The sequence below is a fragment of the Diadema antillarum genome, unplaced genomic scaffold, assembly GCF_040938485.1.
Source record: "Diadema antillarum isolate AM-2024a unplaced genomic scaffold, OU_Dant_1.0 scf00000140, whole genome shotgun sequence".
Lineage (NCBI taxonomy): Eukaryota > Metazoa > Echinodermata > Echinoidea > Diadematoida > Diadematidae > Diadema > Diadema antillarum.
In genome coordinates, this window is record NW_027271029.1 from 2357685 (window position 1) to 2484632 (window position 126948).

General features: G+C 37.9%; 3 protein-coding genes and 1 pseudogene across 3 annotated transcripts; all 4 read right to left on the minus strand.

The window, feature by feature from the left end:
* Nucleotides 1–36423: 36423 nt before the first annotated feature.
* On the minus strand, nt 36424–38385 carry LOC139721217 (uncharacterized; annotated as a pseudogene).
* A 2873-nt stretch (nt 38386–41258) lies between these two features.
* LOC139721219 (uncharacterized) lies at nt 41259–43549 on the minus strand. The gene is made up of 2 exons (XM_071632542.1): nt 42809–43549; nt 41259–42750 (listed from the first exon to the last, which is right to left on the minus strand). Exon 2 carries the CDS (start codon nt 42147–42149, stop codon nt 41295–41297), a length of 855 nt encoding a protein of 284 aa, XP_071488643.1. The 5' UTR covers nt 42150–42750; nt 42809–43549; the 3' UTR covers nt 41259–41294.
* Nucleotides 43550–66607: 23058 nt separating this feature from the next.
* On the minus strand, nt 66608–121033 carry LOC139721250 (uncharacterized). Its single transcript, XM_071632571.1, has 5 exons — nt 120934–121033; nt 120357–120496; nt 119801–120055; nt 118271–119464; nt 66608–67936 (listed from the first exon to the last, which is right to left on the minus strand). Exons 1-5 carry the CDS (start codon nt 121031–121033, stop codon nt 67862–67864), a joined length of 1764 nt encoding a protein of 587 aa, XP_071488672.1. The 3' UTR covers nt 66608–67861.
* Nucleotides 72931–76469, minus strand: LOC139721225 (uncharacterized). The gene has a single exon (XM_071632549.1). It carries the CDS (start codon nt 76206–76208, stop codon nt 75216–75218), a length of 993 nt encoding a protein of 330 aa, XP_071488650.1. The 5' UTR covers nt 76209–76469; the 3' UTR covers nt 72931–75215.
* Nucleotides 121034–126948: the final 5915 nt, after the last annotated feature.

A 126948-nucleotide genomic window follows, 5' to 3' on the forward strand; every position in this document is an offset into this window, starting at 1 on the left:
GGGCAAAAAATTGTGATTTGATGAAGTTTCTCGAATAACTTTCTGATATTTAGAATGGGGCACACATGTATCGGACCAAAAGACCTTTGATGCTAGCCATATAACGGGTTGCTACGCTGTTGATATTCCTATAAGTCTCATATTTGTGTTATCATTGTTTTGTTTTTTTCCTGGGAGAAGTGGAACATTGGTTTGGTTTAAGTGGGACAAACAGTAACTATAAGTAAGACATTATTATAACAAGAATATCGATCATAGAATAATGTGAGCGCATGTGTGTGTGTGTGTGTCTGTGTGTGCATCTATCATTATTATTATTCTTTATATTCATTTAAGAAAATCTTATATATTTTATAATAACTTGGAATTAAGGGCGAAGTTTGGCATGCAGTGATGATATCCCAGTTTACCCAACATCCTTGTGTGTCTTTATAGAAATTGTTAAAAACCTTATAGTTGGAGAAATTTACAGGCCACCAAATAGTAATTTTAACGATTTTGTTGGTGTATTGGAAACTATACTTGACTCTCCCTCGCTCATGAACAAGCATTGTATATTGATGGGAGACTTTAATATTAATCTATTTCATTATAATGAAAAGCCCCAGTGTCAGGAATTCTTAGATACAATGATGTATAATTCATTTATACCTTGTATCACGAAACCAACAAGGGTTTCTGATACAACTAATTGACAACATATCTACAAATTTATCTCACGTTGCCGATCAAGGAATCATTGTTTCTGATATATCGGATCACTTCCCTATATTTGTGACGTTACATGATATTTTTGAAAAAGGTAAAACAAATTATAATAAAAAGGGATTTCGAGTAATGTCACAACAACGTATAGAAAGTTTTAAAACGAGTCTTGATCATACCGACTGGTCTGTTGTTTATAATACGAATGACGCTGATATAGCTTTTGATATATTCAATGAAATTGTTTTTGCGTTTATTATGATGCTCATTTCCCAATTTCTTCGATCAAATTGAATTACACCAAAAAAAAAAAAAAAAAATCCCAAAAAGTCCTTAGATCACCAAATCAATTTTGAGATCTATAAATCGTAAAAATAATTTATTTTATAGATAAAAGTCCAGTGGCACAGAAGAAGCAAAACGCAAATACTCAGCTTACCGAAATACTTTTGACTTCTGTGCTACGTAAAGCAAAAAAAAAAAAAAGATTATTTTTCTGCACAATTTCAAATCCATAAAAATGATATCAAGTCTACTTGGAAAGTTATAAATGATGTATTGAATAAGAATGATGGAAAGAAACTGGGAATTGATAAAATAATACAAAATGGAACGATAATTGATGACTCCCGTGGTATTGCTGAAGCACTCAACACGTATTTTGTAAATATTGGGTCAAATTTGGCCAGAAATATTCCACTAACGGAAAAAATATTTCATTCATTTCTTGTGAATCCCAATCCTAGTTCTATATTTTTCACGCCCGTAGATGCATTGGATGTTATTGATATTGTAAATAATCGTAAAGCCGCAAGCTCAGGCTATGATGGTATTTCAATGTTTCTTCTTAAACAAATCATTTATGAAGTAGCCGCACCTTTGACCCATGTATTTAATTTCAAGTTTTTTCTGGACCACTCCAAGGCGTTTGACACTATTGATCATGAAACTGTACAAACTGTACAAACTGTACAAACTGTCTCATTGCGGGATTCATTGTGTGATTACCTCACAAATGTGACCGTGCACCTCAAAACGAACATAAAGTCGCACACACTGATTTTGCGTGAGGACTGAAAATAAGTCAAATGGGTCAACCTAGCCGAACTTGACTTTTTCATATTTTCTGAAAGAGTGGGTCTTCTTTTACATTATGCTAAAATTTGGTATCATAAAAAGGGTAAGAAATGTGTTTTTTTAGCAGTTTATCTCGAACATTTTTGGTAGAATTGTGTGATTAGGTGTGTCTTTAGAATCCCTTTTTCATTTCTGAAAAACCTTGTCCACACTCTTCACTTTCAACTATAATAACTTTTGAAAGGATAGTGCTACTGCTTTGAAAGTAGGCATTAATTATGGGCAGAATGTGTTAATGAGGCATGCTTAATTTCACTTTAATCTGATAATCCCTTCATTGTTGTTACTCTGGTGATTTACTTCCTGTTTTTTGTCCCATTCATCGCACAGCCAGCACGGTTTGGTAAAGATTAAGCGCTTGAATAGACACTGTACTTCAGAGCCTCTTTTCTCAGTTCACACTTTTCCTGAGTTTGTGCTTTCTTTCCAATATTTAGATAGGTTAGGAGAGTCCATTTGATTTGAGTTATACATCATTTTAAAGCTTAAAGTCTGCTCTTTCAGAATATGGTCTTAACTAAAAATTCATGTCTGGCGACTTTTTGTTTGTTTTGAGGTGCAGTGTCACAAATTGATCACAATTTGTACACATTAATGATTCTCATTCAAGCACAGCAAATATAACATGTGGTGTTCCACAAGGCTCCCTTTTGGGACCACTTCTTTTTATTGTGTACATAAATGATTTGCCCAGGTCGTCCGCACTCCTTTCTTTCCTGTTGTTTGCGGACGATTCAAGTCTTTTTTGACGCACAAAAATCCTACTGAGTTACTTGATATGCTTAACTCTGAGTTGAATCACGTCAATGATTGGATTCAAAATAACAAATTATCCCTAAATCTGAAACAAAACTAATTTTATGGTGTTTAGTAATACAATCACTTGTTTACCTGGCTCAATTTCAATCACAGGAGTAAACTTACAACAGACAAATTCAGTTAAATTTCTTGGTCTTTTAATTGATTGTAAATTATCTTGACAGGAACAAACAAATCATTTATGTAAGTTATTATCAAGAAATTTGGGTGTTATACAGAAGCTTAAGCATGTTTTTCCCCATATATATATATATATATATTACGTACATTATTTATGTTCGACTTTGTTATTGCCGTATCTTCATTATAGCATACTGGCCTGGGGGAATTGTTACAAAATACGCCTGGAGTCTATCTTTAGAATACAAAAGCGAGCTATAAGGATTATCAATTGTACCAATTATTTACCACCGACAAGCCCACTGTTCAAAAGTAATAACCTCTTAAAGATTTTTTATATATATTCTTACTCCCTTGGGATATTTATGTACCAGTTAACTAAAGACGAATTACCTTATGCTTTCACTCCCATGTTTGTAAAAAATATACATTCCTACCCTACAAGACAGGAAAATTCATTTCACTTTTCTTCCGTGAGAACTGCATTTGCTCTTAAAACAATAGTACATACAGGTTCGACATTATGGAATAGCCTTGACTCCGACATTACTGAATCGTTGTCACTGAATTGTTTTAAACGTAAACTAAAAAAATCCCATGTGTAGGCTTATATCTAATAATACAACATACAATTTTATTTGAACTCCCTCTTCTTTATCAGATTCGTTGTTTATTATATGTATTCCAAGTTTGCTTTTCGTTCTCTTTACTGAGTCATTTATGTCTAGGCTATTCCTGAATTAATGAATCATTATGTATCTTATATGCATTTTTGCGCATTCTTACAGTTACGTAACTGTGTTGCTCGGGTGACAAGGAGTCTTGTAAGCGCAATACAGGTGGCTACTTAGTATTTCGCTATGCTTTCGTATATTTTATTCCTTTCTCTTGCTCTTTTTGCTCTCTTTTCTTTTACGTCCCTTTCCTTCCTTTCATAGTTTTCGTTACTAGGTTGTTTAAGAAGACCAACACTTTCATATATACAGGGACCTATACATTACAAGCTTTGCTTTTTAGTAGGTCCCCACATTTCATCTTTGTTAAATTGTCTTCTCTTGTACAGTGTATTCTTTGTAATTACGACGCTATGTTTAATCTTATGTTCAATCGATCGTATCATGTTTGATGTTTTGAGATGTGGAACAATAAAATCAAATCAATCAAATCAAATCCTCCAAAAGTTCAAAATTTGAGCTAATTTCTGCAAAAACTTTAAATGCAAGTAACTGGAACTCGTAAGGTCACATTTATTATGGTGAGCTAAGTGCGTGCTAATTAAAGCTTTGATAATCAAAATTGTATTCTTAACTGTAACATTACATTAGATTGACAATACATTTTTAACTCCTCGCACAGTAGAGCTGCGTGAAGCGCACTCTTGAGCAATGTAGATCTTGGGCGCGCATTGCGTAAAATTAGCCAGATGATTGGCTTATAGATACTGCGTCGGGCGTGTCCTGTCTTTCCTCATTAATATTCATTATTCATAAATGACTGTCCTAAAGAATACCGATTTTGCCTGTCCTAAGGGTATCCTATTTTCTGTCCTACGCGCGCTCCTAGGATCGAAATAAGGATCGCGCTTACAGAATACCACCCGGTACCTTTACTGTACTTGTTGACAGATCGGATAGGCATATAATGAAGCGCGTAGTGAGTTTGCAGTTTGCGCATGTTTACCAGTACGTTGTACAGAGTACTTTAGCGCCTGAGCGCGAAGTTGTCTCTTCATAGTACGCGTACGCGCTGCCCTCCTGCAGCTGCTGCTGAATGACTTGTCAATCTTCTTGAAAAGAGTAAAGCAAGATGCCCTAAAAAGGGGGTAAATTACAGAATACCAGCAGTCAAATACTCTTAAATTCATTGGGAGGGATATAAAACAAATATACCAGGCCAATTTTTCGAGGCACCGGTTGAAACTATGTGCATTCGGTGACTTCAGTAGCACTATTTTCTTCGGGGCTGCGCCCCTCAGAAAATAGTGCTACTGAAGTCACCGAATGCACATAGTTTCAACCAGAGCCTCTCAGGCCTGGTATATTTGTATACTATAGTAGCCACCGACGTCTTCATGCATCCGGGGGGGGGGGGGGTGTTTCACAAAGCCGTTCTTAAAGTTAAGAAGGACTTAAGTGCGACTGGTAATCAGTTCTTGTGTGCTATACCTATTAGAATCTCAATAATTCAGCACAAGAACTGATCACCAGTCGCACTTAAGTCCTTCTTAACTTAAGAACGGCTTTGTGAAACACCCCCTGGTAACTAGGGAGCGTACGGATAACGAGCAGAACACGGCTGGGAAGAGTTGTGCCTCGGTGACGTCTGACTCTCCGCCAGGACTTGCTCATTAGCATTTTATTATTCACCATGCAGATTCACACTTTTTCAACCAAAATTTACGAGCTTATTTGGTGATTTGAAAGTTTGTTTTCGGTGAAAGTAGTTCATTGGAGGTGGCAACAACAACATATTTTTTTAAATTTCGTGAGGACTGCCTCAGTAACTGACTGTCCCAAGGTGAAGGTCGTGTAGGCCTACAGTATGCATTGTTTCAAGTCTCCCAATAAGCTGAAGTCCTGTGTGTTTATACGTGTAGGATTATGGAAACTTGTGAGAGTGTGGTGACTACAGTAGCTTGTTTTGACCTCTACGGCGCAGCTCGGCTTAGTAAAGAATAGATGGCGAGTCTACATCAATATGTCGAAATTCTCATACTTAGAGTAAGACGCTCTAACAGTACGTGTTACGGTAAGTACAAACGACTCGCTGAACGTTACTTAGGCCTGTGCGCCTAAACGTTAAGCCTATTACTGGTTACATCAGGGGTGGTATTCTGAGATCGTTTTATCTCTGTTGTAAGTCTGTTGTAACAAATCGTTATTCTGAACACCGTTTTATCTCTGTTGTAACTTCTGTTGTAACTTCTGTTGTAACTTGTGTTTTATCTTGCGCACTCTTTGCCTGCGCATACCATTGTCTTAAAGCATGCGCACGCGCGTAACAGTGGGCGCAAACCTGAACACCCATTAGATTACACGGTATTCTGAAAACTGTTTTATCTTCTGTTGTAAGTCATGCCACATGCAAATTTATGCTTCTGAGATAAAACAGGGTGGAAGGTGTTTTAACTCCGTTGTAACTTTCGTTTTAACTTATGGTAGATAGTGAAATAATTCACTAACTCAATATTGTGGTTTGCGAGTTCAAAATAAAAAAGATATACAAAAAAATAAAAAGAATGTATGTACAGAAAGGCAAAAGATATAGCAGTTTGACAAAATGTAAACTCATTCCACAATACAAAATTTGGTAACAGTAACATATTGCAAGTACATACGCGTAGTATAATTATGCACATAGATAAAACACAATAATAATAATAATTATAATAATAATATATCAATTTATAAAGCGCAAAACCTATGACATATATTCTGCGCTGCAAAAACTTCTGATGTGCTTGATAATGATAAACAATTAAATGAAAAGATGTGTTTTTAGCCGTGATTTAAAAACTGCTACGGTTGGGGATCTCCGGACTTCTAATGGTAGATCATTCCAGAGTTTGAGAGCAGCACAGGCAAATGCTCTGCCTCCCAGTGTTACTTTTGTTTTACATGTTGGAATTTGTAAAAGAAGAGTGTCCTTAGAACTGCGCAAATTGTGAGTGTGTCTATGAAATTTGAATATTAATAATTCGGATATATACCTGGGGGCTTGATCAATGAGTGACTTATACACAATCAACAAAATCTTAAACAATATTCGTTTACGAATCGGAAGCCAGTGTAAATCTTTCAGAAGAGGAGTAATCCTTGAAAACCTTGGTTTGTTACAGATAAGCCTTGCGCAGGAGTTTTGGACACAAACAAACAGAAAGGTTACCACACCGTCGGCAGTTTGTTTTAAGCACTATTCATTTCAAACATATCTTTCAAAATATTAAACATTCTTTTATATGATTTCACTATCTTCACCAATAAGAATTCATTATCAGTACCTTTGGGTGTTTCAAAAATATTTATTGCTGGGGATGGCGCGAATCTTCTTCTTCTTCATCTGATTAAGTCTGCCTCCTTCAATAGACTGAAGATTCTTGCAGACTGGTGCTATTTACATCATAATACAATTTATTTACAGATATTTACAAGCACATAGAAAATATGACGAAAATAACTAGCCACTGTGATCAACCGTTAGACGGTTTCGAAATGATCCCACAGATGGCGCTGAAACAATTTTTGACGACAGGGAATTCCAGTTCCTTACAGTTCTTGGGAAGAACGAATGGCGATGCGATTCAGTTCTCGAATATGGTACCTGATAGGAGTGTGGTTGCGAGGCTCTCGTCAACTGAGTAGCCTGGGGTGGTATTCTGAACACCGTTTTATCTCTGTTGTAACTTCTGTTGTAACTTCTGTTGTAAGTCTGTGAGTTACAACACCGCTAAAACAGTCGTAAATCGGTATTCTGAGAACCGTTTTAACGGTGTTCTAAGTCCTGAAAGCCACACCCACCCAAATAATCATATCCAATAGGAAATTTTGTTAGAAGTAGCATCTAAGACGTTTTAACCAATAAGATTTCTCCCTTGGGCAAATGCGCCTTGCTTCACTCTGCGCGTTTTAACAATCGCTCATTCTCTGGCGTGCGCACAAATAGGACAATGGCATGCGCAGGTAAAGAGAGCCAGAGATGAAATAAAGTCACAACAGAAGCTTGATCATTATGCCTTCTTACCGGTTTTGACGTATAGTTGGTGCAGTAGGGGATTCGCAAAGCTATCTCAGATTGAGTCTTTTTATTTGAAATTTTGTTTAAAAAATAAGAAGATATCTGGCGCTCATAAGAGGAACCCAGATTTCATGGTTTATGGGGAACTAGACGCTTCTAAATTAAGTTAAGCCCTTGCAATGCCATGTTATTATTATCATTATTATTGTTGTTGTTGTTGTTGTCACTATCTTCACAAGATATCTCTTGGAGATCAATATCATGTCAAGTTCCATCATGGAACCTTAGACTTCTAATACTTTTCTCAGGATTCGCGCCATCCCAAGCAATAAATATCTTTGAAACACCCAAAGGTACTGATAATGAATTCTTATTGGTGAAGATAGTGAAATCATATTAAAAAATGTTTATTATTACCTATACAAGGGAGTTTTGTGAGGCAATTCCGGTTGTTATTTTGCAGGGTTAAAGGTCAGCAGTCAATATGCTTTTCGCCACGTCGCTGCGTAACAATAACAGTATGAGCAAACAGTGCAATCTTCCGGTTTGGGGAGGTGGGAGGAGAAAGAGTGAAATCTCTCTCCCCACCTGCCTGCTCTAAACGTAGTTACATTCCGATCGACCACGAAAAGAAAACATTCCAGGACGTCCAGGGTGTCAGTTACACGCACCGCAGAAGAACGCTGATAAATCAACTCATACAAGGTCGACCACTTACAGCAGCACTAGGCAATGACTAGTCCATTTGTGATCAGTAATTGCACAGTGACCATCAGTTTTACAACTCTCAAACTTTAGACAGAGAAGTAAAAATAAAGTGTAAGAACTTTCAGAAGTTTGAAGTTTGCCTGTTACAACTACATGTATCTTTGAAGTTGGAGTTGAATGATATACACTGATGAACAATTCTGCAATTATTCAACATGTTGACGGTCTACAGGTAGTCAAATGTGGCTTGATCTGTATCATATATAGTGTATAGCCGTATTTACATATTTTCTTAATTTACCTAGGGGGATAGGTAATAATTATGATATTGACTGGCCTTTCTTTCGGGAGGTACCAGATAAATATTGCCCGCACTGAAAACATATTGCCCTCGTCTTCGACTCGGGCAATATGCTTTCAGTTTGGGCAATATTTTCTGATACCTCCCTCAGGGCCAGTCAATATCATATAAACATTTTGAAAGATATTTTTGAGGTGAATAGTGCTTAAAACAAACTGCCGACGATGCCAGTTATAACCTTTCTGTTCATGTGTTTGTTTTTATCTCTGTGCATAATAATGCAACGCGTATGTACTTGCAATGTTACTGTTACCAAATTTTGTATTGTGGAATGAGTTTACATTTTGTCAAACTGGTATATCTTTTGCCTTTCTGTGCATACATTGTTTTTATTTTTTGCATATCTTTTTTTTTAATTTTGAACTCGCATACCACAATATTGAGTTGATGAATTATCTCACTATTCAACTTAAGTTAAAACGAAAGTTACAACGGAGTTAAAACACCTTCCACCCTGTTTTATCTCAGAAGCATAAATTTGCACGGGGCATGACTTACAACAGAAGATAAAACAGTTTTCAGAATACCGTGTAATCTAATGGGTGTTTAGGCTTGCGCCCACTGTTACGCGCGTGCGCATACCCTAATACAATGGTATGCGCAGGCAAAGAGTGCGCAAGATAAAACACAAGTTACAACAGAAGTTACAACAGAAGTTACAACAGAAGTTACAACAGAGATAAAACGGTGTTCAGAATAACGATTTGTTACAACAGACTTACAACAGAGATAAAACAGTCTCAGAATACCACCCCAGGGCTTGTTCCCCACCAGGACTCCTGGGGGCATTTCATGAAGCATTTTGGTCGGATATTTTTCTGACAAACTGTTACAAGCTATTGAAATCCTTGCATCTGATTGGCTGAGAGCCCAATTTGTCCGACAACTTGTCGGACAAAATGTTTGATGATAAAGTCCTGTGCTGAAAGAGGTGTAAGATTATTGTGTATTTTGTACATCATAATTAGCCTGTCATTTTCTCTGCGCTGTTCCAGAGTGGTCCAATTAAGTTCTTGTAGCATTTTGGTGACACTCGAGGTGTTATGATAGCGATTTAAAGTGAATCGCGCAGCTCTTCTCTGGACCATTTCCACTTGGTGGATTAGGTTCTTGGTAGATGGATCCCAAACTGTGGAAGCATACTCAACAATTGGTCGAACCAACGTTTTGTAAGCTGTGGCTTTAACATCAGAAGATTTTATGCGAAGATTGCGTCTTAGAAATGCAAGCACGTTATCGGCTTTATTGACAGTATTGTTGATGTGTTGGGTCCACTTCAAATCAGAAGTGATGGTTACACCCAAGTACTTCACGGATTCAACAGATTCAAGAGGGGCGTTATTTAGATGATACACGTGTTGCACCTTTCTTCTTTTCCTGGATATTGTCAAAACCTTACACTTATCTGTGTTCAAATCCATCATCCATTTTTTCGCCCAGTCACCAATTTTGTTTAAGTCCTCTTGAAGATTTTGCGTATGATGTTGATTGTCGATGGTCATGTAGGAAATTGCATCATCGGCAAAAAGGCGAACCTTTGACGCGAGACCATCAGGCAAGTCATTGATGTAAAGCAGAAAGAGGCAAGGCCCAAGAACCGACCCTTGAGGCACTCCAGATCCCACTGCTATTGGAGAAGATTTAACACCATCCAAAACGACCCTCTGACTTCTTTCATTGAGAAAACTTTGAATCCATTTCAGATTTTCCCCCTGATACCGTAGTAGTCCAGTTTACATAAAAGCCGCTCATGTCCAACCTTGTCAAAAGCTTTTGAGAAATCCATGATTAGAACATCTGTTTGACACCCTGCATCCAAGTTCCTGTGTAAATCGCTTGTGAAACCAAGTAATTGTTGTTCACATGACATGTTCTTACGGAAGCCATATTGCAGGGGAAAAATGATGCTATTTTCGTCCCCGTGCTTCATAATTTTGCTGGCTAAAACGTGTTCCATTAGTTTGCAGCAAATACATGTCAGCGAAATGGGGCGGTAGTTTACAGGAGTAGATCGATTACCTTTCTTGTAGACTGGTACAACATTTGCTTCACGCCAATCATTTGGTATTTCACTTAATTCATATGACAACCGGAATATATTGCAAAGAATTGGATCCAGAATTTTTGCCAGCTGCTTCAAGACTCGTGGAGTTATACCATCCGGTCCAGGGGCCTTGTATATCTTCAGACCACAAAGCAACTTTTCTACACCCTTTGATGTAAACAAAATATCCTCCATTTCTTCAAAGTCTGAGGTTTCCGGTAGTAAGTCATTCGGTATGGGAGTTTCCTTGGTGAAAACACTTTTGAACTGTTGGTTCAATGCTTCAGCTTTTGCAATCGGATCAGTGATCGTAATACCGTCACTTTTCAGTTCTCTTATTCCTGTATTATCAGTCCTGAGAAAAGTATTAGAAGTCTAAGGTTCCATGATGGAACTTGACGTGATATTGATCTCCAAGAGATATCTTGTGAAGATAGTGACAACAACAACAACAATAATAATAATGACAATGATAATGATAAAATAACAATAATAATAACATGGCCTTGCAAGGGCTCAGCTTAATTTAGAAGCGTTTAGCTCCCCATAAACCATGAAATTTGCGTTCCTCTTATGAACGCCAGATATCTTATTTCTTAAACAAAATTTCAAATACAAAGACTCAATCTGAGATAGCTTTGCGAATCCCCTACCGCACCAACTATCCGTCAAAACCGGTAAGAAGGTATAATGATCAAGCTTCTGTTGTAACTTTATTTTATCTCTGGCTCTCTTTACCTGCGCATGCCATTGTCCTATTTGTGCGCACGCCAGAGAATAGCCGGGTTCACACGTGCACCAATTAGCGGGATACAAATCTCGAGATTTGCATCGCGATTGTCATCCCGAGTTTTTTGCACGTGTGGACAGAAAAAACCCGAAAATTAGCGGGATAAGCATCGCGATGCTAATCCCAAGAAATCTTGCGCTGGTTCATCAATTAGCGGGATAATTGGCCCCGCGCTGGTACGTGTGAACGGTCGGGAATAGAATCTCGAGTTTTTATATCCCATCATGCAATGCGCACATCACAACAGCGAGGCCTCTGCGAAGAGGTCCTTCACCTCTTTGGAGCACAACAACAGCGCGCGAACCACACCACTGACGCGTAAAAGACAATGGACAAAGGTAAGTGCGCGCAGGCAGTGATAGAGAAGGGCGCTGTGTGACCCAGTTTGCAGGCTTTGCTGTTATCTCTATCGGCAATTAGCGGGATAATTCGGTACGTGTGGACGCTCGCCAAATTAGCGGGATACCGATCGCGATCGCTATCCCGCTTATTTGGTACGTGTGGACGCTCGCAAAAAAAAAAAAACTCGGGATGTGCATCGCGATCGTCATCCCGCTATTTTGTACGTGTGAATCCGGCTACAGAGCGCTTGTTAAAACGCGCAGAAGGAAGCAAGGCGCATTTGCCCAAGGGAGCAATCTTATTGGTTGAAATGTCTTAGATGCTACTTCTAACAATAATTCCTATTGGATATGATTATTGCGATGGGCGTGGTTATCATGACTTACAACACCGTTAAAACAGTTTTCAGAATACCGATTTACAACTGTTTTAGCGGTGTTGTAACTCACAGACTTACAACACAAGTTACAACACAAGTTACAACAGAGATAAAACGGTGTTCAGAATACCACCCCAGTAGCCTAACTTAGATATCAAGCTACTGTTGTACTCGGTGCTATAGAATTAAACTCTTTATTTTCTGTATAGGCCTACTAAACTCTTAATTAGTATCCATTGACGATCTAGCTCTACGTAGGCCTACGCACGTCAGAAATCATTGGTTTCCTCGCATATGGGTTCTTTGGCAAGATATGCATTGCTTGCACACAAACGCGGTTTCAGTTACAGTACCGTACTCGCTTACTTGCCCTTGCTGGCGATGGCTTGACTTGATTGGCGGGCGGGCGGGCCGAGGCGCCGGGCGCGCAGGCTGGGATATGAGACTGCTGTCTAACGTTAGGGCGTTTGCGTGCAGCAGTCGCGAAAGCAATGCGTGCCGATCGTGAATTTCATGCAAGGGAAATACCATAATTACATGAAAGAAACGCAACTAAACGTCAGAGAAAGTGAGCAGTTAACAGACAGACATTTGTGACAAGACCCCAGCTAGACTAGGAAAGTGTGACAGTCATCTTTCTTCTGTAAATTGCCTTACAATTGAGTCTACCTAGACTGTTTCCACTTAAAGTTGATATTTATCAACTGTTAAGTTAATCATGGATTTGGAGCGGTTGAGAAAACTTATATGTTGATTTTGGAGGAAGTTAAATTTTTTTCCAACTGTGGGTGTCTTGATAAAGTAAACTTGGAAGTTAATCATAGATTAAGTGGACTTAGAGTTGATATGAGAAGTTATAATAGATTATCTTGACTTACCGTTAAATTTATCTTTTGATAAAACGGGGCTTAGCACTGCAATCTCCCTCGCCCCATCACCTAACCCGGAGTTCGGGACTACGCCCCCATCCCGCCCCAGTGGAAAGCCGTTCATCCCGCTTTCCTACTACAAAGCATGGATAACCAGTCGGCTAGCGGCAGCGACACCAATGATGATACACCCACGACCCCGATTGCGCCTACCACCCTTCTTGCCAGTGCGGTTGAGAAGAAGACCATCCGCTACTACTACAACGGACGCGTCATCCGACAGCTTGATTCGACGATAACATATACTGTGAAGGTCCCAAAGGATTGGGACGATAGCGTCGAGTGTTAATCATGCTTTGTCGAAGGAGTAATGCATGGTTTTGTTCGTATGTATGCATGTATCTATGTATTATGACCATTTATTAGGTGATCCGAGTATCCTCTCGGATCACCTTCTGTATCTGTACGGATTCTTTGTTGGTGGTTCTTCTTCTTTCTTTATTTCTGGACAAAAGTTGTGTATCGATTAGCTCAGAAAGTGTTCTTCCTATCAATTTCAAACTTATACCATATATGTATCATGTCCCAAAGACGACGGGTCTAATAAAATCATAGTGATCAGTTGAAATTCCGCGCGCGAGTCAATGGCGATATACAGTGAAACAATGCCAAAAAACCGCCGATTTTAAATCCGATTTTACTCATCAGGATGGACGGTGACCCCCCATTTTCTTTACATATTCTGAAAGCTGATGAGTGGTACATGTTATTTCATGGGTTGGCGATGCTGGCAAAATGATTAAAAGATATCAAATTTCTTAATAAAATAAAAAAAGTAAATTTTCAAAACGACGTCAGCAGATTTCAAGTTCACTCGAGCGTATCTCTCTAATCCTTTGCCAATTTACACCCAGATTTCAGTATGTTGTAGCTTATTAAATATTCTTTCATTAATGTACGAACAACATTTTGATTGGATGACGGCATCACCTCGTAAAAATTGATTGAAAGTAATCTTGTCAAATTTGACCAGTTTACGTGTTATCTCTATGGGAGTGCACTTTTTCTGGAAATGAAAATTGACATTACTATCTTCATCGAGCACTTGCTCACTTATGCTTCGATGAATTTATCCCAGATTTTAATATGTTGTAGCTGAGACTTTGAGCTATCGTTAATGTGCCCTCCATTTTTTCATTTGATGTCGGTATCACGTCCAAAAACTTGGTTGAAATTAAAGCTTATCTTCGATGTATTGAGATATTCCTTTCTTTTTGCAACTTTCTTTGCAATAACTCAAGAAAAACAAGCTCTATAAGCATAATATTTTGCACATGTTTAGTTCATGTCACGTACATTATTTCATAAAATAACAACTACTTGATCAGACACCATATTGGGTATGTAAATTAGGGTCAAAGGTCATAAATGTTTTATCTTGTATCTTGGTGAATACATGTCCTATCTTTCCCATATTTTGCACACGCAAAGACCATGTTACAAGAATCATTTAACAAAATAACCACTTTTTGCTCAGATGCCATCTTGTCTGTGCAAAGTGGGGTCAAAGGTCATATGTACTTTTTTCCTCTATCTTCGTTATGACGTGTTATCTCTATGGGAGGGAATTTTTCTAGATGTGAAAATTGACATGGTTGTCTTTATCGAGAACTAGCTCACTTACTCTTCAGTGAATTTCTCCCAGATTTTAATATGTTGTAGCTGAGCGTTTGGGCTATCGTAATATGCAATTCGTTTCTTCATACAATGTCGGCATCATGTCAAAAAACTTGTTTGAAATTAAAGCTTATCTTCGATGTTTTATATTTTTTTTTCTGAAACTTTCTTTGCAATAACTCAAGAAAAACAGCCTTTACCACCCACCCCCATATTTTGCACATGTTCAGTTCATGTCACGTACATTATTTTATAAAATAACAACTACCTGATCGGACACCATCGTGGGTAGGTAAATTAGGGTCAAAGGTCACAAATTGTTCATCCTGTATCTTGGTGAATACATGTCCTGTCTTTCCCATATTTTGCACACGCAAAGGGCATGTTACAATAATCACTAGTCTTCACTAAATAACCACTTTTTGCTCAGATGCCATCTTGGGTGTGCAAAGTGGGGTCAAAGGTCAAATATACTTCATTCTGTATCTTCGTTAGTGGATACGGAATTCGGTACCAAAGATGGCAAGTCTGACTTCCTTTTCTAAATGAGAATCCAAACATCACACGGCCAATGTCTCCTCGACACAAATGAAACCGGTATGGTCATGCCTATTGGGATCAGGACTCAAATCATTGATTTTCGAAGAAATTGGATCACCTAATTTGTCAGTGTTGACAAATTCCGGTTCTAGGTAGGTGATCCGAGTATCCTCTCAGATCACCTTCTGTATCTGTACGGATTCTTTGTTTTTCTTCTTCTTTATTTCTCCTCAAAAGTTGTGTATCGATTAGCTCAGAAAGTGCTCCTCCTATCAATTTCAAAATTATACCATATATGTATCGTCTCCCAAAGACGGCAATCGAACTAAAATCAAAGTGATCATTCGACCGTGACGTCACTATGACGTCATTATATGAAAACACATTCTCAATCATATCTCATTAATGAAATGGAATTTTTCAATGAAATTTACGTCACATATATTTCAAGTTATGCACATTCTACTCATATTCTCAAAATTCATATTTTATCTTAAAACGTGCGCGTACGCGCGCGTTGAAATATTTATATGCTCAAATCGAGCTCAAATTTTTTTTGCACACGTTTCAGACCATTTGGAGCATTTTTTGAAAAAATGAAAAAATTGGACGGACGCGTACGCGCGCGCACATATTCGCACACACAGCTCATATGCAATGGAAATTTCCCGTTTTTTTACACTTATCGGATGCCTAAAATGTCAAGGAATATTTCTACCAAGTTTCAAGTCAATCCCATTCAATATGACGTCATACGGGCCCGTCAAATTTGAAATTCCGCGCGCACGTCAATGGCGATATACAGTGCAACAATGCCAAAAAACCGCCAATTTTAAATCCGAATTTACTCGCCAGGATGGACGATGACCCCCCATTTCCTTTACATATTTTGAAAGCTGATGAGTTGTACATGTCATTCCATGGGTTGGCGATGCTGGAAAAATGATGAAAAGATATCAAATTTCTTAATGAAGTAAAAAAAGTACATTTTCAAAATGACGTCATCAAATTTCAAGTTTACACGAGCGTATCTCACTTATCCTTGGCCAATTTTCACCCAGATTTCAGTATGCTGTAGCTAATTTAATGCTCTATCAGTTATGTAATAAAACAATTTTGATTGAATGACAGCATGACCTCGTAAAAATGGATTGAAAGTAACCTTGTCGAATTTGACCAGTTTACGTGTTATCTCTATGGGAGTGCAGTTTTTCTGGAAATGAAAGTTGACATGACTATCTTTCTCGAGCACTAGCTCACTTATGCTTCGGTGAATTTCTCCCAGATTTTAATATGTTGTAGCTGAGACTTTGGGCTATCGTAAATGTGCCTTTCGTTTTTTCATACGATATCGGGATCACGTCAATAAACTTGGTTGAAATTAAAGCTTATCTTCGATGTATTGAAATATTTCTTTCTTTCTGCAACTTTCTTTGCAATAACTCAAGAAAAACATACTCTATCAACACCATATTTTGCAGATGCTTAATTCATGTCACGTACATTATTTCATAAAATAACAACTACTTGATCAGACGCCATCTTGGGTATGTAAATTAGGGTCAAAGGTCATAAATGTTTCATCCTGTATCTTGGTAAATACCTGTCCTAGCTTTCCCATATTCTGCACACGTAAAGACCATGTTACAAGAATCATTTCACAAAATAACCACTTTTTTGCTCAGATGCCATCTTGTCTGTGCAAAATGGCGTCAAAGGTCATATGTACTTCTTTCTTTATCTTATTATGACGTGTTACCTCTACGGGAGGGAATTTTTCTAGATGTGAAAATTGACATGATTCTCTTTATCGAGCACTAGCTCACCCACCCTTCAGTGAATTTCTCCAAAATTTAAATATGTTGTAGCTGAGACTTTGTGCTATCGTACTGGGTCCTCCGTTTTTTCATACTACGTCAAAAGCACGTCGAAAAACTCGGCTAAAGTAATCAAGACTTAGCTTCATTAGGTGATCCGAGTATCCTGTCGGATCACCGTCTGTATCTGTACAGATTCTTTGTTGGTGGTTCTTCTTCTTAGGTGATCCGAGTATCCTCTCGGATCACCTTCTGTATCTGTACTGATTCTTTGTTCTTCTTTTTAATCTTCTTTATTTCTGGACAAAATTTGTGCAGAGGTTAGCTCAGAAAGTGCATTGCCTCTCAATGTCAAACTTATACCATATATGTATCATGTCGCAAAGACGACAGCGATAGTAAAATCATAGTGATCAGTCGACCGTGACGTCACTATGACGTCATTATATGAAAACACATTTTCATGCATATCTCAATAGAATGGAATTCTTCAATGAAATTTACGTCACATATATTTCCAGTCAAGTGAATTCTATTCATATTCTCAAAATTCATTTTTATCTCAAAACGCGCGCATACGTGCGCGTTGAAATATTTGTATGCTCAAATCGAGCTCAATTTTTTTTTGCACACGTTTCAGACCATTTGGAGCATTTTTTGAAAAATTGAAAAAATTGGACGGACGCGTCCGCGCGCGCACATATTCGCACACACAGCTCATATGCAATAGAAATTTTCAGTTTTTTCACCCGGATCGGATGTCCAAAATGTCAAGGAATATTTCTACCAAGTTTCAAGTCGATCCGACCCAATATGACGTCATACGGGCCCGTCAAATTCAAAATTCCGCGCGCGCGTCAATGGGGATACACAGTGCAACTATGCCAAGAAAACGCCAATTTTAAATCGGGTTTTACTCGTCAGGAAGAACGTTGACCCTCCATTTTCTTGACATATTCTGAAAGCTGATGAGTTGTACATGTCATTCCATGGGTTGGCTGTGCTGACAAAATGATTAAAAGATATCAAATTTCTTAATAAAGTAAAAAAAGTAAATTTTCAAAATGACGTCATCAAATTTCAAGTTTACTCGAGCGTATCTCACTTATCCTTTGCCAATTTTCACCCAAATTTCAATATGTTGTAGCTTATGACATGTTCTTTCATAAGTGTACAAACATAATTTTGATTGGATGATGGCATCACCTCGTAAAAATGGATTGAAAGTAACCTTGTCAAATTTGACCAATTTACGTGTAATCTCTATGGGAGTGCAGTTTTTATGGAAATGAAAATTGACATGACTATCTTTATCGAGCACTAGCTCACTTATGCTTCGGGGAATTTCTCCAAGATTTTGATATGTTGTAGCTGAGACTTTTGGCTATCGTGATGTGCCCTTCGTTTTTTTCATACGATATCGGGATTACGTAAAAAAAACTTACTTGAAATTAAAGTTTATCTTATGTATTGAAATATTTCTTTCTTTTTGCAACTTTATGTGCAATAACTCAAGAAAAACATACCCTATCACCACCATATTTTGCACATGTTTAGTTCATGTCACGAACATTATTTCATAAAACAACAACTACTTGATCAGACGCCATCTTGGGTATGTAAATTAGGGTCAAAGGTCATAAACGTTTCATCCTGTATCTTGGTATATACATGTTATATCTTTCCCATATTTTGCACACATAAAGACCATGTTACAAGGATCATTTCACAAAATAACCACTTTTTGCTCAGATGCCATCTTGGGTGTGCAAAGTGGGGTCAAAGGTCATATGTACTTCTTTCTGCATCTTCGATATGACGTGTTATCTCTATGGGAGGGAATTTTTCTAGATGTGAAAATTGACACGATTGTCTTTATTGAGCACTAGCTCACTTACCCCTTCGTGAATTTCTCCCAGATTTTAATATGTTGTAGCTGATACTTTGCGCTATCGGGTAAGTGTCCTCCGTTGTTTCATACGATGTAAGGATCACGTTCAAAATTCTGGCTGAAATTAAAGCTTATCTTCGATGTATAATATCGAGATATTTCTTTCTTTCTACAACTTTCTTTGCAATAACTCAAGAAAAACAGCCCTTATCACCCCCATATTTTGCACATGTTTAGTTCATGTCACGTACATTATTTCATAAAATAACAACTACTTGATCGGACACCATCTTGGGTATGTTAATTAGGGTCAAAGGTCATAAATGTTTTATCCTGTATCTTGGTGAATACATGTTCTATCTTTCCCATATTTTGCACACGCAAAGACCATGTTACAAGAATCATTTCACAACATAACCACTTTTTGCTCAGATGCCATCTTGTCTGTGCAAAGTGGGGTCAAAGGTCGTATGTACTTCTTCCTGTATCTTCGTTATGACGTCTTATCTCTATGGGAGGGAATTTTTCTAGATGTGAAAATTGACATTATTATCTTTATCGACGACTAGCTCACTTACCCTTCGGTGAATTCCTTCCAGATTTTAGTATGTTGTAGCCAATTTAATACTCTTTAAGTTTTGTTCGATCAAAGTTTTAATCGGATGATGTCTTCACCTCGTAAAAATGGATATAATGTAACCTTGTCAAATTTGACCAGTTTACGTGTTATCTCTATGGGAGGAAATTTTTCTGGAAATGAAAATTGACATGACGGTCTTTATCGAGCACTAGCTCACTTACTCTTCGGTGAATTCCTCCCAGATTTTAATATGTTGTAGCTGAGACTTTGCGCTATCGTTAATACACTTCCATTTTTTTCATACGACGCCGAGATCACGTCAAAAATCTTGGTTGAAATCAAACTTATCTTCTATGTATTGAGATATTTCTTTCTTTCTGCAACTTTCTTTGCAATAACTCAAGAAAAACAGCCCCTATCACCCCCATATTTTGCACATGTTTAGTTCATGTCACGTACATTATTTCATAAAATAATAACTACTTGATCAGACACCATCTTGGGTATGTAAATTAGAGTCAAAGGTCATAAATGTTTCAACCTGTATCTTGGTGAATACATGTCTTATCTTTTCCATATTTTGCACACGCAAAGACCATGTTACAAGTATCATTTCACAAAATAACCACTTTTTTCTCAGACGCCATCTTAGCTGTGCAAAGTTGTGTCAATGGTCAAATATACTTCATTCTGTATCTTCGTTATAGTGTACACCGAATTTGGTACCAAAGATGGTAGACCTGACTCTCTTTTCTAAATGAGAATCCAAATATCACACGGCCAATGTCTCTAAACACATGCAGATGGAACCTATATGGTCATGCCTATTGCGATTAGGACTCGAATCATTGATGAAAAAAAAATCGGATCACCTAATTTGTCAGTGTTGACAAATTCCGAGTCTAGTTTCTTTTCTGTAGCTGTTTCTAACCTTACCTATTCTCCCCCTCTATCTCTTGCTTGCACTCTCTCTCTCTCTCCCTACCCCTCCCCCTCTCTGTCTCTTTACCTTTTCTGTTACAGGTTATATGCATTGATAGGTTGATATGTTGTAAATATTGTAAATATGGTACGCCAGCATTCGAGAACATTTCTGCTTTGTCAAGTCATGCTTTTGTTATGCTTTATTTTGACACATGGTAAAAGAATACTTTACTAAAAGTTCGGTTTATATGATTTCTCTTTGCACTAACAAAGAAAGAGTTTTGCCAATCATATGAATTTGTGTTTACATCTACAAAGGACACAGATCGAATGCAAATGATAACTGCCTTAACAGTATTATATTTTGTGTTCACGCTAAAGTATACATGTATTTTTATACAGACTTTCATTCTCTTCTATGTGTTCATGTATTAGTGTACACATAAAGGTACATTTATTGTCTGTGGGTTGTGTATAAAGCTTATGCCAAAGCAGGTTTGCCAAAGGAGAAGTGTGGCTGACATATATATGAACAGGTGCATAAAAAAAGGTTTATATGTTACATGTGTGTTTTAAGAGAAACAAAGAGAACCGGATTTAAACTTAGATTTTTACATGCCAGGTGTATGTTTATTATGGTTAAGTCTGTTTGTTGATAATACTGTTGGAGAATCTTGTCAGCGCTTTCTGGGCAAGTACTTGATTATCTTGTAACCTTTGTCTTTACGTTCATTGTTGTTGGACTTAGAAAAGGTGTGTACATATATTTTAAACATTTTGTTTCTGGTGATTACTGGAAGATTGAAAGTGTTCATGTTATGTCTTTACTTACCCTTCTCTACTTTCCCTCTCTATCGCCTGTCACTTTTGCTTTTTCCTTTTCGACTATTCGTACAGGTTCTGCCTCACATTTCCCCCTTTTTCTTCAACTATTTCTGCGCACTTTAACTGTTGTCTTTCTGTACCAGGGCCCTGTTTTATCAAGATAAAGTTAGCGTTGATTGTGAAATCAACGCTAACTTTATCCAACTTGAAGTCCGCTGTAACTTTAAATCAACTGCAAGATTCCATTTTACGAAGAGACTTAACAGCCGATTATAGTTATAGGTGATCACCATGATTTAGTCAAAACAAAAAACACAGGACGAGGCTGGTTTCCGGTACTGTCTACTTAAAAACAATACAATACATTAAGCAAAACAAACAACAAAAACATGTTTGCCGTGGCCACGTTGCAACAGAACCGCAAAATACGCCGTTTTGCGTTGTATTGAAGAAAGTAGGTTGACGACTCGCTGAACGTTACTTAGGCCTGACGTTAGGCCTATCACTGGTTAGCCTAACTTAGATCTCAAGTTACTGTCTTACTTGGTGCTATAGAATTAAACTCTTTATTTTCTGTATAGGCCTACTAAACTCTTAATTAGTATATAAATGATGCACAGGATACACTGCAAAAAGTCCGGTGTTAAATAGTGAACACCGAGCAGGTGTTAAATTTTTCGGTGCTCATTTATGGTGTTAAATTAACACCTCCGGGTGTCATTTCCAAATTTTAAACTGTTTTTTGAAGAGTTTATTAGTAACTGCACTTCTTGTTGATTTTTAATTTAAACAAGACGATCAAGAATTTTACATTAAAATACTAGATTTTTGAAAAAATGTGAAAACAAATTTACACCAAAGTAACACCAGCTGGTGTGGTCTCTTATTGAAGCTGGACGGGTGTTAAACCATTGATATTAACACCAACAAATATCAAATCAACACCATGTGGTGTCATTTTTTAATTAACACCAGTACAGTGTCAAAATAACATCAGGTACAGTGTCAAATTAACACTACGAAGTGTCAGGTGAACACTTTTCAACACCATCACAATGCATTTTTAACACCTGTGGGTGTGGTCCTCTATTGAAGTTTGATCGGTGTTAGATTTAACACCCGTGGTGTTAAATCTAACACCGATGTTTTTACAGTGTAGAGTGTGTTAGTGAAGGTGCGGCGCACTCGGGAGTATTGACAATGGTGCAACATACACGAGTGCGCCGCACCTTCACTAACGCCACGAAATAATCCTGTGCATCATTTGTGTTATAAAATGGGTCGAAACCTAACAGCATTTTTCACGTACCTTTGTGGGTCAATACCAGTCAGCTACATGTAGCACTCGTTTAAAAGTCAAGATGTCCGAAGATGTTCGTCCCAAACACGCATGTCGCACTCGGAAATCCCGCACATATAAGTACTGTACGTATAAGAGTATAGGCCTACGTACGCCACATGTTATGCACAAGAAAGGCCGGCTGGCAGCCCGAACTAGAAGTTAGAATTGACAGCGCGTATAGTAGCGCGTGACGCACTTTTAACAACTGATTGAGTGCGCACTGCTAGTGTAAACACTGTGATGTCAGGCCGTGCATGATCGTAAAAAATAATGCACGCACACGTGACTCATTTCAGCGCTTCCAATTGGCTACATTCTTGAACCCATTTTATAATGTCTATTGACGAACTAACTCTACGTAGGCCTACACTACGCACGTCAGAAATCACTGGTTTCCTCGCATATGGGTTCTTTGGCAAGATATGCATTGCACACAGACGCGGTTCCAGTTACAGTACCGTACTCGGTTACTTGCCCTTGCTGGCGATGGCTTGATTGGCGGGCCGAGGCGCCGGGCGCGCAGGCTGGGTTTGAGACTGCTGTCTAGGGTGTTTGCGTGCAGCAGTCGCATAAGCAATGCAATGCAAATAAAAGGATAGAGTGGACTAAAAGGATAGGATTAAAGGATAGGATAAAAGGATAGGATAGACTCAAGCAATGCTTGAGTCTCACTCAGAATGCGTGAGACTTGGTAACTCTGCACATAATCAAGATGATCGTGAATTTCATGCAAGGAAAAGACCATAATTACATGAAAGAAACGCAACTAAATGTTAGAGAAAGTGAGCATTTAACGGACAAGCATTTGTGACAAGACCCCAGCTAGACTAGGAAAGTGTGACAGTCATCTTTCTTTTGTGAATTGCCTTACAATTGAGTCTACAAAGACTGTTTTTTAAAGTTAATATTTATCAACTGTTAAGTTAATCATGGATTTGGAGCGGTTGAGAAAACTATGTTGATTTTGGAGGAAGTTACTTTTTTTTCCCAACTGTGGATGTCTTGATAAAATGGACTTCAAGTTAACTTGGAAGTTAATCATAGATTAAGTGGACTTAGAATTAATATGAGAAGCTAATCATAGATTATCTTGACTTAATGTTAAATTCATCTTTTGATAAAACAGGGCCCAGAACGATTTGACAGTTGTGCGTTGTTACCATTAACGAGACATGATTTTGTTTTGTATTACAAATGTATAACATCTGGAGTTTAATTGCTGCAAGTTCCTCAGGTGTGAACATGACTTTTATGAAGAAATTTTTATATTTGTATTCACATTCCTATATTTTTGTGCCAAGTGATACAGGGTGTTTCAAGATTCAATGTATGGAAGTGCCATACGTATTTTAAAGTTTTGATACCTTTTTCAGTGCTAAAACAAGTTTTTGCCAAACATTAGTGTGTGACAAGAAATATTTCTATATGTTATACGCTACGTGAGAAGGTATATTTTTGTATGTTATACTTGATGCCTTAGTTGCCATACGTGTGTTGGTCAGTCGTACCTCAGAGTTGGTTTGTTTTCTTTGGAAAAAAAATAACGTTCTGTGAATTTTGTGACGTTTTCAGACAATTTGAAACTGGGACGTTTCAATCTTGGTGGAGGGTTACTATATGTCACAAAATTGCCTAGAGCACCCCTCTCACTGTAATGGATCAGTCCAGAACTGTGCACTGGAGTGTGCACTGGAGTGTGTACTGTACTGTAGGCATAGGTCATGTGTTACGAAAGTACACCGGTCATGAGTGTGTGTGTGCCTGACCTAGTGTCAGGTCACTATAAAGTTTAGTGATGTGCACTTGTCTGGCGTAAATAGTCAAGTCTGACTGAAAAACGCCAAAAAACTCAACAACAACAACAAATTTTCTTCAGAGTGTGCATGGGGATTGTCATGGGGTGAAGGCTGATTTTTGCCATGGTGCTGTTTTGGATGCTGCTCATGCAATACTGTTTACTGTACTTCTCAAGTCTCTCGCTCTGTATTTGAATCGACATACACTGCAGCTGTCTTGGAGCTGATCCTCCTTGATTAAACGGATCCGGGCTAACTCGGCCCACGGGACAACTCGTTACACCCGTCGAAGGTGGGCCGAGTTGTCCCACCCGTCGGTATCGATAGTGATCGTGAGCGCTTGTCTGTGTTTGAGTTTATTTTGTCTTTATGACGTCTTTTCTACCGTAATCTTTTATGAAATTGTGTTCAGTGGTTTCTTTAAAGAATATTTTCCAACTTTCGGGGGATACGACGTAAAAATGAAATTTCAGACATTTTTATCGCGGTTCGCGATCCCCATAGGCGCACGTTCATTACTGCGCGGTGGGCTAACTCGGCCCACTAATTTTTAGTCGCGTTTTGTCAAAAAATTTCTGTAGAACTATCAATTTTATGATGTATGAAGGTGTATTCAGGGTACCTTCAGCTAATTTCATCTTCGAGGGAGTTTAATTTTGCGCATGTTTGGTGAAATGTTTGATATTTGTTCGCATGCTTTCATCTTTGCCGTATCCACACCGCACTGGTCTCGCCACTGCAGCTCGCTCACACACACGTACACAGTGGCAGAGCTGAGTTAGCAGCGCCGTGCTCACTCGGCGAGCCGAACGGCAGAGGGAGCAGCCGGCCACTCCGTAAACGTCGATACGGATACGGGCGGGTGGTTGAAATTGGAGGAAAAGGCGTCATTTGCTGCACTTCCCAATTTTCTCGCGTGAGTAAATTCTATGCAGTAGTCATTTGGCATTTTCCTATCCAAAGTCTTGAACTTTGAGCTGAGAGCTAGAGAGGGAGCAACTTATTTGACTCACAACTCAACTGTGTTTTGCTGCAATGCAACGTCGTCGTGTACTGGGCTGTGCTGGTGAGCTACCGCCAGCCAATGCGATGCCAAGGAAAAGGGGTTGCTTGGCTCTTTTTTTTTTTGTTCTGATTTTTTTTGTCTTTTATTTTTGTTCTGATTTTTTTTTTCCCAGGATGACTCAATAATATGTATTCCAATCTAGTGCAGTTTGCAGTTGTCATTTTGCTCTGTTTGTCTGTCTATCCCCCTGCATCAACGTTATTAATTTAATTGATACTGAATAAAAAAAAAAACCAACAAAACAAAACACAAACACACACACATATGCTGTAGCGTTGGCAATTATCATCATGTGGCTCGGTTGACACTTCATTATGTTGGGACACTGCTCCTTAATTTTATAATACGAACATGCAACATTTGTGAAATAATACGAGTTTTAATATGTGAAAATGTCACCTTTTTGTGTACTCGAATGATTTACTATATTGTACTATGATGGTCTGTTTTCAAAGTGGTATTTATTCAATGTACTATAATTGCTAACAGAAATACTAGTGTAACCGATTGACAAATTGCCCTACATCGATATAAATGTTTATGTAAATGTCATGATTTATATAGATAATTATTTACGTCGAACTAGGGCAATTTGTCAATCACTTGCAATAAAAACATCTCGACGGAAGAATTTCATGAATTTGAAGAAATACTGTTATACTGAAATGAATGGAATATAACTTTGTAACGAAAGTAGCAGATAGTTTTCATGTTCTTTATTCATTTTTTTTTTTGGTGAATAAACCCACCGACTATATATTGTTTACATATTTCTTTGTGAACAATACCCACTGACTGCATTGTCACCTTGTAAAACTTCATTTATTACACACTTATGGGGCGGTAACGTTTCAGAAAAAAAAATGATGCCTGGATTCAAAAGATAATCAAGATTTTAACCATTCACTATCCTTCTTCAAGTCTAACATTGATTGTCCTAATATAATTTTTTTTTTTTATAGTATGTCCTATGATGATGACCCGGTGATGTGGCTGCTGTGTAATGAATTTATTAGCAGTAGACCAGTGCCACTAAACATTTATATCTGGCCACCAAAATTTACTTTCTCTTCTGATGTATTCGCTTTATCTCAAAGTGTTCAGTAAGAGACTGCAAAGTTCTATTAGTAAAGCAATAATAAATTACATTGTGAAGTATATCTATGTAGCAAACTAACTTATCACTTTATCATTGAATTGTCACAGACTGCACCTTGCTACTAACAGTGAATACTATTGGCCCTGAAATTAATTTTACATTATAGTAGGGCAGATATGTAGCAAAAATTGGTCGAAATGCTCACATCCGGCGGAAAGTATGAAATTTTGCATATAGGGGTATTTTGGGGCGCTGATTTCAAATATTGCCGGATCCAAAAGATCTAACCACGGGGTCGGCCGCCATTTTGAATTCCAACATGGCCGCCATCACAAAACAAATTCAAAGATCCCTATCTTCAGTTCTGAATGACCTGTGGCACCAAAATTTGGTACACATGAGCGTTTTGACACATTGAATTTGATGACAGATCGATTTGGAGTGTCTGACAAACATCGAATGGCTGCCATTTTGAATTCCAATATGGCCGCCTCGCGACGAAATATTCAAAATCCCTATCTCGATTTCTCAGTGGTGAGTGACCCTGAAATTAGGTGTAAACAAGTATTTTAACATACTGAGTTAAAATATTAACTGATGTGATGTGTCTGACAAACGCAATGCCTTCTATTTTGAATTCCAATGTGGCTACGAAGACAAACATCATGACTAACATTCACGGGCATGTCAAAAAGTGCAGCAAAAAGGAAGCATAATGCACCTTTCACTGACGTCACAATGTAAATACAGCAGCGCGCACTCTATCAGTTACAAACGCGCGCTCAATCAGGCAGCCTAATTTACAAACCCGAGACAGAGATTTTCAACACTCCAACATGGTAAATATGTATAAAAATTCAAATTGGCTGCCGTGCAGCTTGTCAGACATATCAAATAAGTCTATTATTGAAGTCATCATATCACCATGCTTTAATATATCAAATTCCAATGGCTAATGTCATTCAGAACTGAAGATAGGGATCTTTGACGGCGGCCATATTGGAATTCAAACTGGCGGCCGACCCCGCGGCCAGATCTCTTGGATCCGGCAATTTTTGAAATCAGCGCCTTAAAATACCGCTATATGCAAAATTTCATACTTTCCGCCGGATGTGAGCATCTTTTTCACATATCTGCCCCACTATTAGTATTATGTACAATGTATGTTCTTTCTTTCTTTTAAGAAAATGAAGTACGCGTGGCGGAAAAGTGCCGTGAGGTAGTTTGAAATATTTACGCGTGGTGGCTCAAACTGAACACGTGGTCGGGTCGTCGGGGAAAGAAACGGCGCTTACACACCGACATGTGCGTGCGCGAGAAGCATGCAAAAACAAAAAGAGAGAGAGAAAGGGACAAAATTGGTGCGATATCGCACTGTCGACGCTGCGTTATAACGTTACAGCTTCGTAGCTAAAAAAAAATGGTACTCAAAGTGTCCGAAATCATCCCTCCGTTTGTAACAGATCTTATATATGCAGGGCTCGACACTAACAGTGGCCCGGGGTCACCAAAAAAGTCGGATGTTTGCCTTTGCTTTTGGAAATTAACAGCGGTAACAATCGGCTCCATACGATGCCAAGATAACTGTCGGATGTTTGCTTTTAAATTTCGAAATGAATAACAGTAACATTTAGTTGCGTTCGATGGTAAATTCAATGTTTGATGTTTGCTTTGACATTCAGAAATGAATACAATAGTATTCAACTCCGTACGATAATAAAATGAATGCCGGAAGTTTGTTTTTACGTTCGAAAGTAAATAACAATACAATTTAGCTCCGGAAGATATTAAAATAAATGTCGAATGATCCCTTTGATGTTCGGAAATGAATAACAATACTATTGGACTCCGTACGATGATGAAATCAATGTCTGATGTTTGCTCTTACGTTCGACAGTAAATAACAATAACTTTCAGCTCCGGAAGATGCTAAAATAAATGTCAGATGAGTTCTTCTACGTTTGGAAGTGAATAGCAGTAATATTCTGCTCCATACGATGCTAAAACAATTGTCGGATGTTTGCTTTCAAATTTCGATATGAATAATAGTAACGTTCAGCTGCGTTTGATGATAAAGTAAATATCTGATGTCTGCCCTGACGTTCAAAAATCAAAAATAGTATAACATTCGGCTCCGTACGATGCTAAAATAATTTACAGGCGATTCATGTCACTTTCGGAAGTGGACAGCAGTAACATTCGGCTCCGTACGATAATAAAATAAATGTCGGATGTTTGCCTTTGCTTTTGGAAATGAACAGCGGTAACAATCGGCTCCATACCATGCTAAGATAACTGTCGGATGTTTGCTTTTAAATTTCGAAATGAATAACAGTAACATTTAGTTGCGTTCGATGGTAAATTTAATGTTTGATGTTTGCTTTGACATTCGGAAATGAATAACAATAGTATTCAACTCCGTACGATGATAAAATGAATGCCGGAAGTTTGTTTTTACGTTCGAAAGTAAATAACAATAAAATTTAGATCCGGAAGATACTAAAATAAATGTCGAATGATCCCTTTGACGTTCAGAAATGAATAACAATACTATTGGACTCCGTACGATGATGAAATAAATGTCTGGTGTTTGCTTTTATGTACGAAAGTAAATAACAATAACTTTCAGCTCCGGAAGATGCTAAATAAATGTCAGATAAGTGCTTTTACGTTCGGAAATGAACAGCGGTAACAATCGGCTCCATACGATGCTAAGATAACTGTCGGATGTTTGCTTTTAAATTTCGAAACGAATAACAGTAACATTTAGTTGCGTTCGGTGGTAAATTTAATGTTTGATGTTTGCTTTGACGTTCGGAAATGAATAACAATAGTATTCAACTCCGTACGATGATAAAATGAATGCCGGAAATTTGTTTTTACGTTCGAAGGGATAAATAACAATAAAATTCAGCTCCGGAAGAAGCTACAATAAATGTCAGATGAGTGCTTTTACGTTCGGAAGTGAATAGCAGTAATATTCTGCTCCATACGATGCTAAAATAACTGTCGGATGTTTGCTTTTAAATTTCGAAATGAATAACAGTAACGTTCAGCTGCGTTTGATGATACAAGTAAATATCTGATGTCATGCCTTGACGTTCAAAAATGAAAAATAGTATAGCATTCGGCTCCGTACGATGCTAAAATAATTTCCAGATGATTCATTTCACTTTCGGAAGTGGACAGCAGTAACATTCGGCTCCGTACGATAATAAAATAATGTCGGATGTTTGCTTTTAAATTTGGAAATGAATAACGTTAATATTCTGCTCCGTACGATGCTAAAATAAATAACAGATTGTTGCTTTTACATTTGGAAATGATTAACGGTATCAATCGGCTCAGTTAGATGCTAAAATAAATAGCGGATGTTCGCTTTCACGTTCGGAACTGAATAAGGATAACATTCATGAAGCTCCGTAAGGTGCTAAAATGAATGTCGGTTGTTTGCTTTTAAATTTAAAAGTAATTTACGGTATAATTCAGCTCCGTAAGGTGCTAAAATATTAGTAAATGTTTGATGATTGCTTCTACAATCAGAAATGAATAACAGTAACTTTCGGCTCTTTACAATGCTAAAACAAATGTCGGATGTTTACAAATGTCTGCAAATGATCCCACTTTCTCATTTCAAACGTAAGTTTTGATCACCTAAATCCATCAACTTTAATAGCAATCTATAAGCTTATTTGCTAAATCTTAGAACTCTGAATAACGGTAAGATGATTGATTTTTTTATTCATTTATTTCAGACATGGGTACCTGTATATCACTTCAGTCATACTTTCTTTTTATTTTTCTAACGGACCGGTATCACACTGCAACGCTGCGTTTAGCTTAGCTCTGCGTCGCTGAAAATGTGACTTATAGTCTGCGAAATCATCTTTTCTTTTATGACAATAATGGATAATATATTATAACTTAATAAAGATAACTTAATAAAGTATCGGTTTGCATCATTTTGTTTTTTACACTTTGTTTTGCGTTTCTTTTTAATCTTAAGGATTGCACTAATTTGAAGAAAACAAGAAAAAGGAAGAAAATATTGGTGCTACTAGCCTATAACGAAGCGTCAACCCACCATAAAAGCTGCGTTTATACGTTAACTTTGCGTTGCTGAAAATGTGACTAAAAGTCGTAGTGTAATTATCTTTCCTTTAATGCAAGATTGTTGATACTTGTCACGTAATACAGTGCAAGTTTGCATCGCTTTCATCCTTTATTTTTGTCCGTTTCTTTCTCTATTTCAAGTCTCACACGATTAAGAAGAAAAAATGAGCAAAGGAAGAAGTTTTGAAAAAGAAAAGAAAAAGAAGAAAATATTGATGGAAGTATAACAAAACGGCATCGCGGTATCAAAGCTGCGTTTATAGCTTAACTTTGCGGTGCTGAAAATGTGACCTCCAGTGTCCGAAATTATGTTATCTTTCATCATACAATGACATAATTGTTGTTATTCATCATGTAACTAAAGTGAAGGTTTGCATCTGTGCACTATTTCCTTTCGTCTCATTTTTTTTTGTTCTGTTCTTAAAAAATCACGCTATTTAGAAGAATGTGGAAAGAAAACGAAGATGATGAAGAAGAAAAAACTAGTGCAACTGTCGTAACGAAGCAGCATCCATGCTCTATCAACTCTGCATTAAGTTCAACTAAACGTCTCTGTGAAGTGACTTAAGTGTCCGAAATTCTATTCTTTCATGACATGATTGTTGATATTTATCACGTAACTAAAGCATATATTTCAATCGCATTTATATAATTTCCTTTGTGTTTTTTATGTCAAGAGTGGCGCAATTTAGAAGAAAAAATAACAGCTAGAAAAGATTAAAAGAAGAAAGTATTAGTGGAACGAACTGAGCGCAGAGTCAGCGGCCTCGCACTAAATGTGACTTCAAAAATATCTCCGAAATTATCGATTCTGTTATGACGATATTGTGGATTCTTATCACTTAACATTGCTTAATAAAGTGAGGGTTTGCATTGCTTTCATACTTTCTTTTGCGCTATATTAAGTTCTTTTTTTTATTTCAAGGATTACACTGATTTGAAGAAAATATCGGTGCAACAAGATAACAGAAGCCCGGCATCCCGCTGTATGAAAGCTGCATTTTATCAAAGCTTTCTGCGTCGCTGAGAATGTGACTTATCTAGAGTTTCTTCTATTTTATCATTCAAGAATCGCGAAATTTAAGAGAAAAGAAAAAAAGAAGAAAAGAATTTAAAAGAAGAAAGTATGAGTGGAACGAACTGATCGCAGAGTCCGTGACATCACACCATATCAACGCTTTGTGTCACTAAAATGTGGCATTCATAGAGTCCGAAATTATGATTTCGCTTATAATCGTTAGTACTTATCAAGTAATAAAGTGTAGGTTTGCATCACATTTTATTCTTTCGTCTATTTTTCCATCATATTATAGTATACTTCAAAGATCACGCAATTTAGGAGAACATGCATACGTCTTCGTCTTATTTCTTGTCTCCCTCTTTTGCTGTATTTCCCCTCCAATGAATGATGAAAATAAAAATTATGTACATGTCTCCCTCACAACAAAAAGAACCACGTGCTAGCAACCTTCGTAAAGTTAAATCTAACTGTTGATTGCCAGCAAAGAATAAGGGGGAAATACGACAACAAATAGAAGCGAAAGACTGTGTAAGCATGCAGTCTCTTCGGATCGAAGACTCTTGACATCCTCCCCCCCCCCCCCTTGCAGAAATTTCCACAAAACCAGGTGCTAGACGCAGGTGCCAGACGAAAGAAAGCGCGCATTAGAATTCATAAACAGAGTGTAAATGGTCTGGAAATATCGATCGAAGAACTAGCTCGAGAATAGAATTAAAGGAATCATTACAAGGATCATGATTCTATTAATTTAGTCTTTCTTTTGGCCCATAGTACAGAAGCATCGAACAGTCGATCATAATCCGGGATAATAGTGTATACTTGATTATTTTAGATGTTCCTGAACTATAGAAAGGGATTGATTAATCACTCGATTTATTGAATCACAGAAAGACAATATTTATGAAAGGACACGTCTCGATTGCAGACAGAAATTCACTACGAGCATGTGATATGCAGCCACTACCCGATTAGACAGTAAAATAACGACAATTTCAGGCTCATTAAAACTGTGTATTACTTTTCAAAGTGTGAAAGAATTTCACCTATGAACTGTGACGGTCCACTATATACGGAGATGATTTGGCTATCAACATTCGTTTGTTTCTTGTTTTGTTATGTCTTGTCTGTTTGCTTGCTTGTTTTTGTTTGGTTTTGTTTTTGTTCGTGTACAAGACATGACGATTTCTTCGTATCGAATGTAAACTGTTATCGCAATCAAGCCATAAAGCGCAGCTGCGGCGCATTCGATTCATTGAACTTGAAGTAGCCTCAAACAAGGCAAGAGCACATGGCACGTGTCTCGCACATCGGCACATCCACACACAGCGAGACATTTAGCAATCATCGTTATGGCAGACAGTCTGATTTCAATCATGGGAAAAGAAACTGGAATACTTAGGAAAATGATGATGTTTAAAATCAAATAAAATATAAAAAAAAAAGCCTAAATATAAAAACGTATGGCTTATTCTGAGTTCTAAGATTTAATATAGGTTTATAGATTGTTATAAAAGTTGATGCCTATTTAGGTGGTCAAAACTTACGTTTGAAATGAGAAAGTGGGAGCATTATTTTGTAGACATTAACATGTAAACATCCGACATTTGTTTTAGCATTGTAAATAGCCGAAAGTTACCGTTATTCATTTCTGATTGTAAAAGCAATCATCCAACACTTACCAGTATTTTAGCACCTTACAGAGCCGAATGTCATACCGTTAATCATTTTCAAATGTAAAAGCAAACAACCGACATTCATTTTAGCTTCTTACAGAGCAGAATGTTATCCTTATTCAGTTCCGAGCGTGAAAGGAAACATCCGTTATTTATTTTAGCGTCTAACTGAGCCAATTGATACCGTTAATCATTTCCAAATGTAAAAGCAACAATCTGTTATTTATCTTAGCATGTACGGAGCAGAATATTTCCGTTATATTCATTTCCAAATTTAAAAGCCAACATCCGACATTATTTCATTTTATTATCGTACGGAGCCGAATGTTACTGTTGCCCGCATCCGAAAGTGAAATGAATCATCTGACAATTATTTCAGCATTGTACAGAGCCAAATGTTACTGCTATTCACTTCCAAACGTAAAAGCAGTCATCTGGCATTTATTTTGGCATCTTCCGGATCCGAATGTTATTGCTATTTACTTTCGAAAGTGAAAGCAAACACCCGACATTTATTTAATCATCATACGGAGTTAAATATCATTGCTATTCATTTCCGAACGTCAAAGGGATCATTCGACATTTATTTTAGCATCTTCCGGAGCTGAATGTTATTGCTATTTACTTTTGAACGTATAAAAGCAAACATCCGGCATTTATTTCATCATCGTACGGAGTTGAATATTATTGTTATTCATTTCCGAACGTCAAAGCAAACATTCGACATTTATTTTAGCATCTTCCGGAGCTGAATGTTAGTGCTATCTACTTTCGAACATAAGAGCAAACATCATACATTTGTTTTTATCATCGTACGGAGTTGAGTATTATTGTTATTCATTTCTGAACGTCAAAGAGGTCATCCGATATTAATTTTAGCATCTTACTGAGCCGATTGTTTGATACCGCTGTTCATTTCCAAAAGTAAAGGCAAACATCCGAAAAAAAGGAGGTTCAAACGTATGAAAAGAAAATACGAATTTTAGAGCTGCTGAGTACAATACTAGTTTGTGCTTCCAAACATTGGCAGCTTTGGTTGCTGGATCACTCGCACATGCATGGCGACTGCGATCTGCTGCTCCGGGGATTGCGCGCGTACACGTGTAGTAACAGTGGCAACTCACAGTGATCGGAGAGAAGCGCTCGTAAATTTTCTGCACCGGAATCTCGGTGAACGTGGTACATGTATAATACTGCGCTCACTGTGCACCTGCGTATGCTGGCAAGCAAAGTGGAATCGGTAATGGACCGCGTGCGATGCGGGTACATCGCACACGATTGACGATCTTGCCGCTGAAGCGAGCGCCGAGCAAGTAACTGTCGAGCATGCGTTCGAAGGAAACTGCGAAAGATTTTTTTTTTTTTTTTTTTTAATGGGAAACATTACAAAAAGGGGAAGGAAGATAACAAAAACTCTGAAAATTACGCGTGGTAGTCCAAATTTACGCGTGGCGCAAAATTGGTCGCCACAATTTACGCGTGGCGCAAAATTGGCTGCCACAATTTACGCGTGGCGCGCCCGCCACGCGTAAAACGCCCGGCGAGGACGTTGTTTACACCCAAGTATTACTTATCTGGCAGGATAGACCAGTAAACTCTGGTATTGAATAGGATGCAGACTTATGCAGGATGGATACTGCTGGGGCCTGGTAGGGGAAAAAATGATCAGGTACGCTCTGAGATTGTAGTACTATATAGTTTTGGAACTCCATTGTATTAAAGAGCAAAAGTGGGATTTATTATTTTTGTAACACCTAGAACTTTCGACAAAGCTTTTTGGCTAATATTTCACATTTTCTTACCTGCTCCTAAAATTGTATTATGATGGCATGTAGGCCCACGGTAAGACAGCAAACTTGAATTTGTTGAGCTTCTTGGCTATTTTATTCTTTTCAGTCTCAGATCATTATACTTGGTTCAGTTTGTAATTGTATAGGTTTTTTTTTTTTAATTTTTTTTAATTTTATTTTTTTTCATGTTTTATTGAATCAACAAAATCATGATACATGTATATACAAAATATTACAAATGATTAGACAAATTTATGAGCGAAATCACGCATGAATGAAAAAAAAGTAGATAAATAAATAAATGATAGTAACAATAAATGCAGCTTATACGCCCCCCCCCCTCCGACAGAAAAAAAATACAAATCCATAAGATTACCAGTTGCACTAATACATATATTTTCAAAACGATTTAAGAGATCGCATTCTGTCAGAGGGGAAGGGAGAGAGAGGTGGAGGAAAAAGAGTTGAGGCTTGGCGAAAAACAAACAAACAAACAAACTTTAAAATCGAAAGAGAATCCGTCTAACAAACTTCCAGCTCCCACAGGGTCCGCAAACAATTAAACCAACAAAGTAACCATTGATCAGTCTCACAACTTCCCCGTCGGGGCCCGACTCCATCTTCATCTTAATATGACTTGCTTTTAACTTTGTTGTAGTTTGTATATTGTTTGAAACAAATAAACACACCCACACCCACCCATTCACACACACATACATTAAATAGACACACATACTTACACTAACTCACATACACACTAACCTACATACACACAGACAAACAGACACAGAGACACACACTAAAATATTAACACCAACTCTTTGTATTACATGGAGCCGCCCCCGCTCTCGGGTAGGAGCGAGACAGACAAAACATCCCCTGGAGAGAAGTAAAACATGAAACCGGCGAAAATCGCGGAAACTCTCCCTGAAGTTTTACAAAACATCATTTGAACAAGCCTCAACCCTGCTATGTATACAAAACAAAACACGTGTACAGCGTACATTTCAGCATAAAACTAATCACATAGTATGATACATGCACACAACGACGATTTAGATAACATGATACAACCTATACAGCGATGAACAATTATTAGTCACCTTATAATAATGGCAGTCCTCTTGAACTTTACAAACTCAGTTCTTAGAATACGTAAATATATACATGTAAAAAACAATATGTCATTTAAGGTTACTACACTTTTACAAGCAGTGAGGAAGAAAAGCAAAAACAACAACAAATGTTCTTAATTAAGAAGTCATAAAGAGAACTTCCATTTCCTAAAGTGAAGCGCTAACTTGTTTTTCTTTTTGGCAATACTATATTCTATCTCTTTATTACTTGCAATATATACTTTATAGCCCTCAAAAGATGGTGATTTATTTTGGAACTTACATATATAAATATAATATTTAAGTAAAAGAAACAAAAATGTAAGAAATTTATCATTGTCAAAACCGTACATTTTTTCAAAAACAGTAGGGTTTAAAGTTTGTTTTGACTTCTCTTTAATGACCTTAATAGTTTTTTCCCAAACAGGCTTGACCACGGAACACTCAACGAACAAATGTATGTAAGTTTCTGGGGCAATATTGCAAAAAGCACAGTTTGGTGAATCCTTCCTTTTAATTTTGTATAAAAACTCATTTAGAGCTATCGCTCTATGAAATAATTTAAAATAAAAAGAACGAATACGGGTGATAATGGTTGATCCAAAATTATTTGTATGAATTTTTTCCCATTTCTCCTGATCGGGATCAGGACAATTTTCCCAAAATATCATCTGTCTTTGGGGGATACAAGTTTCTAATAATATACCATAAGCATATCGAGGAATTTTCTTAATACTAAGAAGTTTTACTTTCATTTTATCCAATATAATACTTGGAGTTAAATCCGATAAAACCAACCAATCTTCCGGAATATTTTTGATCAAAAAATTATACTTCCTCCTATCCCGTGAACTTATATCAAAATCTAAAACCAATTCTTCAAATAACTTACTGCCAGGATGGGGAGGGTTCAATAAATCAGAAATGAAAATAATTCCTTTATCCATCCAATCTTGATAAAGGAAGTACTGTTTTGATTTTGAATTAATATTTCTATTATACCAAATACATTGACAACCACCAATGGATGAGAATGGGGTACCCCATTCTAGTTGAACAAACTTTTCTCTAAATAAATACCATGTTTGGAGTGATTCAGCTAATTGAGATAAGAACAATTTATCCAGAACACTTACAGGGGCATGTGCTTGCCATAATACTTCCTTCTTTACACTAAATTCATTTAAAACAGAAATTTCAATAATCTTCCATACACTTTCATAATTTTCATCTAGCAACAGTTTTACCCATAACATTTTTTTGAGCCAGAGAAAAAATATATGGATCAATCATGCGTAAACCACCAGAACAAAAATCATTACACATGAGCTGTCTTTTGACCCTATCGCAGCCATTATTCCAAATAAATTTGAACAATAAAGTGTTCAATCGTTTGAAAAAAGATTTGGGTAGTTTAATACAAAGTACTGAAAAAAAATAAAGAAGCTGTGGCAGCAATAGGGTCTTTATCACACAGATCTTCCCGACAAGAGATAAATTTCTTGCACGCCAGCAATTTAAAATGCTTTCAATAGAGTTTTACTTTATGATTCAAATCATATAATTGTTTTGTATTCAAGGAAAAATGAATGCCTAATGTCTTAAAAGTGAGCTTATTCCACTTCAAACCATTTTCAGAAAATGGGTGAGATGGGCAACCCTCTTTTGAACCAATCCATATTGCTTTTGATTTGGATATATTAAGTTTACATCCAGAACTGTCTGAGAAAAAATCAATAGTGTCAAACAAAGCTCGAAATGAATTCTCTGAACCATCAATAAAACAGGTTGAATCGTCAGCCAATAAAGAAATTTTTAAATCCACATCTTTAACAGGGATTCCTTTAATGTTAGAATTTTGTCTAATAGCAAGGGCCATACATTCAATTACTAATAAAAATAAGTAAGGGGATATGGGACACCCTTGGAAAATACCTCTTTTCATATCAATAGGTCTAGTCAAATTACCATAATTAGTAACATAACTTTTTCGTTCGGAATAAAAAACTTTGATCCAATTAATAAACTTCTCACTAAAGTTAAATTTTTCAAGAACACAGAAAAGAAAATTGTGTGAGACACTATCAAAGGCCTTTTGAATATCAAGGAGGAGGATCGCACCTGGAATATTGTTTAATTTTGTATATTCAATTATATCAGTAATTAAACGAACGTTATTTCCAATATTTCTTCCTTTTAAAAAACCAGACTGATCTGAATGAATTAAATATGACAAACATCTTTTAAGCCGGTTTGCAAAAGTTTTAGCTAAAATTTTATAATCAACTGTTAAAAGAGATATGGGTCTGTAATTTTTTAAATAATTACTATCTTTATCTTTTTTTGGGAATTAAAGTAATTATTCCATTTCTTTGGGAAGAGGACATTAAACCATTTTGTAAAGAAAAATTAAAAGAACTCAAAAGCATATCTGATATGTCCTTCCAAAATACAATATAAAACTCCACAGGCAGACCATCAAAGCCGGGTGATTTATTGTGTTTCATGGAAATAACAGTCTCATATAATTCTTGTTTCGAAATTGGTTTATCAAAAAAAAAAATTATCAACTTCATTCAAATTTGGAGCCTCTATGGATTCAAGAAAATTGTCAATTACAATACCTTGACTACTATTGTGTTCATCTTTATACAAATTCTGATAAAAAAAGTGCATTTGATCGAGTATGTTGTTGATTTACAATATTATTTTCATTCTCATCTTTTAATGTAAAAATAGTCTTCTTTTCTCCCATTCTTTTCTCTAAATTACAAAAATACCTTGAACTTTTTTCTCCTTCCTCAGCCCATCTTAATCGAGAACGAATTATGAGACCTTTAGTTTCTTCCTGCAGAATATCATCTAATGCTTGAACTAACACCTCTTTTTCAGTAAGGTCTTCATTATTCATATCATTACCCAATTTCTTATCAATTTCTTCTACATCTTTCAACAACTTTTTTTTTGCAAAGTGTTTTTCTTTCTTTTTTCTAGCACAGTATTCTAAACATGATCCTGTTATCGTACATTTTAAAGTATCCCATAAAATATTTGGATTGCAGTTAGAATTTGTATGGATAACTTTAAATTCTTCTATTTTTTCCTTAATAAAATCTGAATCATTGTGTAAATATTGACAATTAAGTTTCCAAAAGGATTTACCCCTTACTGGCTGAATTCCTTTAAAATTTAACATAACAGCTGAATGGTCAGATTGAATGCCCGGGATTATCTTAGATTGTAAACAATTTGCAATAAAATTATCTGAAACAAGAATAAAATCAAGCCTTGATAAAACTTTAGGATTTCTTTGGTGTCTGGAATACTGCTTCAAATTTTCATAAAAACTACGCCAAATGTCACATAAATTAAATTCCTCAATTAAAGTTAATAATATATTCCTCGCTCTTACGTTAGAATGCATTTCTTTGCTTCCTTGATAATCTAAAGATCCCAAAACTAAGTTAAAATCACCAGCACATATTATTGAAGAAAAATCAAATTGGTCTAATCTACTAAACACCTCAAGAAAAAACTCTGGATCATCATTGTTTGGACCATACACGTTAATTAAAATCAAAGATACATCATTTATACTTGCAGAAATTATTAAATATCTACCATTAGGATCATTGTACATAGAATTGAAAGTAACGGATACACAATTGCGAATTAAAATAGCTACTCCTCTACTATTTGAATTGTAACTTGAAAACCAAATCTTTTCCCCCCACTGCTGCTTCCAAGAAGTTTCGTCAATTTTAGAAGAGTGAGTCTCTTGGAGGAAAACTATATCGGCATCAAGGGACCTTAAATAATGAAAATTTTTTCGCCTTTTAACATAATCTTGTAAACCCCTACAATTAAAGGTTATTAATTTTAGCGCCATTACTCTGATTTAAAAATAACTAATTTCAAGTAAATTAAATCCAAATGTGGATTAAAACTAAAAACAGAACAATATGACTGCCAGCATGAAACAATACCTTTCAACATCACTGTAAATAAAAGCTGCAACTCATCAAAAACATACTTGTATAAATGATTTAAGATCATCAAAAATTGGTACAAAACAGAACAAGAAAAAAAAACCAATTGAAAAGCAAACAAAAAGAGCGCGCAAGTGCACAAGATAACAAAGGAAAGGGCTTCAAATCAAAAGCCAGCCCTTCCCAAGTGTGCAGGTTAACAGCAGTTGGCTAATAATTATTTCTTAATGAAAAAAAAAGAAAACTTAGAAATTGAATTACCTTAAGAAAAGAAGAGAAAAAAAAGTAAAAGCGTCATATCTGACGGTATAATCAGCAATTAAAAAAAGCCATCCATATACATTAACCCTATACAGGACCATATATTTTGAGAAATTAAAAAAAAACGTTGAATAAACATGCAAGAGTAAATTTATATCTCTCCTCAAAAAAGAAATAATAATAATAAAGTAAAAGGATTACACCCAGTTTAACCTGTACATGCATTTCAATTATTGACCCGGATCATAAAACATATATGAATGAGAAAGTAAATAAAACATTATAAGAGTGAAGATATAATAAAAAATGTTCCATGATCAAAGCAAACAATATCAATGACTAAAACTCTTCAAATAATAATAATAAAAAAAAAACATATATATAATTGTATGCACGTCACAACAATGTAAAAAACTAAAACTTGATGTATCTGACCGTTTGCAGTTTGCAGATAAAACTAAACAATGTGGTACAACAGTTGTTTTGACTACCATTGAAAGACCTAGACGAAACATTTTTATTTTCCAACAGTACAGATGTGGAGTGGCGGGGAAAAAAAAAAGTTATAATAAGCACTGACCAAATGGGATATAAACAAAACAAAACATTCAATCATTAAACTGTCATTTTTCCACTCATATCACCTCATGAAGTTGAATGCTTTTAAGACTCTCTTTTGTGAATTCCTGGTATTTAACAAATTAAATAAGACAGAGTTTTGTGAACAAAATCAGTAGTTTTTCCATGGGCAGCAAATAAGTTCGAGTTTATTCAAGGATGTGCAATTTCCCCTCTTTGCTTCTAAACCCAAGGCGGTCAGGGTACAGAAAAAAGGGCCTTTTCCCCTCTTCTTTCAAGCGTCTGAATGTATCCATTTTCTCTTTTCTCTTGTTTAGGACCCTCTTAGAGAAGTCGTCACTGACGAAGATCTTACCATCCTTGAATTTGTTGGCTCGGAATTTCTCTACGCATGCCTTGCGAACGTGCTCCTTCTCCAAGTAAGAACTGAAAGCTACATGGATGATTCTGGGCCTTGGACCGGCGTTGGTTCCAGGAGCTGTTGTTGTGTGCGAGCCTGGCGTGCGGTGGCATCTCTCCACTTTGAAGTTATTTGGTGAAAGACCAATGAAGTCTACGAGGAGCTCCTTTGTAATCAAGTTGTAACAGTTCTCTTTTGGGGACTCAGCAATCCCATGGAACACAAGATTGTTCCTGCGTGACCTGTTCTCGAGATCATCTAGCTTTGATACTAATTCATTTCTTTCTTTCTTCAGCTTCTTCACCTCCTGCTCCAAGACGTCTAACTGATGTGTAACCCCAACAATTGTGTCGTCATGTTCCAGAACTTTCACCGTCAATTCGTCCAATCTCTTGGAAAATCTCTCTTCCCACTTGTTATCGAAATCTTTCATGAATCGAATGAACCACCGGGGTGGTGGATCGCCCTCATCGGCGGCTGCTGCGTCAGAGTAAGACAGTCGTTTAACGGCCTGCTTCCCCGCCGTCTCGGTCCGCGGAGCACCTCCTTCATCGTCCGTAGCTGATTTCAACTTCTTCGGGGGCTGGAATGGCGACACTGGAGTTGTGTCCTGCTGATCCACACAATGCCTTTTCTGATCCATTTTCACTGTCTAGTCAGCACTTATGGTCCAAAACACATAATATGAACAAATGACTCGATCACTGTCTTTGTAAACACCCAAAAAACCGTCAAATTTGGTAGAGAAAATTTATTCCGGTTCAGCCATTTTGTCTGTCAATAGCGCCCTCAATTGTATAGGTTCATAGGTTGACACACATTCTCATTGACCTGTATGCTATTTCTTTTTATCGCCCTCATTCCTTTCCCATTCATGTGTTCATCCCTTTCACACCACACCTGATCTTTTGTTTAGCATTCCATATTAAGTTCGGTTGTCCGAACTTAACTTCCCTCGTCCAGTTGGCCACTACATTGGGATGTTCGGCAGTGACATAGAAAAAGAAGAAGTTCTCACCTCAGCTGTATTGCAATCAGTGGAAAACCAATGAATCCAAAAAAGATCAACAAAACACCTAACAATAATGTTATGAGACCATTTTGTGACCAGGAACTAATTTTTGTGTAACTTTAGTTTGTTGTTGTTTTGTTTAGCTTTCCATATTTGTAGTTTACTTTTCAGACATACCCCTAATGAATTCTCCACATTTAGTTTTCCACACAACCTAATTCTCTCCACTCACCTCCACACCTACGTCCTCATGACTCTTTTGATGTGTTTCCATTCATGTTCAACTTCACCTCATGATCACCTACCTTTATTTTCCATCGGTTCCATCGGTCCTCAGGTGAAACTATTTTCCTCCTTGCGTTTTGGTTGATTTGATTATCTTATGATTTGAATATGTAAATTAACTACCCTGGATAAAGTAAGTGGGTAGAATTAAGAAAGAGTCTACCACAGGAACTGACCGAGAACAGATCTGCTTTCTTCAGCCCCTACAGCTATGGTGAATATTCAGTTTTGAGAGAACATTGTCTGGTTTTGTGGAGTGACTGAGCATAATGTTGAACACCAAGATGAGTGTTACAATAATGCAACATTTCATAAAGTGTATCAGCATTGACATGTGTACAACAAACTAATTTCCTGCAATGCACCTCTCCTGGGGCAGAGTTCATCAATTGGCATTTATCTGGTGAACTACATGTATGTTGTACAGGTAGGTCAAAAGGTTGAAAATCTAGAAGAAAGCAAACTATCAACTGAAGTAGGCCTATTAACTGAAGTAGGCCTATCCTGAAGTCAGTGTCATGATGGTTCCATGACATTTGCTCCTGCGACAATCGTTCACTTGAAAATTTGGCATGCTAAGCCAAACATAAATTCTGCGAAGAAACATTACTCTAACCCTACTCCTCACATCAAGCTTAACCTACTTGTCACAACCCTATCACTATTCTAACCTTGATCCCATCAAGTCCTTGGAGAAAATAATACCAGAGCAATTTAGAATTGTTACGAGGTCACAGGAACAAATGTTGTGTTACCGGCCATTATAACATATACTAGGTGTTTCAAAAAACATTTCCCACTTTTGATTCTTAATAATTCAAAAACTATTTATCAGATAACACTGTCATTGATATGAGTGATAGCTGAATAGTGTACAATTTGGTTGAAGGTAGTTTAAATATGAAAGCATAAATCAGTTTCATGAAATTCATGATTAATTTCACAGTTAGGCGGCCAGATTTTGCTCTATTTTCAACCGTCTGTACAAAATTTCACTGTGCACAGGGGTCAATGGGTGTGTATGGGAGTGTGCGGTTAACACCCTGACAATGGTCCTGAACAATGGCCAGGCTTTGAATGCTTCATTATTTATTCATGAGAAATTCCACTATCACAACTAGTCTTTATTCAGCCTCTGGCAGTATCTGTGTAAAGTCAAACGCCTGCCAATACTGTCATTGAGTCGCGACAGTGCTCTCCCTACTTCTGAAAAACGAAATTACAATGAATACCTTCTGTTCTATCGTAAACATGGTGACACGAAGCAAAGAAATCAATTGGACTATACACTTGTGTATATGGAGCCTTAAATAAATCTACTGCGAAACAAATCGCCCAAATGATAAATGCTGCTGAACTCTTTACCAAAAATAATATCTTTCTATCAAAAAAGCGAAAAATTTGTCAACTATCTAATTAGTAGACAATTGTATTAAAATGAGGAACTTTAGATCATTTATGCTTATTTATATCCCAAATTTAGTGATATGTGAAGCAAAATTTGAAAATGATTGCCAGCTGGAATGAAATGTGGTGTTTGCAAGCACATGGAAACATGTGCTTACTTTTTCCATGTGCATACATTTTACCCTTTACCGTGCATGAATTCAGACTAGCAGTGCCCAGGGCAATCCACATGAATTATTGATTAAGCATTCATGTGCCAGGGAGCGCGAGACTGACGCCTAGTCAACAGGTGGTTCAGGCATGTCCATTGTTCATGGCCATTGTCAGCACACACTCGCATACACATCATTGGTTCTTGTGCAAAGTTCAATTTTTGTACAGAGGGTTAAAATTTGACCAAAATCTGAAACCTTACTTCAAAATCAATCTTAGATTTAATGAAACTGATTTATGCTTTCACATTCAAATTACCTCCTACAGAATTGTACACTATTCAGCTATTACTCATATTAATGACAGTTTTATCGGATGAATAGGTTTTGCACTATTAATGATCAAAAGTGGGAAATGTTTTTTGAAACACCTAGTATAAAATGTGTTGGAATTAAATTCGCCTTTTATGAACGCACACTATTCACTGATGATGAAGTGTCATGACTCTAAAATGATGTTTTTGTCACATATGTTTTTTAATCCGTAGAACGGCACTACTTGAGACTTTTTTTTTTTAAATTAAAAATGTGTACATTGTACATCAGTGTAGATATAGTATGCACACACTAGTTGTTCTATGTAAATACGAATTTGGGAAAAAATACTGGTGTGCAATTCACATGAAGTATGCAGTGTTTCAAATCAAATCTAATTTGACACTTGACAAACACATTCATTATGCATAAGAAAAGAGTGGGTTGATGGAAGAGAGAAAGAGAGATGGGGAAAGGAAGCAGAAATATTGGCAGTAGGGGATTATAGAGCCAGACAACGAAGAATCATAACAAAATACAGAACTTTACAATTCAGTTGTGGAAAGAAAGCTTTGTACACAGATGATACTTGGTACAATGTGATAATTGAAAATGAAAGTATTATTTCAAGTCAAATGAGAATGTTCAAGAAAAAAAATAGAAAATAATAGATGTTAAAATGACAAAAAAAAATACTTTACATGCTCACATTGATATCATTCAAAATTTGCTGTGATCTTGCAGTCTTGGAAAGAGCAGTATATTGTAATCAAGGGCAGGGCAACAGTCAAAAGGATGCAATGGCCACAAAACAACAGATTCTTTTGTGAAGGAAGATGAGAGCTTATATGCATGACCTTGCCAATGCCTACCAGTGCATGTTGCAATGTTTCTTTTGTTACCCTGCATGACTGCAAATCATGTAACACTTTGAGTACCGTACTTGAGAAGGAAGACCATTTGAGAAGCTATTCATCTATGCTGCTTGTTAAAAAAAAAAAAAAAAATTGTGCATGAATTCAACAGTATGAGTGCAGGACAAGCAAGGATGTGAGAATTTTATAATCAGCCTTATTTTGTACAAATAAATAAAAATTTAAAACATTAACACATATAACAGGGCTAAGGCATGGAAAAGATTAAGATATGAAGTCCAAGTTTGGTCCAATAAGTCATCACAGTATACATAACATAGCTAGAGGGAGAGAGAGATATACACTGTATATATAAAAAGAAAACTACATTAAAAAAAAGAAAAAGAAAAAGAACTTGACGGTTGGCCATTATCGTGCAGGTACAGGTGGCAGAGGATTTTTCTCTTGAATTAGGGTAAGGATTCCCATGGCAAAAATGGCAATGTCATCAAAACAAAAACGATTTCTTTTTATTTTTGAAAGTACACACAAAAGGTATAACTTACATAAACAAGGCCAATCTAGCTATAGCACTACATTTCATTACCGGTTTCATGATATCAACCATTCAACCAAACCATCCATATCTACAGGTCAAATAACTGACCACTGGATATCAAACAATTTATTAATTAATGCCCAGACCCACCCCTTTGACTTTTGCTTGTTTGTTTTTATTAAGAAAAAAAGTAACATTTATTGGACAGAAATAACTTTTGACTAGAACGCAGATCTATAATCAGCAATAAAAAAAAAACTATTTAACACTAACAGTTAACTGAGTTGGGTAGAGTTTAGGAATAGATTTGTGAATTATTAACCTACAAAATCAAATGCATATGACGTTCATGTAGTTCACATCGAATGATCTGCGACATAATTTGATTTCACATAATATAGAAAAGTAGGAAGTGCAGCAAAAAATTTCAACCACCGTAACCTTCATACGGAGTGGCCGGCTGCTCCCTCTGCCGCTCGCACCCCGCCGCGCCTCGCCTAGTGGGCATGGCGCTGCTAGCTCAGCTCTGCCACTGCGTGTGTGAGCAAGCTACGGTGGCGAGACCAGTGAGGTGCGGATACGGCAATGATGAAATCATGCGAACAAATATCAAACATTTCACCAAACATGCGCAAAATTAAACTCCCTCAAAGATGAAATTAACTGAAGGTACCCTGAGTACACCTTCATACATCATAAAATTGATGGTTTTACAGAAGATTTTTTTGACAAAACGCAACTAAAACTTAGTGGGCCGAGTTAGCCCACCGCGCAGTAATGAACGTGCGCCTATAGGGATCGCGAACCGCGATAAAAACGTCTGAAATTTCATTTTTACGTCGTCGTATCCCCCGAAAGTTGGAAAATATTCTTTAAAGAAACCACTGAACACAATTTCATAAAAATTACGGTTAGAAAAGACGTCATTAAGGCAAAATAAACTCAAACACAGACAAGCGCTCATGATCACTATCGATACCAATGGGTGGGACAACTCGGCCCACCTTCGACGGGTGGGACGAGATGTCCCGTGGGCAGAGTTAGCCCGACCATTAAACACATTGGAACGGTATGTACCCTGACTGTTGACTCATTTTATGATGTCTTGACCTAAATAATAAGTGCATGTAGTGGGTGCTCATTGTTGGTGGTTGCTCTGATGAGCGAGGGTATGAGGTGACCATGAGTGAGTGAGCGATAAGCTGAGGTGCCTGCCAGCCATACTTTGGCAAGCGCGAGTATCCCGATTTGAGTTGATGAAAATACTCAGCAATAATAAAGAGGCAAATTTGTTACAATTTGAATGTCATCAGTGATTTTACTGGCCAGCGCCGAGAGGGGGGCTATGCTGCCCAAAATTTTATTGAACTGATGTATATTCACACAAAATATACTGTGGTCCCATACATATTGTTTTGTGTGGGACAAAAAACTGATGTACATATATTCAAATGACATGTACTGAATTTTTACACTGATGTCATTTGAATGTCATCAGTGATTTTGCTGGCCAGCGCCAAGAGGGGGTTATGCGCCAGCCCAAATTTTTATTGAACTGATGTACACTCACACAAAATATACAGTGGTCCCATATGGATAACTTCATCATAGCCCCCCCCCTCCCACTCTATGCCCCACTTCGGCTGATTCAGCACTCCACGGGTTGTTGCTCAAATACGTGATTTCATGTACAAACCCAATGCAAATTCCCTTTCTGACCAAAAATCACAATGTATTATGATTTTTACTTCTGCTGATCAAAATCAATGAATTTCAGGTTGTTATGATCGGAATAGTGTTGCCTATGATTTCCATCAAAAAACAAACAAACAAAAAGTAAAAAACAGTGAAATACATGACATATTAAAAACAATAAAATACATAAGAAAATTTTTTTGATACCGCCGTTTTTTTGATGTACATTCAATAAGAATCCTACAATGAGTACCTAGACCAAAAATTAGCAGTTTTGGACTTTTAATTACAGATTTACAGCCAATTCTTTTAATTTCATGCATAAATTAACATTTTTTAAAATTTATTAAAAATACCTTTGAATAATTGTGAAATAATTACCTACTTAGTTTTATAGATTACCTTGTGGGTGACGTGTGTGCAAATTTTCCTTGTGATCACACGGTCAACGGCCAAGATCTTGGGGGGGGGGGCAATGAGCCCCTTCCCCCCCCCCTCCCCATCCTGCAAGACATCAAAATAGCCCAGTCTTTTTAGGGTTAAATGTAAAACACATACTGTAGTCAAAGTATTAATATACATATTACATAGCTGGCTTGGCACGCACAGAGTGTATATGTTTGACACATTACCAATTAACCCAAATCCTATTCAGTGGTTTATTCAACTGCATGAAGAGGATTTCAAAAAATGTAACATTCAGGTGTGCTTGAATGTGTTGATGGGTGTTAATGACCTTACACATCCGCAGTAAACGAATAAGCCACAAGACATTACAACTCTATCTCTACGCATAAAGCAGATACTAGGTAACATAGTTTCATAAAGCTGTAAAGCATACACATTGTAAAACAGTTGTAAACTGGATCACGATTACACTTACTGGCATCCATTGTCTCTAAGTAGCAACAAGTGACTGTTTCAAAACATATCGTAGAGCAGATTGCAATTCTTGTGTGCATGACTTTGTACAATATGAAAAGCGATCAAACATTTGTCATCAAAACACCATATTGGCATTGCAAAATATTGCATAGATCCTGAAAAAAATAACTAGAACTATCACTCATTGTGATTAATATACCCCCACCCACAACTGAGGGAATCAGCTCAACCAGGATTATTATTTTTTTACTTTTTAATGAAAAAAAATTACCATGGCAATGCACTGTTCAACAGTGAATAAATGTATTGCTAACTGTAATAGTCACATGTCCCACATTTCAAGTCAAGTGCTCAAAAACTGAGTGAGCAAGATAAATAAACTGATGATTTCTATGATTTTTATTAAAAATTGTGTAACCATGGCAACACAATGTTGGACATTAAGAAAAAAAAATGAAGTTTGCACAACTATATATCATAGCCGTCACATGTGCCAAATTTCAAGCCAAATGCTAAAAGGATGAGGGGCTTAGTTGAATTCAAATATTAGTGTATCATTTTCATTCAAAATATACTGTTACCATGGCAACACATTTTCCACACTGACAAAAGAATTTTTGCACATCTAGGTAATGTAGAGGTAACATGTGCCAAATTTGAAGCCAAAATGCTCTAAACAGAGTTAGGAGAATCTAAATGTTTGTATGATTTTCACTCAAAATGCACCGTTACCATGGCAACACATTGTTCAACAATGATGAAACATGAAGTTTGCATATTTCTATACTATAATGGTTGCATATGCCAAATTTCAAGCCAAATGCTCAAAGACTGAGGGAGCTACCTCAATCCACAATATTTTTGTATGATTTTAATTCAAACTATGCTGTTACCATGGCAACACAATGATCAACAATGACGAAAGGTAAAGTTTGCACTTCTACGTACCATAGTGGTCACATGTGTCAATTTTCAAGCCAAATGCTTAAAAACTGAAGGAGTTAGGCTAATCCACAATATTTTTGTATGCATTTTAGTTAAAAGATGCTGTTACCATGGCAACGCATTGTTGACCACTGACGAAAGATTAACTTTGCACATCTATCTGCTATAGTGGCTGCATGTGCCTAATTTCAAGCCAAATGCTCAAAGAGTAAGGGAGTTAATTGAATCCATGATATTTTTGTATGATTTTCATTCAAAACATGCCGTTACCATGGCAACACTTTGATCACCACTGATGAAAGATTACGTTTACACATCTACGTACTACAGTGGTCATGTGTGCCAAATTTCAAGTCAAATGCTCTAAGACCGAGGGCATTAACTGAATCCACAATATTTTTGTATGATTTTCATTCAAACTATGCTGTTACCATGGCAACACATTGATCAACAATGACGAAAGAGGAAGTATGCACATCTACGTACCATAGTGGTCACATGTGTCAATTTTCAAGCCAAATGCTTAAAAACTGAAGGAGTTAGGCTAATCCACATATTTTTGTATGATTGGTTAAAAAAACTGCTGTTGCCCTGGCAACAGATTTATTAACACACACATCAAAGGTGTTTTGCACAAATATACATTACATTGATCGCATATCCAAAATTCAAACTGAATTGCTACAAAACAGAGAGTAGTGAAATCCACAACATTTTGTAAGATTTTTATGAAAATCTTCTGTTGCCATGGCAGCACATTATGAAATACTCATGAAAAAGGTGTCTTGCACATCTGCCTGTGATAGCGGTCACACATGCCAAATTTGAAGTTAATTGCTCAAAAAATGAGAAAGTAGTTCGATCCACAAGTTTTTATGAAAATATGCCGTTGCCATGGCAACACATGCGATACTAACGAAAAAGGTGTCTTGCACATCTACCTTTGATAGCGGTCACACATGCCAAATTTGGGGTCAATTGCTCAAAAATTGAGAGGAGTTCGATCCACAACATTTTTAAAGATTTTTTAAAAATTTGTCGTTGCCATGGCAACTCATGCAATACTAACGAAAAAGGTATCTTGCACATCTCCCTTTGATAGCAATCACACATGCCAAATTTGGGGTAAATTGCTCAAAAAATGATAGTTCGATCCACAAGTTTTTACCAAAATATGCTGTTGCCATGGCAACGCATTATGCGATACTAACGAAAAAGGTGTCTTGCACATCTACCTTTGATAGTGGTCCCACATGCCAAATTTGGGGTCAATTGCTAAAAAAATGAGAGAGGAGTTCGACCCACAAGATTTTGCAACGGACCGACTGGTACTTTTCTGTTCCCATGGCTGCAAAAATGAATAAATTAAATGAGAACTTACCTGTTTGAAGTTTGATTTTTATTATTTGAGTAATAGGAGTGTGAGTTAATATGAGATCCCACTCGTACGCATGCGCAGTCAATATTCGTCGCCCAGGCAAATCTCCACCTAAGAAATCGGACTGTCTTCCGACGTCTAATACATAATGTCAAACTTAGGTGAGAGAACTGAACCGAAGACCCAACTGGGTCAAGTGAGATTTGCCTGTTCCAAGAGGAAATGCGACCACTGTCACAATCCCACAATCTGGAAATAAATTGACGGAGTAAGAACATTACCTTGAAGTTTGAATTGAGAGTGGGAGTGGAGGGCATATTAACTCACACTCCTATTACTCAAATAATAAAAATCAAACTTCAAACAGGCAAGTTCTCGTTTAATTTATTTATTATTTTTCGTAATCTCTGTTGTTCGTTAATATGAGATTTTGAAGCAAGTGGTCGCATTTCTGTAAAAACCAAGCAATGTATGGTGATAAGAATGACATAGCTCACCAATGATACCCTTTCTCTTCAATGATTATCCAGTACCGCCATGGAGAACCTACATGTAGGTTCTGCCCTGATCGACGGCTTATCATAGAACCTGTTGAAGGTTTCCTCGTTAGACCATCCGGCCTGTTTCAGAATGTCCGCTATGGGCACATCTGCTGTCTTTCCAGTAGAGACTGCTGCAGCCCTTGTAGAATGCGGTCTGAAAATTCTAGTGTCGATACCCGCCACACTCATTGTCTCCTTTATCCACCTGGAGATGGTTTGCTTACTGGCTCATTTGTGAGGTTTCCTATAACATATGAACAGGTGCCTTTCCGTATCCCTCATCACTTTTGTACGCTCAATGTACTTTTTCAGGTAGCGTACCACACAGAGTCTCTTCTCTGAAGGATACTCTTCAATTGTAGTCGTACTTCCTACTCTGTTGGAGGTCTTGTTCTGTTTTACCAAGTCACTGACATGAATCTCTACGCTATTATCCTTCCAAACCAGGCCATCAATATGAATGTAGAACATAGTCTGTACCCTTTGTGCCGAAGTGCATGAGTGCGAGCAACATACACAGCTTATGAGTAAGTTCACACAAAGATAGCTTACTGGCTGGTGACATTTTGCGGAGATGATCTAACACGATTTTAATGTCCCAGATATGGTTGTACCATGGCAGCGGAGTTCGTAAATGAAATACACCTTTCATGAATCTTGTCACCAAAGGATGTGTACTAATTGTACAGTTGCTGTTCTCCAACAGCACCACTGAGGCCAAAGCACTTCTGGCACAGTTAATAGCACTGCGCCATTATGATTATAATTATAGTTAGGTTGTATCAAGTGGCGTTCCATACTCTGATCGGTTTCCACGTGTTGTGCATGCAACGTGTTACACCCGACGTGTGTACCTGTACCGTACCGCTGACTCGGTCACGGCCAATAAACTCTTGAACATCATATACCAAGATCGTCTGATGTTTCTCCCTATTTACTGGCGTGGTGACAGCGCTGATTCGAATCCATGAATTCATCAATAGACGCTACCAGGATCCTAGATTAAGGTGAATCAAGCCCAATTAATAGGGGTCAGACGCTCACCAAATAATTTGGTGTGACAATCGAGGTTAAAGACACTAAAGTTCGAGTTTATTGAGTTGCCGCAGCTCTACGCACTGCAATGCCCGCAGCATCGTCGACGCAGCGATGCGCGGCTGTGGTCGAGCCCACTCGTAGCGGCACGGCATCCGAGCGCGAGCGGCGTTGCGCTGCTGCCCCCGCGAAGACGGAGGTGGAGAAAGCCCAACCCTGGCGCCCGGTTGGCAATGCCGCTTCGGCCTTTGAAGCGACACGCCAGCCTGACGATAAGGTCCCTCATTTCCCTGCTACCCTTCGGGGAGGTTATGAAGAGATTTTACAGGTTGAATTGCACTCTGGTTCTCCCATTAATTTGGTGAGTGAATCGACTGCTGAAGCGTGTGGTTTGGATATCGTCGTTGACGATTTTGGCTATGACGACTACATTGATTGTGATGAATCGTTTACCCTCCCATCATGCATTGTAGGTCTCACTTCTTTCCGACTGGTCCACAGTGCTAGTGGTTATGAGATGTGGTTTGACGGCTTTGTGGTTGAGGATGGGTATATGAATGCTGCAGTCGCAGCAGGTGCTCCATTCATGGAACACAACGATTTGTCTATTAGGCCCTTCAAACACGAGATCATGTTTGGTGACGAGGTTGTGTTCACTTACACTGATTCGACGGTAACCGTAGGCTGTGTCGATATGCCTGTGCACACAGCGATGAGTGATGCTGTCCGTGTAGTGAAGATGGAGACAGAGTGTGAGTGTGTATGTGAGCCTACACCTGAACATACAGTTCATGGGCAGTGTGATGTCCCTGTGCAGATGACTAAGACTGCAACAAGTACTAGTGCATGTGGGTATGAGCGTTCACATGAGCCTGAATCAATCGATTCTGAACATGACAATGCTCAGATTAGTACTATGTCTTCCCAGAAGTGCAAAGAGAGTGAGACACATGAGCAATTTGTTGGGGATCAGCCCGATGGTAGTCATGAGTGGTTTCTCAAGAGTATGGAGAAAGAAAGTAACACTGGTGGTCAGTCTGAAGTAGGTCAGTCTGTTACATGTGAATGCTTTCCTGAGAATGAGAGGGAAAATGAATGTGGCATTAGTACCCAGTCTGAAGGTGACAATCCTGGTGTTGACCTTATTGATAAGGGTGATGGGTTGGACGATTTTCCAGTTACACATAGGAGTAAGTCCTCTGGTATTCTGACCATTCCATGTAGTGGATCTGAGGTTGACCGTCCCACTGCTACTCCTGTCACTGAGCCCAGCTCTGCTTTTCCCTGTACGGAGGTCAGTAGTGTTACCATGGTTACTGAGCGTAGCTCTGAGTGTGACTCTCATGGGACTGGTGCTGCTCCCTCTTTTAGTAAACATAGCATCCGCTCCTTAGTTTCCATCACTGAGCCTAGCTCTGATCCCCCTGCATGTACTTCTGAGTGTAGTCCTGATATGCTTGTGTTCATCACTGAGCCTCGCTCTGGGAATCCCATAGGTCATACACTGATGGGACTCCACCCATCTCCTGAGAGTGTTGGTCTTCCCAGTGCTGGCGAAACATTTCCCTCCTTGTATCCCGAGTACACCACCCCTCCCGATGATCATCAGAAGTGGCCCATCATCAGCTCTGATGGAGAGACGCCAGGTGTTCCCCACAACAGTGATGGTGTGGCTATTTTGCCTCCGCTACATCACAACGCCAATCGTGACATGGCAGCATTTAGCTACCAGTGTCGGTCTGCCCTTGACTGGAGTGACCAGCTGTCAGCCCTGGTTGTTGTTGGAGAGCCTCGTGATCCTGTCCATCAGCTGGATTGCCGTACTCCATCACCAGGCGTGTGCCCATCAACCAGTCAGACTGCGGTTTCTGTCCTCGCTACTGACCAGTCACGAACCCCCAATGCCGATGATGACACCCTGGGCCTCCACCTGTCCGTGGATAGTGCTGACCCTGCCTGCTTTGACGCTAGCCCAACCTGGAGTTCATTCCCCTGGACCTTTGGCCACCGCCTGCCTTCAATCCCTGTTGAAGGAGGTCCTTCCCGTCGCCCCCTTGATGGTGCTCTGCATCTTGCCAGCTGGATGATGACCACCAAGCGCCATCCTGTTCACCAACCTCCTACCAGTGACATCACCGACTGGTTAACCGTGGACGTCAACTGCTCCCCTGTGCCTTGGATCGCGCATCCCCCAGCACCCCCAGCCTGTACTGGCCTCGCAGTGCCATACCACCCTCCCTTGTCCCCAGTAACTCCAGGTTGAAGGACTTAAGTCGGGTATTTTACCCCCGTGTCATCTTCTACTGTGTATTACTCTATAAGTTGTTTTGTTTCTTATTTTCCCTTAAACCATGGTTAGTATAATTACAGACATAATTCTGATAGGTTTATGTAGGGAGACTATAACTTCATATCCTCCGCATTGCAGGATATTTTGTTTCTCAAATTGGCATTAAGGTTATGTTAATTGTGTTCATTATTGTCACAAGTGTGCCATTTCTTCTCAAAATTTATGATTTTTTCTTTTTTAACAGATGGAGGGAATATGTTAAGTTATATGTTTCAAGTGTTTTATCATTCTTATTGCGGCTCAGTGTCAATACACACGTAGTAAGTTGTAGTAAGTTATGAACATAAAACTTTGTTACCGGTATATTTTTTTATTTGCCAGCTCCTTGCAGCATATCTTACAGTCTGCATGTTTTATACATGTATTGAAGAGTCCAATACTTCCCATTATTTCCATACTTACCTCAGTATCAAGTCCACAGGGAGTTTTTTTTTTTTCAGATGTGACATACAGCTGTACGCGTATTTTGCTTTCCGGAAGGGACCGCACATTCTCCTCTTTCTACTGTGTGTTGAAGTCTTTTAAAGTGTATGTGCTGGTTTTCAATACGTACTAGGTTTATTACCTATTGGTACTCACTGCTGGTTAATTCACATTGTGATGTCGGTTTTGTTTTATTTCTGGAGTAAAATGCCTAAAAAGTTGCATACCAGCTTATCCTATGCTGGCGTCTGTACATATTGAATTTTCATACATCTCGCACATTTTTATATACAGTGTCAGTTGTAAGTTGTATCATCTCTAGGCATTGTTGCCATATTGCATGCCGGATCATTGTTTTTTCTACCAGTCATTCATTTTCATGATATGATATACATATTTGATATACATGTATTCCTATTTCGCTTACGACCACAGATTTTCTGTGGGGCAGATACATGTACCCATTCTCCAGACCTGTCCTGCTGTCCACCTTTTGTAGTATCCTATGCGGATATCTGTAACATGAATGAATGTGTTTCATGAATGTGAATACAGTACATGTCATTTTTGGTATATCATAACAGTTTCCTTTGTACTTCAGGACAATTTTTATATCTAGATAGATTTCACACTTTACAACCAGTATTGGTAGATATTGGATAGTGTTTTTCCTTTTTTTTGTGGGCATCTGTACTAAATATGGTTATATTTATTGCTCATTGTAGTCTTGGGCAACTGCAGGTGTTTTTTTTTCACACTTCTCCCATCTACACACATACATGTATATGTGTGTGGCCCTTTGTCAGTATTTTACACCCAGTATAAGTAATCATTAAGATGATATTATTAATTTTTGGCTGTTATGTTAATATTTGTACACATTATTTTTCCTTTTGCAAGGCTGATTCATTGGATGTGTTTGGCTTAAGGAGTAAAGAGGAAGTGAGGTATGATGTAAGTGTTTTTGAGTATTTTTGATAGGGGTGCGTATTGAGGTACACTATAACTATGTATGTAGGTACAGTTTGTACAATTGTAGTTGTATGTGACCCTGCACCTCAAAACAAACAAAAAGTCGCCAGACATGAATTTTTAGTTAAGACCATATTCTGAAAGAGCAGACTTTAAGCTTTAAAATGATGTATAACTCAAATCAAATGGACTCTCCTAACCTATCTAAATATTATAAAGAAAGCACAAACTCAGGAAAACTGTGAACTGAGAAAAGAGGCTCTGAAGTACAGAGTCTATTCAAGCGCATAATCTTTACCAAACCGTGCTGGCTGTGCGATGAATGGGACAAAAAACAGGAAGTAAACCCCAGAGTAACAACAATGAAGGGATTATCAGATTAAACTGAAATTAAGCATGCCTCATTAACACATTCTGTCCATAATTAATGCAAACTTTCAAAGCAGTAGCACTATCCTTTCAAAAGTTATTAGAGTTGAAAGTGAAGAGTGTGGACAAGGTTTTTCAGAAATGAAAAAGGGATTTTAAAGACACACCTGATCACACTATTCTACCAAAAATGTTCGAGATAAACTGCTAAAAAACACACTTTCCTGCCCGTTTTATGATACCACATTTTAGGATAATGTAAAAGAAGACCCGCTCTTTCAGAAAATATGAAAAAGTCAAGTTCGGCTAGGTTGACCCATTTCACTTATTTTCAGTCCTCACGCAAAATCAGTGTGTGCGACTTTATGTTCGTTTTGAGGTGCACGGTCACGTATGTACTCTCATTGGTTGCTGTGTACAGTCCCGTACATAACATTTTGTGATTGATTTTACTCTGTCAAAGTTTGGAGTTTAGTGTAACTTATTTATGAGTTACTGTGTGTGCTCAGAAATTATAGATGTGTTAGGCAGTTTGATGGTGGTAAAGAGTGTTTTGATTAATGGAGGTGTTTTAATCAACATAGTTTCAGCATGATAATTGTGTTATGAGTGATGTTATGTTCACTCACTGTGTAAGTAAGGTAGGCCTGATTATGTGTGTTTGTGATAGTGCAGTTATCGTTGCGTAATCAACCTAAATTGTTCTAATGTTATGTTAGAGATTGTTTAATTTGTTCTATATATGTATGTGATCAACATTTATTCTTAGAGTAGGCCGCTATAGATAACAGTCATGCAACAGCCTTTAGTTATTCAGCAAGAAGGAAGTTAAAACCATGTAGTTGTTTTGTTTATACATTGCTACATTGTTCAGAGTTGGGCCCTATGTGATGTGAAGGATAGTGTGTATGATTGTCGTTTTGCTCATGCATATAGCCTGACACCATGTTGTTGATCAAGGCTATTTCAGAAACAGCAGTTTCGAGTAAATGCATACAGTATGTTGTTGATCAAGGTTATTTCAGAAAGAGCAGTTTTGAGTAGATTGTATGTGCAGGGTAGTACCATCATTTTAATAATAAGAGGAATGAAGAAAGGGATCACGCCATTATGATTATAATTATAGTTAGGTTGTATCAAGTGGCGTTCCATACTCTGATCGGTTTCCACGTGTTGTGCATGCAACGTGTTACACCCGACGTGTGTACCTGTACCGTACCGCTGACTCGGTCACGGCCAATAAACTCTTGAACATCATATACCAAGATCGTCTGATGTTTCTCCTTATTTACTGGCGCTGTAACTCAACTTATGTACATGAAACAGAGAACTCAAAAATTCTATAACACTTTCTACAGCAGTGCACTGACTGTTCAAAGTTTCCTGTCTGCAATACTCTTGCCATTTCCTAATGTAGGTTCCATATTGTGTGCGTGTAGACAGTCTCCAAGATGCACACAACACGTCCACAGTCCTGTCCTGTAGTCCCTTTATCTCGAACTGTGAACGCCAATCCTGCAACAATGAAGATCGAGTTTAGTGCAGAGTGGGTGGGTAGCCTTAGATACTGGTTGTGTCAGCAAGGATTTGCTTCTTTTCAAGATCAAAGGTTCTTCACTCATCATACTTGTCAAGAGAGGGAACCAGGCCTGTGTAGGCCAATTTGGTACCACAAGCAGGCCATGTGCATTGTCTTCTTTATTTCATTATCTTCTTTATCTTCATTATTTTCTGTAGGCATTTTGCTACCAAACAGAAAGGAGGGAAGGCATAAAAGAGTGCAAATTTTCCCCAGTCTAGTGTGAAAGCATCAACTAACTCTGCATTGGGATCTGGCAACCATGAAACGTACCTAGGTAGCTGAGCATTTAGTCTGGATGCAAACAAATCAATTACTGGTGTACCATACTTGGCCACAATCTTCTCAAAGCTATTCTTATCTAGCATCCACTCTGTTCTGTCATTAAAGTGTCTAGACATGAAGTCTGCCTCGTTGTTCTGGCACCCAGGTAAGTGAGCTGCTGACAGCCATATATTGCGTTCTATACACCAATGCCAGATGTCTAACACTACCTGATTGCATGTTTCTGATTTCAGCCCTCCCATGTTATTAAGGTAGGCAACAGCCGTAGTGTTATCAATCCTCAATAGGACATGTACATTTCTCTTATCTGCACAGAAGGATTTCAGAGCCAGTCCAGCTGCCAGTGTTTCTAGGTAATTAATGCCCGCTGTTTCAGCTGAATGTACTTCCTCTGTGGTCCACTTGCCACCTGTGTGAGAGGTTAAGTCTGTAGCACCCCACCCCTCTGCACTGGCCTCTGTACGTAGCTCCAAATCGACCATTTGTCTGACAACATGATTAAATGACTCATGAATATGTTCTTTCCACCATATCGATTCATGTCGTGCCTCCATGGAAAGAGTCATGGGCCTATCAAAATGACCACGAGCTGCCTTAAGGGCCTGTACCTTGTCTCTCTCTAGATCTCTGTAATGCAATGGGCCATACTGTACTGCAGGGAACGTGGCAGCTATTTTCCCTGTGACCCTAGCAACCTTTCGAATGGCAGAGCTACCAAGTCTCACGCATTGTGAGTGAGACTCAAGCATTTAGGGTCTGTCTCACGATCTCACGCATGGCACCCATTTTTCTCACGCATTGGGAGCACAGCTTAAAGGATTACAGTGAGAGTTGCAATTGAAGGCATATTTCCCTTTTGTCTTTCAAAATAAGTAAAAAATAGTCATTTAAGTATGCACCAGCTTGCACCATTAAGAGCTAAAAATTGAAAAAGCTCCCTACCGTGGGAGGGTGGACACCCCCTCCCACACCCTTCCCTCTTTCAGTCGCTTCGCTCCCTTGCTCATGCTCATGAGCGCGTGCCGAGATGCCGAATCATGAAAATCTCACTCATAAAATTTTTTTTAACTTGACATCTATGGAATGGATGGGGTGGCATGGGATAAGAGGGAGGTGCAAACCTCATAAATGTCATCTTGTTTTTCCCTTGGCAAAGTAATGTGCATTGACCTAGTATTCAAATGAAACCCAAGGAACTCTAGGTCTTGGCCTGGGCAAAGTACTGACTTCTCAGGATGAATTAAGAACCCCAGCTCTGTTAGAAGCTTAGTGGTAGCTGAAACAGCCCTTTGGGTAGCATCTTTAGATCTCCCAATTATCAAAGTGTCATCAAGATAACCCATAACTACATGTCCTTCTGTTCTAAGCTGGGCAAACACTGGCTTCAGCATTTTTGTAAACAGTCTGGGAGCGGAGCTGAGACCATTAGGTAGGGCCTTGTATTGGTACAGTTTACTTTGCCAATAGAAACGCAAGTACTTTCTCGATGATGGATGGACGGGAACTGAATAGTATGCATCTTGTAAATCAATAGATGCGATGTAGCAATTTGGGCTGAGCAGTGACAAGGCTGTATGTATGTTGTCCATTTTGAAATTGTGATAAAGGATGCCTGTATTAAGATCAGAAAGATCAAGGATAACTCGTAAAGAACTATTCTTTTTGGGCCTTGTGAAAATATTGGAGATGAATTCTCCATTCTCATGTTCGCAAAGTTCAATCACATTTTTAGCTAAGAGGCGAGAAATCTCTTCCTCTATTTGACTGTTAAGCTCTGAACTGCGAGATAAGTTATACAACTCTTTCCCTCTTACAGTAGGGAATTCATTAGGATCAAATTCGAGTTTGTATCCTTTGACAGCATTCAAAATGTATGGATCTGAAGTCAGGCTATTCCATTTGTCACAGAAAATTTTCAGTCGTCCACCCACCATCGAACAAGATTTAGGAGAGGGCATGTACTCACCTCTGCAGAGGAGGAGACTGTTGGTTTAACATGCTCAGTTACTTGCAGGCCCCCGCAAACCCCCGGTATTGAGGGCTCTGTCGGCCGCTGCCCTTGTTGGGTCTGGTCATCGGGTGGCAGTGTGTGGCTTCCACGAACGCTGGCCTAAAAAAGGCCGCTGTACCGACCCAGCCTGTCAATTGGCGTGGTCCACCCCGCTGATCTCATTCTACGGTAATTAGCTTCCGTCTGTCGGTGGTAAGGGTGATAGTGAGACTGTGACTGCGAATATGGACGCTGACGGGAGTTACCTGTTGAGAAAGGTTTTGAGCCTTTTACAACACCGGCTGCTGCTCTTTGTTCTTCCTGGATGTCTTTGACTTTCTTTCCTAAGTCGTCCCAAAACAGCTGTTTGGTCACAGGGTTCTGAGGCTTGCACAAGTGAGCAAATTTTGCATTCAAGCCAGGTTTTATGAGGTCTTTCCTCAAGGCGTTCAGCTCAAAATTAGAGCTACACAGGAGTCCGAGAGCGTCCTGCTGTTTTTCTGACGGCTCCGAAGCAGAAAGGGTCTGCGCAAAAGCAGTGATGCCTTTCACAAGAGCGCTCTGAATACGCTGGAGCTTCAGGTCCCTAGCCGGGGTAGTAGGGTTTAGATTCTCCCACATCGTCAAGTTGACTTTGGGCACGTCAAGTAGTGGACAGTTTTCTGGGCTAGTGTACTTCTTACTAGTCTCCTCTAGGGCAGCCTGTTCAAGAGTGTGGCTGACAAGGTAGGATACCGACCCAGCAATTTCCTCATCTAAGGGTTTCCCCACGCTGAGAGGCACTGCGAATTTAGCTGCAATAGCTGGGATGGCTACATACTTGCCAGAGGCAGGAGTAGCATTACTATCTTCTGTGTTTGTTTCAGCACTGAAATCAGAAGTCTGTGAGTCAGACGCTGGTGTACGTTTACAGCCAAAAGGCTCATCATCTTGATCGCAGTCATACTCATAGTCAGATAAAAGGAGATTATCATCCTCATCTCCGAGACTTCTCATGTCATGACTACTACGAGTCTGTGGATGAGAAAGTGGCAAATGATCCACCAATTTTCCCAGCATCTCTTCCAGTTTATTCAGACGATGTTCAAAATTTGAGCCACCAACACTAGTGCTTGGTCCTGACTTCGATGTCGTGGTCTGTGGAGGCTCTGCACGAATGCAGGCCTGACTGTCCTTCTTTGAAATAGGATCTGCACGAATGCAGTCCTGGACAGCCCGGAAATCTTTGGCTGTTATCTCAGAGTCATTCATGATCGAGGGCTTCTTAATCAAAAGGTCTGAGACCTCAGAAGTAGCAGCCGACTTGGCGAACTTCCGTGCAATCACGAGAGGAGGAGATGTAATCTTCGCTGGTGCTTTACCTTTGGCTTTCCCCGTGCCTTTACCACCGCGGCTAGCCGAGCTTGCCGCTGCCGTCTTACCCTTTCCCCCCGGATCGCTGCCGGGGGAGGGACCTGCTTGCGGTCCGCTGGCAATGCTGGTGGAACCCGCATCGCGAACCAGCTTCTCGTGTGGGAAATTCGGCTTCGTGGAAGAACACGAATTCGCTTCCATCGCTCTCCAAAATACTACCAAACGATCAGGGAGGTAAAATAACCTATGAAACCCTGAAAACTTGAACGCGACAGATCGCAAAGTGAAGGAAAATCGGCGAAATTTAGAGCTCAAAATGGCGACTTGACCGCTAAGAAACACACGCTATGAATGAATTGACTGCGCATGCGTACGAGTGGGATCTCATATTAACGAACAACGGAGGTTACGAAAAATAAAACACGTCTATTTTCATTAGTACTCAAACACCAAAAAATTCAACCATATCTGTCTAAAACATGTTTGATGAGGCAACATCTCAAGCTTCTCATGAAGCTTCTCAGTTTCCTTTTAGTCAACTTGACGATATAAGTTTTCTCAATGAATTTCAAAGTCACACAGTAGATCTAGATCGACTGTCAAACCTACAGTTCAATCCCTCTTCTGTCTGATGGCTTGTTTGGGACCGATGACCTAGATCCAGATAGGAATTTTGTTCTTAGTAATTTCGAAAATTCTAGTCGTTACTATAACTCGAAAACTTTGCCAGTCGATTTAGCCCTTCAAAGAATGATACCATTTCATGTATACATTTTAACTCTAGAAGTCTTCCAAAACATTTAGAGTCTATTACAGACATATTACATTCACTTGACTTTCCGTTTGATGTTATAGGGTTTTCTGAAACATGGCTGAAAGACACAAGTCCACCTGTAAACATACCAGGTTATACCATACTATGTAAAAATAGAAGTAATAGAACAGGTGGAGGTGTCGCACTTTGTGATGAGAGATCCGATCTGCTGCTCCAAAGTAATTTGTGTTGTGATTCACTGTTCAGTGAAATCAACTCTCCACAGGAAAGGAGTATATTGGTCGGCACTGTCTATAAACCTCCGAATGTAAATATCAAACAATTTAATGAGGCTTTTTCTACATTGTTATGTGATCTTGTCAGAGAAAATAAAAAGATTTATATAATGGGTGATTTGAATATTGATCTTCTGAAATTTAATACACATTCAAATATTCAAGATTTTATGCATTCCCTGTCAAGTATAACAGTTGTTTACCTTTGATATCTAGGCCAACACGCATTACTAGAACTTCTGCAAGTTTACTTGACAATATTTTCACCAACCAATTTGATTTACCTATTGAGAGTGGTATTCTATACTCCGATACAACTGATCATTTACCAGTTTTTCAGATAACATCTCTCAAATGTAAATCTAATAAAAGTAGTGAAGATTTGTATTCTAGATGTATTACAAAAGACAGAATAATTTCATTCAGAAATGCCCTACAGGATGCCTGTTGGAAAATATTAAAGAAACCGATGATATCAATATAGCTTATAATACGTTTGAATTAAGATTACGTGGTTTATATGATGCATATTTCCCTCTTCAACGTAAATCTTCTAAAAAGAGAGGACTGAAGCCATGGATGACTGATAGTCTATTGAAATTCGTACGATATAAAAATAAATTATATAAGATTTTTATACATAAAGGTACGCTTGTTAGCGAGATTAAGTATAAAAGTGTTCGTAATAAATTGAATTTTTTTATTACGAGAGGCTAAGAAGAAGTATTTTGTTAATAAATTTATTCAGTATAAATCTGATATTAAAAACACATGGAATGTTATCAATTTATTGTTACCATTTAAACTGGACAGGGATGGGGATATTAAACTGAAAAATAATGGTCAGATTATTGACAGCTGTGAAGGTGTAGCTGAAAGTTTCAACTCCTTTTTTGCTGGCATCGGGCCAAAACTTGAGAGATTATTACCTGAAAATCATGGGAACTTCTGGCAATATCTCCGCACACCTGTACATGCAACAGTGTTTTTATATCCAGTAACTGAAAATGAAATTTATGATATTGCAAAATCGTTTCAGAACGGTAAATTGTCTAGTGTTGATGACTTCAAACCTTAAGTGTTATTAAATATGTTATATCATTTTTAAGTGAACCACTTTGTCACATTTTCAATATGTCTTTGAGTAAAGGTGTTTTCCGACAAATCAAAGGGAAAATAACCCCCGTATTTAAAAGTGGAGATAAAACTGAAATAAGTAATTATAGACCTATATCTGTTCTCTCATGTTTTAATAAGATACTTGAAAAAATTATATTTACACGGGCTATGAAATTTGATAAAAATAAAATATTAAGTAATAGTCAATATGGTTTCCGATAAAAATTCTCTACATCTTTGGCCTTAATTAATTTAACAAATAAGATTGTTGATGCCTTTGAACATGATATGTACACGTTGGGAGTGTTCATTGACTTATCAAAGGCTTTCGATACTCTTAACCATGATATTCTGCTTTCTAAGTTACATCATTATGGTTTTTGAGGTACTGCCCATAGTTGGTTTTCTAGATATCTAAAAGATTGTTATCAATGTACTAAATATAATTCTGTTGTTTCACAACTCAGTAAAGTTCAGTGTGGTGTTCCTCAGGGTTCACTACTTGGCCCCCTTCTTTTTATATTATATATAAATGATATAGATACTGTTTCTGATAAGCTTTCTTTTATATTATATGCTGACGATACAAATATTTTTTCATGTGGTAAAAACCTGGATATCCTGTGTAATGAAGTCAATAGTGAACTTCAAAAGGTATGTGATTGGTTTCAAGTTAATATGTTATCTTTGAATAGTAAAAAATGTAATCATATTCTTTTCAATAACAGGAAAAAAAGTTGATGTTAGAAATGTTAACATTTACTTAAACAATGATGCAATTCCTAAAGTTGGTAAAACAAAGTTTTTAGGTGTATTTATTGATTCCAAGTTATCTTGGAAATTTCATACTGCAGAAGTTGAGCGAAAAGTGTCAAAAAATACTGGTATTATTCGTAAATTTGAATATTTTTTGCCTGTAAACATACAACACATGCTTTATTGCACACTTATTTTACCTTACCTGACGTATTGCAACATTGTCTGGGGAAATACATTTGAATCAAATTTGAAACGATTACAGGTTTATCAAAATTATATCACTAGATATTTATGTAATGTACGAAATATAGGTCCTGGTGGTGCTCGAACAGATACATTGTTTCATGAGTTAAAGTTGCTGCGTTTAAAAGATATCAATACACTCCAATTGGGTTTATTTATTTATAAGTGTACAAACAATCTTCTCCCTGATCATTTATGTCACTTATTTGAAGAAAACTCCGAATATCACAAGTACAAAACCAAATCATCTTCACTAATTCACATTCCAAAACATAAAAAAGTCTCATTCCAACACACAGTGCGTTTTTCTGGTCCCAAGGTCTGGAATAATCTCCCAGCTCATTTAAAATCTGTACCTTCTTTTAGTCTATTCAAATGCCGTCTTTCGTTTTTGGAATGACGGACTTCTTGTTGTTGTGGTCAAGTTTGTTCTCTGGGGGCTTGGCAGTGCTTGGTGTCGAGTTATTTTAGTAACCCGTGCACTATCATGGCATTTTAATGCTCGCAATCCACTTTGCACACACCAGTTGTTGTTGCGTTGAACAGGCCTCGTGTGAGCTTTCAGGTTGCTAGGAACAACTTTAGTTAAAATGATATGCATAAGATTTAAATAGTAAAGCGGTCTATTCATGATCCAGTAAGTAAGAGTGTATTTTATTCATTGTTGTTACATCTGTGCAGATGTTTCACATTACTTGAAGTTATGAATATTCAACGTTTAACTCTGATATATGCAACTTTTGCTATAGGCTGTAGCTTGTCACATATTTTCATACTTTACTGTTGCCTCTCTGTTAGGCTGCAATATCTCTCTTTGAGGAATATCTCATTTCAATATTGCCATGTCTATTCATGATCCAGTTGGAACCAGTGCATCTTATTCATTGTCTTGTTTACATCTGTGCAGTGGTTTCATATTATTGGCAGTTATAAGATATGCAACGGATAATTCAGGTATATGCAACATTTGTCATAGCCTGTAGCTCGTCACATATTTTCATACTCACTGTTGCCTCTCTGTTAGACTACAATATCTCCCTTTGAGGCATATCTCATTTCAATATTGCCATGGGAACTATTATGTTTTTGTTGTTTTTTGTGTTTGTGTTTGTGATGTAATGTATTTTGTAAGGCAGCTCACCACAAGCTTTGCTTTTTTGAGGTTCTGCCTTCCTGTAGAATAATTTCATGCATGTGATTTCTTACATGAAAAAGATGGAAAATAAATGTTTCACAAACTTGAACTTGAACTTGAACCGACCGCCCGACTGCCCACCCGACCGACTGACCGGCCACCCGACCTCAGAGTGATTCCTATATACCCCCCTACACACTATGTGTGGGTAGGGGTATAAAAATGGAAAGATAGAAAGACCCCCTCCCCTAATGTCCCCCACCAACCCGACCATACCACCCTACACCACCCCCTGCCAGCACATGCATAGACACATGCACGCAGGCATGCGCATGATTGTGCGCAAGCCAACGAGGAAAGGGAAGTGCAGAGCTGCGTGGCCGAAGAAGTAGGGGGGGGGGATGGGGACAAGGTAGTCCAACAGAAACTGTAGATGAGCAACAGACTTACAAACTCATAAAGACCTGCAACTATAATGGTCAAATGGTAAACAGTTAAACGGAAACTTGCGATACGGTTGCTCAAATCTTTTATGTGAAGGTTCTCATCAATAATCATTGTGCCAAACCAATGCAATCACACATTACACTTACGTTGTGAGGACTGTAACATACTAAAAAATAAAAATGACTGTGGCCAATGTATGAAAATAAACATAGCTGGGTAGGCACACATTATGTGGGTGATGCATTTCCTGTATCATGTGTGACTTCTTGAAAGAGACTGCAAAACTATTAAGCTGTCCTTTGGCTTATGATGTGTTATCAAACCCAAATCTACGTACAGTACCTCTCACAAGCTTATTCCATCAACATTTAGATAGTGGGATAAAAACACACAACATAACCATTCTCTTTATCTGTCTAGAGGATTTCACAGTTCTGTGAAATCTCGGCAAAGGAAGTTTTCAGACCAGTACTTGTATATTATCACGAGTAGTATTTCATATACATAGCTTCATTAGTGTTTGCAATTTACGCAAGACTGCAGTTATTTAGAGACTTTGTAAAATGTTGCTACTGGCAAGAGCATTCCATTTACTTAACCTATGGAAATAGGCTTAACATCAAAATTTCACAAAGTTGGTCACTTAGGAGCAATGAATGGTACAATAAAGATATGACGTATGTGAAGGTGTAATCATTATCACATGCCTGCTTGTTGCCTCTTTTCTTTGTTTGGTTTGGGCATACCTTGATTTGTATCTAGTTGAAATAATTAGAAAGTTCCCCCTTTGCATGAAATTGGGAAGCATCATACATTTTAAATTTACCTAGAATCTACTATTTGAAACATAATTGTCACAATGACCTTTCAAAGGTATGAGCATATCTTAACAGTGTTACCACTGGAAATAGTTCTGTGTTACACAAATGAATCCCCAGAGAGGATATACCTTCTAGCTCAAAGCAATTATATTGTTAGCAATGTGTGGTACATAATATCTTGCTCCATTTGATTTCAGACATGTGAACATGCCTGCTTCTTGATGGCTGTGGTATAGGTCCAAAAAGTACACAATCAGAGCATACATCAGTGTCTCTTTCCCTCTCTTGGCTCTTCAAGATGATGCTGACTTCCTTCTGATGTGACAACAAATAGCACTGACAAGTTGAAGATGATGTAGCATCAATCAGACAAAACTGGCTCAGTAAAAAGGTTCATCATGTGACCTGAGTACCATTCCGAAGCTTCACAATTTGCTGAAGGGCTTCCTTCACCTCTGGGCTAATTTCATTCTGAAAGTGGATTTAATAGATAAGAAAGAGAAGGGAGAGGGAAAATTCACTAAGTATTGCATTTCAATGAATCGTAGGAATATTTATAAGATAATTTGCATTCAACAACATAAAGCTCACAAAAAGTAAATAAAAAAAAAAAGGAAAATTGGTTTAACACTTCTGCACAAATGCTAATATGATGTAAACGTGAATAGGCATAAATGAAAATACAAAGCAGTATCATATTTTCCTACACACATGAATCAAATTTTCCATTTTTTTTTATCAACAGGGTTTGTACATTAATTTGACTCTAAATCAAAGTCAAAGGATTTACCAAGATATTAAGCCTACAATTCACACAATGATATTCCTGTGGCAATCATGAACTCCCTGTGAAACAATTAAAATCACTAGTGCAATGCAATCAAGTTTGATTGATGGCATGAACTGTTAATTAGCAAGAGTGATGGAAAAAAGGATGTGAAATTGAGTACTGAATTGGAGGGAGTACAGGAAAATCAGTTCATTCACATATGAATAATACCGTTTCATGTCTCAAACATGCCTGCAGATGCCTTTATTGAAAGATTGACAGTGTGGAGAATTCTTGCAGTCTCCATCCACAGTATAGGGCAGTATATGATATTATATTTCTTCTGGTCAGAAAATTTTACTTGTCATTGTAATTGTCATATATTCTATGGCTTTATTCATTCTTATTTGTCTCTTCATGACGATTTTTCTCTCATTCCCTATAGTAGCCTGAACATGCTGCGACCAAAAAGATAAGAAAACAAAACAAAACAAATCCGAAAAGTGCTGAGTAGTCACATTCAGAATATATTGAAACGAAAAGGATGTAATGACGGAAGAACTCTGTAATGGGCATGTGTCAAGAAAAACGTAAAAGTTTCAAAAGAACGTGGAAGCAGTTGAATAAAAATGAGAAGAAACGGAGAAGGGATCGAGCTCCAACACAGAGAGAAAAGAATTGCCAGTGCATTCCTGTTATACCAAATTCCTCTGGAGGAGCTGTTTTTGTTTATTTTTTATTCATTGAAATGTCGTCATAAGTGAACAAAAATAATCTGCAGTATACAATCATTGTCTGATGAAAATAAGCAAAAATCCCCCATTAATCATGACATTGTGTTTTCCATACTCATCGATGAAAAGCAATATTAATTTGCAATTCTGTCTCATATGTTTTTTTTTTAAATTTTACATTTAAGAGACAGAGAGATCGTCAAGTTGTTTGTGCTTTTGTGCTTACTTTGAAAACACATGTTAAAAAAAGTGATTTAGTAATAGGTCTAAGGTCGCACTATGATACGTTTGCTCTTCCAAAGATTTGTTACTCCGAATGTCTGTTACTGCCTGGATTTATTATTCCAAAGGTTTGTTATCCTGAAAATGAAAAAAAAAAGGCTCGTAATTAATTCAGGAGGTTCCTTATTAAAAATGTTCTTATTCCGAAAGTTTGTTAATCTGAAAATTAAACATTAAGGTTCACTATTCTTAAGGTCCGTTCTTCTAAAAGTGGAATGAGCCTGATATTCGTTAAGGTGAAAACGATTATTATGAGGTTTTTTCATCTGGAGGCTTTGGTTGCTAATTTTTTTCCTCCACATTTTGATTAACGAACCTGATTCTCATGTTCCAACTAACAAATATTTCTATTAACTTTTCAGAGATTCCTATCATTTACCGAAAAAAAAGGTTCATGATTACACGAATCTTAATCAATTTTCGGATTGACAGAGTATGAATAACGAGCCCCTGAAATAATGTGCTACAAAATGTTTGTTATAACCATATTGTATAATATTTAACTCACAAACATCCATCCAAGTTATAAGGACTTACTATGTTTTGTTATGACGAAACTTTGGAGTATCGAACCTTATATAATTTATGACTAATACACAAATTCTCCTCAGTAACAGCGTGTAACACAAGGAGCAAACGCAGAGGGATTTCTTCTTCTACACACTAAAATGTAAAGTGTTTGCCCTCCGCCGATAAACTTCGTATTTCGATAACAGAGCATATTTCTTTTGTTTTTCTTTGTCAATTCTTTATCATATTTAGCTGTGACCGTGTTCGTTAAAAGCAAATTTTGCATTGTAGATTTAATACAACAAATTTAGGACCTGAATCTTTACTTTGTGATTACGAAATTTTGATAAATATATTCGTTCTCAGGGACGTACACTTTATCGTGATTGCATGGGAGCGTAAAATTTTTGAAATCAGTCAACTCTCAAAGCGATCTTCTTGCATATTTTTTTTTTTTTACTTGGGTCAATAAGCGAACTTCAGTTAAGACATCTAGAGTTATAATAAAGCATGTTGTCAAAAACATCATCCAATTTATTTGGATAATGTTAATGAAAGCAATGTGTGAGGAAAATAGTTGTTTTTCCCCCCAATTTTCAGAGATTACCGGTGACTTGCTTACAACTTGCTTACCATTTTATTTGATTCTTTTAACCTGAAGTGCAAATTTGCAAATGGTAGTCATTATAATTACCGAGTTCACTGATTTGCTTGATGGAACATACTAGCGACAAGGCGTAATGTTTCATCAGATGGACTACGTCACTGAGATTACACGTACGTTTGTACGTTCATCTACGCGAGATGGAAAAGCGTTTTCTTTGATTCCTCAGCAGGAAAAGATAAACAAGCTTTTATAATTGAGAATTTGTATTAATTACATAGGATTTTGCAGAGAAGTTTGTTCTTTTTTTTTTTTTTTTTTTTTACAAATTTATTTATTTCCTCTTCATTATACAACATAACATACAAAATCATATTACAAATCATGTTTTGTTTAACAAATTAACAACAACAACAACAACAACAGTAAAAGATGGGTATCAAACTCTTCAACAATTGAACAATATCCTAAAGATACAGTCAGCTCTCGTTACAATAAACTCCTTGGGCCCAGCGAAATCACCGTGATCTTGTCACTTTTGAAACCTTGCCGTATCCAGGGCGCAAATACCTCTGAATAGGAAAATTTTCAAACCCTGGGACCCCCAAAAAACTACCCCATCACGTCGGGGTTCTGCCATATGGATATTCTTTATCACGAGAGTCGACTGTATGTTCTTCTACAATGACCTAAAAAATATTTTCTACAGGGGACCATTTCTTATAATGAAAATTTAATTTGTTTGTTCGTTTTGCAATGTTGGATTCTATATATCGGATATTAACAATAAATGCTGTCAATCCATGAAATTTCACACCTGTATCTTTGCATCTCTGAATATATATGTACCTTTTGTATAACAATATTAAATGATTCAATAAACTCCTGTGGGGCCCTTTCCAGTCTTTGATGAATCCAAACATTACTCTAATTCTTGTACAATCCTCTAATTTGACATGAAAGATCGTACCAATTTCATCCACAAATTTTTGAAGTAATTCTTTGGCAGCTTTACAATCAAAAAACAGATGTACAGGGGTCTCAGCACATGACTTACAAAGTGTACACAACTCTGATTCTGATATTTTCATCTTAAACAATCTTTCATTTGTGTAAAGTATATTATGCGACAACTTGAACTGAAATTCTCTCAATTTTACTTCAATTGTACATGTAAATGGCAACATATATATTTGTGTCCAATCTTCTGGTTGAGTTCCATACTTGCCAGCAAAAACTGTTTCGCAAACAGGTCTTGATTTAATCTCTTTTAAAAATTCCTCATATATTGGTTTTGATTTCACATTTTGTAACTGTGAAATAATAAGATCCTTTTGTTTTTGAGCCACTTCTTCTTTCCAAAACATCTCCAATAGGAGTGTATTGAAGGAACATTTCGAGTATTTTTGAACAGAGTCTACAATTGCCATATACATCATATTATATTTGCTTGGCACTCCTTTCCTTAACCAAAATTCAAAATCAATGAGCCGTCCATCAATACTAAATATTTGATATATATAACATAAACCTGCTTCAAAAAACGGCCTGCAGAATATTGAGTGCTTATCAATCAAAATATTCTGGTTATTCCATACTGGTTGTTGTAGGATGTCTGCTTGGCTATTTTCATCACCAATAAAATCCTCATGTATGTTTGTCTTTAACCATATTTGTAGAATATTCTCATAGAATGGAGGGATACCCCTCTTATCAATAGTTTCAAGGGAATAATTACTTTGAAACACTAGAATTCCACCAAGCCTTTTTAAGAAATAATCTCCCAATAGCACCCATTGATGGTTACGATTTCCATAATATCTTTTAACCCACTTAACTAACTGCGTATCAATCATACATTGTAAATTGGGGAATTTGAGACCACCCTCAGCATATTGTGCATACATAGTTGACCTTGAAATCTTATCTGGGCCATTCCATAAAAATGAAAACATTAACTTCTCTACTTCTTTCACAAAATCTTGAGGAATTTCAATGTTTGACATCAAATAAATTATCTTAGACATAATAAATGTTTTCAAAATTTGAATTTTACCAATTAACGTTAAATTACGATTTTTCCAAATAAAAAATGTTCTCTTAATCTCACCCAATTGATCTTCAAAGTTTCTTCGGATTGCTTCTTTTTTGTCATATGAAAACCAGATTCCAAGAATTCTAAGACCATTGTCTGTCCACTTTATCATCTGTGGCTTTTCTTTCGATAGTCTATAATTTCCTATCCACATTCCTTCTGATTTGCTTCGGTTGAGGCAAAGGCCTGATATCTCAGAAAATTCTTGAAAGCTTTCTAGTAATACTGATAATGATTCTGTATCCTTACAAAAACATGTTATATCATCAGCGTAAGCTGTATATTTAATCTGTTTTCCGAGCATCTCCATTCCAATAATATTTGGATTATTTAACAATCTCATTAGATATATCTCGAGCCCTAATATGAATAAAAGGGGGGCAAGGGGGTCGCCTTGGCGAACACCCCTTCCAATTTCAAAATAACCAGTGGTAAAGCCATTTATCAATACACAGCTTTTTATACCTGCATGCAATGTTCTCACCCATTGTATCATTGACGGACCAAAATTAAGACATTCTAAACACTGTAATAAATACCTATGACTGAGTGAATCAAATGCTTTGGTAAGATCTAATGCTAACACAATTCCAGATACATTGTTGGCATCTGCATAAAACATTAAATCTGAAATCAGTCTTATACCTTCACCTATATATCTGCCTTTAATAAATGCTGTTTGCTGAGGATTTATCAAATTACCAATAATTTTGGACATACGTTTCGCTAAACATTTAGAAAGTATCTTTGCATCCACATTTATTAAAGTGATTGGTCGCCAATTGCCCAATAATCTCTTATCTTTATTGGATTTAGGAATCAATTTAATTATTCCTTGCCTCTGTGACACGGACATACTTCCTTTTTCAAAAGCATGATTAAATGATCCTATTAGTTCTTTAGAAATCAAAGGCCAAAATGTCTCATAAAATTCCACCGATAAGCCATCATTACCAGGTGTTTTATTTTTTGACATCCCAAGGAGGACTTCCCTTGCCTCTTCATGTGTTATCAGGCCTTCACAAGAGGCCTTTTCATCTTCCGTGAGGTGTTTTAAGCAGGAACTTTTTATGTAATCATAACTCACTTTGTCAGACACTGTATCCCTGTTTTCAAACTGTTTACCAAAAGATTTCATCACAAAATTTCGTATATGATGGGGATGTTCAATAAGTTCCTCACCTGTATCTAATACATCTATGTTTGTACTCTGTGCTTGTGTCTTTTCCAATGATAAAAAATATTTTGTACTCTTCTCTCCTTTCTCGTACCAGGTACATCTTGAACGTAATATGGCCCCCTCTGCTAAATAATTGTACATGCAGTTAAGTTCCTGTTCAATTTTCTCTTTCTTATCCCATTTTTGCTCATTCATTTCTGTCGGGTCCATGTCATTTATTATTTTCAATTCTTGTTCTAATTCTTTTCTTCTAATTTCTTTTATATTTTTCTTCCTTTTAGAAAATGTGATTGTAAATTCTCGTATTTTGAATTTTAACCAATCCCATAATTTTCCTTTATCATTTTTATCTTCCCATTCATTTACCCACATCTCATAATGTCCCTTTAAATTTTCAACATACTCAACATCACTAAGTAAACTGTTATTAAACTTCCAATAAGATGGGCCCACAGTGTACTCTTTAATTCTCAGATGTAAATTCACAAAATCATGATGTGACAAAACACAGGGGACCATATCACAATCTGTCACCATATTTTGTACAGACTCATGGATTAACCAGAAATCCAGTCTTGACTGAACACAAGGATTGGAGCGTCTCCAAGTAAATCGTCTTAATAACGGGTTCTTGTCTCTCCAGATATCTATTACATGATAAACGTTTTTAATATTTTCTATTATTTCACAAGAGTGCTTCCAAGTGGACTTCATATTACCGCCCTCTCGGTCCAATGCCAAATTTTGAATAAAATTAAAATCTCCCCCTATTAATATTGTCTGTTCAGCATCATAATATTCTTGTATAGTCAAGTCTACAGCTTTAAAAAAATGCATGTGGTCTTTTTCATTATTTGGTGCATATACATTACATATCATAAATTTTTTTCCATATACTTCCATTTTAACCAACAAAAATCTCCCGTTAGAATCTTTCACTGTCTCTATCAATTTTATATGTGGGGTTTTCCGAAATATGATACACACTCCCCTACTAGAGGAGGTTCCATGACTGAATACAATATCGGCTCTTAATTGGTTCTTCCATAAACTTTCATCCTTATCAGTCGAATGGGTTTCCTGTAATAAAATAATATCCTTTTTTAATTTGGATAAAAAACAAAAATATTTTTTCCTGGCTTTAAAGTCCCCTAGCCCATTAACATTATGGGTCATTAACTTCAGATCCTTATACATATTTCACAAGTAGGTAACCTTGTAAATTCTTATGACCCACCATGATCAAGACAAAACAGACAACAAAACATTGGCAATGAAAAAAACACACATACAATTTGCATGAAATCGAATAAAACATGATCACAAGGAATCCAAGTGCCCCTGGGCATCTTCACAGTTATTTTTTCCTCAGGTTGGCAAAAACAAATGATTTTCCTTATCACTTAATCACATGAATAGTGTATCTTGTCTTCGGAGATATCAACTGTTAATATACTGCTGGCATGACAGGGTGCCGACTGCTGAGCTATCGCAGTCGTGTCAAGAGTTTTTCAAAGTATTTCGTATTTTGTTAGACCATTGTCTACTGTGCAAAAGCAAACTGCCAATATCCATTCTATCTTGTGGTGTGCTGCTTGTACTCCACTTCTTTTCCGCTCTCAGTCTCCCTGTAAAACAATCGCGCCGGATATTTGAAGTACACCTTTCGCTTTGGGTCCTCCTCTTTCAGCTTTCGTTTCAGTGGCAGCAATTTCCTCCTGCTTTCTCGCACTTCTACCGGCAGCATCTCATCGACAAATATCTGGTGATCCTTTCCGTTGTGCTGAAAAGGGCTCTCCTTCAAATATCTGCGGGCACTGCTGATCACTGTTTGTCTGGTTGTGTATCTACTGAAAGCTACCACAACTGGGCGAGGAGGGCCGGGTTTTGGCCTGATGCGGCCTGTGCGATGAGCTCTTTCAATGCTCACTTCACCTTCCATTTGCATATTTGACTTGGCAAATTCTTTGATCAATTGCTCACACTTCCCAGCGTTTTCAGCACCTTCAGGAAACCCGTAAAACACAGCCGTATTCCTCATCTCTCTCGCAGTGAGGTCAACAAGACGCTCTCTCAATTTCATATTCTCCTTTTCTTGCTTGTTTACTTGGTCCTGTAACTGTTTGATATCAAAACGGCACGACTCTTGCTCCTCTTTCAAGTTACTGATTTCTTTCTCATTTGTTTCAATCTTACCAAGAGCTGTGTCCAACCTGGATGTGAGATTGGAGTTCATTTCGTCTATCTTGTGGATAAGGGCCGCGAGTAGTTCATCTGTGGTTGACTTCTCCCCGTCTACTCGTCGTTTTTTCTCAAGCGAGGAGCGTGGAGGTGATTCCGCCGACGCGCCCGGGCTGGTTCCCTCCATATCTCGGTGAAGTGGTTTCACTACCGTGTGCACTGCCGAGTCAGTTAAGCCGTGTGCATTATCACTGTCACTGTGTTCTTGCGTAGCCTTCTCCGTAGTAGCGTCGCTAAAATCCATCTTAGGGTCAAAATCCTCCTTTTCCTTGAAATAATGGGAGATTGTAACGACTCCTTGTTCTAAGCTCCTTTTTCTCGATGTCATTTTGACTTTTCAAACTGTAATAGGCGAAATGAGCTGCAATTTTATTTCCTCCTAATGCCTCCGTAACACTCAGGCACGTCCTAACCGCACAGCGCCATCTTGGATTCCGTTTCAGAAGTTTGTTCTTGACATGAAATCGTTGTTTGTTGTGAATAGAATGCATTTCCAACGCCAGAGAACTGCATTGTTCAGTATCTTGTTTGTTCCGAACGTCCATGAGCTATAATGCGAACCTCCGTGATGAAAACTAAGCTATGTTTGTTGGGTTATAGAGACTGCCTAATCTAAACCTAATCTTAAAAAAGCATCTTATTATTTAGGAGTAAGGATTAAAGTATGGGATAGTGAAATAAGAGGTCAAAATAAAATGCGCGTAAATGCGCGTAAATTGGAGGAAGTGTTTAGCGAAAGAGTAATATTTCTACAGAAATAACGAATTTGGTTAAATCATCCGTTGTCTACCATTATGTACAGGTTAAAAGTACAAGCTTATTATTGTGCCAACACATACACATATCCCTTAAGATACTTCGTTACGATTTTGAACTGAATCAGATTATTGGAAGCTATGTTAAATGGTATTCAAATGTATGTGCAGTATTATTCCTCACAGATGTTCGCTGCTCTGGACTTGGGAAACTTCCGCGGTGAATAAAAACTTGTTCCTTTCGGAAAATCCTAGTATAATTGGGTTCATATTAAAGCTTGAATTATACTCTTTCAGGTAAGATAAGTGATTTGGAGTAATGCCTACTTTTGAAATTTGGCTTTGTTTTGGCTCAATTGTACATCGTTCAAAATTCTGACCCATATATTTGTGTAACTGTCAATTGTGTTGTGATGGACCGGGTCCATTGCATTTCTTCCCTTATATTTACCTGCCTGTGGGCAGGTAGTCCCTACGATTGTTTATTACATGCTTTCATATGTGAAGGAAATCATGTTATCTCTCTCTCTCTCTCTCTCTCTCTCTATATATATATATATATACTAGCAGCACCCGTGGAAATCCACGGGTCTGAGGGCCTTTATTTCTTTTTTCTCATATACGATTTTGCACATTTTTATTGATAATAATAATAATAATAAGGTCTTATTTACCCAGGGTAGCCTCTTCAGTGTTGCCACTGCTCTACCAGAGGGCCCTGCTATCATTATTACCCTAGCGTTGCCAGGTACCCATTTATACACCTGGGTCGAGAGGGACATTGTGGGTAAAAACATCTTGTCCAAGGATGTAAGCACTGGGCGGGATTCGATCTCGCGGCCCTCCGTTCGTGAGTCGTGAGTCGTGAGTCGTGAGTCGTGAGTCGTGAGTCTTATCCACTATGCCACAGCGCCCCCATGATGAAATAAAAAGAAAAGTTTTCTCATTCCTTCGTTAAATGTGCTCTCTTCTACCAATGACCACCCTTCTCAGAAATTTAATATGACATTTGTGGTAGGTCCTACGTGCTCGGCGATCGGGTCCATTGGTTGAGATCATCCAGCCACTTGCTTTTATTATAGAACTTGAGTTTCGATGGGTTATCTGCACCCGTTGAAGTCCAACGGATGTCTTGTTGTTCCTCACCCACCCCACCCCCTCCCACACACACACACAGTGTATGCCTACATTTTCACCCCCGCAGAACAAAAAACAAAACAACAAACATTCAGGGAAAAATTACCAAAAACGCTTACGAAATTCCCGAAAGTTCTGCCCACAGATTCTTCCCGTCGAAACGGGGAGATACCCTTGACACTATGACTTTGATATTTATTACCCCCTGCTCTTGCCTCCATGCAGGCATCCAAGGGCATCAACAGCTGGTCTCAAAGCCTCCCATTTAAAAAAAAAATTCATATTTCTTTTCCCACGTTATGAGAGAAAAATGAAATATTTTCGTCTTCATTTGCTCCCTCCTATTTGTTTATATCACCAAAAACTTGGTTTGATAGATCACAGAACCATCCCTTTATCTGCTTCAGACTATGCATCACCATTATTATTATCATATTATCATTCTCATAATTGTTATCATTATTATCATTTTTATTATTGATATTTGGGGAGGGGGATCATAGTCATTAGGTTTTTTAAGTATTAGGCACCCGTGGGAATCCACAGGTCTCAGGACTTTGTATTTTCTTCTTTAATATTTCTTCACCCACGTTATGAGAGAAGAAATACACGAAGAATATTGTCGTCTTCATTTGCTCCCTCATTTCTGTTTTTATCATCAAAACTGGGTTTGATGGATCATAGAACCACACATTTATCTCATTGATACTGTTCATTGTTGTTATCATTATTATTATTATTACTATAACATTATTATTATTATTTAGGGGAGAGGAGATCGAGAGTAGAGTCATAATATAGGGATGAACCAAGGGAGGTGGAAATGTTAATTTGTTAAGAATTGTAAAAATCTGTTTCCCCCATTTTTCTGCTCTTAAAAAAGCTTTTCTGCAGAAAATCCTGTGCAAACTGTAAAAAACTACTTCACTGCACTAACATACATAATCTTGTGCTACTTCATAGACCCCCTAGTGTTTTTGTTGCTATTGTGCTGAGAAAAAATAGAATATTTTCGTCTTCATTTGCTCCCTCCTTTTACTTTTATCAAAAAAACTTGGTTTGATGATCATCAAAACTGGGTTTGATGGGTCAAAGAACCACCCATTTATCTCATTGATACTGTTCATTATTCATTGTTATAATTATTATTATTATAACATTATTATTATTTAGGGGAGAGGAGAGAGTAGAGTCATAATATAGGGATGAACCAAGGGAGGCGGAAATATTAATTTGTTAATAATTGTAAAAATCTGCTCCATTTTTCTGCTCTTGAAAAAAAGCTTTTCTGAAGAAAATCATGTGCAAACTGTAAAAAACTACTTCACTGCACTAACATATCTAATCTTGTGCTACTTCATAGACCACCTAGTGTTTTCGTTGCTATTGTGCTGAGAGAAAATGAAATGTTTTCGTCTTCACTTACTCCCTCCTTTTGCTTTTATCAAAAAAACTTGGTTTCAGACTGTACATTATTATTATCATTATTATTATTATTATTATTATTATTATCATCATTATTATCATTATTATTATTATTATTATTTATCATTTTTTTTTTTTTTTTGGGGGGGGGGGGGGAGTTAGTCATTAGGTTTAATAAGCATTAGGCACCCGTGGGAATCCATGGGTCTCAGGGCCTCAAATTTTTTTTTTCCTTTAATATTTCTTTTCCCATGTTATGGGAGAAAGAAAAGAATACTTTTGTCTTCATTTGCTCCCTCCTTTTTATTTTTATCACCAAAACTTGGTTTGATGGACCATAGAACCACCCATTTTATTTCCACTTGTAACTTAAAAAATAGGCGGTACCCGCCGTGGTAGGCAAAGCGAAGTTTTCCCCCACGTCCGCACATGTCTTATGAATATGTATGTTGACAGCAGCTGTGCAGTAAACGAATCGACAGCGGCACGATCGGCAAGGACAAAATCTAAGTGGATATTTAGCCGTCCTAAACAGTCTGAGTACAACGATACTCGACTTGAGAGTAAACTAAATGACGTACCCGAGGTGCATAGTATCCTGCAGTTGTGCAAAATACAATAAAATAACAGCATTCGTTGTTTTTGTTTTCATTTGGGCACGCCAATGGCGAACGTCACTGTACGTAAATGCCCTTGTATGACTGCGCCGTGTATTACCATATGAGAGTCCATATCACGCGCACGCTGATAGTGTTTCATGTAACCATCGTCAATACATACACAGGCGCAGGTCACACACTGGCATACCGTACCCGAGAGTACATTGTGTGCGTGCATGCATGTCCGCTGGAAGATGACAGAGATTTCGCTGCACCCCATCATCTTTACTATCCCCACTGTCTCTGCAAGCTGAAAGATGGACCATCGAGAAAGCAGGAGTCCAGCGCAGAATTCGGTGAATATAAAAACGCCCGGCTCTTTCGTCATGCACAAAAATGATTATGCATCTATCTAATTAATTTTTCTTTGTCATCCTTGACGTCGATATGGAGGCAGAGGGTGGATGAAACCCTCTTGAAAGGGATAGAAGAGATGCTCCCGCTGCTGACGGCAGCGGTCTCGGGGGCCCGGAGCCGACGGCTTGGGAGGAGATAGACAATCCAGCAACGCTGGAATAAAACAGGGAATACATGAGGCTGCGACAACAACAACTTCGCCTTTTACTGTAATAGATATATGAAATGTAGTAAAATAGTAATATGGACATTTATTTTTGTATCTGTAGTAGGTACTTCCTCATTTCTACAGGATTTTAAATTTACTTGAACTAAAGTGAAAACATAGTTCTGGTAAGGGTTTGAGAACCGATTTTGCACCATTTCATATTTGAAGTCTACCAAGAAGCTTACCTGGCTGACGCGATTTGCCAGGATGAGTTGTTTTGGAGTATTTTGAGATCAAAACTAAAAGTCGGTATACAGACTTTTCTGCCAGAAGGATCCAGGCTAACTCGGTCTCAGGGACAGCTCGGCCCCATATTAGACAATTTACACCCAGTTTGTGATCGCCACATTTTATACATAGGCGCATGTTCATTTTGCATGTGCGCCAAAGAGGTTCTTTGATGCGCACGTTGTATCAACTCTGTCTATAACTGCGACCAGCCAGAATGCGAAGCGCTCCCACAGTACAACATGGTACAATCTCCAGAGGGACAACTTGGCCCCCCCCCCCCATTAAAGCGAGGTCGCGTTGACCCTGATTCCGTGTTAGGCTAACCCGGCCTGTTCTGAGATTGCGACACCAGCAAACCCTTTTGGTTAATATTTTCATATATATTTTCATATATTAACGTAACGTAGAGAGCGCCCTGCGTGGTTGCCTCTTTTCTGTGCTCTGAGTTGTTTATGATTTTTGTGTTGTTCTGTAATATTATTTTTGTGTCACTGTGCCAACTGTATTGTATGTGCTTTGTGAATCTCCTGGACCATTTTTGTGTTAAGTAATTCGAGGATTTGGCTGAAAATCGGCTAACTGGATTTGGGGTTTGATATCGTTTGTATGGGAGCCACACTACAGCCTTCATATTCAAGTATGTGTTTATGCGTTCATTGGAGCCTAGAGCTGTTAAGCGCGTAGAAGTCATACGCGTTTGTGTTCATGCGCTCAACTGTTGTACTTGAATGAGCTGTAGCTTTTTAAAATTTTTATGTACGGTTTGCACAACGCAGTGATGATAATGATCAGTATAATGGAACGAATGAGGTATATGTTTGTTGTGAGTCTAATACTGACTCTTTTGCCATGTATGTATTGTTGTACAGCCACATGCACTTTTAGTAGGTCTATACTACCACCTGTGAAGAATGATAAGAACATGTCTAGTACCGGTATCAGAGTAAAAGGCTACTCAAAAGCATGCATTTTGAATTATAAGAATGCAAGCTCTACTTTTCACATGTCACTGCTTACCAGTGGAGATGTTGAAATCAACCCAGGTCCGTCATTTAGTGTGTCAGCTACTAAAGATCATGCTGTTGATAACAATACAAGACGTGCATATAGTATTTCGGACCTTTTACAGCTGAACCCTTACAATGTTTACTCCACTAAACCTTCTTGTAAGTGCCTTAGGATTAATGAAGTGACATGGCAACGAATAACAGCACTACAGATTAACAGAGTGAAAAAGACTCACAGAGGTAAAAGAGTAGTAAGACAAAATAGGGATCAAACTGTGAAGTTGTTACACGAAAGAAAATTTGTGAATTCTGATATTTCATGTATGAATTTGAAATTTGCTATGTTAAATGCCAGATCGCTGAAGAACAAAACAGCTGAATTTGTAGATTATATTCTTGATCATGAATTAGACATTGTTGCTATTTGTGAAACATGGCTTACGCCTAATGATGCTGCTCCGATTGGTCAATTGACACCACATGGCTTCACATTTGAGCACATTCCCAGAGTTGGCAAACGAGGAGGAGGAATAGCTGTGTTGTTTAAAAGTCAATTAGATGTCAGAATTGTAGATTCCCCAAATGTTACAACATTTGAAAAGATTCAGGTGACTCTGAATTATATGCAGAAATCGTTGCATTTCATCAATGTATATCATCCACCCAGTTCAGGGCAGTTTCAGATTTTCTTGGATGAGTTTTCTAATGTTCTCGATAGACAGCTTCTCTGCTCGTCTGACTTGTTGATTGCAGGTGATTTCAATATACCTGTGGACTCGTCAACTTTGAATTCGAAGTTGTTCTCTGAATTGTTGTCAGCCTTTAATATGATTCAACATATTAATGAGCCAACTCATAATCGAGGCCATGTATTAGATCTGCTTATAACTCATAAAGGTAACACTGTACAACTTTGTAATACCGGTGTTGTGGAAGGTATATCAGATCATTCAGCAATAATGTGTGAATTGAACCTTCCTAAATGTTGTATCAAAAAAACATTTGTTGTGACACGGAATTTGAAATCTGCAAACTCACAAGAATTTGTTGCTGATACTCATGTTAAGTCTCTTTTATCAGCTGAATCTCAAGCTAATAATGTTGATGATGAAGTGAATTTGTATAACACCTTACTCACTGCCACCCTTGATAAGTTGGCACCTGAGAAACGAATCAAGGTCACAATACACCCCAATACGGAATGGTATACCCCAGAAATAGCTCAAGCAAAACTGCTTCGTAGACAGTTAGAAAGGAAGTCAAGGTCCACAAAACTGGAGATTCACAAGCAGATGTATCATGCACAAAGGCGATGTGTAAATGCCTTGATTAAAGATGCTAAGTTACAATATCATTCAAAAAAGGTTACATTGTGGGAAAGATACAAAAAAGTTGTTCAAAGTTGCTAATGCTTTACTTTACCGAAAACAGCGATCTCCTTTGCCAGAACACCTCACTCATGGTGATCAAGTTGAGTTAGCCAATTGTTTTAATCAATATTTTATTGATAAAATTGTGGCAATCCAACAGAGTTTCCCAACTCATTGTGAACAGCCAAATGACATTGTATGTGAAGTCAAGTCAGAATTGAGTGAGTTTCAGTCTGTCACTGTTAATGAAATAGAAAATCTTATTAAGAACTCACCTAACAAATCATGTGAACTTGATCCAATCCCAACAGATTTGGTTAAGAAGTGTGGCAGAGTTTTAGCACCCGTTATCACAAGAATCATAAATGCTAGCCTGAGATTAGGTGTAGTTCCACAGGTGTGTAAAAAAGCAGTTATTCATCCAACTTTGAAAAAAGCAGGCTTAGATCAGGAGTGTCTAAAAAACTTACCGCCCAATTTCAAATTTACCTTATTTAAGTAAATTGCTTGAAAAGGTTGTTTTCTCACAACTGACAATGTATCTGCAAGATAATGAATTGCTTGATTCATTTCAATCTGCGTACAAGCCCGGTCATAGTGTAGAAACACTGTTAATCAACTTATCAGATATTGTGTTCAGAGAATTAGATAGTGGTAACATCACTGCTCTTATCATGCTTGATATGAGCTCAGCTTTTGACACAGTCGATCATGCTATTCTGATTGAACGATTGAGATATTTGGGCATCAAAGGAACTGTTCTTGATTGGTTTATATCCTACTTATGTGATCGATCTCATTATGTCAGAAATTGGTGATTCTACCTCTTGTAAAACTATGACAAAATTTGGTGTACCTCAAGGTTCTGTTGGAGGCCCACTGCTTTTTTCTCTGTATATGCAACCAATTAGTGAAGTATTTCGCAAGCATTGTATTAGTTATCATTGTTATGCGGATGATATGCAACTATATTTGTCTTTTAAACCCACTGTGTCTTCATTGTCATCCGCCATTGCAAAACTCGAAGCATGTTTGCAAGACCTGAAAATCTGGCTTACATCCAATGGCCTTAAACTAAATGATGATAAATCTGAGTTTCTGTTATTGGGATCAAAGCATATGATAAGCAAAGTTGATTATCAGTCATGTCATGTCAACATCGGTAGCACTTGCATTACTCCGTGGAAAACAGCCCTGTAATTTAGGTGTCATATTTGATCAGGAAATGTCATTTCGAAGTCATGTATTTCATATTCAGCGGAATGTTCGATATCAGTTGCGTAATTTAAGTTTCATATGGAAATATTTGTCTAAATCTGCAGCTGAGATACTTATTCATGCTTTGATTTCTTCTCGGTTGGATTTTTCGAATTCATTGTTGTGTAATCTTTCAAAAAAAGATGTCACAAAACTTCAACGGTTGCAAAATTCTGCTGCCCGATTGTTAACTTTTACTAATAAGTTTGATTCCATGTCACCAGTTCTCCGTTCCTTACATTGGTTACCTGTAGAAAAAAGGATTATTTTCAAGATTCTGTTATTAGTACATCATTCAGTTCATTCCTTTTCCCCAATATACATAAGTAATTCTGTTCAAAAATACAATCCAACACGAAGGCTACGTTCATCATCAGATGCATTCTTACTCAAAACACCCAGAGTAAAACATGGGTATGGTGATCATGCTTTTTCCGTTATGGGACCAAAATTATGGAATCAGTTACCTCTTCAGGCTTGATTACGTCATGACTGCGGCTTAGCAAGACGTGTGTCTCACGAGCTCTCGAGAATTCATACTTTTCACAGAAATTACTGCCTTCTAACTTGGATAAACGTCATATTATCCTCTCAAGTGTTACTGGGACATGAGTCAGTACCACTTAAGAACTCGCAAAGGAGGCAAAAAAGCAGCAAATTCGCCTAATTTTCCTGGTCAAAATATGGATGCAGTTGGTTCCACGCCACCAGTACCAGCAGGCGCCATGCACGTTGCTTCAGGCCCCGACCATGCCCCAGCAATCCCCGCCACGCCTGACACAGCATCAAGTCCTACAAGGGAGGCATGGGAGTCCTTCGTCACGCTCTCCCGACAGATGAATGGAAAGCTTGATTACGTCATAGCAGAGCTCGCTGCATTCAAGCAGGAATTGTCCGTAACCAAGCAAACTGTTGCGGAGCTTGAAAAAAGCATGGGGGACGCCTCTAGCAGAATTGATGATATGCAACGAAAGGACATTCCTGAAATTTCAAAGAAAGCGGATAAATACAAGGAGGAGCTGGAAAACAAGCTGTTGCTGTTTGAAGTTCATGACAGGAAGTTGAACCTCCTCATCTACGGAGCCCACCAAAAGCCCAACGAAAACCCGTATAACACCGCAGCTGAGGTGTTTGCGAAGCTTCTCGCTATTCCTATGGAAACCGCTGCTAGAATTCCTCTAGTCAACGCTCATCGTCTGCCTACAAGGTCTGGAGCTGCTACCCCTGAAACCAATGTTCGCGCAGGTGCTGGGAAACGTCCGGATCCTATCATCGTCCGATTCGCGTACATGATCGACAGAGATCGCGTACTTCGCGCATATGAGCATCCAACACAGTCCACACGGGACTCTGACGGCCCACCGGGCGAGCGGGAACCCGACCACGGTAAGCGAATCTCTATCCGTACCGATCTTCCAGCTTGCATGAAACGCGAAAGGGGAAGGCTTTCATCAATTGCTTACGATCTTCGAAAGAAGCAGCACCTCTCTACACGAATCAAGATAATTGGCACCAAAATAATTCTACAAATTCGCCCAAGATCGACTGGTAATGCCCCAAGCAGCTGGACTAATTGGTCGGATTCTCAGGCGTAAGCATTTCACTCATTTGATATTTCTAAATCACTTGATTAAAAGAATGCGATATTGTTAAAGTAACTATCAGAAGCATTGATCATTATTTCCATTCTCATGCATTTATTGACCTCTACTGCACACTGTTCCACTTATATATAAACTATATCATAGTCATAGACTCGTCAGTAAATCAATGACAAATGACAAGTACGAACCCAATAATTTACTGCATGTGTTTAATATTCTATTACGTATCGTTATCATATTTGAACTTCAACCCACTCAAAAGTATGGGGCAAGTGTGGGGTATATGCCTGACAACATGTTAGGATTTTTTGTGTCATTTATATTCTACTTTCAATTGGCCAAGCTCCTCGGCATTTGCTCATATTCGCTGAGCAGTGGAATTTTCCAGTGTATAGGAATACGTGTTGAATGAATGCCGAAAAAATACCCTTGAAAATCTACGTGTTTATAATATGAATGACCCTGTACTGCATATGTTATCTTATTATTTATCGCTATCATATTTGAACTTCAACCCATTTAAAAGTATGGGGCAAGTGTGGGGTATATGCTTGACGTTAATGATTTCATGTTAGTATTTTTTGTGTTATTTATATTCCACTTTCAATTGGCCTAGCTCCTAGGCATTCTGTTCATCCTCGCTGGGCAATGGAATTTTCTAGTGTAGTGGGGATTCATATTGAATGAAGGCAAAAAAAAAATACCCGTGAAAATCAATCATGTCTATATGAATGATCCGATACTGCATGTGTTATCCCATTACTTATCGCTATTACTCTAACTTCAACCCATTCAAAAGTCGGGGCCAAACCTGGGGCCTATGCCTGACAATCATGATATCATGTTGGTATTTTTGTGTGTGTGTGTGTCCTTTAAACTCCACTTTCAACTGGCATATATAGTCCCTGGGCATTTTGCTCATCCACGTGTGTGTGTCCTTTAAACTCCACTTTCAATTGGCCTATATAGTCCCTGGGCATTTTGCTCATCCACGCTGGGCAGATGAATTTTTTAGTCTAGTAGGGATTCATGTTGCATGAATGCCGTAAAAATACCCTAGAATATCAGTCTTGCTTTTATATGCTATACTGCATGTGTTATCGTTTATTACTTTTCGCTATCATACTGGAATTTCAACCCATCCAAAAGTCTGGAGCAAGCCTGGGGTATATGCCTGAAGATAATGATATCATGTTAGTATTTTGTGTCATAAATGTTCCACTTTCAATTGGCCTAGCCCCTAGGCATCTCACTCATCCTCGCAGGGCAGTGGAATTTTCCAGCAAGTCCAGTGTATAGTAGGGATATACATGCTGAATGAATGCCGAACAAAAACAAAAAAAAAACCCTCGAAAATCTATTGTGTTTCTATGAATGACCCTATACTGCTTGTGTTACCCTAGTACTTATCTCTATCATATTGGAACTCCAACCCATTCAAAAGTCTAGGGAAAGCCTGTGGTAAATGCCTAATTACAATCATCATGTTAGTATTTCCTGTGTCATCTTATATTCTGCTTTCAATTGGCCAAGCCCCTTGGCAATTGCTCATCCTCGCTGGGCAGTGGAATTTTTCCAGTGTAGTAGCGATTCGTGTTGAATGAAAGCCGAAAAAATACCCTTGAAAATCCACCGTGTTTACAATATGAATGACCCTACACTGCATGTATTATTCTATTACTTATCGCTGTCATATTGGATCTTCAACCCATCCAAAAGTATGGGGCAAGTGTGGGGTATATGCCTGACAATTGCCATGTCAGTATTTTTGTGTGTCACATATTATGTTCAACTTTAAATTGGCCTAGCCCCTAGACATTTTGCTCATCCTCGCTATAGACAGCGGAATTTTCCAGTGTAGTACTAGTAGGGATACGACTTGAATGAATGTCAAAAAAAAAAAAGAAACCTTGAAAATCCATCGTGTTTATATGAATGACCCTATATTGCATGTGTCTTCCTATTACTGATCGCAATGTCGGAACCTCAACCCATCCAAAAGTTCGGCACAAGCCTGGGGTATATGCCTGACAATTGTCATGTTAGTATTTTTGTGTCATTTATATTCCTATTTCAATTGGCCTAGCCCCCTGGCATTTTGCTCATTCACGCTGGGCAATAGAATTTTCCAGTGTAGAGATAAGGATTCGTATTTAATGAATAAAAAAAAAATACCCTTGAAAATCCATGTGTTTGTAATATGAATGACCCTATACTTCATGTGTTATCCTATAGATTAGTAACTGATCGCTACTATTATTGGAACTTCAACCCATCCCAAAGTATGGGGCAAGAGTGGGGTATATGCCTGACGATAATGATATCATGTTAGAATTTTTGTGTCACAAATGTTTCACTTTCAATTGGCCTAGCCCCTAGGCATCTCGCTCATCCTCGTAGGGCAATGGAATTGTCCAGTGTAGTTACGATACGTCTTGAATGGATGCCGAAAAAAAATACCCTTGAAAATCCATCCTGTTTATATGAATGACCCTATACTGTATGTGTTATCCTATGGCTTAACGCTATCATACTGGAACTTCAACCATCCAAAACAATGGGGCCAAGCCTGGGGTATTTGCCTAACAATACGGATGTCAAAGGGCCCTAGTAGTATTTTTGTGTCATTTATGCCCTACTTTCAATTGGCCTAGCCCCTAGGCATATTACTTTTTTAAAGCGCTCTCTAATGATGCCCACCTTATGCTGTAGCTTTGATCACCCTTTTTCTTCTTTCAAACACTTTAAAAATAATTGCTGTTCAGGGCCTTACCTGCCAGGGATCTAGTCTCACAAAATAATTTTGACCAGAGACCGGTGAACCAGCCCCTCAACTCACTAAGAATAAGACTTTTCTTCTTTTTTAGTTGAGAATATTGTCCCTTTTCCAGTTTTGTTCTCACGGTACGTTTACATGGTATCTCATTAATTAATATACAATTATTGTATACGATCAAGTACAGTATACAATATTTAGGCATTTGAGTGTAATGGATTGTTTTAAATTATAATGATTAGCCAAATTTATAACTTTGCCTTTTCTATTTTTCTTTTGATGACGATAACAAATATGAACATAGTAAAAAGTGACAGAAAATTGTATATTCTCTTTTGATCAAGTTAACTTCATATATAATAGTGTTAGCAATTCATTGACACATGATCCAAGTTGGTTATGATGTTTATGAACGTTGAATATTTTATTTTATTTTGAATTATTTGGACGAATATGAGTATTCATGAATCTACGCTGGTGGTTTATCAAAGTAGACCTATTCCATAATATGACTATTATGATTCTATATGTAAACCAGTATAAATCTTAGCGTATCGGCATGTATTGTCAGTACGTATGCCAGTGTTGTCAATACGAGCATACATAATGCATATACAGAATATGTGTTAACGTATACGGTACTTTAGTGCTTTTGCATTCTTCGCAGCTGATCACTAAGATTCAGAGCGTTATGTAACAGCAACAGTGTGAAGCTCTATGTTTTGTATAAGTGTAATTTTAAGATCAGCTGTTGCCTGTGATTTTGGTCAGGGTACTTGGCTCCGTTCATGCTACCGATTTTATTCGGTGTAGTTTAATGGCATTACGGATTCCAACAGCTCTCTTTGCGACCAATTATTTTCAGAATGTTGAGCTGTCTCGTATGTAAATTAATGTATTCTCCATTTGTTTTTAAACATTGCTCTGTTTTCCCTTAAGGGATTTTTATCATTGATTTGTTATTTTGGTGGTGAGCCAATCCCTAAGTATTTGTCGTCCCCTCGTCTCTTTGCTGGTTGCTGATATTGTTTTTTTTTTTCTCGTTCGAAATACGCTCGTTACAAGCATATGATTACATTGTACGTCTATGTAATTCAAAAATCATACGTCATATGGTAATTTCTGTGAAATTCCACACAAATTTATAACACACGAGGGATCTCGTGAGCCAAACTTGTTTATTAGCATGTACCCTGTTAAGTCTGACATAGTTCGGATTCTCTATATTTGTTGTTGTTATTATTTCGGAAGCCCACTGAGTCCTTCGATGCATCTTTGTCCGCTCGTTGTATGTGTTCCATGTTTGTCTTCTTCAACGTTACTGTGTTTTCTTGTCTCCCTTCTCTTTTCTGTTTTCCGTTCTACTCCGCAGCGTTACTCTGCTAGTTCTGATTCTGACGCCGTTCATATTTCCAATGGCTGAGAACATGAATGCGCCGTTTCATTCCGTTTCAAATGATGACTTCTTTGAACTATTTAGACATATGTCAGAAACTGATACATTGAATGGGACAGATAGTGCACGAATTACCCATATGATAGTCTTGTTGTTGATAATTTGAATTCATCCACAAATGAATTGCCTCATGATTTCAGTCCTGACTTAACTCAGAATGTTTTGTGTAATTATATCACTGTGAATCACTGTAAAGACATGTATAATAATTTTCCTAAAGACACCTTTTCTTTGTTGCATTTGAACATAAGGAGCATAAACAAACATTTTGAGGACTTAAAATTTCTGCTGGAATCTGATACAAATCAACCATTTTCAGTTATGGGATTATGTGAAACCTGGTTAACTTCTAATTCTGGAAATTCTTTTGCAATAGATGGGTATAACATGTTTTTCAATAACAGGCCAGATAATAGGAGTGGTGGAGGTGTAGCGTTGTATGTATCACATACTTTTGAATGTACTGTTCTTGATGATATTTCTAGAATGGATAGTTTTGTTGAATCTCTTTTTATTGAAATTTGTATTCCAGGAAATAGAAATATCGTTGTCGGCATATTGCACAGACCACCAAATTCAAGCTTCAAAGATTTTTGTATTTATCTTTCAGATTTGACACAATCCCCGGTTTTTCAAAATAAGGACTGTTTTTTACTTGGTGACTTTAATATTGACCTGTTGAAATTGGACAATGATAATATCTCAAGCGAGTTTCTTCAAACATGTTTGTCTTCTTCCTTTCTTCCGCTTATTTCAAAACCCACACGTGTTACAGATCACTCTGCTACCTTATTGACAACTTCTTTTGTAATGTTTTACCCCTCCCAGATTCTTTTATAATTCTGTCAGATATGACTGATCATTTTCCAATTATGACTCACTTTCCTCTTAAGACAATAGCTAATATTGTCAAACCTTCTATATTTCCCTTATTTAGTCGCAGAGTGTCGCCTGAAAAGCTTGCTAGTCTGGACGCGGCCCTGGATAATACTGACTGGTCGAGAGTTTTAGAAAGTGATGATATTAATTTGTCTTTTAACCATTTTACGGAAATTTTTAATCACCATTCGGATGAAATACAGTCAACCTCGCGTAAGTCGACATAATCGGGACTGAGCAAAACACGTCGACTTACGCGTAAGTCGACATTTTGTCGACTTATAAATGAACATTAATTTCCCCTGCACAGAGTAAGATTTGGATCACGATGCGGATCGCTACCCATATCTTACTCCTTTTGCCGCCAAAACATGCCTACTGACATGAGCAACAATAATGTTTTAGTTCATGCATAAATCTTGCGCGGGTTAGTAACGACAACGCACAATTCCCAAATCTCTAGAGGGATTTTGAGAGAGCGGGATCGGAAACCTAGGCCCGTTTCTAGACACTTAACGTATTAAACTTGATTTGAAATATCAAAGGCAAATTCCCAAAATTGCATTAAACTTTGCGATTTAAATTCAAGTGCGTTGCTGGGAAGATATGCGTGTGATTTCGCATGATTCTGTTGAGATTATTTTTCAGTGCCGACTGAGTTGAAATATGTATGATTTTCCTTCCCCAAGTCGCCATATTTGTCTGCTTAAATTTGTATTGCCATACTCTGAAAATGAATTGTTCTCGCGCTCCAATTCGCAACATTACCGCTCTGTACGGCGCGGGCCTGTCTGAAATAAAAAGAAGAAGAAAAGTTTGTTCACCCGAAAACGACATCTTTCGGACTATAACCTTCGTAAAAACAAACCTCTTACCATTGTCGGACTAATCTAAATTTGGACTGAGATTTTAAAACTTCGGCATAGCGAACTTTAACAATAATTCGTTATCATTTTTTTCATTGACATTTTGTGAAGCAGCATGCGTTTCGGTAGTTTGAAACGTGTAAATGTTGCGATGTCTTTCCCCTGCAAGTGCAGACTAAGTTCGGTCACGGCGAAAGTTCCGTTACGAACATGACGAAATAAAAAATAATGCGAGCCTTTTCTACAATAATGCACTTCCGTACATTCTTATGCGTTTAAACGCAGTTTCTAGTTTCGGACAAGAACCGCAAGTCTTTTCTGCAACGCTCTTGCGTTTTAGAAATAGCGTTGCTTGTGATTTGACGGACTTGCATTTGATTTTTAGAGTTGCGTTTAAACGCAATTGAGTTTAAAATTTCACACAATTTCTAGTTTTGTGTTATAATCAAACGCAAGTCTTTTCAGCGTTCCGTGTGATTTGATGGACTTGTATTTGATTTTCAGAATTGCGTTTGATTTTTAATTTTGCTTACGATAAGTCTTTTAAACAATAACACACTTCCGTAGATGTTTAGAGATGCGTTTAAACGTAATTTCTTATAGTTTCGTACAAAAACCGCAAGTCTTCTCTGCAACGCTCTTACGTTTGAATACAGCGTTACGTGATTTGATGGACTTGCATTTGATTTTTAGAGTTGCGTTTAAACGCAATTGAGTTAAAAAAAAGTTACCTACAATTTTCTAGTATCGTGTGATTATCAAACGCAAGTCTTTTAGCGTTCCGTGTGATTTGATGGATTTCCATTTGATTTTTAGAGTTGCATTTAATTTGTAATATTGTTTACGAAATAAAAAATAATGCAAGTCTTTTAAACAATAACACACTTCCGTAGATGTTTAGAGATGCGTTTAAACACAGTTTCTTATAATAGTTTCGTACAAAAACTGCAAGTCTTCTCTGCAACGCACTTGCGTTTAAATACAGCGTGACGTGTGATATGATGGACTTGCATTTGATTTTTAGAGTTGCGTTTAAACACAGTTGAGTTTTTAAAAAAAACAAGTTCCCTACAATTCTAGTTTCGTAGGATTATCAAAAGCAAGTCTTTCAGCGTTCCGTGCGATTTGATGGACTTGCATTTGATTTTTAGTGTTACGTTTAAACGCAATTGAGTTTAAGTTTCCTACAATTTTCTAGTTCGTGTGATTATCAAACGCAAGTCTTTTCAGTGTGCCATGTGATTTGATGAACTTGCATTTGATTTTCAGAGTTGCGTTTCATTCTTAATTTTGCTTACGAAATGAAAAAAGTAATGCAAGTCTTTTCAACAATAACGCACTTCCGTAGATGTATAGAGATTTATTTAAACGCAGTTTCTAGTTTCGTACAAAAACCGCAAGTCTTCTCTGCAACACTCTTGCGTTTGAATACATCGTTGCGTGTGATTAGATGGACTTGCATTTGATTTTTAGAGTTGCATTTAAACGCAATTGAGTTTCAGGTTCGTAACAATTATTTTCTAGTTTCATATGATTATCAAACGCAAGTCTTTTCAGCAACGCACTTGCGTTTAAATGCAAAAGTTGCGTGTGATTTGATACACCTGCATTTGATTTTTTGAGTTGCATTATTAGTTGCATTGTAATAAATCTTTTTAGAAAGGGCCCTGGTTTTAATACCGCTTTGGAATAATCAACTTTATATAGAATATTCGGATTTACAAAAACACCTATTTCATGTTCGGATAAATGAATACCTACTGGGACATATAAGTGTACAAAATTTGTGCGTTTTGAGAAAAACGAGAGGGAGAAAAGGGTAAAGTGAACTGTCTTGGGTACTACATGTAATTCTCCAGTGTAAATGAGTGTACAGTCCTTTCTATATTCTGGCATACAAGACAATGGACGCATGGCGCGAACGCTACCCGCGACGTACACTAGCGAATTACCGAGTAGAAACGCAGCGAATCGGAGCGGGAAAACAATTCTTTTTCAGAGAATGGCGATAAGATTTTGAGCGAAAAATTATGTCGACCTTAGACGAGGGAATTAACACGTATTTCAGCTCAGTTGGCACTGAAAAATCAGGTCGACTTACGCGAGTTGTCGACTTATAAATGTCGACTAAGACGAGGAAATTTTCAAGGAATAACAAAGGCAAAAATCGGGACTTTTTTATTGTGTCGACTTAAGCGAGTTGTCGACTTATGCGATGTCGACTTAGGCGAGGTCTACTGTAATTCCAAAACAAAAGAATAAATCAGATTACAAAAAGACACCCAGATTACCGTGGATCTCAAAATCAATTCTCCGTTCTATCAACAGGAAAAATCTATTATACTATAAATACAAAATGGAAAGGAATGAATTATCTAAGAATAAATATACATCTTATAAAAATACTTTAACAATGATTCTACAATTTGAAAAGAAAAGATATTATTCAAATTTATTATTGAAATATAAGTTTGATATAAAAAGTACTTGGAAGGGTTTAAAACAGGCCATGAATGTTGCAAGTAAAAATTCAGATATTGATAACATTAAGATGAGTGACGAAATAATTCATGATTCTGTTCAGATTGCAAATGCTTTTAATTCCTTCTTTTCAGAAATTGGTGAAACAATTGCTCAAAATATTCCTGCTACTCAGAACCATTTCACTGAATTCTTAGGACAGTTTAATCCCAACTCTATATTTTTTACTCCTACTAATAGATATGAAATAATTGACATGGCATTTTCTTTAAAGAATAAACGAAGTTCTGGTTATGATGAGATTGATAATGTTATTTTAAAAGGTGTTATATCTTCGATCGCTGATCCTCTTGCTCATATATTTAATTTGTCAATATCCCAGGGCGTATTCCCTGAAAAAATGAAACTGGCAAAAGTAATTCCAATATTCAAAAAAGGCGATAAACTTGATACCAGTAATTATCGTCCAATTTCATTATTATCTTCTTTGTCTAAAGTTCTGGAAAAACTTATTTATAAGAGAATGACTAATTTTCTGAAACAAAATAAAATATTTTCAAATTCTCAGTTTGGTTTTCGTGAGAAGCACAGTACCAGTCATGCTCTCTTAAGTTTTGTTGAACGAGTGGCTCGTGCAATTGATGACCACTCTCATTTGATTAGCATTTTCTTGGACTTCTCCAAGGCCTTCGATACAATTATTCATGATATATTGCTTTACAAGTTATCACATTATGGAATACGTGGGAAGGCCTTGGAGTGGTTCAAGAGTTATTTATCCAATAGAAGACAGTTTGTTACAATCAAAAATGATAACTCGGTGATTAGAGAAGTTAAATGTGGGGTTCCTCAGGGAAGTCTGTTAGGGCCATTGTTATTCATTATTTATATCAATGATTTTTGTCAAGTATCTGAAGCTCTTTCTTTCATTCATTTTGCTGACGATACTAATGTATTTCTAGTTCATAGCGATATTGATGTTCTTGTACGAAAAGTTAATAGCGAGTTGAAGAAAGTAACAAATTGGGTCAGAGCTATTAAGCTCTCTTTGAATGTTCAGAAAACGAAATATATGCTTTTTAGTAATACTGTTGGCACTTTAAGTACTGACATAGTTTTGGATGACACTTCTTTGGAAAGAATTTCACATTTTAAATTCCTTGGGGTTATTTTAGATGAGAAACTTTCTTGGAAATTGCATATCGATTATATTTGTAATATAATTTCACGTAATATAGGAGTTATTAATAGACTAAAATTGTGTTTACCTAAAAAATCACTACTTATGTTATACTCCTCATTGATATTGCCTTACCTTAATTATGGACTTTTAGTCTGGGGCAACACGCACCAAAATCTGTTGGATAGAGTGTTCCTTTTGCAAAAGAAAGCTCTTCGTGTCATTTGTTATTCTCCCATACGTTCTCATACAGATGCACTGTTTGCCCCTAATAAATTGTTAAAATCTAGAGATTTGTTTTTATTCAGTTTAGGTCAATTTATGTATATGTACAACAATAACCTTCTTCCTGATGTTTTCCATTCCATGTTCCTAAAAAATCAGTCATTTCATGAATATCCAACTCGACGCTCTAACGAATATCATTTACCTCTTTTCCGTACGATTTTAGCAAAGAACACATTTGTTTACACTGGCCCGAGCTATTGGAATTCCATGCATCCTGATATTAACTAGAAATATCACTTAAGGTGATTAATACCCCCGCCCCGTGACGACAGTCTTACCCAAGGAATGATCTTTCCTTGATCTTCTGCCATTTAAATGCCGTTACCATGGCAACGCAGCTTCCGACACGTCCGAAAAATATGTCTTGCACATCTTCCCACTATGACTATTGTGTGTGCCACATTTCATACGCTTTTGTCAAAAACTGAGGAAGTAGTTCAATCCACAAGATCTTTCCTTGATCTTCCACCATTAATATGCCGTTACCATGGCAACGCAGCTTCCGACATGTCCAAAAAATATGTCTTGCACATCTTCCCACCAAGACCAATGTGTGTGCCACATTTCATGAGCTTCAGTCGAATACAGAGGAAGTAGTTCAATCCGCAAGATCTTTCCTTGATCTTCTGCCATTTATATGCCGTTACCATGGCAACGCAGCTTCCGACACGTCCGAAAAATATGTCTTCCACATCTTCCCACCAAGATCAAGGTGTGTGCCACATTTCATAAGCTTTGGTCAAAAAACTGAGGAAGTAGTTAAATCCGCAAGATCTTTCCTTGATCTTCTGCCATTAATATGCCGTTACCATGGCAACGTACTTTCGGGGTACTGTCAAAAAATGCGTCTTGCACATCTACAACCAAAGGCACACATCTGTACCAAGTTTCATGGAAATTGGGCAAAAACTGAGAAAGTAGTTTGCAACACAAAATTTTCCATCATTTTGGCTCATAATATGAGCTGTTACCATGGCAACATACTTTTCGTCACTGTCAAGAAATGTGTCATGCTGACCTATATCCTAAGACAAACATTCAATATGAATTCCATGAGAATTGGAAGAACACTGATGAAGCAGTTTTGCCATGAAGCATTTTGCCCTATATTTTACCAATAACATGCCGTTACCATGGCAACGCACTTTTTGCCATTGCGGAAATATGTGTCTTGCACATTAACATATTCAGATGAACATCTGTACCTAATTTCATAAAAATTGATCAAAAACTGTGGGAGGAGTTCGCGACGCAAGATTTTTACCCATTTTTGCCCATAATATGCCGTTACCATGGCAACGTACTTTTGGGTACTGTCAAAAAATACGTCTTGCACATCTACAACCCAAGGCACACATCTGTGCCAAGTTTTATGGGAATCGGTTGAAAACTGAGGGAAGTAGTTCGCGACGCAAGATTTGCAACGGACCGACCGCCCGACCGCTGATTCCTATATACCCCCTTCAAACTTCGTTTGGCGGGGGTATAAAAATGCCCCCTCAATATATTCATTTAAGAGGAAATTGAAAGTTTCTTTGTTGCAACCTTATTCTACTGAATAGAATTAACCAGCTGTTATAACTTCTTTTCTAAGAACCTACGTTTTCACATATTGATTGCCAAGTATACTTAAGCTCTTGTATACTACATTCATATAATGCTACGATATTTCTCTGATCATAGGCATGTCTATTGCCCTGTTCTTTCTTGCGTCACTTTTTCTCACCTTCTCGACATACTTCTTACGAGATCGCTGTCTGTAGAACGTTTTTGTCTGTTCTGTTCTTTTCTATTATGTTAGCTTTGCCTCATTTTGTCTCGTCTCATAGTCAACTCTCCATTGTATTGTTACGCCTACTCCAGTCTCATTTCATGTTTATTTGTTTGTATATCTGTATGCTTTTGTTGATCTATCTTTCTAGTGGGCTTCCAGACTATTACTTTTTTCTCAACTGATGTTTTTCCTCTGAGGGGCCCACAATCTACAAGCTTTGTCTTTTTAGTGGGTCCCTCCATTTTTCGAATTTTGCATACTGTATAATTACTTCTAGTCACTTGAGTTATATGATAGTGTATAATTATTATAAGGTGGTACAATCATTGTATATACATTCTTTCATGTTATACTTTACGCACCTTAATTTCTGTTATCAAAAAAGTGATGTTCATATCTTTTTGTCGAAAAATGAAATAAAACATTGAATTGAATTGAATTGAATTGAATTCAGTTAAGGGAACTGTCATCTACAGAGTCATTCAAATCCAAACTTAAAACTTATCTGTTCCTTTCATACTGAGGACTGTAATTGCTGTATGTCATTAATATTGGATCAATATTGTATTTTTAATTGGTATATGTTGTATTCTTTATTTGGTATATATTAGTTTTTGTTTACCATTTTCTTATTTGTTGAAATGTTTGAATATGTACATGCATGTAAATATATGATATCTTTTCATTTTTGAAGCGCCATGAGCACTGAAAAGTGCACCTGTGCGCTATACAAGTAGCCACTATTATTATTATTATTATTATTATTATTATATCTTATTACAGTGGTACTACACACATTTCTTTAATAGGCATACATGTACATTTTGGAGCGAAATTTGATAATTCTGTAGGCATACGGGAACTATGTTTTACTAATAAGTCAATTAAAACAATCATCCCCCGTCGATCCATTTTCATGGTGGGGGCAAAACTTGGAAGGTAGTGTGAGTCAGTGGGGGGACGGTGCAGATCCCTCCTCCCACTCAAGGGAGATTTTGCATTTTCAGACCAGTAATTCAGAGATCTGGTGCACACTGTTCATGAAATAAATTTTTGATTTTTGCTTCTATCAAAAAAAGTAGGAAACATTTATAATTAGGGAAATGGTCAGGGAGAGAGTGTGGGAGGGGGATAGCTCCTTCCCACATGACCTGAAATTCAGAGATATGGTAAATATTCAATTTTTGTGTCTATTAAAAAGCAAGAAAAATAGATATTCAAGAAGATGTGCAGGAAAGGGTGTGGGATATCCCCTCCCACACAATGGATTTTTTTTTTTTGCATTTTCAGACTTGAAATTCACAACCCCAAAACATATTGCCACCAGCGACACAGAGGCATGAAAATATAAATATTAAAGGAAATGAGTGGGGGAGAGTGCTGGGTGGGGGATACCCCTTTCGCACATGACTGAGACTTTGCATTTTCAGACCTGAATTCAGAGATCTCGTGCACATTTTGTTTGTGTGAAATATTTCATTTTTTTTCTTTCAAAAAGTAAAACTGTACTAATCAGGGAAATGTGCATGGGAAGGTGTCACACATGAGGGAGATTTTTGCATATTTAGACTTGAAATTACGTGTCTGTTGTAGTGGTGCGTCCCTTTGGTGAAATGTTTGATTTTTTTTGTTTCTATCAAAGAAAGCAAGAAAAATGCATATTCAAATATGCACATGAAATTCAGAGATACGGTGCACAATGTTTTTGGAAAAATTAAAGATTTTGGACTCGCTTATAGCAGCACTCATCCTCGAAGTGATGATACAGCACTGCTTGAGCTGATACCATGTTTTTTGATAATTTGTTCAATGTTATGAAAAGATGATGCCTGCCCTCGTTGACACTGGCTGCACCAAAAACCTTGTTGCACATGAACACTTGCTGCACATGAGCACGATTATTAAAGTGTTCTACCCATTGCAATTGAATGGACTCAATACTGTCAAGGAGCTCAGGGTCAGAATGAGAGTAGTTAATGTGTTAGTGAGCTCTGGTTTGCTGACCCATCTTGCTTAGGCATTTTGCATGCCACATCAAAGATAGTCTGAAGTAATGTTGCACCCTGTTGGGCTGTGGAAGAGAGGTAACTACGGCAATGCCAAAGGACTCTACTCTTCTCAATGTGTATAATGATACTCTGATTCAGCTCATCCACAAACATGCCCTGTTGATGAGAAAGACTATTACAGTTCGACCGTCTGCTCCCTGGTGCACAGAAGAGTTGAGAGAAGCCAAGAGAGTCAGGCGTCGTGCAGAACGACGAATGTTAAGTTCAGGCCTCTCGATCGACAAACAGCTATATCAGAAAGAATGTCTGTCTTATTACAATACCCTCCATGAAGCCAAATCCAAGCATATGACTACTGAGATCGCTGAAACTGACACCAGAGAGCTTTTTTCACACTGTCAAGAGACTAACTTCTCCTTCCAGCCAAGAAACTGTCCTACCTGAACACCGGTCTGATGTAGCATTGGCCAATGAATTTGGAAGCTACTTTAATGATAGGATTGCCAGTATCGTGACGGGATTTCAGACATCTCAAGCAAATCCACAGTTTTCTTCTGGAGAAAATAGAGTGTTTCAACTGGGTACGGACAAATGTCTTTCAGCATTTGCACCAGTCTCCTTCAGTCAACTGAAGAAACTCATTGTCTCTCTCAAGCCTAAATCATGTAGCTTGGATCTGGAACCATCGTGGCTCGTAAAGGCTTGCATTGACGACCTTGTGCCTATTATTACATCAACAATTAACCTCTCCCTGACGTCTGGTGAGGTTCCTGAAGCATTTAAGACATGTCTTATCATGCCCCTTTTGAAGAAGTCATCTCTTGACAGGAACGACTTGAAGAACTACAGACCCATTGCCAACCTTCCTTTCCTTGGCAAGGTATTGGAGAGGTTCGTTTCTATACAGATCAGGTCTTATCTGGAGTCCAATGACTTATTCCTGGTAAACCAGTCTGCATATCGGCACCATCACTCAACTGAGACAGCCTTGTTAAAGGTTGCCAATGACCTTCTACTAGCAGCTGATAATGGACTGAAAGCCTGTCTAGTCCTGTTAGACTTTTCATCTGCTTTTGACTGCCTGGACCACATGACTCTCTTCAATTGGCTTGAACACTGCTACGGCATACAGGGATCTGCGCTTGCTTGGATAAAGTCCACTGGTCTCACTGGTCATCTTCAGAGAGTTATAGTGAGAGAGTCATTGTCACAATCATTCCCTCTCCGTTGGGGGGTTCCACAGGGGTCAGTTGTTGGCCCTCTGCTCTTCACCCTCTACACTGGCCCTCTTTGTCATATAATCAGTTCACATCATGGTATACAGCACGCCATGTATGCGGATGATACCCAACTTTACCTTGTTATGAGAGCTGATGTCGATGACAGAAGTGATGCCATAAGAAGACTCACAGATTGCTTACGCAATGTCAAGACCTGGTCCGCGGTCAAAAACCTGAAGCTCAATGAAGCAAAGACTGAATTGTTGCATGTATCTTCGAGATTCAGACAGCGGTTTAATGATGTTCCTCCCCTGGACCTATCTATGGGTTCTGTGCAGAAGTCCGAGTGTGTCCAAGATCTAGGTGTAACCTCTGATAAGCATCTCTCCCTTGCCCAGCACATCCTCAACAAGTGTAGGACAGCTTCGTGGGGGATAGCTAGGATTAACAGGATCCAGAAGTACCTCGACGCTTCTGCCACAGAAAAGCTTATCCATGCATTCGTGTCATCTCACCTTGATTATTGTAACAGTCTCCTAGCTAGTTTACCCCAATCCCATATTGCACCCCTTCAACGCATCCAGAACACCGCCACCAGAGTAGTCACATGTTCCAAGAAGTTTGAACACATTACCCCAATCATCCAGTCACTTCATTGGTTGCCAATAAAGGAACGTGTGATCTTCAAAGTTCTTCTCCTAGTCTACAAAGCTATTCATAACCAAACCCCTTCATACCTACAGAACCTAATCTCTCTCCGATCCTCATCAACTTCTTCTGCATCTAGACGCCTGCGCTCCCATGCTACTGCTCATCTTCAACTGTTACCCGGACCTCGCACTAAGACACGCTACGGAGAACACTCATTCGCGGTTATTGCACCCAAGCTTTGGAACAATCTACCCATTCATATACGACAAGCCCAATCAGTAGAAACATTTAAGGCACTTCTTAAAACCCATCTTTTCCCATATTGATTGCTTCCCTAAGTTAATGTGCTGAGCGTAATTCAATTATTGTATGTGTTTATTGACTGGTACACATTGATTTATGTCATGTTATTCTTACTTTTCTTATTTTTTTTATTTATATGTTTTATTTCGAAATCACATAAAATCAGAATATTTACAAATAATCATCAATCAGCAAACACGAGAAAAAGAAAAAAAAAAGAAGAAAAAAGTGACAAGAGCAATTCACAGATAATATAAAAAGAGAACCACCATGATTCATCAATAAGTAGTAAGGCAAAGCTTCCTCAAAGACCCCCGTCTCATAGCACATCCAGGGAGAATGGCTCCCCCAGTGGGGTCCCCAGGTCTGAAAGAGGACCATACCCTCTTACTCAACGACAAAAGTCACACCTTATCTACACAATCAAAATTTACTCATCTAATCATCCCTCAAAACTACACATTCTCAACTCATCTCGAGACATCTTTAGCATTGTAATTCAAACCACTACATAAAGCCTAAATCAGACCTGGAGATCCCTGACAGGAAAAGATTACGTTATAGACTGTTAAAAAAAAAATTAGAGCCAAAAAAATTCCAAAACCATTGAGCAAATAATTCATATCCAAGGCGCGCCAACAAAGCTGGAGAAAACATAAAGGCCAGACAGAGGGCCGGCAAATTCACGAACTACAATGTAGTACTACACATGGTTGTACTTTGTATCAGCGACAGATCATGGAGATTCCAATGAGCAAAATACAATGACAAGTATTCAGCATACCAATACACAGTATGAAATAAACTTAATCCAAGGGGTATGAAACAATTTTAAAGTAACATTTAAACATATCATAAATCAAATCTCCATTTTTTAAAATGTAAAGTAAGCTTATTTCTTTTCTTAGCTAAATAATACTCTGTTTCTTTTTGATTCTTAATGAAACTCTTAAAAAAATCAACAGTTGGTACTTCATTCCTAAATTTACAAATATAAAGGCAATATTTTACAACTAATACAAGGTATGTTAAAAACTGATCTGATAATAAACCAAATAATTTTTCAAAATTGGAGAGCTTAAAATTATTAATGTGGATTTCTATTATGTTTACTACATATCTCCAAATTGGTACAACCTTCTCACAATCACAAAACAAATGAACCACAGTCTCTTCCATTTTCCCACAAAATGTAGTTTGGTGAATCTTTCCTTTTAATTTTATACAAAAAAGCATTCAAAGCTATGGATTTGTGAAAAACTTTAAAATAAAAAGAGCGTAACCTAGTATGAATAGTGCAAGTAAAATTAATCTTGTGTACATTATCCCAAATGATATCATCAGGGACTGTTATTTGACTTTTCTAATATTCATATCTTTTCTCAGGGACATGTAGCACATTTAATATTTTGTAAGCATGTTTGGGTACTTTTTTCTGGGCATTCAAAATAATAACCAAAGAATCACAAATATCTAAATTATTCAATGCAGTATCATCCAACCATCCATTAGGAATATTCCTTAATAAGAAATTGAATTTTCTTCTGTCTGTATGGGGAATATCAAAATCTAAAATCAATTCTTCAAATAATTTATGACCAGGGAGGGGTGGGTTCAACAAGTCGGAAATTCCCAAAACATTTTTTTCGTACCAAGTTTCATAATAGAAATACTTTTTTGATTTTGAACGAATAAATCTATTAAACCGCAGCACTTGACAAGACCCAATCTCAGAAAATTTAGAATTATAGGATTCTAAAGTGGCATATTCTCTATAAATATACCAAGTACGTAATGACTCAGCCACTTGTGAGTTTTGCAAAGATCGCAAAATTGTTTCTGGGGCATGTGCTTTCCAAAGAATCGTGGGGTCTCTATGAAATTTCTCTAGGGCCAATAATTCAATAGATTTCCAGACAGACTCATAATTTTCATCTAACAAACATTTAACCCATGTCATTTTTTGAGCAAGTGCAAAAGCCCATGGATCAATCATTTTAAGACCACATTGAATATAGTCATTATACAAACATTTTCTTTGAACTCTATCCCTACCACCATTCCAAATAAACTTAAAATAGAGACTATTCAAATCATTAAAAAATTTCTGAGGGATTTTTATACTAAGCACAGAAAAAAGATGAATTAACTGTGGCAAAACAAGGGACTTTATTACGCATACTTTACCAATTAAAGAGAGATTCCTCATCCGCCAGCAGTTTATAGTCTGTGCCATTCTTTTTAACTTCTCTTTATAATTAAGATCAAATATCAAACCCAAATCCAAAGAAAAATTAACCCCCAAGGATTTAAAGTCAGAGGTTTTCCATGTGATTCCTTGATTTCTCAAAGGAAAATCTTTACATCCCCTCTTTGACCCAATCCAAAGTGCCTCTGTTTTGGTTAAATTAATCTTACATCCAGAATATCTACCAAACCTATTCAAAATATCAAACAATACACCAAAAGAATCTCTAGTTCCATCTATAAAACATACAGAATCGTCAGCAAATAAAGAAATCTTCACTTCATGATTATTTATCTTTATCCCATTCAACTGCTCATTCTGTCTTATTAATAAGGCCATGACCTCAATAACAAACAAAAATAAATATGGAGATATGGGGCAGCCCTGAAAAATACCTCTTTACATGGATATACGATTGGTTAAAAAACCATTGTTTAGAACGTAAGACTTCCGTTCAGAATATGTCTTTATCCACTCAATAAATGTATCTCCAAAATTAAACTGTTTTAATGTCTGAAAAAGGAAGTTATGATTAACACTATCAAATGCCTTGTCAATATCAAGTAATACTATAGCTCCAGGAACTTCATTAACCTGAGTATACTCAATAATATCAAAAATTAATCGAACATTATGACTTATATTTCTGCCTTTTAAAAAACCAGACTGATCTGAATGAATGAGAGAGTGCATAAATATTTTAATACGTTCTGCGAGACATTTTGCTAATATTTTATAATCAACCGTCAATAATGTAACAGGACGATAATTTTTTATCAACAATTGGTCCTTATCTTTTTTAGGAAGAAGAGTAATAACACCATTTCTCTGTGATACAGACATCATTCCATTTTGTAAAGAAAAATTATAAGAGTTCATCAACATGTCACTTATGTCAGGCCAAAATACTATGTAAAATTCAATAGGAAGTCCATCAAATCCAGGAGTTTTATTAATTTTCATCGATTTGATAACATCAAATATTTCTTGTTTAGATAAAGGTTTTTCCAAAATTTGTTTTTCATCATCAGTCAATTTTGAAATATTCAAATCATTGAACAAATCCTGACGTACATTTTCATCAGCCATATCTTGATGCCCAGGGTTGGAATACAGTTTATTATAAAAAGCATGTATTTCTTGCAAAATCTTGTCAGGGTCAGAAATCAAGTTTTCTTTTTCATCCTTCATTCTACTAATCGTTTTCTTTTGCCAAGATCTGTTTTCTAAATTACAAAAATACTTTGAGTTTTTTTCTCCTTCTTCTAACCACCTTACCCGAGATCTTATAATCAAACCTTTAGTTTCAAAATCATAAATTTTATTTAAATTATCTTCTAATTTTTCTAAATCTAATAACAAATGTTTATTTTTGGAGACATCCTCACCTAACTGCGAGTTAATTTTATAAATTTCATTGATAAGATGTTCCTTTTCTTTATTCCTTTCTTCTTTTTTTTCCTAGCAAAATACTCAATACTAGTTCCAGTTATAACACACTTCAGAGCATCCCATTGAGTATTAGGGTTACAATCAGACTCTTCATGAATTTGTTTAAATTCAATTATTTTTTCTTTAATCAATTTAATAAAATCTGCATCATGGTGTAAATAATGACAAGCTTCCAATAACCTCTACCCCTCGAAGGAAGATTATTATTAAAATGACTTGAGACTACTGAATGGTCCGACTGAATTCCTGGAGAAATTTTAGATTTAATACAGTTTCCAATGAAATTGCTTGATACCAAAACATAGTCCAATCTAGATAACACCTGAGGTGTCTTTTGGTGCCTAGTATACTGTCTTAGTGTTGGGTGAAAATGTCTCCAAACATCAATTAAATTATGTTCTTCAATAATATCAGAAAATATATTACTAACCCTAACGTTGGAATGTTGCTGACGAGTACCCTGATAATCGAAATGGCTTACTACCGCATTAAAATCTCCACCTATAATTAAAACAGAGTTATTAAATTTATCAATTTCTGCAAAAACTTCTAATAAAAAATCTGGGTCATCTTTGTTTGGGGCATAGATATTTACTAATGTCACAGGTATATCATTAAGAACAGCATTTAAAATTAAGAATCTACCATTAACGTCATAAAATGCTGCATTTTCTTTGAAAACAACTGAGTTTCTTACTAGTATTGCTACACCCCGACTATTCGAAGAAAAACTTGCAAACCAACATTGTTCACCCCATTGGGATTTCCAAAACTTCTCATCATTTTTGGCAGAATGAGTTTCTTGTAGTAATATCATATCAGATTCAGTATTTCGCAAATAATGAAAAATCTTTCTTCTTTTTACAAAGTCTTGTAGACCCCTACAGTTGAAAGTACTTAATTTCAATACCATTGTTCTTTAAACAAAAACACACAAAAGTACCACCCCGGATCACGGAAAAAACATAAAGTGCATTGGTTGAATGTCACACATATACATAAAACTAACCAGATTGTAATAATCTGAAGTATACAATGAAAAGTTGAATAAAAACACATCTTGTCACAGAAAAAAAAAACACAAAAAGGTAACAATGAAAAATATGTATAAAAAAGAGAGAAAAAGAAAACAAATACGGTATTATCAAGGCAAAAAACTGAAGAGAGCAAGAGCACAAGTAGTCAAGACTTCAAATCAAGCAAAACAGTCTTGACAAGTGCAAAAACATGTAACAAAATGAACAAGTTTGGCACAGAACACAAAAAACCAAATCAGCTGGAAAAATCAAAAGGTAAATACAGTATTGTCACATACATAGATCCAAAGTAATTACACTCCAGATTAAACCAGAAGAGCCCTACCATAAAAAAAACAAAACAAAATTATAATCTTTTATAATTAATGAAATTACAATTCTACATGTGGTATATATTAAACTTGAACTACATGGAAGAAAAAAAAGGAGAAATCAAAAAAATGATACTAATACTGATACCCCAATCTCGATGAAGAATCGCCCTAGACATGACTTTAAAAATACATACTGTATAAGTAAATTTAAAAAAATAACTTTGGATTTATGAGAATGCAATCTACACATACACAAAAGGAAAAATTATTCCTCATAGTAAGTACATACATGTAACTATTACACACTACTCCTGGAATTATCTGAAAAGTGAAAATGCAATTGCAATGACCACATGATATAGCAAATCAGTTCCCATCAATACAATTTTAACATGTACAGTGGTCTCCCATTATAACGGGCATTGGCACGAGGTCTCATCACAACAAGGTAATCCCCGTAGACCCAAATTGCAATTCTCCATTGCACCGCATTATTTTGGAATGCTAACACAAGGTTTCACCACAACAAGCACACCTTCCTGGCCCAAAAGACCTCGCCACAACGAGAGTCCACTGTATCTTAAATAACTAAGCAGCGAATTAGACCCAAAAGTAGAAAAAAAATTAATATTTTGGAAAATATACTCGTGCCATGGCAACACATTCTTAAAAAAAAAAAAAAACTTCTTGGCCTGTGCATATCAAAATATTTCCTATATACTTCCTTGACCCCTTCCATTCAGTGCATAAGATACATACTAATGTACACTGTACAAGTATACAAAAATGAAAAATAAAACGTACAACACTTATACAATACATGTATGTGGTTTTAAAACTTAAAATCCATCTACTTTTCTACAAATACATGTCACATTGATCAGAAGATGAGAAAAACAATTAAAAACAAGTTAGAAAACTTTGGAACCAAAAATTGTAAACTAAAAAAGTTCTGCCATCAATAAGGAGTCACTAACCTACACAAAGTGTTTGAAGTGTATATACATGTCTCAAATTCGTAAAAGTCAGAGCTTATTCTTTATTTTGATCATGAGAGATCATGTCCTCACTAAACAAAGACAAGCTTTCCTTCCTTACTCCTGTAAGCTAGTTTTGCTGGGTACAAGAAGAAGGGCTTCCTTCTCGCGTCTTTCAACTGCTTTAGTTGGTCCATTTTTTCCTTTCGCATCTGTAGAATGCGTCGTGAAAAGTCCTCCGACACGTAGATCTTGCTTCCTCTGAAGGAGCCCTCGGCTTTAAGTTTGGATATGCACGCTTTTCTCACCCTCTCCTTGGTCGCATACGACGAGAAAGCGACGTGGATAATTCTTGGCGTCGTATTCCCCGTACCACTCAGCTCGCGTACTGTAGGGGTGCGGTGACACCGTTCGATAGCATACTCATCCACACCAACAAAATCGGTAAGGAACGACTTCACGGTTTCATAGCAGTTCTCCCTGGGAACTTCTGGGATACCATGCAATACCAGATTACTCCGTTTTGCACGATTTTCCAGGTCATCGATCTTCAACAGCATGTCATCCTTCTCCTTCAACTTTTTCACTTCCTCTGTAACTGTATCCAGCTGGATACAGCAAGCACTGATTTTCTCCTCGTTGGCATTTGTTTTTAGCGCTATTTCTTCGAGCCTGCTTATTATCAACGAGTCTATACGCTCCTCCAGCTTGTAGAATTTGTCCAGGAAGGAAGCGAACCAGTCCGGCGGGGGCGAGCTAGCTGCGTCACCCGGCCCAGCGGGCTGCGACACCATCGGACTGTCATCAACTACGTCAACGGCGCTCGCTTTCTTTGGCGGAGCAAATTTTCCCTTTTCAGGGGTATCAAGATGTCGTTTCATTGACATGATTGCAATCAAACTGTCCTACAAATGAATACTGACAATACTACTCACTGTATATAATCACCAAGACTTCTCTCCAGCAAATATTTGGTAAAATATAGAGAACTAAGTGAGAACCATGCTTTCAGAACAAAGGGTGAGAGCGCCCTCATGTTATTCTTACTTGTGTTTTGATATGTCTGTTTTCCCTCATTTTTATCTCTCCTTTCGTCCTTTCTTTATGCGCTTAGAAACATCATATTAAGCTTAATGTATTATTATTATTATTATGCTGTTAAAGAAAGGGCTGGAAAGGCCTTTGTCTTTTCACTACCAGGACCCACCCATAACTCCCTCGGATCAAAGGGATTAAAAAAAAGCAGACTGCAAAAAAGGTGATGTTATGCTCATCTGTGCGATTTTATGCTGTTTTTACAAGATGTCCTCCAACATTACACCTGTATGTCATCCTATGTCAGGATATCTTTGCGTAGATCACCTCTAAATTGTTAGAAGGCTAAAGTGTTGTGAGATCACAATTCCTGTTGGATATACTACAGTCTCGAATCAGGTGCTCAGGATGAGTTTTCTCTCCCAATTATTCTGGGAGATCTGTGTGCTGATAAATTAGGACAGTTCTTTATTTATCAATCTTATTTTTCAGGAAGCTGATGGGCTGTTCCAATCATACTTTGAGATTTGAGTGCTGCTGTCACCCTCTCTTCTCAGTGGACCACATGTGTTGTTGTGTGAAAATATTAAGATTACATTTTCCTCAAGGCAAGTATCGCACAAAACAACAATGGGTGTTCAGTCTCTCTAGTCATTTGCACCTCCAGAAAAGAAATGGTCTCCTATGAAAAAAAAAAGAAGAAGTAAAAAACCTTCAGCTTGTCTTCACCTATTCTGATGAGAAACTGCCATTGAAGGACTTTTTATGACTGCATGTAGTGAACTGCTCCTAGAATGCTGGTCTGACCTGAATTTAATGGGTTTGATTCCCTGCAGTGTATACCCTCTATTATTGCTCTCTTCACTAAGGATGCAGACACTGTCTTGTCAGGAAGGAGAAGGCATATAGCAATTTCAGCAGGAGGAGAATTATATCCGCTGCCACCTGGAAAGTTGTATAACTGACCATGAAAGGTGAAGAGGTGGCTCAGTCGGTAGCGTATGACTTAAAATCTAAATACTTGGTTCTGGTGCAGGTTCGAATCCTACTAATCTCAAGTCTAGCTGAGCAATGGTGTGAGCTATCATGCTGTCCCCTCTCTAGTACAGGCACAACACATTCATCAAGTTTATTCTTTATGTAACATGTGGTAGGGTGGTTACATTCACAAAACACAGACATGCTTTCCAGGTGATCCCTGTTAATTAATATCAAATATTGCAAATCATTCATCATTGATATTAAGGAAACAGAAAAAAAAAGAATTAAGAAATATTACCAATAGGCTGGGTCGATGGAGTCACGAAACGAAAATATTTGTTTGTTCATTTCCATCTGAGAAGATGGCTGGATAGCCCATATTCAGCTACGTTAAGCTGGTCTTCCATGGGGTCCAGTTGGATGTGAGGTGGGACCACTTCACCGGGTTAAACACCCTGCTCTTTGCGATGAATAAATGAAGCGGGATCTTTTACGTGCATGAGTTGTTACTCTCTCATACACGGGACCTCCATTTTATGTCCTATCCGAGGGACAGAGTGTTTTGCCTCTTGCTAGAGGAGGCGGTATGCTTACACACAACATTGCTCAGTCCATCAGACTCAGGTTCGAACCCGGGCCGCGTGATCGTGAGGCAGACGTGCTACCGACTTAGCCAACTCACCGCCCTAAAAAATATGCAACTAGAAAATATGCAACTAGAAATGTCGCTATGGCGACTGGTATGCCTCCACCATAATGCATGGTTCTCCTAATAGGTCTATAGTACATGTACATGTGGATTTGTTTGGAATGGCATCAATCGCAACATTTGTTCATGGGCCACTACATGTCTACAGTGCTACTGAAGCAAAATTTACCGCCACATCAAAGCACCCTTTGGCACTTTCTCATTTTCCAATGCACGATTCAACCATGTTCACGTTGACATCGTGGGTACACTCTCTCCATCAAACGGTCACACATACCTCCTCACATGTGTCGATTGATTCACACGATAGCCAGAAGCCTTCCCCATATTAAAGTGACATCACAGCCGACACAGATGCTCAAGTTTTTGTCACTCACTGGGTCGTACGATTTGGTGCACCACCAACCATCACTACAGAGGACGTTAATTTGAATCAAGCCTCCTCTATGCTCTCACTGCCCAATTTGGATCCGCTCGCATCCGCACAACAGCATACCACCTGACATCAAATGGCCTCATAGAATACCTACATCGACAACTCAAAGCATCTCTACAGATAATTGATGATGCCAGATGGACTGAGAAGCTACTACTCCTTCTCCTCTGCATCTGGACTGCAGACATAAGCTGTTCTGCTGCAAAGCTCATCTATGGTTAGAAACAACGACTTCCTGGCCAGTGCCTCACCAGACATGAAGAGACCATGACAGATGTCGACCTTTCTAACTGTGTCCACTGTCTACATATGTTCATGCAGGACATGCCCCTGCCCCCCCCCCCCCACACACACACACACACTCAGGTGGTCATCTGTACTGCAAGGGCATACCCGGTACCCAATTTTTCGGGAGAGGGATATACTTAAAGGGCTCAAGTCGGGAAAAATCCTGAAAAGTTGTTGAAATAGGAGGTCTTTTATTATTTTTTCCCAAAGTATTTTTAATTAGGGGTAATTTTTGAATCTTTCCTACATAATCCTGAAATAGTGTTCAGATAGCATCAGTTTCAAAACCCAGAAAAATTTTAAATAGGGGTAGAAAAAACAGTGGGGCTTTTTGTTGTTTACCCGATCTCTTAAATGTGCTGATACTGATATCAGGTTTTGGTGCAAAGCATGCCAGGCTGGCCTTCTCCTCACAGGACATTTTGGCCACATGCACTGCACATACATCATGCTGCCTTGCTAGCTTCCCTTCCAAAAACTTTGAAGGGGGTAAATTTGTGGGCTTCCCTTCCAAAAGCCTGTGATAGGGGGGTTAAAATCCTAACCCTTCCCTTCCTTATAGGGGGTATCTCTAAGAACCTGGAACAAGCATATATTATGTACATGTATGCCTGAGTGGGGGGGGGGGGGGGGGGCATGCCCCCACCCTCAGCACGCACTCAACAGAATCCAACATTCATACACAATGACCTCAACACATCTTCACACATTTTCATTCACGATGACACTGTACAAAAACCACTGCAGCCTCCATACAGAGGTCCCTTCCCCATCATACAGCATGCCGACAAGTTTTGTGTGATTGATTACCATGGCAAACACAACACTGTCAGCACTACACGAGCATCTGTGACTACACCCACTCAGTCCACGTCCCAACCTGCCATGCCCCCTTCTAACCCACTTTGTACCCTCACCTCACACTCCCACAAAATGACCATGGAAATCGAGAAAACATGATCCAGTCATCATGTGCTGATTTCTGACCAAATATATTGACTACTGTGACAAAGGTTGAAGAGACAACATTTTTGTTTGTATGGATCCAGCCTGTACTCCTACAGCAATGAAAATAATATTTTGTCACTTTTGCCTGACTGAAAATAGTCTATTTCTTTTAAACTCATTGATTGCTCCTGTATTTAATTTCGCAGCATTCTACGGTGAGGTACTTGTAGCAGCACTTTGAATCTATGAGTCATACTTTCATTTTCTCACTGGTCAACACCTTACTATAAATTGTTTTCATCAATTCTCTCACTGTATCTGCTTGTGGTCACTTTACAAGAACAATTTTATGACTGCTCTGGTGCACTGTGTTGTGAACGCTTGTGTATCCCTAATTCTTTGTGAACAACATAATTTCACCTTTGGTCACCATAGCAATTCAAGATAGACATCCTTTTAGAAGAATTTCTTTCTTCCTTCATTCTATGTCACAAAGAAGCTTTGCACGCCTGTAACAACTTCTCCAAAGAATATTCATTCACAAAATTAAACGAGTCAGGAACATACACATTTTAACCTGCTTTCGATGTGAAGAATGTAAACGTCTTTGTCTATCCCTCTCTGTCTCTAAATTGGCCTTCTCATGGAATGCAGCTTACTCATCAAACCATCATTGTGCCATCTCTATCTTATTTATGGGATGATTATTTGTGTTGTGTTATGTTCATATGTACTACCTACACATGCAAAAAGTGCTTGCTGAACTTTGAAATGGAGGACTGCCTCCTTCAACCAGATGCAGCACCGACGCGCGGAGTATGCAAACAATGAATGCGAGTAGTAGGATAATTATCTATCTACAACCTATTCACATTTCTGTGCCAAATTCTCATCCTACTACAAAACCCCTGTATTGGTTTTGTACCACTAAGCACATGTTACGACCACAGCGTCATAAAAAAATTATACACTCCACACGCAGGTTTCAGTATAAAATGCATTTGTTTTTACTCTAGCCCACTCAAGCCCCAGCGCATCTCCATGACCTCGAGTCACAGCAAAACTCAGATGTCTTACCACAAAAATAACATTTATCTCATTTGCATATAATTTGCCTAAAATCAAAACGTAGTTTCAGAAATGCTCAAATTCAAACTTCCATCACTTGGAATTTACTTCCATCACTTGGAATTTACTTCAAGTACATCGGAAGGGTCTACCAAGAAACCTGCTGGGCTAATGCGATTTGTTAGGATGATATAATTAATAATAATAATAATGTATCAATTTATAAAGCACAAACCTATAGACATATGTGACCCGCTACAACAAAAAGGTCCTAAAGTCGCGCACGGTCGAAGCCGTGAAAATCGAGTTTGAAGTCAGAGCATCATAGTTGGTCAAAACTTACGATTTTCTGATTTTGACATATTATAGGAGTCTGACATATCTTCTGTCATCTGTCGAAATTTTGAAGCAAAATGATGAAAGGAAAGACCAAAAAATAGCGTTTTTCTGGGCCATGTTTTTTGGCGTTTCAATGAAGCAGAAACTGGTTCGAAAATTTGGATTGAGCGCCATAGATAGGCTCTGCCCCTAACAACGACCAGAGTGATCTCATTGGTCAGTTTGCTGCTTGCCGCTTACCGAAGCGTGAAGCTCGCACACTGCCAGGTCGACTGGAGCGTGCGGGCGGGGTGCGCTATGCCCAGCCGCTTCTCCTGGCATCCTGGTCACTGATTGGTCGGTGAGGAGACCGCCGACGCTGTGCTTGAATGAGCATTTCGGGGGTTGCTAGGGTTTGCTTTCTATTGTCCATAGGTGAAAACTGACTTGCGTGTCCCTTGATCGCGATTGCGTCGCAAGGAAAACTTTCAGGGCGCTTTTTTCGAAACAGTGATTTCCCAGACGTCTCGACATACTCTCTTTTAAACATCGATATCTCCGCAGCCGATTATTTTCATAACATGAGTTATATATCAATTTAAAGCAGAAAGATTAGGGAATTTTGTCATGCAATTTTCAAATAATCCACCTCGCCGACTTTAGGATCATTTTGTTGTAGCGGGTCACATATATTCTTCTGCGGTGCAAAAGCTTTTGATGTGCTTGATAATAATGAACAGTTAAATGAAAAGATGTGTTTTGAGTCATGATTTAAAGACTGTTACAGTTTGGGATTTCCGGACTTCTAATGGTAGATCATTCCAGAGTTTGGGAGCTGCACAGGCAAATGATGAGTTATTTTGGAGTGTTTTGAGATCAAAAGAGTAGAATAATATCGATTGTAACACACAACTTTTATTTCAGAAGAGTCTTCCCAGTTAACCCCACTTCAGCATTGTGGGAAGGTAAAACATAATGTGTTAATTGATTGTGTCCTTGCAATTGTATTTTCCAAAAAGCTGTATGCGATTCACTCTAGTGCGGAAGATCAAGGGATATTGATGTGGCCAGATTTGTTGAATACCGATGCTGATAATCAATTATGAAAATTTCGTAGCAGCCATGAAGGTGTAAGCTCTAAGATTGCTAAGATTGTGGACTTCAGGTGAATCTTTTCCGCTAATAAGCCAGTTCGCAGTTCCACTTTGCGCATGAGCAGAAAAAGGTCATTTGTACTAAGAGGCACGTTGGTTTTTAAATTCACTGAGATAAGCATCTGTCATGTAATGATTATTCATGTCATCCTTGTAAATGTTGCTTGCCAGTACATCCACCTGACAGCAAACCTGGTATTTGGCAATATGAATAAAACAGTTTTTTAATGCATTCAAAGCAAAACAATGAAATGGATGCTTCCCCCCATGGTTGATTGACGGACCATCCTGGTCACCTGGTCTATGCAAGTTCATTTAAAATTTGAACACGAATTCCATGAATTGTTACGACTGGTAAGCTTCCCGGTACGAATAATGTCTCTTTGAAAACGATTGAAGTGCCTAACCAATTGAGAAAAAAGAAAGGTCATTTGTACCAACGTGCCCATGAGCTAATTACGAACTGGCTTATATTTCGCATTTTCATTAAATACAGCATTATTTCACACAATTCTTATGCATACACTGATGTATGTGTATATTTTAGAGCAATAATATACAGTTCAACTCGCTTATCTGAGAATTATGTTTTGGCTTTATGATCAGTCTCATTCACAAAGATTAAATGTGTTTGCACTTTGTAAAGTTACACTTACCTTACGAATAATTTTGTGAAACTTAACTGACAAGTTGCACATAAGCTACGAATGACTGCCTGCAGTTATGCATGACTCTTTATGAAACAGAGCCCTGGTTATTCTAGACAGAAAATTATAGTTTACATTGCCAAAATCTCTATGTACTACTCCAATGGCTGATCTGTATCCTCTAACACAAGAAATGCTTATTCCCTCATCAAAAAGTATGAGCAACAAATCTGTTATTTTACATACATGTAGAGGAGCCGAGGAAAGGAGCAGACACAAGAAATGCTTAGTCCCTCATCAAAGAGTATGAGCAACAAATCTGTTATTTTACCTAGAGCTGAGGTTGGATCAATCTGCATGCTGTCATACCAAGCGTAGAATCGTTGCAATCTTGAATCAAAAGTGTTCCTTGTGGAGGGTCTGAGATTTTTAGCAGCCATATTGGTAGCCTTCTCTGACAGGCCTGTTTTCGGCACTTGTCCTGAAATGGGCCAAAGTGTCACTTTCTGGGAATTTGGGCCATAGGTTTGTGTCTCTATAGTTGATTTAGTAAGTCTTTTGTCGGTGCGGAAATCATGGTCTCCGTGGCCACAAAGGGGCAATGAGAAAGATTGTTGATGCTTTGTCCTCTTATCACCTTCTTGAGAACTTTTTGAATTGTGGAGAATGGTGGGAATGTGTAACCCAGTGTTCCTTTTCATGACATTTGAGAGTGAGTCTATTGCATAAGCCAGTGGGTGATGATGTTTCGTGCAGTATGTGGTGAGTTGCCTGTTTAAAGAAGAGGCGAGCAGGTCAGTTCGTTGATATGTCATATTATTGAGAACGCTTTGTGCCATCTCCTGTTTGAGCTGCCATTCGGTTGGGGGTATTTCCCACGGGACAGAAAGTCTGCTACATAGTTCTCCTTTCCCGGTATATGGCATGATTTTAGTGAAATGTAGTGCTTCAGGAACCACTCCAGCATCTCCACTGTCGGCCGGGAAAGGGGTGGAGATCTTGTGCCCTCTTGTCTGTTTATGTAAGGTAGGACACTACCATCATGTTATCTGACTTTATTAGTATACCTTTGTGCAGCCAGTACGCGGCCCTCCCACTCAGACGGTCAACCATATAGATACAGATACAGATACTCCCTTTACCGATGGAAATGGGTGGGGGGGTTAAAACTAATAGCCCTATTTGGGATCCTATTTCAGAATTGTGTAGGAAGATTTGAAAACTACCCTTTATTGAAAAAAATGTATCAGGAAAAAAAAAAAAAACCTATTTGAATGGTTCTCTGGATTTTTTTCCCCCCAAATTGAACCCCTAAGATATGGCCCTTTTCCTCCACAAAATTGGGAACATGCATGCGGTACAGATGACCACGGGGGGCTTTGTGTTTGGACTTCCATAAGTGCTAATTGTCTGCTTTCATTTACACAATGTTTGTGTGCAATTTTGCATCTTCTTGCCCTCAACATCCTAAAATGTTTCTGTCAGTGCTGTGGGCTTCCAACCCTGCAAGGATACCTCTGGTGTTATGGTAAAGGTGTTTCCCCTTGCACAATGGCTGCAGATTGATCTACTTCTGGATCATGTCCATAGTAACTGATGATAGTGGGACCAATTCGTTGGGAGAGTGATATCTGACATAGCAGGTGAAGTTGGAGGGGTCTCATTAGCATCCTGCACACGTGTAGTAGGTCTACAAAAGCACTATAGAGCCCCAAAAATGTAAGCCACAATTTTGCCTTGGATGTTGTGGCTGACAGCAATTTCTTCCCTGTTGTTACTACTTTTTGTACCTTGTGATCTACTGGGCAGGCTTATTAGACAAGGGATGGACAGTTTGGTCTCCAGGAACTCTGGGTTCATTGTGAGTGTTAGATTTGATTATCCCAGATTCATTATGAAGCTCAGATGGATGGCCAAATTCAATGTCATTTTTAGATGGGCCGTAGGGGTCTTTTGGGACAGGGCCAGAACGAGCCAGTCCTCTAGGTAACAAAGTATTGTGACTCCCTCTTTTCCTGAGTTCTGTTGTCAAGATTCTGAGTAGTCCTGTGAAGATTCTTGGTGTGGATTTAATCCAGAAGGTAGGACTTCGAATTGGAAATATCTGTTATTTAATGAGAAGCTTAATAAACAGTGACTTTTGTGGGCAAGTGGAAAGTGGTAGTATTTATCTTTCAGGTCTATGATAGCCACAAAGTATGTTGGTTTTATGATTGGTAGAATTGTGCAATGTGTTTCACTTTTAAAGAAACAATGAGCCATCTCCCATCTTGGATATCTGTGTTACATGAAGCAATATTATTGTGAGTTTTAATAGTAATTTTGAGAATATCAGTACACTTGCAAACTTCATGAAAATATAAACACAGTGGAATATACTATGTATACAAGGGTACATTCAAGTGCTCTAGTAAAGCGAATCGCAACTAAACACATTCATATTTGAAAGCGGATTGGTCAAAAAGCTTACTGTACCAGAAGCTGGCATGAGAAGAAAAAGCATAACATGCACTATGTCATAATGCAAAAAGTTGATTCTTTGTTTGGGACACCTGTATATAGTGCAAACGTGCCAGGTGCATGACTCTCTCACAACAAAACATGTGACCCTCTGACTTGAGTCTAAAGATAGTTCATTAGGTATGCTATTTCCACAGAATGCTCAAACATATGGTACACTATAATGGTACGGATTGGTTTGGTTTGCTCCTGAGTACTTGAACTCAGTCTATCATAACTTTTCTCCTTTTCGAATTTATGAATTTCTTTTGATTTAAAGGATACGTAGTAGTGAAGTGCCCTTGATGAGACCGAGATAAGATTTAGTAAAAATGTTTCCTTTTGCCCTCAGTTATTAATATGCATTTCAGCAGAATTTTCCATACCTGTACAGCACTGAGCAGATGAGCCCGATAGATGTTGACTGTTTCTTTGTGCTTCTCATCCGTCTCTACAAGCTGCTGCTTCAATCTTTCTACCTCTTTCAGAGCAGCTGTTGCCTTTCCTTTCTCCCCTCCTCCATCTTCTGTCCCATTTAAGAGAGAACTGTTTTTGCCCATGAGCATCTTGTCCTTGTTCTCAGCAGTAATATCTGGAAACTTCTTGCCAGTTATCCCTTGATTCTGTATACTCTCAAAGCTGCTCTCCACCTCCTCCAGCTGTGTCTTAAGTGCCACATTCTCTGTAGGAAGTTCAGAGTACCCTGATTTCCCATCGTTTCTCTCAGCAAGCACTGCCTCAAACTCCCTGTTTTCACATTGGAACTTTGCATTACCTTCCTTGAGTCTCTGAGTGTCATGCATGTCGGCCAGCTGTGAATCTTTAATTGCAATCTCGGCATCAGTCTTACGGACTGCATCCTTCAATCTCCAATTCTCAGCTGTGAGTTTCTCTATCCACTGCTTCTCATCCTTGGTGTCCTCCAATTGTCTCTCTAGTATCCCCACTTGCTCCATCAATGCATGGTTCTTCTTCTTAAGCTCTTGCCTCTCCTCTGCCTTTCCCTCACTGTACAGAATGTTGTGCTGGAAATTCTCTATCTTCTTGGTCAGTCTTTCGTTTTCTGCAGTGAGTTCACTCATTTTAGATTTGTCTTTACGAATGCGGTCAGTCTGCTGTGCAATAGTCTTGGACTGTTTTCCTATCATGCCTTGGAGTTTCCCATTTTCACTCCTGATGGCATCAAACTCTATCTTTTGGTTCTGAATATCCTGGGCCTCCTTTTGCATGTTGGCCAACTGCCTTGCAAGAGTATCCTTTTCTTTCTGCAGCATGGCCACATTAATCTTGAAGGTCTCTATCTCATCTGCCTCCTTTTGCATGTTGGCCAGCTGCCTTGCAAGAGTATCCTTTTCTTCCTGCAACATGGCCACATTTCTCTTGAAAGTCTCTATCTCATCTGCCTGCTCAGCTAGGACCTCACTGTGCTTGTTGATGATCTCCTCCATCTCTTGATTTGCCTGCACAAGTTCAGTGTAGCGAAAATCGGCAGAAGAGCTAGAGACAGGTCTCATCTGCAGCTCCTGTTGTTCCATAACCTGAAGCTGGAGCCTCTCTTTCCGGTCAGTCATTTCAGCCAGCTATAATTAGGTGAACGAAAAGATGAAAGTAGGAATTAAGGCAATGCATGTCACAGTAGATATAAGAACCCCCCTTAAAAATATAATGAAAACAAAAACAAAAGTAAAGTTGCATCTCATGGTATAAAGTGCCTCAATGATAGTGTAAATTTGTGAGTGCATATTTATTGGGAAAGTGTTCCTCTTGAATCTTACACTGACTGAATGGAACTCACAGAACATAAAATGTTGTGTGCTCTCATTTTAAATGAATCGTGAGTTGAAAAGAAATACATCCAATTTACATCCATCAGTATCTAGGCAATGAGGAATATTGTTGGAGGTGAGCCAACTCACCCTCTGTGAGATGTTTGCAATCTCCTCCTTGAGGAGTATATTTTCCTGCTTCATGGAGCTCAGCTCTACGTTGTTGACCTCTGTCAGCTCCTGGTGTTCTTGATAAGAGACCATGTTCACCTGATCTTTCTCTTCCAGCTCCTCCTTAAGGCTTGCAAGCTCCTCCTCCAGGTCAGCAATCTTTGAATTAGAGGAGAGTCGGAGTCGCTCAAACTCTGCCCTAGAGACTGTACCTGGAGGAACTTTTTCTCCAGACTGAAGGTAGAGATGAGATAACGTGTGTTCAAAACATCACCATACATCTAACATTCACAGATACTGGAGAGAAGGAAATATGATGGACTCAGGGAGCGAGCAGAGAAGGTAAAGATAAACAAACTCACCAGAACTAAACTAGTATTTATGCAGTCAAGATAAGAAAGAAATAAAAAGAAAGAAAGAAGGAAGGAATGATTAACACTTGGTGCCGAAGAGGCTGAATTATTTGAATATTGTGCCTGGCAAAAACAATGACTGCTGATTAAACAGCAATGTAATGGTGGCTGGCCACACACACCTTAAGTTGACTCTTTAGATCCTCATTCTCCCTGCGTAGAGTTTTCACTTCCATTTTAACCTGATCAATGTCTGCCTTATCTCTTGAGGAGGTGATGCTCATGGAAGGCTTGACTGGCTTTGGGGGATTCTTCTTCGCTCCTACATAGCAAAATATGAGATAACAATAGTCTCTTAATCATTGCAATTTATACCACTTATATGAGAGGAACACATTTCAAGATTGATGATGATATTGCTGACTGATGCACTCATCAATTGTAGTCTTGACCCCTGGGTACTCAGGGATGGCCAGGACTTGCATTCAAGTTGGCCGGGAATTTGAACACTCTTTTTGTTGACGCAGTTGGTCGGGAATATATCAGGGTTTGTTTGGGGAGATTCTCTTATTTTGCCCAGGTGGGTTGGGAATATACCAGGATTTGTCGAGGGAAATTAATTTATCTTGCTTGGGTGGGTTGAGAATATACCAGGGTTTGAGTACAAACATATACAAATGTACATTGAGGAATATCTTTGAGTGCCTCATATACTTCCAAGCCTGTTTGGGAATTGGCTAAGGATTACAACTCAACTACTGCCCAACACTGCCTGGCCAGTCAGGGAATTGGTCAGAGATTTTAACACAAATGTTGCCTGGCCCATCAGGGACTTGACTGGGACTTGGCTGGGTAGCATGATATCTTAAAAATACAACTTGATGCAATAATTCCTGGCCAGCCCCAAATACACAGGGGTCGGGACTACAATTGACAAGTGCATTAGGTAAACAAGAATGGACAAAAATAATAAAAGATCACTTTAATATGTGCACTTATATTAAAATTTGTTTTTAATGTGTCCTCAAAGTGTGACCATTTGTAGATGCAACAGTGCTGCTCAAGTATTCTTTTCTTGAAAAATACAATCTTTATAATATCTTGCACCTACAAGTATACACAAAAATATACAGCACTACAAATACATATGAATATTCTCCTCTCTGGAAATACAATCCTTATATCTTGCACCTATACACAAAAATAAACAGGTAAAAACAAATTGTTGCCGGGGCGACAAGACTTCGTATCTACCAAATGCCAAATATTTAGGAGACCCCAAAAAACATGGCGGCCAAAGTACTATAGCAAATGGGATAGCCTTTCCTTTGATATGCTGTTGTCACATGGCAGTTTTGGGGTAAGACAGTTAGGATTTGGACAGGATATCACTTAACCAATTATTTGACCATTAATAAAAAAAAAAGTCATTTTCACCAAAATTTCAGATACAAGGTCTTGTCACCCCAGCGACAAAATATGTATATGAATATATACACCCACACCCACATGTGTCTACATCAATGTATATACACATACAAGATTCAGTGACCTACTAAATGGAACACATTAACTGGTACTGCCTTGAGGTTCCCACTCAAGACCAACTCTCTTACTCACTTTCTCTTCTTCCCTCTGAATTAAGTGGTTGCTTTTTTTGTGTGTGTAGGTCTATGTATTTTCTGTGTATATGTATGAGTGTGATAATACATTACACATGTTTTTTTTCTTTCTTTCCTACAAGAGACTATCAAAAACATCAAGCAAGAGCTTATGATAATCATCTGCATTTTTAACATTTCTCTCTCATTATCATGATACATATTTATGCATTCAAAGAATATGTTTACAAAGCAAATAACAGACATCAAGTTGGATTATCATTTGCATCTTTATTGATTATTAAAAAACCCACATATCATAGCAAATCAACTCTAAACACAAATTGTTTTTAATTTTAGTAGATTCTATTCCATATCTCTCAAAAGTACATATACTTTAAAGACAAGATATAATTAGATATATTTGCCATAATAGTAGAGCAGATAAGCCCTCAAAATCACGTGAATTGTGCAAAATTTGACTAAAGCATGAAACTTTCACAAGTGTTAGTACATACCATAAGATTTATTTTAAGATCGGGAGGTAAGTCTGATTTGACCTCTGATGACCTCCAGAGGTCAATGTACTTTAGATATCAGAAAATCGGTTTTTAGACATTTGCGAATGATACATGTGGTTATGTTGCACTAAACATGCATTTATACCACATTTCCAGATTCAACAGAGCACTGACAGGTTTTTACCTTTGACCTCTGATGACCTCCAGAGGTCAATGAACTTTAAATATCAAAATATCGATGTTTTTAGACATTTGTGAATGATATATGTGGTTATGATTCACTAAACATGTATCTATACTTCAGGGAAACCATTTTCTGATTTCACAGAGCATTGACAGATTTTAACCTTTGACCTCTGATGACCTTTGGAGGTCAATGTCCTCAAATTATATTGATCTGTGATGTCATTGGTTAATGGTAACCATTGTTAAGATGTACAAAACAAGCATATCTGTCTTACAATGAAATTGTCTTCATATTCTAAAGAGCAGACAGGTTTCTACCTTTGACCTCTGATGACCTTGAGAGGTCAACGACCTCAGAATATCAGAATATTGAAGTATGACATCATTGATGAAAGGTCAAACATGGTAAAGATGTACAAAACAAGCATATCTGTGTACAATGACATCGTCTTCATATTCCAAGGCACACAGACGAGTATCTGCCTTTGACCTCTGATGATCTCGAGAGGTCAATGACCTCAAAGTATCAGAATAGTTTGGCATCACCAATGGTAAACATGATGATGTTCTAGAGAGCACTCGTAGGCCCTGCTTATTAACGAGCCATTACCGTTCACCTATGAAAATCACACAAGGTCAAATACCTCGAATGAAATGTGAGGATGTTAATATTGATATTGCGATAGTTAATAGTTAATAATTGTTTATAATGTAGGGCTTACAAACCATGCATTTCTGTTACCAAAAAAAGTGGCTACTCATTCCGCAGAACTTTTCAGGTAAGTCGGGTATGTGCACAGAGCAAGGGGTGTCGATCTGTTTTCACGTGGGGGGGGGGGACTTGGAAAATATGTAAAAGCATAAGTTCATGGTGCAAAGGAATGAAGCGGAGGGGGAGGGGGAGGATGTGGGTGGGGGATTGGATTTTTGAAGGTTTAGACCTGAAATCAGTGATTCAGTGTAGCTCTTGTTTAATGTGTGCATCATCACTTATACGGAAGTTGATGGGGTGTGGGCGCATCTCACCTACCCTCCTCCCAAAGATGAAGTTTTTTTTTTTTTTTTTAAAGAATCTGATGCATACGTTTTGGGGAATATTTGGAAAATTATGGATCACCAAGGTGTACCAAGTCTATATGGATGGGAACCCAGCAAGCGCAGCGTTGGCGAGGGTAGGGTATTCCACTCCCATTCAAGAGAGCTCTTGTATTTTGAGAAATGAGATTCAACGACCTGGCACACAGGCACTTTTGAAGGAATACCTCGAAATTTGTATCAGAAAGGTGTAGTAAGTCAGCCATCTATGGAGGGAGACCAATCGACAGAAGGATGTGGGTGGAGGTATCCCCCTCCCACATTATGGAGCTTTTGCATTCTTTTGTTTGCAATTCAATGATCTCGTGCCACTCTTGGTTGAACTACCATTTTGAAAAAAAAAGTCCATACCCAAATGTGTAGCCATAATCAATGCATGGAGGAGAGGTTGATACAGCGAGAGGAGGGTATTAAAAACAGGCTGTCCCCCAATCCTTCCCATGCGAGGGAGCCTTTGCAGTAAGAATAAAAATGTTAAAAAAAATCTAGTATACACATTTATGACATTTATGAATATTTGGGAAATTATCAGTAATAGGAGTGTTCCAAATCTAAGGGTAGAAACCGAGGAGGGATTGTTAATTGAAAGATACACTACCCCCTCCAACAAGAGGGATTTTCTTTAATATGTCGGAACTGAAATTAAAGATCTAGTACATACTTTGTGATGATATAGAACAAAAATGGGACAAAAGTGCTGAGCGTATATGGAAGGGGACATAACGAAAGATAGTGTGGGGGAGGGGGTATGCAAAGGAGATTCTGCCTTTTAATCTGGTGCATACTATAGCTGAAATGTTCAGTGACAATTCATTTTCTGTCAAAAAAGTGAAGAAAAAAAAAATCTCCATCTCAGGAAATACTTGGAGGCAAAGTTCTATGTCCCCACCATTCCCCCTCCCATATTTTCTCGGGAGGCGGGGCAAATGCCTCTTGCCCTCCAAAATGAACAATTGTGCATATATAGGAAAGCCTTTTCATCTTTGGAATTCAAATAAAAATATCTCTTAAAAACATTTTTCATAGAATAAGGGAAATTATCATTCCCCAAAGTATGTTATATCTGTGGAAGGAACCAAGCAGGGGGAGGGAGTCTATTGAAAGGAGATATCCCCTCTCACAGAAGGGAGATTTTGCATTTCAGAATTAAATTTTAACAATCCGATGCACACTTAAAAGTGAAAAACTTGGGCAGTTTTCTGTCTAAAAAGCAAAAAGCAAAAAACAACAACAAAAACTAACAACAACAAAACATAGTCCACATCTCAGAATTTAATGGGGTGGGGGTCAACTATCCCTGCCACCACCCCACCCCTCCTCCAAACTGATGCCCCGGTATGTGCATGTGTTTTATTCCACTTGTTGAAAAGAAGAGAGAGTTTTAAGAAACAATATTGTTCAGTGGTCGCTATCCCAGTCAAGTAAATTGTTTATCGATAAGGTGATTTCCTTCACCTGTATACCTTAAGATGATGTAGGCCTGGTATTTGCCTTGCATGTTATTACATCTATTTCTTTTTTAGTATTCTCGTTTATATTTTGATGTGAAAGTTGTTTACTTTGCCACGATTTTATTTGTACATAGAAAAAATAATCCAAGACTGAAAATGAAACTGATACAATATTTAATGATTGACATGATGCACATATTGTGTATTTCTATAGCAATAAAAGTGAGCAATTCAAAAGGCGTGTACTCATTTCACATGAACATTAGCGATGATCCTCTGACCTCTGGAGGATATTGAAAGATATGCATCAAAATGTAAGAATATTGATGTCTGGTCTCATTTGTTTGTAAGGCCAGCTGCTTATGAAATAATAATTATATAAAAAGTATGCATTGTGTGTGTGTGTGTGTGTATGTGTGTGTGTCCAAAATTGTATGCAGAGTATTCCACACACAGTTCAATTTTGACTTCCATCTAGGACAATGAGCGGTTACTTTTTCTCAACTACACTGTAATATCAAAATCTATTGAAAAAACACGGTGGCCGCTGGGTCTAACACATTATCATTCCATTTCGTTGGAGATCCATGCGGGATGGTCAAAACAAACATAAAAAACAGATATCTCAGACCTAATTGTTATAACAAAGCATCATATCCTCATATACCCAACCCAACCCTCTATGCCCAGACAATGTAAACCACCCCATGGACTTACTTGGAGCTTTAGAATATCCTTTGTCAACAGAGAGAGACATCCAAACCTTTGCAGTGCCGACTAAGATCTGCCATGGAACTGATTGGTATTGGCTCTGCATCATTGACAGCAGATCTCGTTTCCTATTCTCTTTCTTCTTCTTCTTCTTCATTATACTGTGTAATCTTGTAATCTGCCATGGAGCCTTTTCTTAATTGGTTAAAGAAGGTATCCAAAGAGCTATATGAAGCAAAAAACAACAAACAAATGCAAAAACAAAAAGAGAGACATATGTATCTTTAATAACAGAGCTGAATATTGAGTATCTCTCTCCTGAAGTGTTTCAAAGAGATACAAGAGACAGTGGCCTAGGGTAGCGGCCACCTTTTTGGGAGTAGGCCTACTTTGTGTTCTTGCAAGTGATGCCTGACATTTTTGGTCATTGGCCCTTTTTGAAGAATGCAGCAATAGAGCCAAAACTTCCTGCGGAGTGGATATTGTGGGGTTCTTGATGCAGAACATCATCGCTGAATTTGCCTGTGCTGTACTTTCTTACAGGGATTGCCATTGTAGTTTTGTTTTGTTTTGCTTTGTTTTGTTTTTCAAGTGTGGCTGTAACACTGCTTGTTTTGCATATGATGGTCATTGCAGCTAAAGAGTGCATATCTTCTCTGGATCATTCCAAACTTCATGTTGTTTCACCTGGGTGAATGGATCCCAGATGATGCATGCATATTCAAGGACAGTCCTGAGCGGCATGGAGTAGCAAAACACCTGAACTTTATGATACTCGTATCTTCGTCTGGAGAGAGTCTTTGGTTGAAGTATAACCTTTTAAAGCTGCTGTGGCGATTTGATTCCAGCTGAGCCTCCTATTGGAACTCCAAAATATTTTGCACAATCCGCTTTCTCCATGGTTTGCCATGAATGCTTATCTATTCCCTGGGTAGGTCTCGGATGGCAATAGCTAGTTGCAATACACAGGATTGCTTCACGTGGAATGCATGTTGGGCCTCACAGTATGTCGAAGTTTTCAAGATGGTTCATGATGTCGCAGCTGTGGACTGTATACTCCAGGACTACCAGTCATTCATCGCAGTCATACTGTAACAACCCACCAGCTTTACACTGGCCAATACAAGCCCACCAGCTGGAAACTATGCAAATATTGCCCATGAGCTTGACACTTAGGCAAACCAGTCCCATAATGAGTCCGACAAATGG

What these genes read in the sequence shown, in the direction of transcription:
- LOC139721219 (XM_071632542.1), bottom strand. Translation starts at nt 42,149, where the DNA reads ATGGATCAGAAAAGGCATTGTGTGGATCAGCAGGACACAACTCCAGTG.
- LOC139721225 (XM_071632549.1), bottom strand. Translation starts at nt 76,208, where the DNA reads ATGACATCGAGAAAAAGGAGCTTAGAACAAGGAGTCGTTACAATCTCC.
- LOC139721250 (XM_071632571.1), bottom strand. Translation starts at nt 121,033, where the DNA reads ATGCTACCCAGCCAAGTCCCAGTCAAGTCCCTGATGGGCCAGGCAACA. An exon ending in ATCTAAAGAGTCAACTTAAG is followed by an intron (nt 120,056 to 120,356) that starts GTGTGTGTGGCC and finishes CTCTACCTTCAG; the next exon opens with TCTGGAGAAAAAGTTCCTCC. An exon ending in TTGCAAACATCTCACAGAGG is followed by an intron (nt 119,465 to 119,800) that starts GTGAGTTGGCTC and finishes ACCTAATTATAG; the next exon opens with CTGGCTGAAATGACTGACCG.